The following is a 144,179-nucleotide window of genomic DNA, read 5'->3' as shown; positions in this document are numbered from 1 at the left end:
CAGTCCTTGGAAATACACCCATGAGAGTCAATGTAAGTTAAGAGCAAGGCCAAGACTGGAGCCTACCACTCTCTCTCTTTTTTTTTAATAAACTCCGGAAGGATTAGGTCTTCCCTGGGGGCCTTCCCTGCTCTGGTTTGGGAAATGAGGGACTCAATCTCAAACAGAGAGACTGGTAGCTATCTGCGCAAATCCTCTATATCTGGGGGGGGGGGATCTTCCTCAGTGGGATCTTTATACAGCTTCTGGAGGGCATTTCCCAGATCTCTGATGGTATATATGTGTCTGAGTCAAGCCATTGCTGGTGGAGTTGGTCATGATGCACCAGAACATAGTTGAATCCTTTGCTTTGACCACCTGGATAAGATGTGACCAAGTAGCCTTCATTACCTCTCTTTTCTTATGTGCCAATAGGTGTTTGTACTGCCTCTTAAGGTTGAGAAGGTTAGGGAGGACCATTGCGGCAGTGGTACCTGAACTGGATTTGTGGATCTGGTAGACGGAAACAAGAGCTTTCCTGGCATCAACACAGTCCTTGTCAAACCACTGTTTGGATGGATGCACAGGCAGCTTGGGGGTCCGACGGGTTCACTTTCAGTAGGCATTTGGGGGGAGAGGTTACCTCCATCAGGTTGGACTGGCTGTACATGGCTGAAGCATGGCCTGGTTTTGAAACTGAGGGGCTGGAGAGTCTTGAGATTATGTGTGGTAGCTGAATTTCCATATCCTGTTCCATATCCAGGTCACTTTGGGAGTCTGAGGCTAAGCACAAGTCCCCTTTTACTCTTGGCTGTGGTCTTATGTTTTGCATAATTGCAGTGAGTTTATTTTTTAGGTGAAGCAGTCCATCTTGTATGGAATTGTGAGGCTACAAATTAGCCATCTCTGTGGAGGAAGATGTGTTAGATGTGGCTTGTCTTGACTGGATAATTTATTGTGATTGGGGTTAAATACTTTGGCAGCTGGGCTGTGAATTTCTTTGCCAGAGATGAGACTTCTTAAAGGTCTTTGAAAAAAGACTCTTTTTGACACAGTGTCGTAAATTTGCAGGTGATGTGACAAGCTCATTAGTTTTGAGACCATTGCTGCATTTTTAAAGGTTAGAAAGAGTCTTTTCACATTTAATCTGGAGGGAAGATAGTAAAATGAAACTAATCCAATAGCTTCTGGCTGTGAGTTTGATAGACAAGACAATGAGTTAATAATTGTCTGACAGTTGCGATAATCATATCTGGGGAATTCAAGAACAATTTGAGCTGTTTGTAGCACTCTCTGATAACTTGGGTAACTGTTGATTCCTGTAAGTCCTGGAGACGCCTTACGTGTGGGGAATGAGTCAGATGCTAAGGGAGAGACTGGTCCAGGGTTGATGACATCAGCTACATTTTTAACCTCCTGCTAGTTCTTTGTGATGAAATGCTCAAAAACCTGCCTTAAACTGTCCATTTCTTCCTACCACCTTTTCTTTTTAATCTGCCAAGGATAATGATTAATGATTCTGTTGAAATTAAACAGGCATCTTTAAGTTGCTGAGAGATGGTGTCAGTCAAAGGGGGAGGTATGTGACTGGGAGCTATGGGCCCCCTGCCTTCCATCCTGACCTGAGGAGCTTCCCAACCCGGCGGTCAGATGAGCCTGTATCGGAGGTGTTTGATTTATAGCTGCCTTCCAAGGTGCTGGCTTGCATGATGAGGCCTCTTCAACTGAAGGGGAGGGAGATTCCATGCCCAGAGCCGTAAGTCTATTCTTGGTACTCACCATATTCTCCTTTCCTGCTGCTGCCTCTGGGGAAAATAAGAAAAACGTCGATTTTCATTTGCTTCTTCTTTTCAGTGCGTTCTCTACTGTCATTGGCAGGAGCCTTGCTGTCAGGGCTCTTGCAAGATATTTTCTTCCCCCTGAGGGGAAGCAAGCCACTGCAAGGCATGCCCCGGGGTGGGGGGAGGAGCCCGGGCTGGGGCAGGAGCTCAAGAGTTGAGTTGTTAACCAGTTGCCATCTTGGCTCTGCTCACACATCCATGATCTGCAACTGGCTCCTCATCCCTGCTGGGATGATTACAAGGTCAGTCTGGTTTTCTGAGAGGATTGCAGGCGCAGAGCCAGCCGAGCGGCAACCTGCGTCCAGCCCCACTCAGCGGCCCCCACCAATATGCCCGTGCGCGTGATGTCACGTACATGGGGGCATTGCTTGGGATCCATAGGAGCCCAGAGCAAACTCACCCCTCCAATGCCTGGGCCACCGAGAGCCTGGGTGAACTCTTTGCCAATTATTTCAAGTAGCTCCGACTACCCCATAGAATGTTTTCCCCTTCCTCTCTCTCTCTGGAGGGAGAGAAAGGGGAAAACGTCCTAGCAGGCAGCCCGACACTGCCTGAAATGACGAGCTGAGAGGGTCACCCTTGGGGGGCATGGCCTGGGCTGCCGAGAGCCTGAACGAGCTCTCAGTTCATCATTTCAGGCAGTGTCAGGCTGCCTGATAGGACGTTTCCCCGCTTTCTCTCCCTCCAGAGAGGGAGAGGAAGGGAAAAACGTTCTATGGGGCAGTCGGAGCTGCCTGAAATAATTGGCAAAGAGTTCACCCTGGCTCTCGGCGGCCCGGGCGTCGGAGGGGGAAGTTCTCTCTGGGCTCTTATGAAGCCCGAGCCACGTGGTGGGGCTCTCTTAGTGGCCTTTCCTCATTGGCAGCCTGGATTCTTTGAACCCTTTTGCCCAATGGTGGCTCCACCCCTGGAGGATTGATTTTGCAGATGGCGTTCTCTGGCACCTGACCGTGTCCAGAACCAGCAATCAGTGTCTCCTGGGGTGGAGGGTTTCCAACCAGACAAATCTAAGCTAGTCCTTGGTCAAACACTGATCCATCCACCTCACATTTATGTGCACCCTACAGGGCCACGTCACGTTCTTAAAGCCTCTTCCTTTTTAAACACAATGTATGGAAGCAACTTCTGTTGCCAAGCACCCCCAGCATCACCGTGAACCAGTTCTTGTTACCAGTCATTCTCAGCGTGACAGTTTTCTCCCCTTTCCTCAAAACCACTTGCCTGTGAGGAAGACCAAAGCTCAGTGGTGTCTGGTCAGCATTTGCAGTTTGTCTCGTAGTTTACTCATGTCGCTTATAGATCTCCAATACAAACTGTTGATACTGGCACATCTCCTGCAGTAGACTTTGAGCAACTGATGTGCGCCTCCAGATGGACAGCTTATGATGCTGCATAAAGAGGTGGCACCATTTCACAGTGGCCTTAAGGTGATGAGGGGATCCATCTTTCGAGAAAGCTGAATTGCTTTCAAGCTTATTTCCCCAGTGCTGACAGCATATCCTTGGGATCACCTATCCAGAACGTACTGGAACAGTTGTCTTTCCAGTTCTGGGTGCTGAGCCCCGCGTCCATGCCTTTCACATGCCTGTGAAAGTGGACATTGAGACTGAAGGTGGGCCTTCTATTTTCTCCAGTGGCACACATTTGCCTCATTCACCCCAGATTCTCAGCCTGCTTCACGTTTGCTGTTGTATTCCGCTATATCCACAACTTTAAGTTTGTAGGTGGTAGTGTAGCAGTTTCTCAACCACCGGTCCCTGGACCTCTGCTGGTCCCCGAAGGGTTGAGTGCCGGTCCCTGACTGGGAGTCAAACCCCCCCCCCCAAACAACTGCAATCAAGGCACTCACTTCCTCAATTTTGCACATGGCACGGAAGAGGGAAAGGAGGAGTATCATGGAGGCACGGGACCCTGCTTTTGCCTTGCCTCCACGTGATACTGAGATCTTCCTACAGCTATCTTTATCTTTACAATTTCAAACTGTATGTGGTGTGGAGGCATCAAGGAAAAGGTATGGCAGTGGGCGCCACTTGAAGGGCTGCTGGTTCTTGCATGCTCTTTATTTGCAGCCAAAGGTTGATTGATTGAAACCCAGCTGCCTGTTGCGGCCGAGGTGCCTTGAGCGGAAACCCTGTTTCCCTCTTGCATCGGTGGGGTGTTGTGGTCCCTCGGCCCCCTGTAACCACCTGGTCTGCGGTCCCCTTTATGACCTCGCCAGGTGGTGGAACTTCTGGCTGGGATCATGCCGTGGTGAGGGCTAAGTGGTGGAGGGAGAGAGGAGTGCCGCCTTGGCTCGGGCTTTACAGAAAGGGAGTGCAAGTGGACCTTCCTCGGGGAGGGGGAGCAAGCACACGTACCAAGGAGGGCTAAGTGGTGGAGGGAGGTGGCGTGGTGCGGGGGAGAGGCAAAAGACCATTTTGTGCATTCATGCAAAAGGGTCATTGGATGAATGGCACTGGAATGAAGTGATCCTGGGGATTTGATGCCCAGCGCGGTTCGTGTCCGATCCCAACCAATTTAAAACCAGCTGCCTGTTGCGGCCAAGGCACCTTGAGAGGGAACGCCATTTCCCTCTTGCATTGGTGGGGCGTTGTGGTGCCTCGGCCCCCTATAACCTCCTGGTCTGCACCGCCGGTGGAAGATGGCAGTCCCCTTTATGACCTCGCCGGACGGCGGGGGGGACAACCTCTGGCCAGGATCAAGCCACAGTGAAGGCTAAGCAGTGGAGGGAGGGAGGAGGGCTGCCTTGGCTTGCCTTGGCTTGCCTCGCAGCAATGTACGGGCAGCATATGGGACCATGTGAGCTGTGTGGCCCCCAAGGCAGGCTGGTGTGATTGGTGCATGCAGGGGAGTTGGGAGGGGGCACAGAAGCATGCACTGCGAGAGAAAATGGGGGAACACCTGCTACACTCTGGTGCGCAAGCACAGCGGCAGCAGCTCTTGGACCCAGGTGACCTTCTGAGCGCAGTCTGATGCACCATTGCCTCGCCCACCCTGAACAGTGCCTCGTCTCCCCAGCGAGGAATACGAGCCATCCACCACTACAACGCCCCGCACCCCCCGCCATCTCAGAATTGCCCCCTTCCCTTTAACACCAGGTCCCCACCGCTCTTCTTTACGTTTTCTTTCACCATTTTAAAAAAAAACCATTCCCAGAGCCTGCCACGTAACTGTTTTTAAGGAGTTTTGGAGGAGCTGCGCGGGTTTCATTAGGTCCACCTCACAAAGTGCACAATTAAGAGCAGGATCCAGATCAAGCCAGGTGATCATGACCAAGCAGCATTGACACAAATGAGAGATGACTAAATTAATTTCAGTGGGTGGTCCTGACTAACGTGGTCTGGATCTGGCCCTGCAACTACACAACTCTGGCTAAAACTCCACCTCCATCAAGAGAGGGTTAAACTGTAGACTTCAGGCTCTACTGACAACTTGCCCAGCTCTCCTGTCCTCACCTCCTTTTTGCTTTGCTTGACATCCAGCCTGATCAAGAGTTTTGGGGAATTCAAAAGCTTGCTTGCATGTTGGTTTCGTAGTTTTTGAATTTTTCTGATGGCCCAACATCCCCTCTCCACTGAGTAATCACAAGCACCCCCACCCCGCACATACTGGAGACATATTTGTTCACACAGGCTTTTAGATTCAGGGGTTCTCAACCTTGGGTCCCCAGATGTTGATGGACTTCAACTCCTATAATCCCCAGCCATAATGGCCAAATGCCATTGTGGTTGGGGGTTATGGGAGTTTAAGTCCACCCACATCTGGGGACCCAAGGTTGAGAACCCCTAATATTCCATGTTTGCAAAAGATTCCAAATTTAATTATTTCAATGCTTATATTATTTTAATTGTAAACTGCCCAGAGATACAAGATTTGGGCAGTATAGAAGTCTGATAGATAGATAGACAGACTTAAACTTGAAACCCCTTTACTAACTGCTAGTCTGGGAAACTTTGCATGAAGAATGTAGCGGTCCTTGAAACGCTGCACGGGGAATTTAGCGGTCCTTGACTCCAAAAAGGTTGAGAAACACTTGTAGCTGATTCTTCTTGCTACCATGGAGCTCCCTGTGGGGTGTGGAGAAGAGAGAGAGAGGTGGAACCAGACTCTTGACTCAATCCGTGGGGCACCTCCACGGATTGAGGAATGGGGCAATGGAATGGAACCACCTGAGGAATGGGGCAAACACACCAAGTTGAAGCGGTAGCATGGTCTACAATGGATAGACCAGGCCTCTGCAGCTGGATCCTGGAGCTCCTGGTGAGTATGGATTTGACAGGCTTGCTTACCCAGGTGAGAGTTCCAGAGTTCCGGCTAGAGTTCCAGATCTGCCCCGGTCTATGATGGAGCCTGGAGATGGCCATACACTGCTCAGAGAGGCAGGCGGAGATATCTAGTGACAGGGTTTTCTGGTCCCTCCAAGACTTCTGGGCACCCTCCATGTGGTGGGGGCAGCAAGGGCAGATAGAACAGGCCCCCAGAAGGGAGCTCTCTGAAGACTTCTGTTCCCAGTTAGGAAGAGAGGCACATGGCTTGGCTCGCTACCTCCTCTTTGCCTTCATATGACAAGCAGGAAGGTTGCCTGTGCAAAATGGAATCTTGGGAGTCGGGGAACAAAAAACTGACCATTAAGGGGACCTGGAAAGTTATGGATAACAAACCTGATGCTGCTAGCCATGGAAAGGTGGTTATTTGGGGTGTGGCAGAGACCAAAGTCCTGGTCTACCAGCCCCTGGTCTGCCAGTGTGGCTGCCTGAAATCTGGGATTCTCCCCCCCCCCGCCCCTTGGGCCATTGGGAGCAGTGTGGATCACCTAGCTGTGAAAAGGTGGTTGTCTGGGGAGGGTCAGAGTCCATAGGCCTGGTCTACCAGGCCCCGGTCCGCCAGCATGGCTGCCTGAAATCTGAGGTGCCACCCCCCCTTGGGCCACAACAAGTAGTGTGCAGTTGCTAGCCATGTAAAGGTGGTTGTCTGGGTTGGAGCAGAGTCCATAGGCCTGGTTTACTAGCCCCCACCCTCCTCCCCTAGCGCAGCTGCCTGAAAGCTAGAGTACAGCCTGTCTTGTTGTCTTCCTATTGACACCAATGGGTAGACCTGCCCTCCAGTAGTGGCAGATGTGACAAAGTCTAGAGCAGCAATCAACCACAATAGATTGATCAGGCCCCCAGTCCTGGCAGAACTGGCAAAAGTCCAGAGCAGACAACTGGTCAACCCATTGACCACAATGGGTTGAACAGACTTCAGTGATTGGATCCTGGAGCTCCCAATGAGGATGAATTGGATAGGCATATGCAGGTGTGAGTTCCAGAGCCCTGCCTGCTGTTTTGGATTTGCCCTGGTTCCAAATGGATACCTGGGATTGCTGTATCCAACTCAGGGCTCCTTGTGGAGATGTATGGTGACAGGGTTTTCAGGATCTTCAGAGAACCATCAGAGCACTCCCAACCCTCCCAGTGTTCTGTGCCAAGCCAGGAGAGCTGGGTCTGGAGAGTGTTTTTGTACTTGGTCTCTCTGTGCAGCGGTGATCAACCCCCTGATTCCCCCAGTGGCTAAGGGAAGAAGGGATGGGGCAGGCCTGGTATTGGGTGGCCCCATGCTCCAGGTCCTGGGAACTTGGAGTGGCCCCCTGAGCCTTGTGCTACTACACCTTCATGGCTGGGAGAGGGGTGGGGACAGACCTGGCCTTCGCTTTGGGAACTGGAATGATCTGGTGCTTGGTGTTGGTGGTGTCTGCCCTACTGTGTCGACCATCAGGTAGAGACCTCTGCTGACATGGCTCCTGGGATCTTCAAAGAGCTCTCTTCTCTGAGCAGTGGTTAGCAGCCCCCTGTCTCCACTGGTGGATGGGGGAAGAAGGGGTGAGGTGGGCATGGTGTTTCGTGGTCCCATGCTCTGGGTCCTGGTAACATTGAGAGGCACCCTTTGCTCAGTGCTATGCCATCATGACCAGAAGAGTGATAGGGACAGACTGGTCTTCCCTTTGGGAACTGAAATGACCCCATGTTCTGTGGATCACGCTCTGATGGATGTGCTCTGCCATATCCACCTGATTGAGAACAGGCCTCCACAGGATGGCGAAAGCCCTCCACGCACAGGCTGGCCTCTGTGCCAGTGCTTCAGGTGGAGCAGGACCCTTTCCTTCCTCAAACAGAAACTTGATATTATATCTTGTCTACACAGACAGGTGTTATTGACTGGTTTGTTTTATCCAAACATCAAGTCCTTCCCAAGGACCTGGGATGGATGAATTTTATTATCAATATTGTTGTTGTTATACATATTGTTACAAAATATAGGCCGTTCCTGGGTGCCCCTTCTGTGAGTCCCTGCCATACACGCTCAGCAGTGTGGCTACCTGGTTGATCCTGCCAGTAGAATATGTTTGTCTCAAAGATTAAGCCATGCATGTCTAAGTGCATATGGGTGTTACAGTGAAACTGTGAATGACTCATTAAATCAGTTATGGTTCCTTTGGTCACTACAGCTGTTACTTTGGTAACTGTGGTAATTCTAGAGTTAATACATGCCCAGAAACATCTGGGGATGTGTGCATTTATCAGACCAAAACCAATCTGAGCTCACCCAGTTGCTTTGGTGACTCTAGATAACCTCAGGCTGATTGCACACCCCATGATGGCAGTGATGCATTTGAATGTCTACCCTATCAACATTTGATGGCACTTTCTGTGCTTACCATGTTGACCATGGGTAACAGGGAATCAAGGTTCAATTTTGGAGAGGGAACCTGAGAAATGGCTACCACATCCAAGAAAGGCAATAGGTGTGCAAATTACCCACTCCCCACCCAGGGAAGTAGTGATGAAAAATAACAATACAGGACTCTTTTGAGGCCTGGTAATTGGAATGAGTACATTTTACATCCTTTAATTAGGATCCATTGGAGGGCAAGTCAGGTGCCAGCAGCTATGGAAATTCCAGCTCCAGTCATGTATATTAAAGTTGCTGCAGTTAAAAAGCTTGTAGTTGGGTCTTGGAATCAAGTGGGTGGTCTGCCTTGAGGCAAGCTACTGCCTCTTCCAGCCCCTGCCTCTTGGCACTCCCTTGATGCTCTTAACCGAGTGCCTTTGGAGTCCGAATTGTTTACTTTGAAACAAATAATGCATTCAAAGCAGGCTGGTTGCTGGAATACTCCAGCTAGGATTAATGGAATTAGGACTCCGGTTCTATTTTGTTGGTTTCTGGAACTGAGGCCATGATTAAGAGGGATGGTCAGGGGCATTCGTATTGTGCCGCTAGAGGTGAAATTATTGGATTGGTGCAAGATGAACCAGAGCGAAAGCATGCATGCATGCATTCATTCATTCATTCAATTTCTATTCTGCCCTTCCAAAAATGGCTCATGGCACTTTACATTAAAACAAAACCATTAAAATAAATTAACAGTTAAAAACAGAGACTATAAAACCCTCCCCTGCCCCTCATGGGTAAGGGGTTCTGGGAGGGGACCGCTCCCCAGATGGCCCTGATCACTGGTGCAGTTCCATTGTGGTGGTGCGTCACAACTCAATCCTGGTCGGCTGGGCAGGTCTTGGCTGGGCAGGTGGCTCACCTGCCTTTGCAGGTGTGGTGGGTATTACAGCGCCTGGCAGCAGCCCTTGCTGCATCCTCATGTGAGGAGGTGGTTGTGTGGACCCCCGCAGGAGGTCAGGCCCGCCACTCCTGGCTTTCAACTGAGGCAGACTGTTCTCAGTGTGCCCTGACTAGTAGCTGATTCCCTCTGAAGTTTTCCTCAGGATATCTGGCACTCATGATGTCTACTCACCACACAGATTTATCTGGTAAAGTGAATGATTGGAGGTCTTGGGGCCAAAATGATCTCAACCTATTCTCAAACTTTAAATGGGTAAGAAGCTTGGCTAACTGGCATGGAATGTGAGCTGCCTAGTGGGCCACTTTTGTCAAGCAGAACTGGTGCTTCATGATCAACTGAACGCGGGATTAAGGCACCCGATGCTGACGCTCATCAGACCCCAGTAAAGGTTTTGGTTGATATAGACAGCATGACAGTGGCCATGGAAATTGGAATCCATTGAGGAGTGTGTCCTCATCTGCCGAATCAACTAGCCCTGAAAATGAATGGTGCTGGAGTGTTGGGCCCTTACCTGAACATCGCTGGCAGTGTGTGCTATGGGGGCTATGCTGTGACATGTAGGAGGAGGGCCACTGTTATGGGCCTTGAAGCCTAGGATGTGGGCCCAGGGAGAGCCGCCGCAGGTGCAGATCTTGGTGGTAATAGCAAATATTCAAAGGAGAACTTTGAAGGTCAAAAGTAGAGAAGGGTTTCATGTGAACAGCAGTTGAACATGAGTCAGTTGGTACTAAGAGATAGGCAAGTGCTGTTCCGAAGGGGCGGGTGATGGCCTTGGCTGATTGAAAAGGAGTTTGGTTCAGATCCCTGAATCCGGAGTGGCAGAGAAGGGTGCCGTGAGGTGCCCAGTGCATCAATGCAACTAAAGCCAGTGGGAGCCCCAGGGAGAGTTCTCTTTTCTTTGTGAAGGGCAGGGTGCCCTGGAATGGGTTTGCCCTGAGAGAGGGCCCAAGCCTTCCGGCAGCATCCAGTGAGCTCTTGCTGGCCCTTGAAAATAAGGGGTGAGGGTATAAATCTTGCGCCGGGTCATACCCATATCTGCAGCAGGTCTCCAAGGTGAACAGTCTCTGGCATGTTAGAACAATGTAGGTAAGGGAAGTCAGCAAGCTGGATCCATAACATTGGAATAAGGATTGGTGTCAGGGACCTGACAGTTGGCCTCACCTGTCGGCAGGATCCGGAGGTGAAGGGAAGGAAGCCCTTTCATCCTTGATCAGGGACTGCCAGCATGCCCCCAATCGAAAGCAGCAACCCTGCCAGCACCCCCTGGGGGCAGGTGCAGCGGCGACTCTGGATGTGAGCCAGATCCTTTCGTGGATCACCCCAGCGGTGGGCATCACACTGCCTTTCCCCCTGTGGGAATGGGGTGGTCCTGCATTCTGCCTTAGCCGGTGCCTAACCGCTGACTTAAAACTGGTGCCACCCAGTGGAATCCAACTGTTTAACTGAAACAAAGAATCTTGAAGGCCTGCATAGAGTGTTAATGTGGTGTGGTTTCTGCCCAGTGCTCTGAATGTCAAAGTGAAGAGATTCAATGAAGCATGGGTAAGCCTCATCATCTAATTAGTGATGTGCATGAATGGATGAATGAGATTCATACTGTGCCTACCTACTATCTAGTGAAACCACAGCCAAGGGAACGGGCTTGGCAGAATCAGCAGGGAAAGAAGACCCTGTTGAGCTTGACTCTAGACTGGCACTGTGAAGAGATATGAGAAGTGTGGAATAAGTGAAATACCGGTGCAATACCACTACTCTTATCATTTTTTCACTTACTCAGTGAGGTCGGAGAGTGGGGGAGTACCAAGAGGCTCTCACTTCTGGCTCAAGTGCCCAGCACTGGCCGGGTGTGGCCTGCTCCGGGGACAGTGTCAGGTGGGCAGTTTGTCAAACTGTAATGCAGGTGTCCTAAGATGAGCTCAGGGAGGACAGAACCTCCCATGAAACCTCCCAAACAAGGGCAAAAGCTCGCTTGATCTTGATTTTCAGTATGAATTCAGACTGTTAAAGCGGGACCTCATGCTCCTCCTAGATTTGGGGGTTTTAAGCAGGAGGTGTCAGAAAAGTTACCACAGGGATAACTGGCTTGTGGCAGCAAAGCATTCATAGTGATATTGCTTTTTGGTGCTTCGATGTCGGCTCTTCCTATCATTGTGAAGCAGAATTAATCAAGCACTGGATTGTATACACACTAATAGGGAACGTGAGCTGGGTTTAGACCGTCATGAGACAGGTTAGTTTTACCTTACTGATGATATATTGTCACAATAGTAATCCTGCTCAGTATGAGAGGAACTGCAAGTTAACTGTATGTGCAGGAGCCAATGGGACAAAGCTACCATGGGATTATGACTGAACACCTAAGTCAGAATCTCCCCTAAACGTAATGATACCACAGTGCTGGGGAGCCTCAAATAGCTGTGCTGCTCGGCCTGTGTGGAGAGCTGTCCGCCTTCAGAGTGGAGTGTGGCCAGAAGGGGGACGCCTCTTACCTGTAGCGCAATGCATGTTCATTGGAAGTTTGGTGCTAAATCATCCATAGGCGACCTGATTCTGGGTTAGGATTTTGTATGTAGCAGAGCAACACTCTTGTTGTGATCTATTGACAGTCACCCCTTGACACAAACTTTTGTCTCTCTACAGGGAGGCACTGAAGTGTGGCGCCACGCCATGCCGCCTCGGGCAGGCCTGGATGCATTCCTTGCATGGGCGGGACACCTGGCCCATCGCGGCTCATAGTTGGTGTGGGTAGACCTGGCCTCCAGCTTGGACTTGGCAGGGCAGAAAAGAGATCAGAGAGGCCAGGTCTACTACCCAGCTGTCCATGGGTAGACCTGGTCTCCAGTGCTGAGTTGAGCAGGGAGTTCATGTGGTCTAGCTGGGTGGAGGCCAGGTCCATAGAATTTTTATTTATTTATTTATTTATTTATTTATTTATTTATTTATTTATTTATCTATCTATCTATCTATCTATCTATCTATCTATCTATCTATCTATTTATTTGAAATATTTCTATACTGCCCAAAACTTGTGTCTCTGGGTGATATAGAGAATAAATAGACTTACAATAGTTCTGTTCTGTTCTGTTTTTGTTTTGTGGTTTAAACTATATTTTTATTGGACTTTATGACAATTATATTATTATTATTTCTTGTTTACACAGTCAGACAGGTTTTATTGACTAATTTGTTTTATCCAAACATCGAATCCTTCCCAAGGACCTGGGATGGCTGAATTTTATCATCAATACTGTTGGTTATTATAGATATCGTTGCAAAATATAGGCTGTTCCCAGTAAAGTTGCTTTTTGTAATTGGCTGATAGTGATTTCTGTGGCCCCTATGGTGTTGAGGTGCTCTTCAAGTTGTTTTGGAATTGCACCTAGGGTGCCAATTACCACTGGGATTATTTTGGTCTTTTTCTGCCACAGCCTTTCAATTTCAATTGGTAGATCTTTGTGTATTGTTGTTTTTTCTATTTCTTTTTCTTCTACTCTGCTATCCTCTGGTATTGCTATGTCGATTATTTTAACTTGTTTTTGTTTCTTCTTGACTACAGTTATATCTAGTGCATTGTGTGGCAGATGTTTGTCTGTTTGTAGTCGGAAGTCCCATAATATTTTTGCATCTTCATTTTCTACAACTTTTTCAATTTTATGGTCCCACCAATTTTGCCATTCTTAAGCCATTGCCAGATCTTGGTGATGTTTGATTTTCCGCTTATATTGTGCAAATATTGACCATGCAGTGGCTTATTTTTCCATTTTTCTGCTCGGTTCTTGACTTGTTCTTTCTTGTAGGCCTGCTTTGTTTCATTGGTGTCTAATAGTTTCTCATTATTGACGATTTTAAGTGCATCTTTTTCACTGTCCTTGATATAGTCTTCAAGTCCTCTTTTCTCCTCCTCTACTGTTTGATGGACTTGCAGCATTCCTCTTCCACCTGAGCTGCGAGGGAGGTAGAGCCTATCTACATCACTGTGGCGGTGCTGAGCATGATTGATGGTCATTATTTTCCTGGTCTTACGATCTTCTAGCATCTCTAGCTCTGCCTGGGTCCAGTCTATTATTCCTGCACTGTATCTGATAACAGGTATAGCCCAAGTGTTTATGGCTTGTATGGTGTTCTCACCATTGAGTTTGGACTTGAGGATTTTTCTAACTCTCCTGATGTATTCACTTCCCATTTTTCTTTTAACTTCAGTGTGTGCGATGTTATCAGCCTGGAGAATGCCCAAGTATTTTCTCTTCTTTTCTTTCTCTTCCAGGTTCTTGATGTTGCTTCCATTGGGCAGTTCTATTCCTTCTGTTTTTGTTATTTTCCCTCTGTTCATTATTAATACAGCACACTTGTCTAATCCAAACTCCATTGCTATATCGCTACTGAATATACGGACAGTGTTTAGCAGTGATTCGATTTCTGACTGGGACTTTCCATACAACTTCAAATTGTCCATGTACAGCAGATGGTTTATTTTACTTGGTGTTTTAGATGTTTGGTATCTGAGGCCTGTTTTGTGTAGTATTTGTGAAAGTGGAGTCATGGCGATTACAAACAACAGAGGGGATAGTGAGTCCCCTTGGAAAATACCGCTTCTAATGCTAACCTGTCCGTGTCTCACCATCGATTGTTAACTGTGTACTCCACATGCTCATTGCTTTTAAAAGAAATATCTGAATGTTTTTGCTGACACCAGTTGTTTCTAAACATTTTAGTATCCATGTGTGAGGCAATGAGTCGAAGGGCTTTCTTCTAGTCAATCCATGCAACACTTAGATTTGTTTTTCTTCTCTTGCAATTTTCTAAAATCATTTTGTCAATCAGCAAAATTTTGTGCCTCTGGTGTTCGGACAATTTCCTTTCTGTTCAACTGGAGGCTGTTTGTTAGTCAATAAGTGTTGCATCACTTCATCTGCTATTATTCCAGTTAATAATTTGAACATGGTTGGCAGGCAGGTTATCGGTCTATAATTACTTGGAACTGCACCTTTTGCTGGGTCTTTGATTGTGAGATGAGTTTTCCCAGTTGTTAGCCATTGTTCAATATCACCTCCTTGCAAAATGTGATTGAACTGTTTTGATAGTTGTTTATGAAGGCTTGTTAGGTGTTTAAGCCAAAAGCCATGCAGTTCATCGTCGCCTGGTGCAGTACAATTTTTAATTTTCTTTGCTCTTTCACTTATTAATTCTGGTGTTATTATTAGATCTTGCATTTGTTGGTTACATTTTTCGACCTCTTTCACCCAGCCTGCTTTTTTATTATAATCTATTGGATTGTCCCATAATTTCCTCCAGAATTGCACTGTTTCTTCTTTATTTGGTGTTTCTGTTTCTTGCAGTTTCTCCTTCTATGCTTTGGTAGAAACGTCTCTGATTCAACTGGAATTGGAGATTCTGCCTGTGTTCTGTAATTCTGGCTTTGTATCTGCTAATCTTCTTTGACACTGCTGTTATTTGCTGCTTCATTATTTCCAGGACTTCTCTAATTTTCCTTGAATCTAGGTTTTATTTTTGGATCAGATACTATTTGGTGTTTTCGTTCTTCAGCTTCTTGTCTTTCATATCTTTCAATTTACTAGCATCCGATCTAAGCCTGGCGATTGTATTTTCTAATCTAATCTTCCATTTAGGTGATGTACTACTTTCTTTTTTTACAGGTACACTGATCTTATATCCGAGCTCTAGTGTTATTGTTGCTGCACTGTACATTAGTTGGTTTGTTTCTTGCAAATTATTGGTTGTTATTTCTGCAAGTGCAGCATTGACATCTTTTCATGCCTGAGCAAGTTGTTTTTTGGCAACTGTTTTTAGCGCTGGAAGTCAAACCCTGGTGGTTGTTTGGTTCATATGCTCAGTTATTTTTTGCTTTAGTTCTTGTTGCTTTTCTGTTAAGCGGCATTCGGGTTTTTGAGGTGAAGGCAAAAGGGAGGTTGCCTGGTTTTGATTTTGGAACAGTTCAGCAACAGTGGCATCCTCTATTTCCAACACCTCCTCCACCTGCGCCTGAGCCACTTCTTCAGTTGGTGGTAATTCTTCTTCCATATCTTGAGCCTGTGATGCTCTTTGCAGTTCTTCCAGCTCAACGTCTGTGAATACTTTATTTCTTATTATGAATCTTCTCTGGTCTGCTAGCCTTTGTTCTGTTATTTCTGTATCTGGATGCTTCTCTTTCCAAATTTGGTACATTCTTTTTAAATAACCTCTTCTAGTTGGACTAGACTTGTAATAGCAGATCATTATTTCCTTGTTGGCATTTTTCGTATATTTTTTTCCGGTTAAGCGACATTTCTTCCAGTAACCTTGCAGTCTCCAGCCCTGGTTGCTCAACTGAAGATCCTGAGTCCTGTTGCCCACTTGCCACCAGATGTCCAGGGACTCCAGCACATGGCATGGTTCTTGTTGACCCGGGTGATGAGCGGTCCAGTAATGATTTATTAAAGTTACGTCTCACCATATTGTTGATGGGAGAGGCACTCTTCGTCTGGCTGCTCTGGTGAGACCTGTCCAGTACGGTTGGACCTCTGGCATAGCTCTCACCTTCCTCAGAGCATGCAAGCCCCACAACCATGCCAAGGTAGTGCCTCACTGGGGGTTATTACTATTACTACTACCACTAATAATAATAATAATAATAATAATTCGATTTCTATACCACCCTTCCAAAAGTGGCTCAAGGCAGTATACACAGAGAAATAACAAACAAATAAGATGGAATCCTGTCCCCAAAGGGCTCACATTCTAAAAAGAAACATAAGATAGACACCAGCAACAGTCACTGGAAGTACTGTGCTGGGGATGGATAGGGCCAGTTACTCTCCCCCTGCTAAGTAAAGAGAATCACCATGTTAAAAGGTGCCTCTTTGCCCAGTTAGCCGGGGACTGCCCAGTTATATTCAGTAAAGGCTGCACTATATGTAAACAGACTATTGGTATACTCCAGGTTCCAATACTTTATAAAAAACTTTTGCTTTTGTTTGAAATATGAATAGAACTTCCTGTGGAGGGAAAGCTGGGTGTTCATTTCTCACCCCCTTAAATTCGAGATTAGCAATTTAAAAATATAAGTTAATTTCTGGGGTGATTGTAATACTTCCTACATTTTGTTCTGCTTCTACTTCTAATACATTTTTCGAAATTCAACGTCTAGTATAAAAGTATCATACGTGTGTGTGTGTGGTTGATTCCCCCCCCCCCCCCCCGGGCTCCTGGCAGTTGATGGTACAAGTTCAGATACTGTACCAGTCTCTCCATTCCAGAGCTGCAGGTAAACTCTGAGGCTGGCAGATTGTAAAGATGCTAACTCACTAAGGCAACCTTTCTGTTTATCTGCAGACTGCTCTGGCACCTGGTAGTATATGTCATAGACTAGGATCCAGTCTCTTCCCTCCTGAATATATTTACATATATATGGCTCTGGTTTAGCCATAGATTTTGATTTATGCCTACATATACTTGAAATGGGGCTCACATATCCAGCAAGTTATTTTTCTTCTTTAGGCCTTTTGCCATTCAGGCTTGCTTTGTTCATTTTTGTATGCCTACCATTGGCTTGTAGATCATGCTGGAGTATTTATTTTTATTTTTGTGAATAAAATAATGTTGGTCATCATGATCAGAGAGAAAATTATAGATAGCTGTGTTTGTGAATGAGTATTTTGTTGCATTGATGTATTGCTTAGAAATAATTTTCTGCTTCCTTCACTCCTGGTGAAAGCTGCTGTCCTAATCCACTTACTGTGAAGTAAATTCACTGTATTCAAAGTGATTTAAATTCTATTAGGATTGGAGTGTAAAGGTATTTTATTGGCTTTAACAATGAGCCCATATTATATGACACTTTTCTGTACTTAAGAGATAATAGGTTATCTGGTGCTTAACTTACAGATGTGCAAGCTGAATGGTGGCCTCTGAATAGATTAACCCTTGGGTCTTGCTTTCCATATTTCTTCTCATCTTTAGAATGCTCTTTCAGAGCAATAGGCCCGGTTCATATGTAACCGTGAACCCACGGTTTCAATTTGGTGCTTGGCTACCAAGGCTGATCCCAACAAGCTCCACGGCTAAACAGTGAGCAAAGCATTAGCACAGCAGCTGCAATTGGCCGTGATCTTGAATGGGGCATTCTGAGAGCGGTCATGCATTTTTGGCCTCCCACCCTCGACAGGGAAATGGTATTTAAATGTCTTGCCCTCCCATGCCATGGCAGCGCTTCTTCTGGTAGTGATAGCACTGTCAGCCCCCAAAGAGCCCTGCATCCTGATAGTCCTGCACAAGCATTAATTTGGGGGGAGGGAGTCCAGGGGGGATATTTCCCTGTTACTTTGGGAGGGGAACATTGAGACTTCCTAGAAGGGAATATGTAGATGAGGGAGCAGGGAGGGGTTGCTCAAAGAAGGGATAGGTCTTCTCATGAGTTCTAAGGGGTGTTCCCATGGCCTTTCACTCTCATGATTGAGCAGTGTGCACTGGGTTGGGTGACTCTATTTTTGCAGCAGTACTACCCACCCTGGCAACTGGCCTTGCTCATGAGTAAGCCTATGGAGTGCAAACCCCCCAAGGTGAAGGGGCTGAGGCCCCCTTCCCCAACCTTTCAATGAGAAAATTAGAACTGGGCTGCTCCTGAATCCCTTTTTGGGGCTGCCCTCTACATCTGGCCAAGACCACTCCCCCCCGCAAAGCATTTGTGCTGATGGAGGAGACTCCACGTTCTAGGAGAGACCTTTAAACCCATTCAAAAGTCCCTGGTCTGGCCCAGCATTGCGCCATATGCAGATCTTCTGGTGCGGGGCTTAATGGGAGAGGGGAGCCCAGTTTTCCACTGCCCCAGGACTTCAGGGTCGCCCTTGAGAGGCACAGGCAATGGTGCACATATCCACATGTGTGGGTGGGCTTACAGGGCACATGGTTTAACAGCTATTGTGGTGGCTATTGACAAGACCCGGACAGTACCCTAATCCCTTCCCCAACCTTTCTTTGTGAAAAATAGAACTTGGCCGCTCCAGAATTCCTGCTTGGGGATTCAGTGCAAATTCTTTGGGTAGAGGTACTCTTGGCTGGGTGTTAAAGGCACCCCTTAATACCCAGCCAAGAGCAAACCCCTCTAAGTATTTGCATTGACAGGCGAGACACCAGGTTCTGGGATGGATTTTTAAACCCATTCAAAATTCCTGGGACCAGCCCTGTTTTGCACCGTATGCAGATCTTCTGGTGCAAAGCTTTACGGAAAAGGGGAGCCCTGGTTTCCCGCTGCCCCAGGACAGTGGGGTTGCCCTTCAGGGGCACAGGCAAGGGTGCACATGTTCACTTGGGAGGGTAGGCTGGCAGGTCACATGGTTTAACAGGTACTTTGTGGCAGTCGCCAAGATGAGGACAGCACTCCCCAAAGAACCATCCCTGCATTTTTCCTCCATAAAGCATCCTTGCTCAGTTACTGAGCCCTGGTGGTTGGCACTCTCATGAGAGAACAGTCCATGGGATAATGCTTAAAAATGGGAAGGGTTGCAGAATGCACCTCCAAGCGCCTCCCCAACTCCTCACAGATGGCTCTTCTCATGAGTAATCCTAAGGACCAATAACCCCCCAAAGGGAAGGGGTTGCCTGCTTGGAGGCTCCCTTCTTGGATCCCTGCTTGGGACTGCCTTTTAAACCCAACTTTGGGAACCCCCACCCCCACATGCCAAATGTTCCCCTCACTGCTCTGTGATGGGGTGCCCTGCTTTTGTTGCCACCTGGAGTGTTTGTGCTTGTGAACATACAGCGCTGTCACTTACTTTTCGGGGAGCAAAGCAGTTGGTGCCCTTTCCCTCCTGCTTGCCAGGTGGGGGGAGCAAGGGACAGAGTTGGAATAAGGAATGCCCACTGAGAGGATGACAAGGCTGCAATGGGGTCGTGGCATCCCTGTTTCCGGGCAACTCCATAGCTGCATAGGTAACAGGAGGGGCGGGGCGGGGCTGGTTCTTAGAGAGGTGGCCAGCGAGAAGCACTGCTGTCATAGAGCAGCCAAGTTGCTGTGCGGGTCTGTGCTACTGCCTCTATGATTCCAGTTTGAAAATTGGCACGAAACCATGGTTATGGCGGTGTTCAGAGTCAGAAGTAATGCTTTGGCACCAAACTGGAGGTCTTGGCAGTGAACCTTTGTGCAAACTGAAGGTTCAAATTGGAGTTTTCCAAGACAAAAGCAGAGGTCGCTTTTGCTGCAAAACTGTGGTTTCACATGTTTGGGCATACTGGAGTTCCAACCTCTGCCATATTTAACTCCATTTTGGCATTACGTATGAACCATAGCATCTTCTTGATAACAATGCTTCTCCCTGGTGTTTTCTTTTGTTGTTGAATAGCTGAGCGCACGATACTCGGCATCCTTACAAAAGCAATTTTTATGTGTTATCCTCCACTGTTAGGTATTAAAAACTATTTTATTCTTTTAAATACCAGAGTAGGCATGTCATTCTGTTCTTTAATTGCGTAAATTTGGGCTCTGCATAGAAACATCACAGACTTATTGCTGTTGCTTGCATTTCATGGCTCTTGGGCTGTACTGCCTACATTCCCCCCCCCCCGCTGTACCCATGTGTATGTGTATTCATCTGTATACCTATCTTTCTGCATACACACAACCAACTGAGGATAACAGTCAATGGGCCTGATGAAATGGGCTCTAGTCCACAAAAGCTTATGCTGCAATAAATCTGTTGCTGTTACTGTATTTGAAGGCCTTGCATTTTCTCCTGGGCAGTGGCATCTTTCATTCTTGATTGTGTGGTTTAATACGCCAGTCTGTTCTTTCTTGATATAGTTAATCCTGCATGTATTTGTATCTGATAGACACTTTCTAACGTGAGTAATTCCATTAAGTCAAGTCCTATTATAGTGAGTCATCCTAATGTAGTAAATGAGACAATTTGCAACAGAGACTATCGTATTTCAGCTGTAAATATTTACATAAGTCAGTGGATTGAATCTCTGAGACCACAATGTTCCTCCCAATTTAAGTTCAAAAATAGTGGCTGACATTACGTAGGCACAATAGGCCTTACTCTGACCTCATTTCTATTTTAAATTTCTGCTAACCCAGTTTACTTCAGTAGAGTTCTGACTAAATCATGCTAGGTTCTTAATCTCAAAGCACTGGTGCTGATGTCACAGTGAAACTCATTCATCACTACAGGATTCTGGTTGATGATTTTAATAGGTCAGAGTGTTCAAATACAGTCGGATCACAAATCTTAGATTCATTCAAACATTGATTCTATGCAAATTTACTTTAAAATAAGATCCACTGAAATTAGTGGGATTTACTTCCAAGGAAGTGTGTTTAGGATTGAAATGTTAATCTTTAATATGAGGTTGATTAGGAAAGCCTTCATAAAGCTTTTGTTAGGTTCTCAGCTGTAATCCAAGAACAATTTTGAACTTGAAAGCAATAAATGTAAGCTGTTGTCCCATGTGGAGTTGTGTGTGCTTAGCACAAATGATGCTGATGATTTTAAACATGCATAATATAGCAGGATTTCGACCATTCTCTTTCATGATTATTGTTGTAACTTTTAAATCATGAGTTTTATCATGAATTATATATTTTTTAACCAAATCAGGATGAGTTGAGTTAATCTTTAAATAGGTTAATGCAAAACGTAAATGTAGTTTTTATGCACTATAGATCCACCTGAGGGTAGGGACCTGAACTAGATTGTATTTATATAAATGTCACCTTGTAGTTCTATAAAGGTAACGTTGTGCCGTCAGGTCATTGTCGACTCCTGGCAACCACAGACCCCTGTGGTTGGTAGAATACAGGAGGGGTTTACCATTGCCATCTCGTGCGCAGTATGAGATGATGCCTTTCAGCACCTTCTTATATCACTGCTGCCCAAAATAGGTGTTTCCCATAGTCTGGGAAACTTACCAGTGGGGATTCAAACCATCAACCTCTTGCTCCCTAGGCAAGTTACTTCCCCGCTGCACCATTAGGTGGCTTTTGTACTATACTGACTCTTAATAAATATTTCTTTATTTAATCCATTTTTATCATGAATACATGACATTAAAGGTTGTGCACAAATGCAGGGCACAGCAATTTAGAACATGCAGTGTGCTAAGATGCTGATGTTCAGTTAAATGCTTTTATAAACAAGGATGGATTTAAGAAAAAGCTTCAATCCACAATCCAAAGAGTTACTTTCAGGTACTCACAATGGTATCCCAATTTTCATCCCTCCTCCCACCAACAACAGTTCCTAACACTGTGCCAGAAGCTACTTAGAAGTTGTGTGCTGCTGGTCTGCTTTTGAAAGGAAGAGACCCAGACGCCCCATGGAATGCATGGAATTCACAGCAGACCCCTCTGGTTGGGGCCTAAGAGCTGATTTACATATTCACTGAACTATTACATCTAGGACCTCTACATAATCTTTAAAAATTAATGAAAAAATATTCATTTGTTGGATATTTCAGAGTAATCTAGTATTGTTTTAAGTAATCCTGTTAAGATCAGTGACTGACATCTAGACTAAATTGCTCCTGAGTAGTTCTACTGAAATTCAGTGGTCCTTGAGTAGTACTATTGAGTAATTTAGCCTGGATGTCAGCCAGAAGTTAAATCCTATCCTCTCTGTGTGAAGGGCAAGGCACATAGCTGTCAAATGGGCCTCAGCAGAAAGCCCATTGGCAGATGTGGAAAATGAGAGGAGACAGTGGATGAGCGTATCACTCTGTTGTCATGTCTCTGGCACCATTCCAAAAGAAGTACCTGCTGCTGCTGCCCACCACCACCACCAGGTAAGTCTTTCCCCTACCGCCACAACTGGGCCCTGGAGGGCTTACTTGGTAACCATGAACAGTAGTAGCAGCAGTGACATTTTAGATTTGCCATGCTCTGGACCCTTAATGCAGCATAAGGGGGCCAATCATCTGGATATCTGAAATGGTGCTGGCACTGAAGAAGGAGCATTTACTCTCCACAGGTGCCCTATAAAGCTGCCAGGGTCTAATGGGAGAGGCTTACCATGCGGCAGTAGACAGAAGCCAATTCTCCTCCTTCCTTGCCACCACCTGCAGCAAGAACAGTGGCACCATTTTAGATTTCCCAAATGCTCCACTGCCATATGTACATTGGGGCCCAGGGCATCTGGGAAATCTAAAATGGCACCACCACTGGTCTAGCTACAGATGGTGGCACTGAAGGAAGAATGTTTGCTGTCTGGCAAGCTTCCTCAAGTATTATCAGGGAGCCAGCACAGTGCTAAGGGAGAGCCCAGTGCACCACCGTGCAGGTGGAGAGAGTCTACTGTACTGTTGGGGATTGGTGGGGGTCCAGCATATCTTCAGAGACCCAGCACAGAACTTTGCCCCAGGTCACACCACAATCTGGCTTCAGTCCTGTTCTTGCCTCATTATGCCAGATGGAAGTGCCTGGCATGGCCATGGCACAGAATGGCGGGGCTTTGTGTGTGCAGTGCTTCTGTGGGCTGGATACTGACCAACACATACACCTCTGCCCACCTGACCCCTGGTAAGTTTTCTTTATTCACATATCACTGTCACAGAATTTTTTCAAAAAAAATCTCTAGTTACAAAACTAAACAAAAACAACATTAGTTTGTTCCTTTGCCAAACTAGAGGTGATGCAGTAGACCCATAATTAAGATTTTTGTTATCAGCCCTACTGGGGAGCAGTGTTTTCTCTAATTTTTTTCATCTGTGTGCGGAATGAGTTTTGTTCTGGGTGGCAGTATCAAAGCAGTTTGTGTGCACGTGCATTCAGAATGTGGCATTCCTGATTCAACCTGAGTGGTATCTAAAATTAACTGAGCAGACATTTTAAAAAATGTGAGTGCATGCACACATGCACGCCTTAGAGGGAACATTGCTGGGGAGTATGTTCCAGATGTTTTGCTCTTATCTCTCTTGCCCTTTCCCCGATCTAAATCATCCTATTCTGAGATGGAGGCAGGAGGGAGATAGTTCTGTCTCCTACATCTTCACCTGTCTCTTTTCCAGAGCTAATATGGTTATCAAAACAAGGAAAACTTCTGTTTGTATTGTGAGTGGAAAGGTAGGACAGCATTCTATCATGTTATTTCACCTGCCTAACCCAACTTTCTTTGGCTTCTCAAAACTTCCTGTTTACCCTATTCATGCTAGAAGGGGCACTTTTACACTCAGAATTGCCTGCTCAAGAAGAATGTCAGTTTTTTAAATTGTATGCGTGAAAAAATGGCTAAGTTATGAGGAGTAAAAGTTGAAAAGCAGAGAAAACCTCAAGACCACAGATGGGTCTCCTCCCATCACATTTATAATGGGATTTTCTGTATCTATATAGGGAAGCACAGACTGACTCAATTTCTTCAGCAAAGATATCTTCAGATGGTCTGTCTTCCATACAATCCCTCTTTGATGAGATTGTCAAAGAAAAAATATATTTAAATTCCTACGCATTAAGGAAAAAAAACATGGTATTGTAACATCAATATTATTTATTATTTCTCTGTGTAAACCGCCCTGAGCCATTTTTGGAAGGGCGGGGGGAAATTTGAATGAATGAATGATCAAGTTGGCAAGTGTTACTGCAGTTGGCATGTTGTGAGGAGAAAAGTGCGGGTGGGGGGAGTGAGTGGGCAGAGAAGAGGGGGAGTAAACAGCCTCTGCACTTGTCTTTAGCCCTGGAAACAGCTGTGAAGGGCTTCTAACAGGGCTGGCTGGTTAAACCTTTTGCTTCTCCCAGAGAAAGGGAAATGTACTCTTGAAAGGGAAACCATTACAGTTGAAGGGTTTAACTCATGTTTCTGAGGTAAATAGGAGAAAAGGCCTTGCTTCTTAGCTCTGGCTGCTTCTCTTTTGCTTCATTTTACCTCAGAACTGGTAGACCTCAGTGGTACACTATTTTGCTGATAACACCACCCTGGAGGAAATTAAATCAAGCAGGAGAACTGTGAGGTTTATGGGGAATTTCTGGGGAGATAATCTGTAGTTTGGGACACTGTTGTTAAAGCAATTGTTATTTTTAAGTGTTGTGTGTGTGTTTTAAGAAAAAGGGGGGAAATAAGTAAAGATTTAAAGTGAACAAAAATTACTTGCTCGTTGTGTCCTTATTCACTGCTGAATAATCATGAGGTGGGATCATATTGTCACTAATACTGAATCCACTAATTTCTTTTACTTGTGTTTTTTCAGGCGGGGGGGGAAGGGTGACTTTATTTTAGGTGAAGGTTTTACAATATTTTTGGTGTTCAAAATCAGGAAGTTTTACCTTGTGGTTTGGCTAAGCTCTTCCCCATTGTGTCTAATCATGTTTTTCTTTTTTAAAATGCCTCGAAATTCAGTAATACAAAAACCTCTGGTTTAAAATGAGTTAAGCTGCTTTACATTTTCACTTGTGCTCTAAAAATAATGTTAAGGTGCCCATCTTAATTTCTGCACCATATAAGCAGTAAAAACTTTGTACAGTCTGGTATATGATGATGGCTTTAGAAGTGAGGATCCATGCATCCACACTTTGCCATGATCAGGGATGCATCAGGCAGAAATTCATCAGGTGCATCTCTAGGAAGTGATTGGGGAAACTGCACCTGTTAAATGTCTGCCTGGATGCATCCTTCCCCGGCCCAATGTCCAGCTGAAAGTCCAAGGCAAAGTGTGGGTGCATGGAGCCTCATTTCTAAAGTCATCATCATATACCAAACTGTACAAAGTCTTTACGGCTTTTATGGTTAAGATGGGCACCTTAAATTGCAGCTTCCATTCTTTTTAGAGCACAAGTGAAAATGTAAAGCGGTTTAACTCTCATTTTAAACTGAAGGGTTTTGGATTACTGAATAAAGCAGAGTATGAGTCACTATATATGGTAAAAAGGCACAATCCAGAGAGTTAAGGCCTACTATTTCCATCACATTGTCTTAAGACCTATTACTGTTTCAGGAGACAGCATTGTTGATAACACTATCCTGAATGGAATTAAATCAAGCAGGAGAACTGAGGTTTGTGGGAAATTTCTGGAAAGAGAATCTTTAGTTTTGGACATAGAAACTAAAGCATTTTTATTTGTAATGATCAGTGTGTGTGCTTATGTATGTATTTATGCTTTTTTAAGAAAAGAAAAAAACATGAAGTACAGATTTAAAGTGAACATAAATTACCTGCTTCTTGTTGTATCCTTATTCATTGCTGAATAATCATGAGGAGGGATCACACTACCACCATTACTGAATCCACTAATTTAATTTAATAATGTTTTGTTCTGGTAGTGGGGGGGGAGGAGTGTGACTTTATCTTAGTTGAAGGTGTTACAAAATTTTTGGTGTTCAACATCAGGAAGTTCTGCCTTGTAGAGATGTGCCCAAACCAGTTCGGAGCCTCAGGATGAAAGTGCCGAACAGATTGGGGTAGGTGCACCTGAGCTGGTCCAGTGGAGTGTGCCACACATGCTGCTGTGAGTCCTGATGCTGTGCACAGGCTGCTGGGAACAAGAAAGCAGCCGCACATGGTCTTTTGCAGCACCAGTGCCAGTCCTGGATGAGCGGTGGGGCAGTGGAGGAGCAGTGCAGTCCACTGGAGGAGCAGTGGAGGACCAGGGCACTGCCCCACTACCTTGTGGTTTGAGCTCACATAATTATATTATTTGGTAGGTAATTTATAGAACTTCAGTCAAAACAGAACTCTTTACAGCTTTACAGTTTGGATCCTGATCATTCTGTTGGTCTGAGTGGAGTGTTGCCAAGTGTGCAAACTTAAAACATCCTTTAACTACGTGTTGTCAAAAAAAGAAAGAGATCTATGTTACTAAAGTGGGGGTGGTATACTCTGAGTCTGAAGATCAATTATGGGCCCAGAGCAGTTACTGAGGCCTGTAATGCTAGTAGTCTGGAGAAGCAGGGCTAGTAACTTCTGTCAAACAAGGCTTAAAATACTACAAGACCCTCCAAAGAATGCTGTTCAAAATCAGCAGTTTTTCAATAGAAAGGAAATTCTATCCTCCAAATGTAGAGGGAGCTTCTGTGATGAAAAAAATGCCTACCAAAGAATCTTATGTCACAGTTCTGTTGATATAATTAAGATGGGGGAGTTATTTCAGCATTCTGACATTATCAGCTCTGAATATTCTCTTGGTGATAAAATCTAAATTGTCTGCCCAATCTGCCTGAAAGTTTGCAGGCAAGTCTGGGGACACCACCCCTTCAGATCTGGTGCCATACGTGGCTAAGATGCAGCACATGGGACAAGGGGAAGCAAATGTACCTGGGCCTGGAAGGTCAAGGGGCCCACCCCTCAACTCCGTGCAACCCTGTGCTGCCCTCCACCATTTCCTGTTTACCCTTGTTGGTGGTGATGGCGGCAGTGGACTGGTATTTCCCCCCTCCCCAGCCTGCGTGTGGGCCTCCCCATTCCCTGGCTGGTGCACTGGCTTCTCTCGCACCTGCACATTGATATCTGCAGCTTCTCTCGCGCCTCCATGACATCACAGCATGCAACACTCTCCCTACTCAATGGAGAGGCCTGTGCACAGGCGCGAGAGAAGCTGGCACGCCATCCAGGGAATGGGGAGGCCCGCGTACTGGCCAGAGAGAAGTTGGCGCACTGAGTAACCTGCCCATCACCATCACAGGTAAATAGAGGGGGGAGGGAGGTGGTGGGGCTGGAAAGTAGGGGGCATGGCTTTGGCACTGGGGTACATGGGGAGCCCCCAAACCACTTTGTCCTCGGGCCATTGGGTATCTCCCTACATCCCTGATGCAGCAGTTTAAGAACTGACCCTTAAACGCAAGAAAACGAGTTTGCTACTAGGGCTGTTCATTGAGCGCTGCAATCGCAATGAATCTGTAGCATCCCCCTGGTGGAGCTGCTTCCACCATGACCATCTCTGGTGCAGTTCATTATATTCCCAGTACTGGGAGGGCCTCTTCTGTAGGAAGCAGAGCCCATGGGACTGGCTCAAATTTCACACAGGGAACACAGGTGACATCTGGGAAATGTACTTTCTCCCAGCACTATTTCCATGGCTGCAGTGGAGTGGTATAAGAACTTGTGAGGAAATGCAAGGAGGTGGCAAAAGGTTGGGAAGAGAACTCAAGACAGGGTGAATGCTTATGAGGAAGAACAAGCTGGTGGCAAGGTAACAGGGGTCCTTACAAGCTATTTGAGACAGTGGGGGGCAGGGTGGTGAATGGACTTCTGAAGGCACATATGGCAGCAGTGAGGTGGCAATTGTACTTACCAGGGAATGCAAGGCAGAGGCAAGATGACTGGGCCCTTGTGGTGGCATATAAGGTGGTGGTAGACTGCTTTGAACACAGAGATTTTACATCGGAGGTAGATTATGTAAGAATGGGAAGACTCCACTTAACCAGCATGGGTAAATTCTTCCCCATAGTCTCTAATCAGATCTCCCTTTTTAAAATGCCTGGAAATTCAGTAATCCAAAAACCTTTGGTTTAAACCTTTTGGTTTAAGATGAGAGTTACTATGCTTTACATTTTCACTTGTGATTTAAAAAGAATGGAAATTGCAAGTTAAGGTGCCCATGAACTTCTACACCCCTGCTAACTAGGCAAAGAGGCACCTTTTACCGTGGTGATTCTCTTTATTTAGCAGGGGGAGAGTAACTAGCCCTACCCACCCCCAGCAGAGTACCTCCAGTGACTATTGCTGGTGCCTATCTTGTGTTTCTTTAGATTGTGAGCCCTTTGGGGACAGGGATTCATCTTATTTGTTTATTATTTCTCTGTGTAAACCATCCTGAGCCATTCTTGGAAGGGCGGTATAAAAATCAAATCAATCAATAAATAAAATAAAACCTGTAATGAGTTTGTACAGTCTAATAATGGCAAAGTGTGGGTGCATGCATGCAGCCTCATTTCTAAATCCATCATCATATACCGAACTGTACAAAGTCTTTACAGCTTATATGGTGTGCAAGTTAAGATGGGCACCTTAACTTGCAATTTCCATTCTTTTTAGAGCATGAGTGGAAAATGTGAAGCAAAAACTGAAGGTTTTTGGATTACTGAATACAGAGTATAGTGGAATGGCATACTGAAGAAGGCAGAGATCCAAGTCTAGACATAAAGCTGATGAAGTTGTAAGTAACCAGATATAGGGCTGTGCGAACTGGTCTGGGGGTTTGATGGTTTGGGGGTTTGGTTCGGAGGTTCAGGGTCAAACCAACCCCACCCGGTTCCGTCTGGACTGGAACCAATCCCCCCCGCTGACCAGTTTGTGAATTTTTTTTAATTTATCTTCTCTTCTCTCCAGGGGAGTTCTTTGGGGCAGCAGGGGTGTGTGTGTCTGCGGAGGTCCCCCCTGCCCCCACTGGCCTTCGAAATGCCCCACTCGGGCCCTCCTTAAGTGGTGCAGCAACCAAAATGGCAGCCGCCGCGCATACACAAATGGCCTCTGCGAGGCTTGGCATGGCCCAGGACCTCGCAGAGATCATTTGCGCATGCACAGCGGCCTTTTAAAAATGGCCACCAAAAAATGGCCACCGCGTGTGCACAAATGGTCTCTGCGAGGTCCTGGGCCATGTCAGGCCTTGCAGAGGCCATTTGTGCATGAGTGGTGGCCGCCATTTTGGCCGCCGCCACTTTAGGAAGGCCCGAATGGGCAAAAAAAGCTCGAAGGGGACATTTCAAAGGCTGGCGGGGGAGGGGAGACTCCGTGGACTCCCCACCCGTGCCGGAGAGAAGGTAAACTTAGAAAAAAATTCACAACCCCCCCCCCCAGACCAAATGGGGGGGGAATTTGAGGGGTGCCAGAGGTCAGGTTCAAGTCCAGAACCAGGCCAGCCGGTTCCATGCACACCCCTAACCAGATAATCCAATGTGACAGCAGAGGAGTAGGTGACTTTTCAGCTTCTCCCCTTCAAGAACTCTGTGCAACCAATGGAGAGCTGGTCTTGTGGTAGCAAGCATGACTTGTCCCCTTAGCTAAACAGAGTCCACTTTGGTTGCATTTGAATGGGAGACTAAAAGTGTTAGCACTGAGGGGAATATTCCCCTCAGGAGATGGAGCCACTCTGGGAAGAGCAGAAGGTTCCAAGTTCCCTCCCTCGCTTCTCCAAGATAAGGCTGAGAGAGACTCCTGCTTGCAAACTTGGAGAAGCTGCTTCCAGTCTGTGAAGACAATACTGAGCTAGACAGACCAATAGTCTGACTCAGTATATGGCAGCATCCTATGTTTTTATGTTCCATTTTCACCTAAATGCTGCAGAGTGAGAGATGAAATGCTAAGTGCCTCTTCATTGGCCTGGTAAGAATGATATTGTAAGCCTATGTATGTGTGCACCAAATAATCTCATAGTCTTCTCCTGTTTCCCTCTGCTTCCACTTCCTTCCCCTTTCTCTGTTGTCTCCCTTGTGTTCCTTTTTAGATTGTGAGCTTCTTTAAGATAGGGAGCTGTCTTCTCATTCTCTGTAAAGTGCCATGCAGATAGATGGCAATATATAAATAAATAATAATGAGCTGATACAAACGATATAAGGAAAGGGATGTGCTGAGAGAGTGCCCATCGGGACATCTATGGAGGAGGTCATGTCACCCTCCTTGCACATCTCTTTATCACATGGGGTGGCTATTCATCCAAATACTTATACAACCTTTGCGGGGGGGCACAGGTCATTCAAAACTCTGGACAAATCCCTCCCTCCCTCCCTGGGTAAAAGGTAAAGGATTTGTTAAGAGGAACTCTCCCCTCCTAACCCCCACCCCCAGCTACTGCTGCCACCATGCAGTGGTGGAGTTTTAAAAAAACACCATGGGAGGGACTTTCTCCTCACCCCCACCCCCACCCCCACCCTCACTGCAGCCGCTTCCGTCATACCCAGAGAGGGGCGGAAAAATTTGAGGAGCAGCAAAGTTTGCTGCTCCTCAAAGTTTGCCACCGTAGGCAGATGCCTCCTCTGCTTCTCCAGTAATCTGCCACTGGACAAATCCATAGGTGCCTCATGCTGACAATGGGTGAAAGTTGAAAGCTATTCCTTGCTGAGTAGTGACTGGGGAAGAGGGACCCCACACACCCTTACTGATCAGTGTTACTATACACAGATTGTATGTTCACTGAACATGTGAATAGGGCTCTGGACATGTGTAGTCTTACATTTCCTTTCCCACTGAATAATCACAATCTGACTTTACACATTCAGGATAAGGAGCTAATCTTCCCCATCGACTGTTATGTTTTCCAGGAAGGGCTGAATTTTGGCACCTTTGAAAACATAACACAAAGAACTAGCCACTGCCTCTCTTCCTCCAGCCATTACATCTCTGGCTGGCATTCCACATTACTGAATTCCCTTCTTTCCACTGTTCCATCCCAGCCTTTCCTTCTCCCACACATATTGACTTTGTTATAGTTCGCCCTTTAATATTTTTTTAAGCAAGCAGCCTAATACAGGCTCAGTGCCAGACTGTACTTTTTGGAGCCAGCCATGCTGTCATGGCTATCTGTGTGTTTGCTTTTGCACATGATATGGACATTCATTTTTGGACTTCCTGGACACTCCCTGGCACTCCTACAGGAAGTGCCTAGCTTGGTTTGACCTTTGTTTAGGAAATCCAGGAAGAAAGAGTGCTTGACATGTAAACTGAGAATAGCCTAGGGAATTAAGTAGGGAAGAAGCCTGGCTATTGCATCCTACCCTTGTTGGAGTCTGTAAAAGACAACTCAGACTAAGCCATCCTGCATGGCCATTCCAGAGTTCTCTTGAGAATTTCCAAACCAGGTTTCCAAGGCATGTTTACATTTCACAGCACATTAATTAATTAATTAATTTAACATATTTTTATACTGCCCAAAACTTCTGTCTCTGAGCAGTTTACAACAAGATAAAAACAAAAATAAAATATTAAAAACAACAAGAAATTTAAAAAGAAATTTAAAACACAATTTAAAAATTTAAAACAATATGCTAAAAACAACATTAAAACAATCAAAACAATATCAGTTAAAAGCCTGGATGAACTGATGCGTCTTTAAAGACTTTTAAAAAGTTGTCAGATATGGGGAGGCTCTTATTTCACTAGGGAGCACATTCCAAAGCCTCGGGGCAGCAACAGAGAAGGCCCGTCCCTGAGTAGCCACCAGATGAGCCGGTGGCAAATGCAGACGGACCTCTCCTGATAATCTCAGTGGGCTGTGGGGTTCATGACGAAGAAGACGTTCTCTTAAATACCCAGGGCCCAAGCTATTAGGGTTTTATAGGTTATGACCAACACCTTGTATTTTGCCCAGAAACATGTCAGCAGCCAGTGTAACTCCTTCAATACGGGAGTAATATGGTCTCTCCTAGATGGCCCAGAGACCAGCCTGGCTGCCGCATTCTGGACCAACTGTAGTTTCTGGACTATGTACAAGGGCAGCCCCACATAGAGCACATTGCAGTAATCCTGTCTGGAGGTTACCAGCAGATGTATCACTGTTTTGAAGTCGTTCATCTCAAGAAATGGACGTAGTTGGTGTATCAGCTGAAGCTGATAGAAGGCACTTCTGGTCACTGCCTCAACCTGGGACACCAAGGAGAGGCTTGGATCCAGAAGCACCCCTAAACTGCGTACCTGTTCCTTCTGGGGAAGTGTGACCCCATCCAGAACAGGCAGATCAAAATCGTCTCCTGAGTTTCAACCCTGCACAATGAGTAGCTCCGTCTTATCTGGATTCAGTCTCAGTTTGTTATCCCTCATCCAGCCCATTACTGCCTCCAGGCAGGCATTTAGGGAGGTTATGCCCCCTCTTGATGATGCTGACATGGAGAAATAGATTTGGGTGTCATCAGCATACTGATAACACCCTGCACCAAATCTCTTGATGATCTCTCCCAGCGGTTTCATGTAGATGTTAAACAACATCAGAGACAATACGGAGCCCTGAGGGATACAAAAGTTCAGATTTTGAAGAACAACAGTCTCCAAGGGACACCATCTGGAATATGCCCAAGAGGTGGAAGCAGAACCACTGCAGAGCAGTGCCTCCCACCCCCAACCCCCTGAGACGCTCCAGAAGGATACTATGGTCGATAGTATCGAACGCCGCCAAGAGGTCCAAAAGGACCAACAGAGTCACACTTCCTCTGTCAATTCCCAGTTGGAGTTCATCCATCCGACCAACCAAGGCAGTCTCCACCCCATAGCCAGCCCGGAAGCCAGTTTGAAATGGGTCTAGATAATCAGTTTCCTCCAAGACTGTCTGGAGTTGGGAGGCCACCACCCTCTCAATTACCTTGCCCAGCCATGGAAGGTTGGAGACAGGCCCATAGTTACTCAGCTCTGAGGGATCCAAGATAGGCTTCTTTAGAAGCGGTCTAATAATTGCCTCCTTAAGACTAGGAGGCATCCTACCTTACCTCAGAGACGCATTTATAAGCTTTACCAGGCCTTCCACAACAACCCCCCTGCCAGATAGTATAAGCCATGTTGGGCAAGGGTCAAGAGGACAGGTGGTGGGCCACACATTCCAATCAGCTTGTCCACATTCTCAGGAGTCAAAAACTGGAACTGATCCAGCCTAACCACGTACGAGGAGTCACTGGATACCTCCACAGATACTGAAGTAATTGTGGAGATGGAATCTAGGTCAGCCCGAATACGAGAGTTTCCTCCCACAAAGAATTCATTAAACACATCACAGCAGGTAATCAGTGGTTCCAAATTCTGATTCAATCACTTCTTTGCCGCACGTATTGCCTGAGCGATACGTGCATTTCTCAGCACTCTTCATGTAGTTGTTAAAACCTGTTGTCTATTGTCTTATAGGGGTGTGCACAAAAGAACTGAACTCGAACCACACTGAACCAGTTTGGTTTGGGCTCCCTTCAAACCCCCTCCCCCCATTTTGTTTGGTTCCTGGGGGGGGGGGGTTCAATGAATATTTTTTGGAATTTTTCTTTTCTTTTTTAGCCTCCTTTCCAGTAGACTTATGAAATCACCTGGCATTCTGTGTGTGTGTCTGTCCATGTATGTGTCCATCCATGTGTCCCCCCGCCCCCACGATCAACTTCACAACGCCTGGACCAATATGAACCAAATTGGGTACAATTATAGGGACACATAGTGACACCTCAACAGCATAGTTTGTGATGGTGTCATCCACCTCAAACTAAGATGGTGGACACGTAAACTTTTGAGATACAAGTGGGCTAACTTGTGAACCACCTAACTGATTTGACACATACAGTAGGAATGCCCAAATGGCATTATGTGTGATGATGTCATCCACTCCAGTTCAAGATGGCGGCTACATGAGCTTCTGAGCCACAAGCAGACTAATTTGTGGACTGCCTAACCTATTTGAACCAAATTGGGTATAGCTGCAGTGAATGACACACAGGGACACCTCAATTGCATAGTTTGTGATGATGTCATCCACACCAATTCAAGATGACAGACTAAGTAAACTTTTGAGGCACAAGTGGGCTAACTTGTGAACCGCTTAACTGATCTGAACCAAATTTGCTGCAGCTGTAGGGATACATAGGGACACCTCAATGGGATATTTTGTGATGATGTAATCTACCCTAATCCAAGATGGTGGTCACGTGAACGTTTGAGGCACAAGTGGGCTAACTTGTAGACTGTCTGATTTGAACCAAATTATGTGCAGTTGGAGTGAGTGACACACAGGGACACCTCAGTGGTGTAGTTTGTAATGATGTAATCCACCTTGATTCAAGATGGCGGAAGCATAAACCTCTGAGGCACAAGTGAGCTAACTTGTGAACCGCTTAACTGATTTGAACCAAATATTCTACAGCTCTAGGGACCAGGGGCGTAACTACCATTAGGCAAGGGGAGGTGGCTGCCTGGGGGCCCCCACGCCTCGAGGGGCCCCCCAGAGGCAAGTCACATGAGGCAAGTCACATGACTATATATTGTGAAGTGTGTGTGTGCATCTGTGAGGGGCCCATTTTAAAATTTTGTCTCTGGGCCCACTCCAGCCTTGTTACGCCCCTGCTAGGGACACATACGGACATCTCAGTGGTGAAGATTATGACAATGTCATCCACCCCAATTCAAGATGATGGACATGTAAACCTTGAGGCGCAAGTGCACTAACTTGTGGATTGTCTAACTGATTTGAACCAAATTTGCTACAGCTGAATGGGCACATAGGGATTCTCCAATGTTGTAGTTTGTGATGATGTCACCCATTCCGATCCAAGATGGCAGATACATATACTTTTTAGGCGCAAGTGCACTGACTTGAGGACTGTCTAAACAATTTGAACCAAATTTGGAACAACTGTAGTGTGTGACACACAGAGACACCTCAATGGTGTAGCTTGTAATAATGACACCCACCCTGATCCAAGATGGTGGATACATGAACATTTGAGGTGCAAGAGATCTAACTTGTGGACCTCGATTTGCACCATATTTCATCCAGATGTAGAGACAATGAAAGGAAAGTAGGCTGATTAGTTCTTACTTGATCTTGATCTTTTTAGCTTACTCCCTCTGGGGGGCTTCTCCAAGGTGGTGGTGGGGGTCTATGGAGCTCTCCCCTCTCCCTGCTGGCCTTCCTTTTCCTAAAAATTGGCTGGTTCAGGTGTCTTCAGCCTTTTCCAGGCCTATTCCCTGGTGCGGTGGCCATTTTGGAGGCCACTGCGCCTGCACAGTAGGATCCTGTGTGGCATGAGTCATGACCTTTTCTGGAAGGTCCCTGCTCTTTCTGGAAGTCCAGCAGGGCCAATCTAAACCTTATACCCGGATCTCTTCGGGCTTTGTCTGACTACCCGCTTCCTTCCCCAACCCACCAAAGGGGTTGGGCTGCCTCATCTCCGAGATGTTGGTTGGTCTTCTCTTCCTCTGTCTCCCACTGTTCTTCCCCAGACCCTTTGTTGTTAACCTGGATTCATTAGGGCTTGTCTTTGCCAGTCCCTAGCTCATCCTCACTGACCTTTCCTAGAATGTTTATCCAAAGCCTTTTGGGTTCCCTCTTTGACTTTGCTCCACTTAACCCCTGGAAGTCCAGAAAGGCTCAGTTTGGCTTTGCTCCCTGAACCCATATGGGATAGTTCTGCCTACTGGTCTGCTTCTTCCTGTGGATCTCTAGTCTGACCCAAACAGCTTCCTTTCCCCAATGGTGCCTCCATGTTTGTCTTTTTCTTTCCTCCGGTCCCTTGACCAATCCCAATTCACTCTGGTTACCAGAACCTATTTGGCTCCAAAGTCTTTCAACTCCCCACCCCCTCCCCCTGGATCTTTGTACCAACTCTACTCTCTCTTAACCCAATTCAGTTCTGATATTGTCTGTTCTGTATCCCCCTGCCATCTTTCCTCGCTTCCCTTCTCCCACTCCATATAGTAGTGCAGCATAGTTATAGTCAAGCATGTCCCTTTACATGCTTGACTATATAAAGGGACATGCTTTATATGACAATTATAATTGTCATTTAAATAGTCAGGTAACTAATAGTGCCTGAACACATGTTTCATCTTGCATATTTTGTGCCATGTGGGAACGCCCTGCATGTTCATATAATTAAAGGCCTCACTCTGTATTCAGTAAAATATTAGTTTAATTCTGATTTAATCCTGTGGTTGTCAGTTCTTTGTGGGAAGACTGCCATAGATCGCAAGAGGGGTACAACAGCACCCCCTTGTCACACACAAAAACTCTTCTGCATTAGCATATTTCTTGGTTATATATTACTACTATTTTGCAATTGTGAACCAAGGTATAGTTCAATAATTTATTATTTATTTATTTATTCAATTTCTATACTGCCCTTCCAAAAATGGCTCAGGGCGGTTTACACAGAGAAATAACAAATAAATAAGATGGATCCCTGTCCCCAGAGGGCTCACAATCTAAAAAGAAACATAAGCCCCTGGTGGCGCAGTGGTAAAACTGCTGCCCTGTAACCAGAAGGTTACAAGTTCGATTCTGACCAGGGGCTCAAGGTTGACTCAGCCTTCCATCCTTCCGAGGTCGGTAAAATGAGTACCCAGAATGTTGGGGGCAATATGCTAAAAAATCATTGTAAACCACTTAGAGAGCTCCGGCTATAGAGCGGTATATAAATGTAAGTGCTATTGCTATTGCTATAGCTATAAGATAGACACCAGCAACAGTCACTGGAGGTACTGTGCTGGGGTTGGATAGGGCCAATTACTCTCCCCCTGCTAAATAAAGAGAATCACCACGTTAAAAGGTGCCTCTTTGCCAAGCTAGCAGGGGTTGATAATATAATGCCTCTGTTGTTTATCTGGCTGGATGGGACTTTTAACATATGTTAGGAACCTGATATTCAGAGCTAAAGGGGCAACATGGATGCAGGCAATGGTCAAGTTGGATCAGCCGCTGGATATGTTGATTTACCAAGGTTGCATTGATGGTTCAGGCCTTTCATCCTATAAGGTTAGACTGAAGAATCATGTGCCATCTGAGGAAAGATGACTGCATCCTGCACAATTCTTAGGTAACAATGGTGGAAAGATAATGTTGGAAAGGCCCTCAGAAGCCTTCTGCAGGTCTGAACAGGCTCTGTATCTCCTAGTACTACAACAAACTGAGTTGATCTAACTTCTTAAATTCTCCTGCCCTTTTCCTGCTCCTGTTCAACTAACAAACATCAACAGTTCAGCACCGACCTAACAATATAGCCCCATCTACTGGTGGAGGAGCTGCTTTTGTTTTTCTCCCTCCTCCTGCCCTTCCCTTCTGGATAAAATTAAATTAACAGTAGCTTTTTTCCGCAATGAATTTGTTTTTCCAACACATGTTCTTAATATAAATACAAGGAAGTATATGAAAAATGGTACACACTAAATGTCTTTACCAAGTGCAAACAGTGAGAGCTAAGTCTGAGAAGCTCTCCAACACATTGCACAGAATGAGGTTGATGGAACTCTGGATCATATCACTTTGGAATATAGGAGGAGATAGCCACCTGATGGTGCAGCAGGGAAGCAACCTGCCTAGAGAGCAGGAGGCTGTTGGTTTGAATTCCCACTGGTGTGTTTCCCAGAATATGGGAAACTCCTACACTATATTGGGCAGCAGCGATATAGGAAGATGCTGAAAGTCATCATCTCATACTGTGCTGGAGAAGGCAATGGTAAACCATTCTTATATTTTTCCAAGAAAACCACATGGCTCTGTGGTTGCCAGGAGTCAACACCAACTCAGCAGCACAACCTTTCCTTTTTTATGTGGCAGATGGTCCCTTTTATCTAACAAAGAGCCCACCACAATATAATTATCCAATAAAAAACTATAATCTAGAAGTATGCATGAGCCTCCAAAGAACTATATTACCTGTAGATAATTTAAAAATGCGAGTATTTAAACTCTTACCTACTAGGTCGTGACTTCTACTGAGATCAGACGATATGAACTTATAGCCATTTGAGTAAGATATCAGAAACAATTGTAAGTATATGTAATTTCTATTTTGAGAGACTTGTTATGGAATGAGTGCTATACTTATATAAATACAGAATAGCTAGTACTTTGGTATATTTTGCTTTTTATGGATTTAACTATGCATAAATAGACGTTTGGATATGTTTCCTATAGTACCATCTATATATTAGAACGCTAAGGTGGTCCGTGGCTAATCTTGGGTGGCCCGTAGCACATCTCGCAAGAGTTCCTGCTGAGGAGGCAGGGAGGTCAAGGAGGAGGCAAAGAAAGAAGAGCAATGGCCAAAGTGAGAAGAGGCTGAACGAGCAAGCGAGCAGGGCCTTCCGCCAAGTCTCCGGGAAGGCTGAACAGGGATGGAAAAGCTAAGTGGGGGGAGGGGCTGAGAGAGAAGGCACAGAGGAGGGCTCAATGGTGGATGGACGGCCAAAGAAAGAGTAGGAATCGTGGTGGCAGCGGCCCAGGTTGGCTCCAACCACTGGCCTCCATCATCCTGCTGAGTCGCCTCACAAGGAGGAAGGCCGGGGCAGAAGAGCGCACCGAAGGCCATCCATGTAGGTCAAACAGGAAGCCCCAGCTCGGCCGTTCTCCTCACGAGGAGACTCAGTGGGGCGTCGGGGGCTGGCAATGGGCACATTTCTGAGGTGAGGGGCTGTGGGGGGCAAGGGGGAAGAGAGAGAGAGAGAGGGTGGGGAGGTCTCTGGGGTGACGGGGCTGTGGTGGGGGTTGAGAAGAGCAACTAGAGTTCGGCAAAGGGTGGGCTGGGACCTGGACAGGAAAGCAAAGGCAGCCCCTTTGCATGTGGGGCTGCTGGCAATGGAGCACAACAGACCAGTGTGGGGGGAAGGGGGGGAGAGAAAGAAGGGAGAGGAAGAGAGAGAGAGAAAGAAGGAGGATGGGGAAGAGGTCTCTCAGGTGAGGGGGCTGTGGCAGAGAGCGAGGGGAGCAAACAAGTACTAGTGCACAGATGCTCTGCGGGTTCAGCTAGTATACATTATACTGTGTGAGCCTGAAGAGAAAGATTTTGTGGGTACATTTGAATGACCCAATTTTTGAACCTGCTAACACCTATGTTTTATATATATCTGAGCTAAGGGGTTATATTGGTGTTATATGTATATTATTAGGGATATTTCTGTATCTATTAATTGAATACCATACATACTTGTTTGTATGGACTATTTATCATTATATTTCCTATACAGACACCTCAGAAACTATATAAACCAGGAATAAACACCTGGTTTAATATGATTGTACAGCTACTATTTTGAGAATAACAAGGTTCTATTTAAGTAATGCCACTGAAGAAGGGCTTGCTAAGGCCAAAACACTTTTGGCAACATTAGAAAAGTACTGGAAGAAGTTTTTCCTTGTATGTTCTGTCTCTGATTTCAGCTCTTTACAAGACACTGAGCTTGCATTTCCACTTCATTTATAATTGATTGGACTTTTCATCTATTAAATCGGGCATCTAGAAACTTAAAAGGAAACCTCAAGCATGACTGAATTCTAAGTTGTGACAATTTTTGAATGTATACTATATAGGAATTGTTTGGACTCATGCTTTAGACTGGTTTTTGAATTCATTAAGAGCATCTATGGTTTTCTATATATACTGTTTATATTGATGTTTTTGCTAAGACTTTTAATTAAATTTATTTATTTATTTATTTGATTTCTATACCACTCTTCCAAAAATGGCTCAGGGCAGTTCACACAGAAATTTATTCTATATTATTTTCTGATCTCATAGTGTCTAGACATTTAATTTTTTTAAAATTATCTACAGGTTATATAGTTCTTTGGAGGCCCATACATATGTCTAGATTATAGTTTTCTATTAGATGATTATATTGTGGTGTGTTCTTTTTTTTGGTATACATGTGAATTTGGTGGAACTCATTTTGGTCCTTGTTAGTTTCACACCCTTTTCTCCAAAAGGCAGATACTTGTCCCACTGCCACCATCTTTCACCTTAGGATAGAAAGCAATATTATTCCTTTTCAAAACCCTGGTAACGGGGTGTGTGTGTGTGAAGGGGGAGGTAGAACTAGACAAGCAGAGACGGACATAAAAGAACCAAAACAAACTTTATTGTAGGGAAAAGAATAAGATGCGGTTTTGTGTTAAATGCAGAATATGTGTGTGTTGCTTGCTTGTTAATTACTGGTGAAGGAATGAAGTAACAGTGGGCTAGATTAACACTTTTCTCCTACATAAATTCCAAAGCCAGATTACCTTCCCTAACACACTCCACAGTTTTACTTAAAAAGATTCTCCTTCCTGTACCAATCCCCCTGAACTGATTTCACCACAATTCAACTCACAAAATCTGTAGGTTTCTTCTACAGCCTTCTTGAGCTCACACCTTCGCAGGACACAGCTAAAGGGTTGTTTTTCCTGAGAGACTCCCTTCCTCCACATCCTCCCTCTTGTTGCTCCTTCTGCATCTTGGTCAGGAATAATATGGCCTTACCTGGCCAATGGCCTGTGACCTACTTCTCCCAGCCATCCTCTGTTTCTCCTGGCCAACTGCCACATTGTTGCTTCCCACTCTCTTCATCTTCTCTCTTCTAGGCTTCTTCTTTTCTCTTTCTGTGAGGAAGCTCCAAAAATGTCTTCTTTTCATCTGAAGCAGACCCGATCTTTCCGTAGGGCGAATTTGGGCACTTGCCCTGAGCCCCACGGCTTAGTCTAGATAGACAGCAGGGTCCTAGCATGATTTTCTCAGTGCCACCTACTGCCAAGCTGTTGCATTCCATTCACCATTCACCCGATCTTTCCGTAGGGCGAATTTGGGCACTTGCCCTGAGTCCCACGGCTTAGTCTAGATAGACAGCAGGGTCCTAGCATGATTTTCTCAGTGCCACCTACCGCCAAGCTGTTGCATTCCATTCACCATAAAAGTTGTAATAAGTTCTTTATGGAATGCAAGAGATGGCCAGCAGGTGGTGCTGAGAAAATCATGCTAGAACGCTGCTGTGCATCTGGACAAAGATTCATTTTGTGGAGACTTAGGCAATGAACACCTGTTGATGTGTGTGGAAAGTGAGTAAAATCACGCTTGCAAAAGCATTTCCCCAGTACTCTTTGCTGCTGTCTGGAAATATCCCATGTGGGTGAATATGCAAAACTGCAGTCTCACACCTATAGTTTGAAGTAGTAAGGTCGAAAATGTGCCTCCTTGTTCTGCATAATATTTATTTGTAGATGTCTATTCTGTTTTCTGACCTTGGTCCCAAATCAGCTTGCAATGTAGGAAAAAATGGCAATGATACATTAACCTTTGACTATCTAGTAAAAGTAACATGTACCGTCAAGTCTATTTCGACTCCTGGCACCCACAGAGTCCTGTGGTTTTATTTTGGTAGAATGCAGGAGTACTCTTATCTAAATTAAGAATACACAAAATTAGATTAGCTGTTTCACAAGACAGCTGGTATTCAATGGCCCTGTTGGTGGAGGGAAACTAAGAGCCCCTGGTGGCGCAGTGGTAAAACTGCCGCCCTGTAACCAGAAGGTTACAAGTTCGATCCTGACCAGGGGCTCAAGGTTGACTCAGCCTTCCATCCTTCCGAGGTCGGTAAAATGAGTACCCAGAATGTTGGGGGCAATATGCTAAATCATTGTAAACCGCTTAGAGAGCTCCGGCTATAAAGCGGTATATAAATGTAAGTGCTATTGCTACTGCTAAAGTCCAACTGGAGTAGAATAGGCATCTGTCACTTTTGCCTGCCTCCCTCTCTTCCCTCCTCCTCACTCACAGTATAGTTGGTGTTACATGCTATGTAAGAGGGCTCTGAGAGTGGGTTCTCATGTGACTCTCCTGGTGTGTGATCCCCTGTTGCACTCCTTCCTGTGTACCAGGAAAATGCAAGACGTTCCAGACTACATGTGAAGAGCACATGCTAAACCTCCTCCTGACACCAACTTCTGAAAATTGGGGTAATTGGGGTAAACCCAAGCAAAGCATGGGTTTTTCCCATGTGGTCTTGCCAGAACATCTTATTTGGGAGCAGCAGTCAGTATCTCTCTATGTGATCTGGAGTTGTGGGTGCACAACCTCCATCTTGGATACCTGAGCTCATGGGATCGTGAACTCTGCACATGCCCATATTTGGCAAACAATTCAATTTGGTTGCTTAGCACAAGCAAACATAGGGTGATGCTACCCAAGGCCATAATAACACGCAACTGTAGGGAATTATCCCCATAACCTCTCTTTCAAAAGAGAAGGAAAGCTAGCAAAGTATACCCCAGGTCAAAGAGACCTTCACAAAGGAAATAGTTAACTCTCTTCTTGCAAAAAAGAAGTAACTTCACTAATCTTCTCCTCAGGAATTCAGATAAACATGGAACATCCCCACCCCACCATCAACATGTTAATGATTTGGCAAGGACTAGGAGACGTTAAAATTCACAAGACCCATATCTCTTTCCACCTGGAGACATCCCAGTTGGCAGATAAGCTTTAAGTTCGCCCATTCAAACCCGTCGTGTACACTTGCTTCCAAACCACTCCACCTTTTGTTTCCAAGGATTACACCCAAGTAGATGAATTCATGCAAACATGAATTTCTTTGTTCCATACGAATTTCAGCCTCTCCAGCCAGGACACTTGGCTTGTGCATGGCCCCAGGGCATGAATTTGCCTATTTGTATCCCAGATCCAAACGTATGTTTAGCACTCAAGACACCCAGAGAACTCTCAGAACCTACCCCAGACCCAAGGAAAAAGAATCCTGCTTCCCCACTTAGATGGACTTATACCATGCTGGTTCTTCAGCTGACAAGTGGTCATGCTGTGCCACTTGCTTCTTTGATTTCCTGTCTTTCTGCTCTACCCCGCGAGGAGGTCTCCCTGGGTATTCCCCTTCAAGTGCAGTGAACACACCAACATATTGGGATTAGTAACACTAACTTTCTATCCCTTTAAAATTCCTTGGCCCCTTCTCTTTCCTCCTTTAAGCCTGCATTCTAGTTCTCTCTCCAGTAAGCCGTAAGCTGATCAATTTGACAATTTGAACCTTAAGCTAAAATGCCTCTATGACATGAGATTCTTATTATTGCTAGTTAGAATTTTTTTTTACCTAATTCCCTTTTTATCTTCCTGTAGCGCTTTTATTCTTAAATAAATCTGACTGTATTGCAGTTCCACATCATTTTCCAGACCAAAACTTGGCTTAAATTCATACTGTGGTGGACTGCTCCATATAGTCACTCTGATTCCCCACATTAGCCCAAAAGCCCAACTGGAGTGTTCAGCCAGTTGGGCTCTCTCCAGAGCAGTTCCATTAACAGTGGTCCAAGACCCCTCAGATTACCCTGATGGCACAGGGAGAGCCAGGGGCGCATATAAGTAATTTTGGCGCCTAGACCACCCCCGCCATGAGGCCCTCCCAGCACAAGGGCCCCTACTTTGGGGGGCCTCCTGCTGCGCCAAGTCTCTATTTTTTAAATTTCAGCCACCACACAGTCAAGGGGTGGCTGCTGGCGGGGTGAGCCGAGCAATACTTCTCCCACCACCACCACCCGGCAGCAGCGGCCAGAGCGATGCTGGGCCTGTCCATTCAGCCCAGCATCTCTTGCTAACTGCGAGGCATGCCTGTACAGTGGAGAGAGATCATCACAAGCCAATTATGTCATGGGCTTGCAACGATCTCTCTCATCTGCGCAGGAGCGCCAGAGATGCTGGGCTGAACAGACAGGCCCAGCATCACTCCAGCCACTGCCTCCGGGTGCGGGGGGAGGACTGCTTGGCTTACCCCCCAGCACCCGCCCCTCGGCCATGTGGTGGCTAAAATTTAATTAAAAAACCAGAGGTTCAGCATGGTGTGGCTGCAGTAGCCCCCCCCCACCATCTGGAGGCCCCCTGGACCTTGGAGGCCATGGATAGGGGCCCCAAGGTCCAGGGGTCAGAGTGCCCCCGGGGAGAGCAGCACTGCAGAGGCTCCTTTACTACATGAGGAATGTAAGAATTCACTCCATTATACATAAAGATCTGGTCCTTTCATAAGGTAAAGTGAGGTGGTTGGCTCAAAGTGCAAATAACTGGATTGCCAGCAGGATGGCAAGACACTCTGCCTCCTCACCTGCCCTCTTTCTGTGACCCTGTTATCCAAGTAGCTCTTTGCCAACTAAGCTAGCACTTTCCACGGCAAGCCTTAAGCTGCGCTCTGGTCTAACCGCCTTAGCCAAGTCAATTTACCTGCAATTTGGACTTTAAGCTAAATCATGTTCAGCAAGATTCTCGCTTCGAACATTAGCTAAGATTTTATTGCCTTACCTAAATAAACATTTGCCTTCCTGTACCCCATTTTACCTTTAATAAAAAGTTTGAACTGCATTTCTGCCTCCTCGTCCTTTTCCAAAATGTAAGATTTGCTCAAATTGATACTGAAAGCAAACTGCTCCCTCTAGCCAAGCTAATTCCCCAAGTTATGCCAAAAGTAAAATTGGAGTGTCCAGCCAGCACTCCTGGACAGTTCTGGTAAAATGTGGGGACTCAATGGCTCATGCCTAGTCCAACCAACCATGGTCTGTTGGATTGTCTGAATGGGACAATGTCACCCCTGGACCTTATTCTTACTGTAGCATTGTGAAATCTCTCTAGTAGTTTATAACTGGGAGAACAGCTATTTCTACTATTTGTAGTTCCATATTAGGCTAATATGTATTCTTTGTAGAAAGCATGTAGAAGAAGACAGAGGTAGGCATTGTAATAGGAGAAACTAAGGGCCACTGTCTAATCTATATATTTGGAAAGTGCTCACTTATTTTCCTACTTACAATATCCTGATGCATGCCAGCATGTAAATAGGCAAAAGAGTTTGGGGACATCTGTTTTAAAAGAGCAATGTGCGTGTATTTAAATTTCTGTTTACAATGATGTTTGAGTTTTGTTTATCTTTTAGATGCATTTCCCTTGCCATATCCCCATTATGATGCTATATAAACTGATACAGAGTATCATAGAATTGTAATTATAGTATTGGTCAATAGTAGGTTAAGCCAAATGAGGATGCTAAAATAATCAAATAATAATCCTGGCAGGCATTAAAAATAAAGATTTGCAAGCACTGTGCGGATGTCTTAACACAGGAACTATTACCATCTTGCAATAGCCTGATGTACTCTTCCAGGCCTCTGGGCAACAACTACAAAGAACAGTTTCAGCAACTCCTAGAACATTTCCAAATACTTTTGGAAGTTGTGCCTTTGTTCCTTTGCCACTTAGCATTCAGAGCCAGCTGGCTTTTGGAAGAACGCTGGGGAGAAATAGCAAACAAATTTCTTTTTAGAAGCAGACTTTAAAAGGAAAGGTGCTGCAAAAGAGCCTAAGGAAAACTAAACTATAAGTTGTGCCTTTAAGGAATAATGCAGAAGAAAGGACCTGCACAGAAGACCCTCAGGGCATCAAGCCTTGTGTAGTGGTAGAGGAATTGTTTGTTACTGTCACTGGATGTTTTTGTAAGATACTGAACTCTCCCTCACCTGTGGGTCTTACTCATACAAAATGGTTAGTGCAAACAATAGCCTCTGCCACTCAACAGGAGCCTGAGTACTTCTTGGCAAAAAACACCACACACACACACACACACACACACACCAACAATGCTTTATTGGAACTGATCCATTAAAGAGACTAGCTAATAGCCTTTCCAGATCCAGCACTGTCACACTTTGGGTAAAGCCAGTGTGCCTGAAGAATGAGAAAATCCCTGCTTATACCAGGGCAAACTAATTGGAAACTATTGGGTGTTTCTAATCCATATATAGCTATATGAGCTACCACCTTAAGTGGCGCAGTGGGGAAATACTTGACTAACAAGCAGAAGGTTGCCTGTTCGAATCCCCTAAGTTTCCCAGACCGTGGGAAACATCTATATTGGGCAGCAGAGATATAGGAGGATGCTGAAAGGCATCATCTCATACTGCATGGAAGGAGGCAATGGTAAACCCTTCCTGTATTCTACCAAAGACAACCACAGGGCTGTGTGTGTGCCAGGAGTCTAAATTGACTTGACAGCACACTTTACCTTTAATCCATATGAATCTCTGCTTACATTGGGGCAAACAGAAAGTGTGGTTTGGCAACACACTTCCTAGAGGGGGCTAATTCCCCTGAGTTCATCATAGGCCCATAAGGATAGCAAAAGACCAGAGACCTGGAGAGAAGCTTAAACATTTCTTCTTCCCAGCATCTCTTGGCTGCCCCATTGCCAAAGAGGAGTAAGAGCCCTACCCCTCAGCTGCTGCCTGGCAGCACATATCCTGGAGGCAGTTAGTTTCCCCTGGGCTCACCACAGACCCCTAAGAACAATAGCAATGACAGGAGGAAAACCAGGGTGCAAGGGAGAAGCATTGCATTCCCTCAGGGCCTATCTTAGTTGTTCTACCACTGTTAAGTTTGTACTGAATTGCATCATCTACTATAAGCCATCTTGAGGATCTCTGCTTAGAGCAAAGTGGGGTATACATCTTTAAAGTCAAACTACTTTACAACATTCTATGGCAATGAAACAGTCTGAAAATTAGGAGCACCATTTTGGAAAAACAGAGGAGCAGACCCTCCTTTTCCATCTCAGTCCTTATATTATTATTTCTCAGGAGTATTTCTGTCTCTGGCCAAATCACCACTTCCAGATAGTGATATTGCTAGTGATATTACTACAATTAAATAGTCCTATGTACTAGAAATGTATGCAAAAGATAGAAATCCTTTTTAAAAAAGTGCTTGTGACACAATTTGTCCTGTGTTAACACAATTAGAGTTAATATTATTCATGAAAAACAAACAAACTAGTATTCCTAAAATACACTGGGTTTTTTGCCACTGAATTTTGAATGCACCCAATAATAAGACGTTGGATATTGCTAAATTCATTCATTCATTCATTCAGTTTCTATACCGCCCTTCCAAAAATGGCTCAGGGCGGTTTACACAAAGAAATAACAAACAAATAAGATGGAACCCTGTCCCCGAAGGGCTCACAATCTAAAAAGAAACATAAGATTGACACCAGCAACAATCACTGGAGGTACTGTGCTGGGGGTGGACAGGGCCAGTTATTCTCCCCCTGCTAAATAAAGAGAATCATCACATTAAAAGGTGCCTCTTTGCCAAGTTAGCATACTAAAATATCTTCGCTATCCTGAGATGACGTCCATGTTAAAATATATTTATATGGTTTATAACTTTCCCCAGAATTGTTGTTAAAGCATGTCGGGTTATGCCCTCTTTTGTACTGATGATGCTGAATCTATTGCTTTATGTTCCACTGATAACAGTTTGAAATTGTTATTAGGGATGTGCGAACCAGTTCGGATCCGAACCGGTTCCAGTTCAGAGGTTCGGATCCGAACCGAACCACCCCCGATTCGGTTCGAATCCGAACCGAAGGTGGTTCGGTTCGGACCGGTTCGGAGATGTGAAAATTGGTAGGATGGTAGCTGGCACCCAGGGGTACCTGTCACCCAAATCCCAAAGCAATCGGACACTTGTACGATTTTTAAATGAATTTTTGAAAATTATTTTTATTTTTTTCTCATAGGATATAATGGGACTCGAACCAGGCCATTATTCCTTATTGTGCAGCACCCATGGGTGCCAACAACCATGCAAACCCTGAATCAATCAGACACCCCATGATTTTTTATGAATATTTGAAATATTTTTAATTATTTTTCTCATTGAGTATAATGGGACCCGAACCAGTCCATATCCCCTATTGTGGAGGACCTAGGGGCACAAAGGCGGGGTGGTTGGTAGACAGACAGGGGTGCCTACCACCCAAAAAATCCCAAAGTAATTGGACACTCCTTTGATTATTGGTGAATTGTTAAAATATTTTTGAATTCCTCATAGAGAATAATTAGGATTGCAGCAAATGTATAGCTTCACGTCGGGGGGAAAGGGGTGTTGTAGAGTGCAGTGTGGTGGGTGGTAGTTCCTAGGGTGGGCAAGGAAGCTATCAGAATTATTTGAAAGGAATTGGGCAAAGGGGTGATTTTTAAGTGATTTTTGAAGTTTACGCGTCTTTGAGGTTTTCCCCCATTAGGTATAATGAAGGGTGTATCGCTTCACGTCCGGGGGAAAGGGGTGGCTTAGAGCGGTGTGGGGTTGGTGGTAGTGCCGGGTAGGGGCAGGGAAGCTACCTGAATATTTTCAAAGGATTTGGGCAGAGGGCTGATTTTTGGTGAATTGTTGAATTTACGTGTCTTTAAGGTTTTTCCTCATAATAAGTTATAATGGAGCTTTCAGCAGCCCCATAAGTGCACATGGGGGGGGGGGTGCTGGGGTGGCCGAGAGTGAGTGGTGGTGTAGTGAACATAGGGTGCCAACCACCCCCATGGGTTTCTAACCCATGGGGTACAGGGATCTCTTGTTTCCAAGGTATTGAATGTGGATTCTATGATAGCATATTAGAGTGGATTCATGGTGTCTCATTGAAAATCTCATTTGCTATCATAGAATCCACACTCAATACCTCAGAAACAAGAGAACCCTGTACCCCATGGGTTAGAAACCCTTGGCACCCTATGTGCACTACACCACCACTCGCTCTGGGCCACCCCAGCACCCCCCATGTGCACTTATGGGGCTGCTGAAAGCTCCACTATGAGGAAAAACCTTAAAGTAAACTTCAACAATTAACCAAAAATCAGCCCTCTGCCCAAATCCTTTCAAATAATTCTGATAGCTTCCTTGCCCCTACCTGGCACTACCACCAACCCCACACTGCTCTAGGCCACCCGACGTGAAGCTATACATTCCCCCCGACGTGAAGCTATACATTTGCTGACACCTCCATGCTTCTTTATGGAGAAAAACCTGAAAGATGCGTAAACTTCAAAAATCACTTAAAAATCACCCCTTTGCCCAATTCCTTTCAAATAATTCTGATAGCTTCCTTGCCCACCCTAGGAACTACCACCCACCACACTGCACTCTACGACACCCCTTTCCCCCCGATGTGAAGCTATACATTTGCTGCAATCCTAATTATTCTCTATGAGGAATTCAAAAATAATTTAACAATTCACCAATAATCAGAGGAGTGTCCAATTGCCTTGGGATTTTTTGGGTGGTAGGCACCCCTGTCTGTCTACCAACCACCCTGCTTTTGTGCCCCTAGGTCCTCCACAATAGGGGATATGGACTGGTTTGGGTCCCATTATACACAATGAGAAAAATAATTAAAAATATTTCAAATATTCATAAAAAATCATAGGGGTGTCTGATTGCTTCAGGGTTTGCATGGTTGTTGGCACCCATGGGTGCTGCACAATAAGGAATAATGGCCTGGTTCGAGTCCCATTATATCCTATGAGAAAAATAATAATTTTCAAAAATTCATAAAAAATCATACGAGTGTCTGATTGCTTTGGGGTTTGGGTGACAAGTACCCCTGGGTGCCAGCTACCATCCTACAAATTTTCAGTCTCTGAACTGATCCAAACTGGTCCGAACCGGTTCGGATCCAAACCGAACCAGGGGGTGGTTCGGACAAAACCAAAACCGAACCACCCCTTCCTGGTTCGGACCCGAACCGGGCGAACCAGTTTTGTGCACATCCCTAATTGTTATAAATGGTTTTTATAACCAGGGTGTGTGTGTGTGTGAATTTATGGTTACTACCATGGTTAATACTATGCCTTTAAGTCAGCGGAGATCTTATATATATATATATATATATATATATATATATATATATATATGCCACAATTCAAATCCAAGAGAAAAGCTAGTGCTTACTCTAAGCATATGGTATAGCACATATAGGCTCCTCATATTTTGGTGTAGGAGAGGAGGTAGCAGTGCATTGGAAAGGCAAGCGTGACTGCAATCTGATTCTGTGCTTAGCCTGTGGGCCTGCTGCTCATTCCAGATCTGTACAAGCCTCTACCCTCTATGCTAGTTGTGACAGATATGGTGCATATTGGTCCCCTATGCCCTAGATGTTTCCTGTTTATTATACAGGGGGCATATATGTACATTGTTATTGAAATCTCAGAATTTATTTATTTATTTATTTGCTATTTAGGAACATAGGAACCTGCCATATACTGAGTCAGACCATTGGTCTATCTAGCTGAGTATTGTCTTCACAGACTGGCAGCAGCTTCTCCAAGGTTGCAGGCAGGAATCTCTCTCAGCCCTATCTTGGAGAAGCCAGGGAGGGAACTTGAAACTTTCTGCTCTTCCCAGAGCGGCTTCATCCCCTAACGGGAATATCTTGCAGTGCTCACACATCAAGTCTCCCATTCAGATGCAACCAGGGCAGACCCTGCTTAGCTATGGGGACAAGTCATGCTTGCTACCACAAGACGAGCTCTCCTCTCCTCTTTGTGTGTTGCAGTGGGGTGGGGAAAGAGAGAAAATGGATAGATAACAAAAGGGTAGGGACTAGATAACAAAAGGGTAGGGACTGCATGTGTTGTAAAATAGTAAATTCTAACTTTTTCTTTTTACTTCCCCACTATGGTTACAAAAGTGTAATGGTCCAGGTTGATCAGGATGTGGACCTAACAATGACAAATGAAGGTAGTTACATATACTGTGTGAATTGCTATAGTTACTGACTTCTATGGGGTTTTCCCCTGCCCCATTTCCTACATCAGTATAAATCTTATTTTGGTCTAGAAAGAAACTGTTCTTTCTGACCAGATATGTAAGTACTAAAAATGTTATTAATTTATTTTGGCTCTGGGAAAAGAGCTGAAAGTATGCACAAAAGGACTTGTGGCAATAGCTTAGGTAGCCATGAGGTCACTTGTCAGCATACTTGTATTACCCATGAGGCCATTCTGTTTCCCCAAACAACTATGAATACACCTTGGGTTTCAAGATACACGTGGGTAATGTTGACCACAGTGGCATTTTCCAAGTATCTCCTAACTAGAGATGTACAATTTCTGGAACGTTTTGAAATCATGAAAAACTTTTTTTCTGGTTTGTTAGCAGAGCTGCACAGAAGCAATTGGCTAGGTGCTCTAGCTATGTTTTTGAGTTAAATTATGAGAAAATCCGAAAAAATTAGCTCGGATTGGGGGTGCAGTTCTGGCATATTGGAAAGAATGAAGAAACATCGGTAGAGTTTCAAGTCTTTATTAAGGGTAAAAATGGGGAGTTACAGAAGGCAAAAAAAAAAGTTTGGCTAGCATTCTGAATGAGATTCTTAGTTAGAGGCTTACAATAATTTGGCTAAAGTCCTATATAAGAGCCTACTTAGAGGATTGCAATAAAAAGAGTGCCTGGAGAGCTGGGGGGTGGGGGGAGCAGGGAGGAGTAGCAAGAGAGCTTAGGGAGAGGTGAGATGCTAGTATTACCTATCCTTCCTAGGTGCGTTGGTTGCACGACAGCTGTACAAGTGTGCCTCATCTGGGGTAAAGTGTGGCATGAAGAGCGAGGGGCAGCAGCCACAGCTCGCATGTGAGATTCCATAGGATTGCAGGATCTAAACAGAGTCTGAGGCCATGTGGCTGGCTAAGAGTAATTATAGCTGCAAACATGGCCTAGGGCAACTATTGACTCAATCAGGTGGCTATCGCACCCCAGAGGGTATGGAGTTTCTGTGTAAAACAATAGAGTCCACAGAGCATCTGTGCGCTTGCACAGAGCATCTGTGCGCTCTTTGGGGCCGGCGGTTACCTCTCCCCCCCACTTCTGCCCCAGTTTCTGCTTCCAGGCCCAGCCACCTCTCCTCCCCACTGTCACTTCTGCCCCCCTGCCACTTTCTTTCTACCCTCCTGGGCCTTGCCTCCGCGGCCAGGCCAGGCCCGCCACCTCTGGCCTCCACAGCTGGGCTGCCAACACGACAACCCATCCTCCTGGGTGCGCCTCAGCCAATCAGGTGCGTCCGCCGCCCAGCCAATCAGCTGGGCTCTGGGACACACATTCCAAGGCACACCCAGGAGAATTAATATAATAGATTGCTAGATGGTCACTTTAGGTGGGCCCCTCTGGACAAAGGTAGAAGCCAGATATGCAAATGTGGTTGTGTGAGGATAATGAGGTGATGTTTGCTTACAATCTCAGGACTGTAGTGTCCCCAGGTGAGAAGATAAATGCTTTTTGTTTGTAAGCGTCCTTCCTTATTTTCACTAGCCAATCCATCAATTTTAATGCTGTGAGAAATGGTTGTTTCTACACTCCTTCTGAAGAGCTTTCCAATGGTTATCTCTGAGCAGGAGTGTCTTCCCCCTTAGCAATTGGCTTTTGGTGTGGGTCTATTCAGCTAACTTTCCTTTTTAGGGAGGGGTGGCTGCATTCTGACTCTTTAACCTGAAGGCATGTTGCAACCCTCAGCTTGTGCTTAATGACCAGCTCATGCCAACCCACGAGATGAAAAGTTCAAGGGCACTATGATCCCATAGCCCCATGCCGATAGTACATCTAAGGGGGTGCTCCTTGCATTACCCCAAAACGTGGCTTTCTGGCAACAGGGTTGTTTTTGTGGAAAAACAACCCCAAATTGGGGGGAAATATATGCAATACTTTTTTTTTTAGCATCCTTTACAGGCCTAGTCACATTGTTTCTTTAGGAACTTTATTATAACCTGCTTTGCTCACAACTTTGATCATGTTTGCTATATTGCATTTAGAAGTATAGTTTATTCAGACATTTAGTCCAAATGTAGTAATTTACTTTTAAATATTATTTGTTACAAATGGCCTGCAATCTACTGAATTCCAAAGAACCCAGCATCTCCTTAAGTCAGAATCTTCTATTTTCAGCATTACCTTTTTGCCTCCTCCTCAAACTGTTTAAGCAGGCAAAAAGTTAAGGTTGAAAACAGAAAAAACTGGCTTGCATACAGTGCAGTGCCCCACCAGCTGAAGAGTGGGACAAGCATGTTCATTCCGTGCATCCCCAAATCACGCTTTCACGTCTACCAACCTCTCAGAAGCTCTGTCACTAACTATTGTGTCATCTCCACAGTGTAATAACCTATATTTCTAGTTTATAATAGCTTTAATAATGTGGGCTGAAACTTACCTATGACAACCACCAAGATTCTTTACAATCTGTAGGATCAATCACTAACATCACTTCATATTTATGTCTTCTCTGTAGTTGCCCCAGGACTGTGGAATACACTTCCTTAGAGCTACTCCTTTTCCTGTTGGCTTTTAAGAAACAACTAAAGACACATCCCTTCAGCCAAGATTTTTAGTCGGTGTTTTTATGGATATTTTAAACCAGATGTTATATGTTTTAACTGTTAAACTATTAGGTTGTTTTATGCTGTACGCCACCTAGAGACTTTGGTAGTGGGTGGTATACAAATTTATTAAATGAATGAATAAATACATACATATAATAAGGAGGCATTACAAAGAAAAGTTGTTAATGATGCCTATCAACTTTTCAGAGACTCGCTAAAGCCCAAGAATCTCTTGGAAGTAGTCCAGATACTTTAACCTGAACTGGCACCTGGTGGACAGGGCTAGGTTGGTGGTGGCTGATAGGATTACAGCCAGCAGATTTTGCAAGTAGCCTCTCCAGGCCAAGCTCTAGGCTTCAGAGGACTCTCTGCAAACTGGATTCCATGACTCCCTCCAACCTTGCTCTATATTGCTCTGCATACAAAGGCTATGAGCACAGGGGACGTCTCAGGGTTGCCATATTCTGGCTCTCCAAATCCAGGCACCCTAATTTGCATTATATAAAATGACTTGCGGATAATTTGCATGTTATGCAAATTAGCAGGCACACTTTCCAGTTGACTTGTATTTGATCTGAATATCTACCAGCAATATTTGGGGAAGATATCTTTGCCTGACCATTTTCCTTGACATATTAACAGCAGCACTAGAACCAAAAAAAAGGGGTGGGTGGGAATGCACAGCTTTCTCATTAAGGTTGCAATTCTGTACACACTTACTTGAGAGATCTGATTGAAACCAACCTGCTTACTTCTAAGTAGGCATGCACAGAATGTAAAGCCAAAGTCCTTAAACATTACAATACACAGCCTGGCAGGCAAGCAGTGGTATACAAAAAAAGCAAGCATCCTCACAACAGCCAGATAAGAGATTCCCTGCTGATAAAAAACAAAGGCAACATTTCTTGTGGGGTTACTGTACTTGTGAACCTCCCAGCTAGCCTCCTGTGCTTTACCTGCCTTAATCCAAGTCCAGTGGTTGAGCAGAATAGTGACTGCACATTTTGCTCCATAACTCCACTTCTACAAGGGCTAGGGCTTAGCTTTAAAAAGAAAAGAAATTTGAACTCTGGGCGGGCTAAGCAATCCATGTGGCATGCTAAAATATGAGTACTACCCAGAAAATCAGGGGAGATGGCATTGCTACTTGAAGATCAGCAGTGGGCCTTTTTGAGAGCCCTAGCAGCTGTCCAACAATACTGACTTTGATCCTTTCTGACCCCGTCTCTTGAACATGCAAATTATACATGGTAATTGCTCACTCACTTTTAAAAACATGTATCTGCTTCATTCATATAAAGTATTGTGTGTAATTTAAAGAGTCAAATATCCTGGGTTGGAGGTGCTAAGTCTTTTTCAGTCTATTGTCTGTCTTCTTTGCAGCCAGCCCCCATCCCACCCCCCCTTCACTTAACTGGGCTCACTTCTGCTGTGAGATCCTGGCTGAGAGAAAACAAAACAAAACATAAGAGTTCAAATAGAGATTCATATAGGTCAGAGACTTCAGTCTTGATGTCATCTGGAGGCTCCTCTCAGCCTGAAGCATTGATAGTCCTCTAAGAGGGTTTCAGTACCTCCTCATCCCTGTCTGAGGAAATCGGAGTCCTGAGATTGGGGTGTGTGTGTGTCACTTTTAGTGTTGCAGCACACTTGATTTTGCTTCTGCCTGTTTAAGCTTATGTTACAAATGTTAACCTGGCCCCACTTCTTTGCACTGGGATAGGGCTAGACATGTGCATATACTGTATAATCAACTGAAAATGTAATTCTAAACAAAAATCCTGTCTGAAAAAAGTTGCCTTTTTGAAAAGTAAAAATCAAGAAATAGGGTTGGGCAGATTAAGATGTGTGTATTGTCAGAGGAGTTAGTTCGTGAATAATTTGGTAAACTGTTTTGCTCTCAACTGGATTCTTAAAGCATTGTGCTCATTCACGCTTTCTGGAAATTAATGGAAATTGCATTAAATATAAATGTTGGAGAAGTGCCTCTCACATTTTCATTCTGACCATTCTTTATTTTTAGTCACCAACTGTGTTCAGCCTGACCTTTCAAATTGTTTTTCAAAATATGACAGGACTCATACAAAAAGCAGTAAATATAAAAGCAAATAAAGAGCTCTCCTCTTCATCTGCATGTCAACAGCTATGCTGCGGAGCATCATAATTCTTCACTAAACACGGTGTTCACTTCAGCTGACAGGAAATTGACAGCAGAATACCTGCTGTTAGAATAACCAAGTTCTAATGTCTGTCAACATTCAGAATCTATCTTCTATGTAAGATGCTTTCATATTTCTGAATTTCCATAAAGAAAATATGGAAGTAGTGGTGCTTCTACTCTGCTTTTGGTCCAAATGATATGTAATTGCTTACATAGAAGTGATAAAACAAGAATTTTTTCTTAAAACAAGTAGGAGTCCCTCAAGAAAGAAAACAGGATGGATGGATGTGCCCCTTTTATTGATAAATGTAACTATGTATCCAGGGACAATTTCTGACATACAGCAATACAAGTAGTTTATATCAGCTGCTTATCTCCTGCAGATAAAGTAATATTACAATCTGTATTGTTTACAAGCAGGGCTGGACTGGGGGCACTGAGAGGGTGGTGGAATGTATGTGGGGCTTTGAGCAGAATTGGTACTTAAGGGTGGGAGTATTCACTGCTGTCGAGTGTGGCAGGGCACAGGGGCGCCCTGCGGGTGGGGCGCACTGGGAATCTGCCCTGTTGCCCTGTGGGCCAGTCCGAGCCTGTTTACAAGAACACATTTAAGCCTCTCCCTACCCCACTCTTGTAACTGCATCAAGAATGTTTTTTACCGCCCAGAGATAAAAGTTTGAGGCAGTGTACAAATGGGGGGGGGAGGGAAGAGTTCAACTAAAATCTTTTTTTACAAATTGTGAACCACTCAGGGACTTGCATATGGCATAGTATAAATTTGTGCTAAATGAAATTTTTAAAAATAATCATACCCAGTTTTCTCTTCGAGTCTTTCTCTTAGCCATCTAATGTAACAAGCATATTCAAGATCTTGTAGTATGAGGTACTCCTTTTAAGTACCCTTGTGAGTACCTTTTGTACTTAGAATCAGGTTGATGAAAGAGTAAGAGCACACAGTTTTCACCGTAAGAACCCTGTGGAAGCCAACCAAAGGTTAATTTAGTCCACCATCTCATTTCTCACAGTGGAAACCCTGTCTGCAGTACTGCCAAGTCTCCAGCTTCCTAGCACAATGGGTGGCTTCACATGATTGCCACCAAATCAATAAGCCAAAAACCAGAGGTGCACTCCCAGCAGGCATGTCATGTGAAGCTGCCAACAACCAGTTCCTACACTGAGTTACTGAGATTCTCCCAAATTTTGTCTGCCCAACTTCAAAGCTTAGTTACAGAAGTCAGAAGAATCTCAGTAACGTGACATGGGAACTGGAGGTTTGTAGCTTCACATGACACACCTGCTTGGAACACGTGCTTGGCTTTGCTGCAATTGTGTGAAACCACTCAATGTTACTAACAATTAAAGCTGTCCAAGACCTGAGCGTATCAGCTCAAAGCAAAACACTTTGAATCACAGTTGGGTTGTTTGCAAGCTAGTTGCAAACAACTACAGCATATGCTTTAGAGCATAGTGCTATTTGCAGACCTGTGTTGAACTTTGCTTTAGTCAAGTTCAGTGTTCTCTCTAACAGGGATTCCCAGATGTTGTTCACTACAAGTCCCAGCATCTCCAGCTGCAATGACCTTTGGCTGGGGATTCTGGGAGCTGTAGTCAACAACATCTGGGAATCTCTGTTAGAGGTAATATTGGTCAAGTTCAGTTCTGTGACCTTAATAAGAATTACACAACCTGAACTGCTTGATCAAAACAGAACACTTGGTCTTTGCTTTCTTTGTAGATCTGTTAAATAGCTCAGGTCTAAGGTTGTACAGGCAGAAGTTGCGGATGTAAAGTTTAGAATTTATAAAGTAAGTAGGAACAAATCTACCATCAATCTCAAAACATTATAAAAGAAGCACTAATATATACCAATTGCATCCCTTTCTCAAGGAGGCAGATCTGGCCACAGCTAACCACGCCTTAGTCATATTACAGCTGGATTATTGTAATGTGCTCTATGTGGGGCTACCCTTAAAGAATATTCAGAAACTGCAGCTAGTTTCCTAGCTAATGCAGTAGCTAGAATTTTATCTGGAACTGCCTGCTGGAATCATATTACACCCATTCTGAAAGAACTACAATGGCTACCAATCCCACCCCACCCACCCCCGGGTCCAATTCAAGGTGCTAGTTTTGAACTTGAAAATGGTTTGGGCCCTAGATATCTGAAAGACTACCTGCTCCCAAGGGTTTCTGCCCACTTGACAAGATCATTTGGTGTGGGGGAGTTCTGCTCCACATGCTGATGGTGAGAGAGGCTCAGCTGTAGAGCACATTTATGGGACAGGGCCTTCTCAGTCATTGCCCCCAGACTTTGGAATGCTCTCCTGGCTGGCATCTGCTTTTCAGCCTCCATCACAGTTTTTAGAAAACATGTAAATGTGGCGCTTCACCCAGGCTTTTTATATGAGAGTACAGTTTTTGCTGCTGCTGCTGCTTTGTGTTTTGTGTGTTACTGTTTATAGTGATCAGCCAGTCCCCTAAAGAGTGACTGGAAGTGAACCCTGTCCTTATGAACTCCAGTAATCAGCCAATCAGCACACCAGGTGGGTAGAACCTAGAGAGCCATTGGGAGGAAGGAGAGTTTCTTTGTTAGAAGAAGCTGTGTGGAGCTGCAGGAGAGCAACTCATGCAGCCATGGAGGATGGTTGCAGGAAGATGACTGAGCAACTCATGCAGCCATGGAGGATGGTTGCAGGAAGATGACTGCAGCACTTGGAAGATAGAATTGAAGGGCTTGAATTCTCAGCCAGGGTTTGGGTGAGCTGAAGAAAAAGGAAGCTGGGCATTGGCTCTGGGAAGTTTAGTCTAGGGAAAGGGTGTTGCAAAAGACTCTGTAAGCTTTTAAATGTGCTTTTTTATTTTCCAACATACCTCATATCCTTGCAACTGGGTAACCACAATTTTTTAAAGTGTGCATCCCCAATATCATCTGGGTGCTTTTTGAAGTATTATTGTAACCTACTGAGTATTTTTACCTGCAACTAAAAGCTGAGAAAGCCTCAGATGGAAGCAGTCTGTAGCATTTGAATGAAACTGTTTTTCTTTTTGTTCTTTTCTTTTACATGTCTCTCTGAGTGGGTTTTTAACTCGGTGTGTGTGGGGGGGGGGCTGAAAGGGGCTTTTGCTCTGGTGCAGACATGTCCTCAGACATTCAGCAATTATCAGTTTTCTCACGTTGAAGGCTTTTGTAATTTTCCAATAGCAAAATAGTTTCCCCTGGGAATTACATACCAAGCCCAGGGAAGTTCAAGATCTGTAATAGAGAGGGGTGGTGGTGGCAGCCGTTTTTGAACCTACCAAAAATACAGGAAAGTTTTAGGAGTAGCCTCTGCCAGAAAGTTCAGCAGGGGTGATTCAGCATTTTCTCTTCCTCTCTCATGAGCTTGCTCTGAGACAAAGGCTATAATCCACTACACTGTTTTACATAGATTTTTAAACTTTTAAATCAATCAATCTTTATTACGGTCCTAGACCAGCACAGGTAAACTTTTAAATAAGAGATATTTTTATATTTAACATTTGTATTTTAATTGTGCATTGCTTTAATTATACTGTTAATGGCTTTGGAATTATTTTAATGAAAAGCAGTATAGAGATGGAACAATATATAAAGAATTAGTTTTAGTACATTTACTTGAAACAGAAGCATTTTATCCCACAATCCCAGCACTATTGCGCCCTGTCCTAAGCATCCCCGTTTGCTAACAATGCATGTGCTCATATCAAGTTGTGAAGGAATTAAAATAGAACAATTTCATAATGTAAAGGAACACTTGAATAGGGAGGAAGATAGAAATTAACTTATTCAAAACCTCCAGCAGCCCAGTCCTAGGTAAAGGTAAAGTGTGCCGTTGAGTTGGTGTCAGCTCCTGGCAACCACAGAGCCCTTTGGTTGCCTTTGGTATAATACAGGAGGGGTTTACCATTGCCATCTCCCGCACAGTATGAGATGATGCCTTTCAGCATCTTCCTATATCGCTGCTGCCCGATATAGGTTTTTCCCATAGTCTGGGAAACATACCAGCGGGGATTCGAACCGGCAACCTCTGGCTTGATAAAGTATGTCTAAGTTTGCATAGGATCATGCTATAATTCTTCAATTTGTGGATTTACTTGCAATTAAGTCTCATTGAAATTGGTATGATTTTCTTTAAGCTGTATTTTCCCCCAGCTGAAACATGTAATGTGTTATGGGAATACAGAATCCTTTTTGCCTGCACAGAATACCACCAGTTGTTCAGTGGAAGATGTCTGATGTATTTTGAAAGTCAAACACATTAGCAAAACAAATATTAACAATGTCTGAGGAAAATGTATAGAAATAACTTTAGATAATGCAAAGATTGTATACAAATGTTGTTTGAACATTGACTCCTGACATTTCAGGCTGCTAATGTTTTCATGCACTTAAGAACAGCCCTGCTGGATCAGGCCCAAGGCATATTTTGTCCAGCATCTTGTTTCACACAGTCGCCTGCCAGATGCCTTTAGGAAACCCACAGACAAGGGTTGATGGCATGCCCTCTCTCCTACTGTTACTTCCCTGCAACTGGTATTTAGGTCCAGGTTAAATTAGAGAGCGCCTTCTTCGGTTTGATCCCCACTGCACGTTAAGATCATCTGAGGAGGTCCGGCTCCAGTTGCCCCCGGCTCATCTGGTGGCAACCCAGAGGCGGGCCTTCTCTGTAGAGAAGGAATGCGCTGTGGAATGCGCTCCCTGCAGACATCCGTAATTTGAATTCTTTATTGGAATTTAGAAGAGCCCCAAAGACATACCTGTTCGGCCTGGCCTTCCAGTGCTCTTAAATTGTTTTAAAGGGTCTTTGATGTTTGTGAACCGCCCTGAGCTATTTTGTAAGGGCGGTCTAAAAATCGAGCAAATAAGTAAATAAATAAATGTGAAGTTGGGTCCCACCCCCAATATGCATCACTTTACACTTGCTAGCATTGAACTGTATTTGCCATTTTGTTGCCCACTCCCCTAGATTAGAGAGATATTTCTGGAGCTTCTCACAATCTCTTTTGAATTGTACTACCCTAAATAGTTTGTAAAGTGTGCCGTCCAGTTGATTTTGGTCATCTGCAAATTTGGTCACCTTGCTGGTCAATCCAACATCTAAATCATTTATGAACAAGTTAAAGAACCCTGGTTGCAGTATAGATCCCTGGGGGATCCCACTTCTTACTTTCCTCCATTTAGAGAACCAGCAAGGCTTCTGCAAAGGTAAATCTTGCCTCACTAACCTTTTGGAGTTCTTTGGGAATGTCAGCAGGTGTGTGTGTGTGGATAAAGGTGATCCAGTTGACAAAGTATACCTGGACTTTCAAAAAGCTTTCAACAAAATTCCTCATCAAAGGCTCTTAAATAAATGTATCAGTCATGGGATATGGAGACAGGTTTATGTGTGGATTGGAAACTGATTGAAGGACAGAAAACAGAGGGTAGGAATAAATGAACCGTTCTCCCCCAGCAAGGTCTGTTCTTCTATGTGCTTAACACTTTTATTCTTGAGAATGCTTTCCATCAATTTGCTTGCAACAGATGTTAAGCTAACTAGCCTGTAATTTCCCAGATCCTCCCTTGATCCCTTTTTGAAAATCAGTGTTACATTGGCTACTTTCCAGTCCTCTGGTACAGAGTCTGATTGTAGGGATAAGTTATATATATTTGCAAGGAGGTTGGCAATTTCACATTTAAGTTCTTTAAGGATTCTTGGGTGGGCGCCTTCTGGCCCTGGCAATTTGTTAATTTTTAATTGTTCCAGAAAGTTTAGAACATCGTCTCTCTTCATCTCTGTGCAACTCAGTTCTTCAGCCTTTGTCCCTCAGTTCAGGGACAGGGATATGCTCAGAATCCTCTGCCGTGAAAACAGATGCAAAGAACTTGTTTAGCTTCTCTGCAATCTCCATATCTTTCTTAATAATCCCTTTCACTCTCTTATCCTCTAAGGGTCCAACTGCCTCCCTGGCAGGTTTCCTGCTTCTGATGTATTTGAAGAAGTTTTTGTTATCCCCCTTGAAGCTTTTAGCTAATGTTCCTCAAACACTTTTTTTGCCTCTCTTATTGTCACCTTGCATTTCTTTAGCCAGTGTTTGTGTTCCTTTCCGTTTTCTTCATTTGCGTTTGGGCAGTATACAAATATGGGGGGGGGTGCACTTTATTTTTATTAGTTTTCTACATCTCAATGTGACTTCCCGTTCATCTTTACATTTATATTGCAACATCCATATTTGCTCTCATGTAAATATTTTCTTCATATTTATATATCTGGTTATTATGTCCTAATCCTTGTTTTCATCACCATAGTAATCTATTAGTTTCATTACTATAACAAATTCCCCAACTGTTGTTTTTACATTTCAACCTCCGTTAATAAATCCAAATTCACACTGTTTTTCATATACTGCAAAAAGGGTTTCTAATCTTGGGCAGTATACAAATATGTTAAATAAATTTTGACCTGCCTTCCAATTTCTGAAGGAAGACTTCTTCCTCTTTATAAGTTTCTTGATTTTGTTAGCCATGCTGACATCCTCCCAGTCTTGGTGGTACCTTTCCTCCTTTTTGGTATACATTCTAACTGAGCTTCTATTATTGTGGTTTTACATAAGCTCCATGCATTCTGGAGTGAAAATCTCCTGATTTTCCCTTTCAGTTTTCTTTTCACCAAACTCCTCATTTTATAAAAGTTTCCTCTTCTGAAACTCAAAATGTCTGTTAGACTTCCTTGGCAATTATCTCCTTGCATGTATGCTGAATTTGATCACTTTCATCACTGTTCCCTAAAGGTTCCATGACACTGACATCTCACACCAGGTCCTGGGCAGGACTGGTGTAGACTGAGGATTAAATCCAAGGTCGCCTTTTCTGTTTGGTTTCATGACCAGCTGTTCTACGGCACGGTCATTCAGTATGTCTAGAAATTTTACCTGACTATGAATTTACCCAGTCTACTTTTGGGTAATTGAAGTCAGCCATTATTACAGCTCTGTCTCTCTTTGATGCCTCCCTGATTTCCTTCTGCAACTCCCAGTCACTGTCAGCATTTTGATCACAAGGGTGATAGCACGTTCCCAGTAGCACATTTCCTTTCAGGCCTTGTATTGCCAGCCACAGACTTTCTCAACTTGTATTGTATTGTCACACATATTTCCTCACCCACATGGTTTAAACCAGGGATTCTCAACATTGGGTCCCCAGATGTTATTGGACTTCAACTCCCATAATGCCCAACCCCAGTGGCCTTTGGTTGGGGATTACGGGAGTTGAAGTCCAATAATATCTGGGGACCCCGCTGGTCTAAACCGTGTAGTCAACCTTGTATTGTCACCCACTTTTTCTTAACCAAAAGGTCTAAAACATACTCTGCAATAAGTGAGCCAGTGTCCATTTTAGAATCACATTTCATATAGCACTTACTCTTTAAAAAAAAATCTTTTTTGAAATCAGAATTAAAAGCTTTTTTAAAAGTAGCACTTTTGGGTTCAAAGAATCGTGCAATGGGGCAGCGCAACTGTGCAAGGGATCCGAGACCTATGAAAAACCACTCCTAAGAGTCGGGCCAGGTTGTGGCACAGGGGCTGCAAGAGAAGGGAAGACCACCTCCTCTGCTACATCTTGCATTGTTTCTAAGGGCCCCCAGAGCAGACCCTCAGAAGTAGCTTTTTTTGGGGGGGGGCTGCAGGTTCTTTGGGCTGGCGCTCTTATGCAAGTATAAGTCTGGAACATGGATTCAATTCACTATGTTCTACTCAGGGGTGTAGCTATAATTGAGCGAAAGGGTTCAAAGAACTCGGGCCCCAGCTCCTGAGGGCCCTCCAGCTCCACCCCTCCCTATTTTCTTTATTATCTCCCTCACTCTGGGCTGGGGGGCTGCCAGAGAGAGGGATGAACACGGCCCCCTCTCCCCTAACTATGCCCCTGGTTCTACTCCTTACAACATCCCTGTAAGGTGGTTTGGGCATGTCTACCTTTTCATAGGATTGGACTGCAGCCTTGGGAACACCTACCTGGAAATGTCGAATTGACCTCAACGGAGGAAACACGAATGGGATAGCCGTGGTGTGGTGTGCTCCACGAACCGTGAGGAGTGGGAAGGAAGCAACACCGGGAGGAAATTCGTGCGCTGTGCGCTTACGCGCGGCCGAGTAAACAAAGGTAAAGAGAGATAGGCCGGGTCTGCAATGGGAAGAGAAATATTAGGGAGGGCGAGAACAGTCGTAGAGCTCGACGAGAGCTTTTCGATGGGGATGCTACTACCCACTCCTGCTTCTGTAAAAACCCCAAATGTTGCTCCCTTTTGGCTTGGGCAGGCAAGGGTTAAGAAGAGAGACTCACAATTCCTAGAGATACATTTTGCAAGGGCGGGGAGGTGGGCGGGTGGATCTGAATTCTAAGGCCACTGGCCGACCCGCCCCCTCCCCTTTTCTCTCTAGCGAGACTGGGGGTGCCGCGGCGGAGAGCGAGTAATACAGAGGCTTGTCCCGTTGTCTCTCTCAAGCGCCAGCGGGGTTGGAAGGGAGCTGGGAAGTATTTCCAAGCTGGTCTGGAGAAGCGCGTACGAATAAGGCTCCAGCTTCGAAGGAGGATCTGTGCAGCTGCTGCTTCGGACTGTAGCAGCCACTTCGTGTATACACGAGGGCCAGTTTTTGCCGTTGCTCTCCCCAGACAGGTAGCGAGCGAGGGGCGGGGAGGAGGATCAAAGGAGAGTAAGTGGAGTAGATCGACTTTCCACCACCCCTGCCTTTTTGGCGCGCTGCTTTTAGAGCAGTGCTCTGAGCTGACTGTCCAAGTGGGAATTAAATGGTGGTTAAAAACCCCAGCGCGGGGACGGGAGGGATTGGAAGCGATGGAAGAGGGGCGTGTCGTTGTTAGCAACCGCCGCTTGAGGGGCAGCCAATGAAGAAGCCGGTTTGCTGGGTCACGTGGGGGAAGTGGTTCTTGTGTGCGAGAGGAGGCGGTTGGGAAACCAAGGGAACGGCTGCGAACGCGCGAGGGAGGCTGAGAGAGCCCGCAGGTGAGGCGGAGGTGGCGGGGCCGAGATGGGAAGAAGGGATGTTGGCAGCAGAGGGTGGTCTCTTCTTCGCCAAGTTTCTTCCTTCTTGGGTTGCGACTGATTTTCCTGGCAGGGTTTCTGTTGGTCGAATGTCAGGCTCCTGCCGACCAACCTGTGCTGCTCGCGCCCGGTCTGCGGGGTGGGTAAGGTTGGCAGTGCTCTTCCCGCTATTGAGACCTGTGCAGAACATTTCCCGCTCCTTGGCATCGGAAAACAGGCGGCAATAAAAACAATCTTAGTAGCTGGTTAGCCTCTGGGGAAGTGGATTGTCTCCCCTGAATGCTTATGCTTTATTAAACCATCCTAGGATCCTTTCAGTTAGTCTCTGTCAAGTACTTCATAACCTTAGAAGCTGAAACAGAGCCATTTTTTGCTTGTTTGTTAGGTTTCTTCACATACTCAAACGTTAATTTGGCCAGATAATTATTCTTGGTGTACTTTCACTTTGTCAGTGAAAAGTGGTATCTTGACTCTGTGATCCCTCTTAGTCCAGTATGTAATGATATTTTGAGACCTCATTAAGTCCCACTTGTCTGGATTGTTGGAGAAGTCTCTTTACTAGCATGACTGTCATTGGGAAAGTCTTCAACCAGTGGGATGAGACTGCAGCTAGAGAAGATGTAGGAGGCCTCTTTTTCATCAGTCCCAGGAGGTTCACTTGGACTGTTACTTGTTTGGGCTTCCTCAACACCAAATACAGTAGGAAGCAAAATGTTAGGAGGAAGGAGTATCCTTAAACAGCAGTATCTCTCTCTTTTTGCAATTTTGCTTTACCCCCTTCAGTTTTTGCATTCTCCTTCCTTCAACATGGCTTCTGTTGTCCAGGACAGGCCAACTGTGTATACATTCTGAAAGAAATAATTGTGGATCTCTGCCTCAGGTTGGGCATATGATGAAACTATCTCTGTGGGCCTGGAAGGAAGAAAATGAAGTAATGCAATTTGTAGCTCCTCATGACACCTGTGCATTTTAGGGTTGGCAAGGCATTGACCTTAAGATGGATTATTTCTCCAGGTGCTTCATATTCTACTTTAAAATGTCAGTAATGTCAGTCTCAGTAAAACACACTTTAAACAGTAATGTTGTGTTTGAAGTATTTCTTTAATCATATATAGGTAAAACATATACATTTCTCTCTAATACCTAAAAACATTTCCATCAGTTTTGCATCAATGTGTACAAAGCAATGTCTAATGACACAAAACATCTAATGGCTTGACTACTGCTGCTCAGTTGTTACTTCAGTATGGAATGGAGGACTAAAGTAGGCCCAGGGTTACAGCCTTATTAGCCTATGGCAGTGATCTTCACTACTTTTCAAGCGGGGGCCTATTCAGCACAAAATATTGAATGTGAGAGTCATTTCCCACTATGCTGACCTTTGCAGAGTATTGCACTTTTCTTAGTATTGGGAGGGCCTTTTAAGAAAGATGGAGCACTCTCTTAAGAGCTCTAGGCAGGAAAAGGAGGGAGAAAAGGGTCCAGACTCCAGAGTAAGTCTGGATAAGTGTTAGGGTCCCAGCCAGTGTTCTCTCTAAGGCGTGCACATGTGCCTGTGCTCACATGTTTTTTGATGTCTGCTCAGTCAATTTTAGATCCTGCTCAGGTTGAATCAGGAATGCCCCACTCTGAATATATATGTGCACACATTGCCTTGACACTTCTGCCCAGAACAAAACTCATTCCACACACAGGTGAAAAAAAATTAGAGAGAACACTGGTCCCAACATACATATACAGAAATTTAGGGATAGCAGGGTTCACCTAGATATTGCCCCCCACCCCCATGTTTGTATCGCCGGAAAGAGTGGGAGCTGACCTCAGGCTTGAATGTTCTCTCATTCACTTCAGGAAGAAGTGAATCGAGACATGCTGCGTTTATTTGAACATGGGATCCTCCCTAACTCTTTGAGATTAATCACAGCTTAATTTCACAATGTCAGGAAAACTGTCATATTCAAATAGGACTTATTTTCAGCATATAAATATGGGTTTTCTGGCCTGGTTTTTCATTTCTTGTGCAAGAGAGGGGTGAACAAGCACAAAGTCTGTATCCTATCTCTCCTGAGGGGCATTGTCTGAGTAGAGCCACAGTTCCAGGAAATCCAGCTTTGCATCTTTGGGTATTGTATGTAGCTATTAATGTAACATGGTGGTCATTGTTTTCTGCTTTTTAGTTTGCATCCCAACTTGGCACATGACTAGAAATGATTGACTCTGTCAAAATAAGGAGACAGTGCAGCTTGGATTTTTACTCTCATTATGAGCACCTGTGTGCAGTTCAAGGCTGTATACCTATAGCATCTATGAAAACTGGGATACGTCGTGGTGTTCTTGATATAAATGCAGATCGTGTCAAAGGTGCTGACTGGATACCCCTTCTGAATGCTATCAGGCACAACAAGACTTTGACTTCTATTGCCATAAGGAGCTTCCACCATCAAGGACCTGGAGACTCAGGTAGTAACTAGTTAAGCTGTTAGTCATGCTGGGTTACCACTTCTAAAGTCGTTTACATTTGTGGTCATTTTTTACAAGGATTTATTGCTATTCTGTAGAACTATTGCAGTAGTGTTCCAGCTTGGTCACTGAGTGCTTTCATAGATGGAACATGAATTTTTAAAAAAACATCCTCATGTATGACTAAATCAAATTAAGGTTATTTTGCTGACTGGATACCCAGTCAGCAATGTTTAAGAAATAAATTAAAAGGTGGACTTAAGCAAACCTTAATTTTTCCTATTTTTCATTTTCTGTTTGATTTTTCTCCTGTTTTCTCTCTTAATGGTACTGCTTCCTTTTTGCTTCAGCTTTTCAGCTGGAGTCTCTCTTCTTAGAACTTTCCTAACTACTAGTAGAAAAGAGAACTGCATGCAGCTTGCATCCTGCACATGAATGTTTGGAATGTCTTTGGATACAATGAAATTGGTATAATGGAAATCTTATCTGATTGCAAAGATTTAAGTGGTGTGCTAGGAAGTATGCTGTGTGAACAGTCGGTGAGAAATGATTGCTGTGCAGTCATTCACTCACTATCTTATACAGTTCATCATATACAGGTGAAACTCGGAAAATTAGAATATCGTGAAAAAGTCCATTAATTTCAGTAATGCAAATTAAAAGGTGAAACTGATATATGAGACAGACGCATTACATGCAAAGCAAGATAAGTCAAGCCTTAATTTCTTATAATTGTGATGATCATGGCGTACAGCTCATGAAAACCCCAAATCCACAATTTCAGAAAATTAGAATATTACATGGAACCAAGAAGACAAGGATTGAAGAATAGAACAATATCGGACCTCTGAAAAGTATACAGTATACTGTGCTTGATTGGCCAGCAAACTCACCTGACCTGAGCCCATAGAGAATCTATGGGGCATTGCCAAGAGAAGGATGAGAGACATGAGACCAGACAATGCAGAATTGCTGAAGGCCGCTCATGAAGCATCCTGGTCTTCCATAATACCTCATCAGTGCCACAGGCTGATAGCATCCATGCCACGCCGCATTGAGGCAGTAATTGTTGCAAAAGGGGCCCAAACCAAGTACTGAATACATATGCATGCTTATACTTTTCAGAGGTCAGATATTGTTCTATTCTTCAATCCTTGTCTTCTTGGTTCCATGTAATATTCTAATTTTCTGAGATTGTGGATTTGGGGTTTTCATGAGCTGTACGCCATGATCATCACAATTATAACAAATTAAGGCTTGACTTATCTCGCTTTGCATGTAATGCGTCTGTCTCATATATCAGTTTCACCTTTTAATTTGCATTACTGAAATTAATGGACTTTTGCACGATATTCTAATTTTCTGAGTTTCACCTGTATTGACACTGAAATCATATATCTGGCAACCCTTATTTGTTAGGGTTATACTCTTTTCCTCTTCTCAGATTCTAACAATACCACTTCTAAGGTAGCAAAGTTCTGTAATGTAAATTGTGTTAGCAAGCAGTTGATAAAAGCTTAACTGTGCTGTAGATTTTTGGGTTGTTGGATTTTGGTGGTGGTGTATAGTGGGCTGGTTTTATTGTATAAGATAATATATTTTATGGTTGTCATAAGATTTTTGTCTGATCGTTGACTGTAATAAACTCTGATCCTGTTAGGTGTTGAACGACTGGGAACCCACATAAGAAGACGAATTCCAGCAATACGATCCAAAGATCTGACTGGCCAACTATGTAAAGCTATTAAAAGTTGTCTGACCATCTCCAGTACCTTAACAACTCTGGAACTACAAGGGTTGCTTTTGAGGGAAAGAGACTTAATATTACTGACAAAAGTAAGACTACCTAATTGTAGCAAATGTATGTTTTCAGGAAAATATTATTCTGTATTCACTTTAAAATTTTCTTTGTTTTTGAAGGGGTTGGCTAGCACATCATCTTTAGAGAGCCTGTCTTTAGCACACTCACCAGTTGGTGATGGAGGTTTGGAAAGTAAGTTCTGAATTTTCTAAAGAAAAACTGACTAACGTGAAGCAATGGAATCAGTATTATGTTCTGTTTCTGTTCGTAAAGTGTTCTGAGTATCTGTAAGTTCTGCGAGTTTTAACATACTAATTTAACCCTTTAAAAACACCTTGATCTGCTTCCTTTGGTATGTTAAAGCATTTTCCATATTTGAAATGAAGTTACAGTATTCTGTTAAGGTCTTACATCTTGACTTTTTCTGATGGAGACTCTTAGAATATGTTAATTATTAACAAATAAACCCTGATCACTCTTATAATGTCAATTAGTCCTCAGAGATAGGTTTAAACATTGATTGAAAGCCTGGCTAATAAGTGACAAATGACATTTTTTTGGACAATATACTAAAAGTTGTAGGTTGCATGTGCCGTAGAGTCAGTGTTGACTCCTGGCGACCACAGAGCCATGTGGTTCTCTTTGGTAGAAACAGGAGGGGTTTACCATTGCTTTCCTCCCATGCAGTAAGAGATGATGCCTTTCAGCATCTCCCTATATCGCTGCTGCCTGATATAGGTGTTTCCAATAGTCTGGGAAACATACCAGTGGAGATTTTAACCAGCATCTTGCTCCCTTGGCAAGTTACTTCCCCGCTGCACCATTAGTACTTATGTTCAATGTTGATATCCAAATGATAGTTTAGGTTGCTGCTTCAGGTGCATTGGATTGTAAAGAGTAGATGTATCTGAAACTTACAGAGGAATACACCTGATTATATACAGAGGTATATCTCAGGATGACTTTGAACCTGCTTTTCTGTGTAAATGGTCAGTCTTCTGGAATGCATGTGTCCAGCATTATGGTCCCCAGTCTTTTTGCCTGACTGAGTAAAACTTCATAGCTGGTCATCAGGCAGTGGTTTCAAACCAAAAAGACACATTCTGCTAATTTTCTGGAGATGGAGCTAGAGTGCAAAGAAAAATTCATCAAAGCATCTCTATCTCTATATATGTTTCTCTTAGGCGTACCCGCCACTAATCCCATGTGTGGCAGCTCTCATGAGAGTTCACGAGCAAGCTGCCAGCAGGGGAAGAAGAAAGTGGTGCCGCTGGAGGCGAGGCGGGAAACAAAGCGGCGGGGGTGTGTGTGGACAAACAGGCAGGGGTGGATTGGCGGGAGAAGGAAGTGGCTGCAGTGGGCAGGGGGAGAAGATGGTGGCAGGCCCAGCAAGTGTTTGACTATTTGACCACCAGGTGGCAGTCCTAATTCTGTCTGATAAGATGATAGTGGATAGTTTGAATTTTTTTCATATATGTGAGGAATGAGTTTTGTTCTGGGTGGCAGTATCAAGGCAGTGTGTGCACATGCATTCAGAATGGAGCCTTCCTGATTCAACCTGAGTGGGATCTAAAATTAACTGAGTGGACATCAAAAAATGTGTGCACGCACACACACATGCCTTAAAGGGAACACTGGCTGTGCTTACTAGAGAACTGTGTTGCTAATGGTGCACATATTGCATGTTGTCCTTCTCAGAGTAACCCTGTTTAGGCAAATCCTTAAGTAGTTTGGGCACCATCCAGAATTGGTGGGTGTTCTACTTAGGGGCAGTACTCTGACATTAGAGCCTTGACCTGAGACTTAATGGTTTAAAGGTTTTCTTATTTCCAGTATCCTTAGGTGAATTTTTATTACCAGCTAGAACAGAGAGGTTCACAAAGTGTGGGTCAGCTAGTTATGCCTTGGAGACAGCACTCTCTGCTCCTTATGTTGTTTGAAAGCTGTATTCTAGTTGCTGTTCTAAAACCATCATTATGGCATGTACCATTAGATGGGAAAGCCATTCTAGTGTACTGGATTTGGGGGGGAACTCCAGACCATGCCACTGATACTGGATGCTATTGTAGACCAGCATTGTCAAGCCTCTTAAGAACATAAGAACAGCCCTGCTAGATCAGGCCCACGCCCTATCTAGTCCAGCATTCTGTTTCACACAGTGGACCACCAGATACCTCTGAGAAGCCCATAGGAAAGAAGTGAGGGCATGCCCTCTCTTCTGCTGTTTCTCCCCTGCAGCGGGTATTTAGAGGTATCTTGCCTCTGAGACTGAGGATGGCCCACAGCCACCAGACCAGTGTTCCCTTAACAGGGATTCCCAGATGTTGTGGGCTACAACTTCCATAATCCCCAGCCAAAGACCACTGCAGCTGAAGATGCTGGGAGTTGTAGTCAACATCATCTGGGAATCCCTATTACAGGGAACACTGGACCAGACTAGTAGCCATTGATAGACCTGCTCTCTGTAAATTTGTCCAAGCCCCTTTTAAAGCCACCCAAGCTAGTGCCCATCACCACATCCCGTGGCAGAGAATTCCATAGATTAATTATGTAATGTGTGAAAAAGTACTTTTTGTTGGTCCTAAAATTCCCAGCCTTCAGTTTCATGAGATGACCCCTGGTTCTAGTGTTGTGAGAGAGGGAGAAAAATCTCTCTGTTCACTCTCTCTGCTCCATGCATAATTTTATACACTTCTATCATGTTCCCTTTCTCCCTTTCCCCCTCTTTCCTTTCCCCTCTCCTCTTCTCTTTGTCTCTTTGCTCAGTCAAATGAGTGAAAATGGCATGCTGTTAAAAGGACTGGTGACTTGTTCTCCCATATTGCATGACGTGGATTGCTGGCTTAGATCTTAATCCTACACAATAATGTGTGTGTTTTCAATTTATTGTGTGAGGGAGGAAGTGAATAAGTATAAAGACTGCTTTAATTTTATAATGTATTTAAAATTAAACTACAAAATAGCAAGCTTAGACAGATACTGAATTTAGAGGTGTTTTTGTTTTGTTTTTAAATTACAGTAATCTGTCAAAGTGTGAAGAATTCAGCTTGTATCAAATCTATAGACTTTACAGGGTGCAGTTTGACCTGGCGGGGTGCAGAACATATGGCCAACATTTTAAAGGTAAAACCTGTTTTGGCTGGACTTCTGAAGTTTGATTTCTAATTTGAGTTCTACCACTCCTGATTGCCAGATCTGTGAAGAGATGTAGCTGGCAATACTGGATATTACATGAAGATGTTTTAATGCAGTATGCTGCCTTCTCGGTTGAGCAATATAAAGTAGTTATATTAAAGTTGAGCAATATAAAGTAGTTATATCAAAGTTGGAAGGAATGTCGGAAGAGGCCACTGTCATAGCTAGGGAGCCAAGGCCTATGTGACTGAGCTTGTTTCCCTGTTTTCCTCAGAGAGACGAGTTGAATCAAGTATAATAATGGTTGCCATTTATTTTAAAGAGATTTCTCATTCCCAGGGGGAAGATCTCACCAGCCCTGACAGAAACAGAAGACCTTGTGGTCTTCACTCCCCTCATCTCGACTCTAGCGTAATCTTCGCTGCCAGTGAATAAATTTGCAATCATGCAGGAATCTACAAATGGCAGATTTCCAGAGTTTCCTTGTGCAAATCCCCTTTCAGTCATCAGCACAAAACATATCCACACAGCTCAGTCTTCCCACACTTCTCAGAAGGCTGCAAGGAGGTTGAGCAGTGTTGATGTTAGAATCACCTCAGCCAGTGGGAGAGCATTTTTGCTCAAGCAGGGAAATGTGAATCTTTAAACAGGGTTTTCAAACAAACTGTTTCACGTAGGATGAAGAACAGCAGTACTACCTAATGGTTAGCTGCTTACTGGCTTAATACTACTAAAAATGCTATATGAGATTTAAAAGATATCCTCATTTAGGGCATTCAGAATTGTAGCCTTAGTTTTCGGTCATACAAATCTATTCTATTTTTTATTTCTCTACTGCCTTTTGCTAATATAGCCTCAAGTTGGTTTGCAGCATATTTAAAACAATATAAAACAAAGTATAAAATTGAATAACAGAGGCAAATTTAAGCTACCATTAAAATTCCATAAACAACCACAGAAAGCCATAAAAAGTCATGTAGAGATTTTCCTCATTCCCCAAATGCATCTGAACAAAATAGTCTTCAGTTGCCTACCGAAGGACAAGAGGGAGGGGAAGGAAAGGGAATGAATTGTATGGTCTGGAAGGGAACTGTACTTTCTGGAGGCAACCAACTTTCTGGAGGCAACGCCTTCTCCCACGAGCTGTATCTAGGATAGGCTGAACCCTTTCCCAGTTGGATCTCCTCCTGACTGCTAATGCTGTCTTGTCTGGATTAAGTCTCATCTTGTTTACTCGCAACCAGCCCATCATCTACTCTAACCACCCAGTCTGATTCCCACTGAGTCTCTGGGATCGGATGACATAATGAGTTAGAGCTGAAGGCCCTCTTTCCAAATCTCTGGATCTCTTGGAGAGGTTTCACATATATGTTAAATGATATAGGGGACAGAACTGAACCCTGCAGGACCGCAAAGATCAAAGGGCTGAGAAAAAGTCCCTCAGTAATGCCTTCTGGACCCTCTTCTCAAGGTAGGACTGAACTGCCCAGTTCCAGTGTAAAATTAAATTGTTCAGTCCCAGTCCTGCAAGGATTTCATAGCCAATGGTATTGAAAGCGGCTGAGAGATTCAGCAGAACCAATATGGACATGCATCCCCTATCAAATTCCTGGAATTGTTTGTTCACCAAGGTGCATATATCTGAACTGTGTAATATTTTTGGTGATGAATAAATAGCAGTGTTACTAAGCACTGGTATCTTAATGTACTAACTTGAAAGGCATTGCATAATGCATGGTTTGTCTATGTTCCACACAACTAGGAAAGCCATTCAGAATCCTTCAGTGCAGCTGCTAAGGAGTATGGTCAAACTACTGCTCTTCACACACTAAAGAGTAAATTTGAAATGTAATTCACCCCCTTGAATTATAAATATTACTTAAAATACCATTATAATCTCAAGCAATAGTCATTCACTGTTTATTTCTGCTTTTCAGCAGCTGTTCTTGTTTGTGTTCATGGTGGTTCTGTCTTTCAAAGCACCAGGCAATGAAAAGACATGGTGAAGCTTGGGCCGAAAGCTTGCGCTACAGGAGACCTGACTTAGATTGCATGGCTGGTTTGAGGCGCATCACACTCAACTGCAACTCGCTTGTTGGTGACCAAGGTGCTGCTGTCTTAGCAGAATGCCTTGGAGAAGACCTGTGGCTAAAAGGTGTGTGCTAGACATAATAGCTATAAGTAGGGCTCTTACTCTAGGATATAGCACGTTTACTCCTGTTACTCGGAGTAAACTTCTGCATATTTCAAAAGATTCATGCCTTAGTATCAGGGTGGATTTGATTTAAATCAAATCTATATAAATCATGATTTAAATCACTAGTCGGTAAGACTAGCTTTAAATCATGTTTTTTATATAAAGACTCATTCCTGCTGATATAATCTTAATATTTACAACTAGATGAAGGTTTCATTTTTGGCCCTCTTCTAGATAGAAAAATAATCTTACAGAAACCTCTAGAAGAGCATGACATTGTGAATGGATTAATGGAGTTCATCTACCAAAAAATTTAAACATTGCATATATACAGTCTCATGCTACATAATTAAAAACTAATCCTTATTTCATGATGAATAACCTTTGGACTATAATGTATCTTAAATAGAAAACTACCTTTAAATAGATGTTTTTCTCAAAAAGCATTTTATTTTAAAAATCCAGTTTAAATAAAAAAAATCTGATTTAAATTTTAAAAATCTGATTTTAAAAAAATCATTGATTTTTATCCACCCTGCTTAGTGTAGAGGTGAGGAATATCATTCTTTCTCCTTTTCCGTGAGGCCTCTTGTAGTACTAACAAAGTCTTATAAATAAGGATCATTCTGTTCTTAACTTTAAAAAAATAATAATTTCTGTTCTCCCTCTTGCCCTGCCCCAGTGGCTCACAAGATTGGTTATAGCAGCATTTACTCTATAAAATGTGATGATAAAAATAAGACCACAGCAGTTGCTAGGGTATGGCATCCAAAGCCATAAAATCATATGAGAAGGATCAAACTAATTCAAATGCATGGCAAATCAAAAGTCTGAATCATGTGCTGAAAACCCATCAGAGTGAGCTAAATGAGTCTCTTGCGGAAGAGAATTTCATAACCTGAATCTTGCCACCTAAAAAAGCACTGTCCCAGGCCCTCTCATGACTATGGAACACAGAGCAGAGCCTCTATGGATGGCTGAAGTAGATGGGCAGATATGGGGGAAAGGAGTCCTTCAAATTTCTTGCTCCCAAACTATTTTAAGGTGATACCTAGAACTCTTGAATTATGCTCAAATTCAGTGAAGATGAAATCATTCAACAAAATCTACTGAAGTCTAAATAATAGAGTTACATGCTCTGAAAGGCAAGCATAAGCAGAATGACTGCCCCATTTTGCATCAGCTAGAGCTTCTGAACACTCTTCAGCGTTGGCACCACATGGTGTGTTACATTAATCCTACCTGGATAAGATCAACATGTGACTATCTATGATAGTGGACAGATTGCCTAACCAGGAAAGAGCACAGTTGGTGCACCAGGAGAAGCTGTGCAAAAGGGCTGCTGCCACAGCTGCTGCTACTAATTTTGATAATCTCCTTTAAGTCTTCAGCTTTGACAAGGCTTTGCACTCTGTGTGTGTATGTATATATTCCTATTTTGATACCTATATTTATTAGGTACAGAATACAACTCTGAGTGGGTTACATAAAACATACCATTTAAACAACAACAACCAAACAATTAAACTCTTAAAATAATGTAAACAGTGTGAAAGATTAACAATATTTTTAAAAAATATATATTTAAAGGCCTGTTTAGACAGCTACTTTTTCAACTGTTATTTAAAAGCAACCAGAGAATGGGAGGCTCTAATTATATTAGGGAGCATATTCCAATGACCTGTGGCAGCCCTAGAGAAGGCCCAGTTCTGTGTCCTTGCCAAATGAGCTAGTGGCAACCGCAACCAGATCTCTCCCAATCTCAAATAGGTGGCAAGGTTCATGAGGAAGAAGGTACTCTCTTAGCCTGGACCCAAGCTGTTCAGGGCTTTATAGGTAATAACTAACATTTTGTATATGGTCAGAAACTTATTGGCAGCCAGTGTAGTTAGTTTAGAATGGGAGTAATGTGGTCTCTTTGTGTAGTCCCAGAGACCATCCTGATTTTGCATCAATTGTAGTTTCTGGGCTAAGTACAAAGGCAGCCCAATGGACAGTGCATTGCAGCAGTCAAGCCTGGATGTTACCAGCATGTGCACCACTTTTTTAAGGTGGTTTGCACACCCAGGCCCAATAATGACAAGACACGTGTGACTGAATGAACTAGGGCCACTTCTATTAATTAAATTATAACAACCTGCAATGAGGAATTACAATTAGAGTGTGGGTGCCCCCTCTGTGGGTCAGCCTCATGAGGAGGACTGCCCACCACAGGGTGAAGGACTGGGTTCTCAGTGGACTCCCACTGAGGGTAGGCTAGCCAGCCCCCACCCCACCCAGTCTGCAAAACTCTTGAGTGGTGGGTGCCATCCGGCCTCTGAGTAGGGGCAGATCCCAGCCTAAGGGCCGCAAAACCTGCAAGGGCTGTTCCTCAGCTTGCCTACTCACCTTAAATGGTCCTCCAGTCAGACACCAAACAAGACAACCTACTCCAGTGCATTCACCTGCAAAGTGACCAAATATTCATCAATGAAAACCCTACAAATAGAGTCAGTGAGAAGTAGGTGGGGATGTGCATGAACCGGTTCGGAGGCCATGTTGGAGGCCTCCGAACCGGTTCGGAGCTGGACCGGTCCGGTACCGAGGGGGGTCTACCTTTAAGGGCGGGGGGGTAGAACTTACCCCTCCCGCCGCTCTTCCCCCTCCGGCGCTGCAGTTTAAAGCGAAGTTTTTGGAGTGGCAGCGTTCCTCACGCATGCGTGCTGCTCTTACGGAGACTTCTGGGTAACGACGGGGGCAGGGGCGGCAGTGAGGAACGCTGCCGCCCCAAAAACTTCGTTTTAAACTGCAGTGCTGGAGGGGGAAGAGCGGTGGGAGGGGTAAGTTCTACCCCCCGCCCTTAAAGGTACACCCCCCCTCGGTGCTGGTCCGGACTGATGCACATCCCTAGAAGTAGGTGAAAAAAGGCCTCACCAAAGTCAATCAGGTGTGACTAAAAAATTTCCTACTAGGCCCAAAAGGTGACCAGATAACCCTAACTGAAATGGGATGCTGCAGGATGGGTACTTTGCCCCCAGAGTGACTAAGGGAGATGCAAAGGGAGTTGGCCACTTAAGCAGCTGCTCCCCCACTCCCATTGGCTGGCCCAAGACACATGCTGAGGGAGCCAAAATGGCGGCCCCCGTTCCTGTCTCAAGGGTTGGGAGCACAACTCCACCCTGCCCAACCCAAATACTACTTGGATGTGGCTAGAGCTGAGGTGAGGTGGCAGCAGACAGGGGAATCTGAACAGCTGGCAGAGATGAGGGCTGAGAAGACTGATCAGGAGGAAGCTGGAATTTCATCTGTGTTAAGAAGACATCTCAAGAGAGAGGCTCAGTGGGAGACACGCAGGCGCAAGATCTCACAGGAGAGGAAATAGAAATACTGAGTCAGGAAAGCCTGATTGGCTGCCGGTTATCTCGAGCCCTATATCAAGCGGACGCTGTTCCTGAGACGGTACTGTCAGCAACGTTGCCTTCCGCAGACAGTGTTCCTCGTACTTAGAATTGTTCACCCTTTATTGTTTCAGCCTGTCCTTGTTCTGTTCCTTCCTTGCTCCTTTGGTTTCAGTTATTGCTGAGATATCATAGAGGGGGGTACCTAGTTTAGTTTCAAGGAACTCTTTATTTTGTTTATACTACTTTATCTCTGACAGTCATTCTTCGCTTTCATCTGTGCAGCTAAGCTGCTATTCTTATCTACAGAATTTCGATCTTGACTCACAGAAGTGGAGCTGGAGGGATTGTAAATCCTGTCAGGTCAGCAGTGCCAACAGATTTACGACAGGGTCCAGAAGTACTCCAGACTCTGTACCTGTTCTTGGGGGAGTATAACCCTATCCAGAACATGAAGATCTAAACCAATCTGAATGACTAGCCCAACATTGCTCCTCATCCCCCACCCTCTGCTTTTGCCTCATCACCTCTGGTTTTAAGATAGTCAAGGACCATTTTATAAGAAATGTAGAGAAGGCCTGAATAAAGAGGGTCTTGGCAGAATGATGGACTGTTCATCTTCTCCCACTATGACAATAGTAGCTTGCTCCTTGGAGTAGCACTGAATAGTTGTGATAAAGCAGCTGCTTGTGGGTCGGTGGTATGTGAGTCTGCACACACGTGCAAAACAATGCATGAGCTTGGTAAGTGCAGTGAGTGTGAAACTGACCAGTAATTGACAGTTTTAATGGTAAAATGTGTAAAATTGGTGCTGAAAACTTAATAATCTGGATCGTGATCCGTTGAGCCCATAAGTGAATGGGTTCTGCGCCTGCGCAGGCACCTCTCGGGCCGACTAGGTAGCTCCTCGCGACGCCCAACCGCCTTTCTGCACGTGCTCCTGCATTCCATCTATATAGTGCGGTTGGGCGTCTTCCGTTAGTTTCTGTTTGACCGCCACAGCGTTCAGACCTCGTGTGGGCTTCTCGGTAGACAGAAATAACAAACTTTACTTATACGGCTTGAAAATTGGTTTTGAATATTGGACAGGATAAACGGAATTGGATATTTGGCTTGTCGGACTAAGTTAGAAGACAGATTGGACTGATTTATCTGGCTTTACCTGGACTGCTAAACGGAATTGGAAACTTGTTTAACGGACTAATTTAGACGACAGATCGGACTGATTCTTTGGCTTTACTTGGATTGTTGTTGAATTTTGCAAATTGCTTCACGGACGGTGTTGACGAACTACAGTTCGGATTGCTTACAGACGAACTGCTTACGAAAAATGGAGAATAAAACAACGTTTAAGCGTTGTGGGAGGTGTCGGGCAAAGTTGCCATCCACCGACCATCATGATGCCTGCTTGTTGTGTCTCGGTGAGGAGCACAACACGGCAGCTTGTAAAATTTGCTGTGCATTCTCGAAACAAACGAGAACAAATCGGGCGTTGCGCCTTAGAGCCGCGCTTTATGAAGACGCACTCCGCCCGCCGACCCCGCGCCCTGTGGATCCGTCGACATCGACTATGGCATCGACATCGGCTGCGGTATCGGGTGCGGGGAGTCACGGAGCTGTCGCAGTACAGTCTAAAACCGTGTCTGATAAAGCTTTCAAGAGACCTTTGGAAGTCTCCTCGAAGGAGCACAAGCGGAAGGAAAAAAGGCATCGACGAGAGGAAAGCGTCGGGCATGAAGGTGAGAAGACTGGACGTAGGCTGAAAACCCCATCACCTTCCTCGGTGCAGGGATCGGAGGGCGAGTGGAATACAGAGCATCGAACTTCAAGCCCGGTCTCGACACCGAGAGCCTCGACGTCGACCTCGACATCGAGAAAGGAACGAAAAGACAAATCATCGGTACCATCACCCTCGGCGCCGAAGCCCTCGACATCGAGGAGTGAGCACACCGGGGTCATTTCGACATCGAGCTCGACATCGACATCGAAGGCGAAGAGCAACCGTGACTCTTCGGTGCCGAGAGAGACTGTACACCGCGTCTCCCTCTCCCCTGCACACACTCCTCAACAGTCTCCCTCGACTCCACGGAACCAGGGAAGCCACCGCTCTGATAGAAGTGCGACTTCGGCACTCAGGAGCCTGATGGCATCGGATCCAAACACCCCTGCAGAATCCACATTCCAAGGGTTTGTGAGTGCAGGGTTGGATGAGGAGGAGGAGGAAGGGGAAGAGGAAGTGGAGTTGGAGCCGGCGCTCCCCCATCCAAGGACTCCATCGCTTTCCCCAAGAGTGGCAGCAGAACCTTTGATCCAGTCACCCTTGGCTGTGGTACCACCGTTGCCTGGGTATTTGGATGACAGCATACGCCATCGAACAACTCAACCCTCGCATACGTGTGGGTTCAGACACACACTCCCGCATGATTACGCGGAATATTTAAGGTGGAAGGCGCAACAACCCGACCCACAACCTCGGGTAGAGAGTCATCCACCTGCAGCCACTGCCCACAGGGAGAAACCAAGTGGGAAGCGGAAGAGAAAGAGCACTCCGCCACCACAGAGCCCATCGTCCAGAGAATCTTCTCCTGGGTCAGTGCATCAGGACTATGGTACTGAGGATACGGATTCTGATCGAGGCAGTGGACAGACAGAGCTTCCACCTGAAGTGCCACCTCGCCTTTCGAAATCCCCAACTGAAGAACTCAAAGCGTACCATGTAATGATTAGAGAGATGGCAGAGGCTTTGGGGTTAAATCTGCAGCTGCCAGATACTGAGTCTACCGACCCTGTTTACAACATGATTTTCCAGTCAAAGGCTTCGCATCCAGTATCTTTACCTATGATACCGACTATATCAAAGGCAGCAAAATCAGCGTGGGAGACAGTGCATTCAGTGAATCCAACTTCGAAGCGCATTGAAAATTTGTATCGGATATGTGATGGAGAGGACACTTACCTGCTGGAACACCCGGATCCTAACTCCATTGTGGTGGATTGTGCATCTTCATCCAAGGGCGGCCGTCGACACACGACTCCTGGGGATAAAGAGGGCAGGAAAATTGATGTGTTAGGCCGCAGGCTGTATGCTACTTCAAGTCTAGCTATCAGAATTGCAAATTACGCAGCGTGTATGGCGAGGTACACTCACCTCCTATGGGACAATTTACTCCATGATTCGACCTCCATGTCCGCGGAGGAGCTGCAAACTAGACTCCATGAGGTATACGAAAGGACGACCGCAGTAACAAAACAGCAGCTTAGTACTTTCAAACACTTAGCTGAAACTGAATCCAGAGCCATGGTGACAGCAGTCACCATGCGTCGCTATGCCTGGCTACGGGCAACATCTCTCCAGCCAGACATGAAAGACAGGGTTGAGAATCTGGCTTTTGATGGAAAGGGTCTTTTCCATGAGAGTACAGACGCTACCATGGAAACACTAAAAAAATCTAAATTTACAGCAAAAACTTTCATGGTATCCACTTCAACAACTGGCTCCAGAGCATACAATCCCAATAGACAAAGGCCATATCGTTACCCAGATAGGGGAGGCTTCAGGAGACAGAACAAGCCCTACCAGAGATCTAGAGGCTTCCGGAACAACAACAACAACGGCAGCAATAGAAACAAAAGCCAAAATAATCGTCATAACAACAAGGAGGCTGCAAAGCAGTCGTTTTGATTGCAATGTCAGCCCACTACACTTAGACACAATTGCCAGGACCACTACCATCGGCCCTGTAGTTGTCAGCTCAGACATCAGACTGGCAAGCCATGCTATGGCATGGCACAACATAACATCAGATCAGTGGGTTCTGAGGATTGTGGAGACGGGTTATGCAATAGAGTTCACAGCTCTACCCCCGTTCTCAGGGCTCCGTTTCACGAGATCAACACCAGTGTTGGAAGAAGAGATAAAGGTGTTATTGGAAAAGAGGGCAATTGTGACAGTGCAGTGGGCGAAGAGGTTGTCCGGATTCTACTCCCGCTATTTTCAGATACCCAAGCGGGATGGGGGGATACGGGCAATCATGGATTTGAGAGACCTCAACGATTTTGTCTGGGCCCGGAAGTTCAGAATGACGACGTTGCAGGAGATTCTACCCTTTCTGGAGCAGGAAGAGTGGGCGGCAACGTTAGACCTGAAAGACGCTTACTTCCATGTGGGCATCCAGGAAAATCACCGAAAGTATCTACGCTTTACGGTGGGGACTACGATTTACCAATATACTGTCCTCCCTTTCGGACTATCAACAGCTCCAAGAGTCTTTACCAAGGTGGTGGCAGTGATAGTTGCATTCCTTCGCACTCAGGGCCTAGTGGTCTACCCGTATTTGGACGACTGGCTCCTGGTGAGCAAGGACAGAAAACTGTTGGAGACTCAAATTCAAACGATGCTACATCTTCTCCAGGAATTGGGGGTAAATGTGAACTGGAAAAAGTCCAACTTGACCCCAAGAAAGAAACTCAGTTTCATAGGTGCCATCCTCGATTTAGAGCAACGAAGGGCATTCTTGCCGATGGAGAGATGCATTCAGATCATCGCGTTGGCAACTCGATTCCACAACCAACCGGACCAGAGAGCAAGGGTGATCCAGAGGCTTTTAGGCATGATGGCTTCGTGCAACACAACGGTTCGTTACACGAGACTACGGATGAGACCCCTTCAACGGTGGTTCTTGAACCACTTCCGTCTCAATGTGGACAGCCAGAACATGCTGTTGCACCTTCCCAGGGGTGTACAAGCTTCCTTGCAGTGGTGGATGAAGGGAGTAAATCTCTTACAAGGAGTACCGTTCAGACCTCTGCTTCCGAAAGTGTGGATCACAACGGACGCATCCCTACAAGGGTGGGGTGCGCATTGCGCCCGAGATTGCATTCAGGGTCAATGGACGCCTCATCAGGCAGAATACCATATCAATTATCTGGAGCTAATGGCTGCATTTTTGGCGTTAAGAGCTTTCGAACCACAACTAAGGGGATCTGTGGTACAGATCCAGATGGACAATACTACAGCTATAGCTTATCTAAACAGACAGGGAGGGACAGTTTCTCCAAGACTCTGCACCTTGTCGATGAAGTTGTGGGACTGGTGCATCGCCCATGCCATATATCCAGTGGCGATTCACATCAGAGGGGTGGACAACCACCTGGCGGATGCTCTCAGTCGGAGCACTCTGAACAACCAGAGACACGAGTGGGAGGTCAAGGGAGATTGTATCAGACAGATTTTCGATCGTTGGGGCACCCCTGCGGTGGATGTATTTGCCACGGAGGGGAACAAAAAGTGCAAGAGATACTGTTCTCGTGCGGGAATAGGTGTGGGGTCTCTGGGAGATGCATTTCAGTACGAGTGGAGCAAAGGGCTCCTTTACCTGTTCCCGCCGTTGCCTCTCCTAAATCGGGTGTTGGCACAGATCCTAAGGGACAAGGCAGACTGCATACTGGTGGCCCCGTGGTGGCCACGTCAGCCGTGGTTTGCCCTGCTGCTTCGCCTGTGCAGAGGGCAGCATTACCGTCTACCACCAATGTCAGATCTCCTGCAGATGGCAGGGGGCAGGGTACTGCACCCAGAGATAGAGACCCTAAAACTAACAGTGTGGAGAATAAACTTTTAAACAAAATTCTGTTAAATAGCAGACGCAGGTCTACTAGGCGTAGCTACTTCTGTAAGTGGAAACGATTTAAAGCATATGCTAAGGCGAGTGGATTCAAAGCACGGACGGCGTCTGTGCGCCAGGTGCTGCTTTATTTAACTAGCCTGAAAGTGAAGGGCCTAGCAAATGTATCATTGAAACTGCATCTGGCTGCTCTATCCTCGAGACTTCCGGGGTGGGATGGAAAGACAGTATTTACTCACCCCGAGTGTAAAAGGTTCATGAAAGGGCTGAATAATCTCTATCCTCCACTTAAGAGACCTTTGGAGCAATGGAGTCTGTCTTTGGTGCTTTCTGCATTAACGGAGAAACCCTTTGAACCATTACATGAGGCTAGTTTGCGGTTATTAACGCTAAAAACTGCATTTTTGATCGCAATAACTACAGCGAAAAGAGTGGGGGAATTGTCAGCGCTAAGGGCGGACAAACCTTACACACAATTCTACCCACATAAGGTGGTGATGAGGCTGGACCCTAACTTTCGTCCAAAGGTGATAACAGGGTTCCATCTGAATCAAGAAATAGTCTTGCCAACCTTTTTTAAAGATCCTCAGTCTCCTTTGGAGAAGGCACTGCATGCTCTGGACGTGCGTCGTACACTGCTATATTATTTGAAGGGGACTAAGGAGCACAGAAAGTCAAATAAACTGTTTGTGGCCTATAAAGGCAGGAACAAGGGGAGGCCGGTGTCTCGGCAACGTATTGCCCATTGGCTAGTGGAGCTAATCTTGTTGGCTTATAGACTGCAGAATGTAACGCCGCCAAAAACTATAAGGGCTCATTCTACTAGAGCCTACTCAACCTCGGCAGCTCATCTGTCAGGGATTAAGATGGATGACATCTGTATTGCTGCAACATGGTCATCGCAACAGCCGTTTATAAAACATTATGCAGTGGACCTGCGCATGGCGCGACAGGCGGAATATGGGCGAAGTGTGTTAAAAAGGGTGTTGCCTTAGAGGGCATTCTTCTGCACCCACCACCACGGAGGGTCAGCTAACTAATCACCCATTCACTTATGGGCTCAACGGATCACGATCCAGATAAACAGGTTGCTTACCTGTAACAGGTGATCTGGTAGTGATCCGTTGAGTCCATAAGACCCGCCCAGAAGCCATCCCCACTGCAGAAGTAGATTCATCAATTGGCAGATTGCGCATACAAGGCGGTCTGCACAGAAAACTAACGGAAGACGCCCAACCGCACTATATAGATGGAATGCAGGAGCACGTGCAGAAAGGCGGTTGGGCGTCGCGAGGAGCTACCTAGTCGGCCCGAGAGGTGCCTGCGCAGGCGCAGAACCCATTCACTTATGGACTCAACGGATCACTACCAGATCACCTGTTACAGGTAAGCAACCTGTTTTTTCTTTCTAGGGTTTTAATGATTACAGGTGCAGACAGCAGAGTACATTCTCTGTAGTTCAGGCAGACAATTACATTATGGCTGTGTTTAAATACTTATAGATCATGCCGTTTATTAATGTTAATGCTGTTTAATATTTTAGCACTTGATATGCAGCAATGTGGAATTACCAATGAGGGAGCAAAATCATTCTTGGATGCTTTTAAGACTAATACAACGCTAGTGGTGCTGGACATCAGAAAAAATCCATTAGTAGGTATGTGTATGTTCTTCAGGATGGTGAAGGGTGGGGGGGCTGAGAGAGAGAGAGAGAGAGAGAGACTGATGTAGTATTTTGAGTGTCAGACAAGGACTTAAGAGACCCAGCTTCAAATCCCCACTCAGTCATGAAACTCTTTGTGTGACCTTGAGCCTGTTGTGAAGACAAAATCAGGGAAGGCAAGGGAAACCATGTACACTGCCTTGAATTCCTTGGAAGAAGGGTGAGATAATGTAATATGTTACGCTGGTGCTCCCTTACTAAGTTAGATTTCCACCTGGGTTTCTAACATTTAATAGGGCCATATTCTGAACTGAGCAAGGGCTGAAGAGTCTGCTGCACTGGGTCCACTCACTGATTTATTTCCACAAATGTTCTATATAAAGTGCTCTTTAATCTTCTCTCCTCAACAATAGCAGCAACTGTTCTGCTACTTTCCTTTGCTGGTCAATGGACCGAATAAAGATTGATTGACTGATACTTTCCTTAACCATATCTGCTTCTGACTCCAATGCACTAGCCAAGAAGCAGGCAGAAGAGAGTGAATAGCAGATATACATAAGGGGAAACATGGAAACCTTTTGTTTGTTTAGAAGAAAGTAGTTTAGTTGAAGGGATTTATAAGAGAGGTCCTTGAAGTAGATGGCTATTCTGGAGACCCGATGCTAAGCCTGTGAGGACTGCATTCAGCCCTTGGTCACTAGTTGCCTGTCACTAGCCTAGGCAGTACTGGCTTCAAAACCCACCTCGTCAGCACAATGAGCTCAGACTGCTCCAGGGCCTGCCTTTAGGTACTAAGGGCCAGCTCTCATTGCTGGGCTTGTAGGAGCTAATTGAAACTGCAGCATGGGTTGGGTCCTTGTCTCTGATGGCATTCGTTTAGCACAGGTTCATGCTACAGGCAGTAATACCCATGTGTATCCCTAACATAAGCTGAAGCAGTCATTAACAGTGTGAAGAGGGGAAACAAGCAGTGTCTGCTTTTTCCATGTTGTGATTCTGGCACAAGGTCAACGAATGGCTGGCTCTGGTTCTTTCTTCGCTACCAGAATGAGTCAGTAGTTCTCTAATTCTAGGGGGAAAGAAACTTTAAATTTAGACCCTGTGGCCTGGCTCTGTGCTAGATACTGGGCTGAGCCATGGTGGCTGCATGCGTGAGCGATGGTTGTAGTGTTAAGCAGCTTCTTTAATGGTAGATATGAGGGAAGGAGCAGTTGGGTGAGTAGCATGGGTTGGATTCTTTTAAATACATCATACAAATATCAACCTCTTAATTTTTTTTGTAGATCATGCTTTAATGAAGAAAATAATTGAAAAGGTTCTCATGAATGCAGATGGAGCTAAACTGGAGGTATATTCTAGACATAGTTTTTTAGTGGTTAATGTGAGATAATCCATAAATAGTAAATAACTAAAAGTAATGCCTCAGTCTTTTCTCACTACTTGAGTCACATAAAGTTCTGATAATATTTTGGTCAATGGAACTCGTGTAAGAAGACACTTCAGTAAAAACAAAAAAGAATGAGAATTTTAAAATAAGTAGCATCCACAGTTGTCCTGTATGGAACAGAACTGCTTGCTGTGGGTGCTACCTAAAACTTCTAGTAGGGATCAGTGTTCCCTCTAACAGGGATTCCCAGATGTTGACTACAACTCTCATAGTCCCAAAGCAAAAGCCATTGCAGCTGGGGATTCTGGCAGTTGTAGTCAACAACATCTGGGAATCCCCATTAAACAGAACACTGATCACTAGGGATGTGCACAGGACTGGTTCAGAGGCCCTTTATGGGCCTCCGAAACAGTTTGAATGGCGGCCAGTTTGAAGGCGGCGGGTGGTGGTGGTGGTGCTGCTGCTTTAAGGGTGGGGGAGGGTGCACTTACTCTTCCTGCCGCTCTTCCCCTGCTGGCGCTCTGGTTTTCTAAAGTTCCTCGGGGCCGCAGCATACCTCCCTGCCACCCCATTGCCCCTGTTTACTGGAACTATCCGGAAGTAGCTGCACCTGCACAGTATGAGATGATGCCTTTCAGCATCTTCCTATATCACTGCTGCCCAGTATAGGTGTTTCCCATAGTCTGGGAAACATACTATTGGGGATTCAAACCAGCAACCTCTTGCTCCCTAGGCAAGTTACTTCCCTGCTGCACCATTAGGTGTGACATAGGGACATAGGAAGCTGCCTTATACTGAATCAGATCATTGGTCTATCTAGCTCAGTATTGTCTTCACAGACTGGCAGCGGCTTCTCCAAGGTTGCAGACAGGAATCTCTCTCAGCCCTATCTTGGAGAAGCCAGGGAGGAACTTGGAACCTTCTGCTCTTCCCAGAGCGGCTCCATCCCCTGAGGGGAATATCTTACAGTGCTCACATTTCTAGTCTCCCATTCATATGCAACCAGGGCAGACCCTGCTTAGCTAAGGGGACAAGTCATGTTTGCTACCACAAGACCAGCTCTCCTCTCCAGGTGACATCTAGTAGCCTGGTTGAAAACTAGACGGAGGAATTATGTATCATCCAAGAATGCCTGGAGGAATTCTGCCATCACACACAGTTTTCTTGTTGCTTTCCGATCCTGGTTTTATTGCATTGTGCTTTTATCGATTATTATACCACTTTGAGGCTTAACCTCAAAAATATTCTGAAAGTAAAATAAATATTTATTGTTGGATTTGTATACTGCTTTTCATTAAAAACAATCCCAAGCTGGCTTACACTATTAAAAAAATACAAATATTGAATTCAAATATTAAATACAAATCTATTTTAAAAGTTTTTTAAAATACACAGTAAAACAGAACACCTATAGAGCCACAGCAACTAAAAATAGCATTCTTATATAAAAGTCTGGGTAAAAAGTCATGTTTTCACTGGCCTTCTAAAAGCTGTAATGGAGACTGAGGAGCGGATACTTACTGGGAGAGCATTCCAAAGCCTGGGGGCAATGACTGAGGAGGCTCTATCCCATGTGCACAACAACTGAGTCTTCCTCATCGGAGCAAAGCTGCCTCCAATGATTTGTCAGGCAGGCAAGAACCTTTGGAAGCAGGCAGTCCTTCGGATTTCTAGGGCCCAAACAGTTAAGGGCTTTAAAGGTCAAAACCAGGACGCTGAATTGGACCCGGAAACAAATTGGCAGCCAGTGTGGCTCTTTCAGAATGGGAGTGATATGGTCCCTGCCGGCAACTCTGGACATGACCCTAGCTGCCACATTTTGCACTAGCTGCAGTTTCAAAATATTTTTCAAGGACAACCCCATGTAAAGCACATTACAGTAATCCAGCCATGATGTGACTAAGATGGGTAACCATAGCAAGATGTCCCTTCTCAAGAAATGGACACAGCTGACACACTAGCCGAAGTCACCACCTCCACCTGAGCATCCAAAAGCTGAGCCAGATCCAACAATACCCCCAAGATGTGCACTTGCTCTTTTAAGGGGACCATCCAGGACCTGTTGAATCTCCTCATCCCAATTGGCTCTCATATTGACCAACAGTAGCTCCATCTTCTCTGGATTCTATCTCAGTTTACTAGATTACTGAATATACCTTAACATTTTAACATGGAACAAACTCAAAGGGGCAATTGACTACTTTTTTTGTTAGCAGTGATAGAAATGAGTGGCTGAGGAGCTGAAACAATTTGCATAGCATAGGTCAGAGAGGAATTTGCTCCTCAAACAAATGTGTATGCTGTTGTGTATATGCACAGTTCATACTCTGAAAACATTACTGTTCCTTTTCTTGCATAATGATATTCTTCAGGACTTTTGTTAATATATTACAATAAATAGGAAGGTGTGCTTTGACTTGTGTCCTGGGGGACTCAAAAGCATTGCACTTTACACTTAAACCTAAAAAAATGATAACTTAAAGCTAAGAAGTTCCCTATAATACCATACAATCTGTTAGGTTAATCACTTGAATGGTTCATTACTGGCTCTGCCCGTTCCCAGCAAGGAGGCATTTGATAGTTGGGATGGATGCATCTCTCATATCTGACACATTTCTGTGAAATCCTATCAGTTTAGATCCCCCATTTCCCAAAGAATGTATAGAACATTGTTGCATTAATTCTTCCAAATATTTGAGTTTGGCAGTAATTGGCCATAGATGAATAGTGGATATTGTAAATAACAAACCTGTTTTTAATGAACTTAAATGTCCATTAAGTTTTTAGCACACTTCTTATTGTTTAAATGTTAGCAATGTTAATACCACAAATTTTGGAATTACTTTGAATAAACACATCGTATCTTAAATGTACATAATGAATAGCTTATTGCTAAATCAAAATATCTATACTCTGTTTTGTGTTTAATTCCATTCCAGTACAAGTGGCTTCCATCTCCATCTTCAAAGGACTTTAAAAATAAACCCAAAAAAAGAACAGTTGTCTTAGGAAATGGCCGGAAAGGAAAAGCTACAATTCGTATTGGTAACTATTTCCTTTTGTATGAGTTGATAGCTTGTAGGTGCTCATATTTATTTAGAGATGAGACTGTAAACACAGTGAGATAGTAAAACAAAGTGCTGCTTAAACTGAAGAAGGGTTTCTAGTATGTCTTCCCTTTCTAGTTTAAGAACTTTGCAGGATAACACAACTTTGAAATGAATTTGGAAATAGAGGGTGGCACTAAGAGTTGTACTAGCATAAGGGAGGTAGTGCTAGCAATCTTCTCAGTCACTTTGTAGATGGGTGCAATGCTGTTTGAGGGTCAAGGAAACCTCTGCAATGACATGGGGATGTGGCGGGGAGGGTCTGCAGGGGAGGGGAATACAACCACAGAGTCCCTGAGAACTGGACAGAGATGCCACCTGGTTTCCTAGGACTCTTTCCTCCCCTGAAGCCATCCACATTACATCCTGTGCCATTAGCGAGAGTCCTTGATCCTCAAATGGCTTTTCGATGGGCTCAGGACTTTCGTGGAGGAGGAAGAGGAGGCAGAAGATGGCTAGCACTAGTGCTGCTCAGGATGGCACTGATTGGGATATGTGGAGGCTTAGTAAATAACTCTCAAAGAATAGTTACCTTCTGACTGGGCTGTTCTTAAGCTTTCATGCTGAAGGTACTGTTTGCATATAAATCTATCGGTTTAACTCAACCAGTTGAGAGATTCAGTACCACTCTTCAACTCCCTCAACTCCTGCCTGTGGTTTCAAGCGGCATCTGGTGAGCCACTGTGCAAAACAGGATGCTGGACTAGATGGGCCCTGGGCCTGATCCAGCAGGGCTGTTCTAATGTTCTCTTGGCTTGCATTCGAAGAACCTGACTGTCCAAAAAAGAGAACCAAAATATCTGTCAAAGTTCTAATATACTTTTCAGTCCTATTTTCAAAGTGTTTTTTAAAAAAACCAATACCTTAACTAGTTTGTCCTGATCTGAGGGTTTGTCTTGATCTGAGGGTTTAAATAAGTCAGAAAAGAAACTAAATACTTAAAATATTTGTTGCCCACTCACCCAGTTTGCAGAGATCCTTTTGGAGCTCCTCACAATGAGTTTTGGATTTCACTACCCTAAATAATTAGTGTCATCTGCACACTTGTCCACTTGGCTGCTGACTCAAATTTTTAGATCATTCTCAAATAAATTAAAAAACACTTTTCCCAGTACAGATCCCACACTTCTTACTTCCCTCCATTTATTTGTACCCTCTGTTGCTTGTCCTTCAACCAGTTACCAATCCATAAATGAACCTGTCCCCTTACCCCAAGACTCTTAGGTTGACTCAAAAGCCTTTGATGAAGAACTTTGTCAGAAGCTTTTTGGAAGTCCGGGTTTACTATCTCCTCACTCACAATCCAAACGCAATTTAAACATTTGATGGGGAAATGCTACTGAAGTCCAGCATTCCATTTATGGGTGGTTTCGCTTGACCTGTACTGGAGTACTGGCCTCATGCAGTAGACTTAATGTCCTGAGTTATGCCCCACTAGACAAAGTCCTATTTTCATGCTTTTCTAGCAACTGGGTTGTTCTTTCAACTAGTATGTTTTAAATGTGAGCTTTCTAGTTGATACGGAAGCAGCTTAACAATTTTGTTAACTCATGGGTGAGTGAGTCAGTCTAATGCCAAAGATGTTTATATAAGTTTAAGTATCTGAAATGCCTAGCCTTGCTTTTTTCATGCATTTGGCAATTTTTCCTACTTCTGCTTCAGTAATTTGGAGACACAGAGGTAAGTATATACAGTAGTACTATCTGAGATGTTTAGACTAAGGCTTCAGTATATGTATACCTTGGGAGTATGCCTGCCAAATTCAGTGAAATTACTTTCCAAAAAACATGAACAGAATTGAGCTGCACAATCTCAACCTTGAGCACACTTATTAGGAAATAAGTCCTATTCAACTTGGTGGGACTTTGAGTTAAACATGTTGAATCCCGCTGGAAAACTAAACTTCTTTTAAGGCTAATATATCTATATCTACACACACACATATTCTCTAAGGCATACCCATGGCTAATCCCGTGTGTGGCAGCTCTTGGGAGGGTTCGCGAGCAGAAGCACCATGGTGATTGGGCAATGGGGATTCCATATGCAGATAGGGAGGAGGAGCCTGTGATGGTTAAGGTCAGTTGGAATGCAACTGTTACTGGTTGGAAGCTATTCTTGATTGTAGTGGAGAGGAATCTGTCAATCTGTCTATAAAGGATAGGGGGCAGGGGTATGTGAAGAGATGGGCCATGAGGGAGGAAAGAGCCCCTTCAGGAGGAGGCTGCTGTTGTGTGAATTAAATGAAGAAACAAGATGAACAAGATCTGTTAGGAAGGAAGGAAGAAAAGGGAGGGGAAGAAAGAAAGGGGAAGAGTGAGTGGAGGAGAGAGGGAGAAAAGGAAGGGAGGGGGAAAGAGAAAGAAGGAAGGGCGAGGGACGGGCCCGAGCCTGTCAGCAGACTGAGGGGAATGAGTGGCCATGGCAGCAGCAGCAAGGAAGGGCCCTGTCAACCACTGCTACTGCTCAGGGCTACCGAGGCCATTGGCAGAGGCAGGCAGGCAAGGGACAGACCTGGGCCTGCTGATGGCCTGAGGGGAATGAGCAGCCATGGCGGTGGTGGCAGCGAGGAAGGGCCCGGTCAACCGCTGCTGCTCCTGTGGGGAGGAGCAGGAGTGGGGCTCGGGTGAGGGTGGCGAGGTCTCTGGGGATAGGGGGATGTAGCTTGGCCAGAAGGTGCCACAACGCTGCAGCCGCGACCAAGCGTGGTGAGGGGAATGGAGTAACGGGACGGAGGAGCAGCAGGAGTACAGCTCAGGTGAGGGTGGAGAGATCTCTGAGGTGAGGGTGGCTGTGGCAGGAGGTGAGGAGAGCAATTAAGTACTAGCTTAACTCTGCAAAGGTTAAGCTAGTAAATATTTCTCTTAAATTCAGTACTAATATGCTCTAGTAGCTAGCATGTGAATTGCAGCAGTGTATCTCTCATTGATGCATTTCTGTTTGTCTTCATGTGTCTTGATATTCATTGCTCCTCTGTAATATAATAATTAACAATCATGCACTTTCACATGGCAATTGAAGGTTGATGAGAATGAAAAGATTTCCATGAAGGCAATTAACTAATAAGTTATATAAATATTGATGAATCTGTGATAGGAAGGAAGATAACTTATTCCTTGCCCTTGTCATCAATGTGTTTGTGACTTTTCAGCTTGGTGACACCTCCAAAAAAATTTTTTTAATTGTTTTTAATGTTGTTTTAGAGCATTGTTTTTAAAAAATTTTAAATTGTGTTTTCAATTTCTTCTTTTTGTTTTTAACTAATGTTTTAATGCTGTTTTTATCTGTTGTGAACCGCCCAGAGACATAAGTTTTGGGCGGTATAGAAATGTGTAAAATAAATAAAAAATGAAATAATAAATAAATAAATGTGAGGTAACTACTCAGAATGCATCTGCTCAAAATGTTTGCATCATCTTTAAGGACTGTCTGGAATACATCAGTTGTAAAACATACCTTACTGTTTGTGTAATGAAAATTATTTCTGAGTACATTCAACTGCACTTCTTTCCTAGAATCAGTGGTTCCCAAATTGTGGTTTGTGTACTTGGAGGGCTTTCTTGCAAGTACCTTGTAGTTCTCATTGGCCAGGCCCCACCCCTCCACTCATGCACTCTTTGGTTAAACAAACTTGTTGCAGGAAGAGTGGTGGTTTGTTTATTTTATTGGGATACTTAATTGTCTGAGAGATGCTACCCATTAAAGTTTGGGGACCACTATTTTAGATTGGCATGTTACATCTTGCTTTCAGTTCAGAGCAGAATCTCAATTCCATCCACTTCTAAGACTTGGAAATTCTAAAACGTTTTTTTCCTGTGTTTGTATTGGCCTTTCTTGATACAGGACTTGCATCAAAAAAGTCCATAAGTCCTGGTAAGTCTTCATGTGATCAAGATGGTTATGCTCCAAAGCCATTGCCCCCAGGGGCACGTGGCTTCCTGCCTTGGCGTACTGCAGAGCGTGCTAAACAGCACAGGTAATGTATATTTAAGACAGTGAGAAAATAATCATGTAGGAGTGTCAAATACGTTTTTGGTAACACTAGTGTAGGTTTTCTCTGAAGTCATACTTTAAACTACATTTCAGAAATGAACACTTACAAACTCATCCTGAAGGTGAGTTGCTAAGAAATAAAATGAAATAAATAAAACTGAATGGCTTCCACATCTGAGTTCTTTTCAATAGCTTGTTTGTTTTTAAGCTACTGAATGACCTGCATTTCTATAGTTTCTGTAGATGCCAAAATTAATGTATCTTTATTTTTTAAAGTTTGACTCATATCTGGGATAGAAAGAACTCTTGATACTGAATCACTAGGGTGCTAGTATGGATGTTCTTGATCACTCATGAGTGTAACAGGGTTCTTGTTTTCGGTCCTAGAGTCTGTCCTTGTAATGAAATGTAGATGATAAGGAAAGTAATATTCTACTTATCATAGGAACACCGCTAGTACATTTTGTATCGCTTTACGTGGGATTGGGGAAAGCAGCATATACTTCTTGTTGTGTCATTTGAACTCTTATCTCTGACTAGGAGTATTCAGTTCTATAGATAGATAGATGTGGGAGGAAAGTACAGCACAGGTAGCGAATAAAATGAGTTTAATATCTACCCACTATTGGTAATTCCCCATGGAGGGGGAATTAGGAAACATGGGGGGAGGGGGCTTGGATATAGTTTTTGGGCTATTGAACTATTCACAGAGTTATACCTGAGGCTTGACCCTGGAAGTGCTTGTTACTAAAAAGCATATATTTAACCTTTTTCTTCTTCTTCTTTTTTTAAAGGGCTTCATCTGCAAACAGAATCCATGAGTTGCCACTGCAAATTCAGGTACTATTATTAGGTCTACCTGGTTCTTGAAAACAAATGGAAAGCTTATCATTGGTTTTGTGAGAGACAGTGTATGATTGTAAATATTTTTCCTTAATCTAGCTAAGGGGGATTATTATTTAAATAAGTCATTCAGTAACAAGCACAGTCTGATCTTGACTTTTGTGGAAGAATGCTAACTTTAGAGGAAAATATCTAATTGAAACATTCATCAACATTATAGAATTAATTTGTAAAATGAGATGTTTAGTACTATATAATTAGATGTAACTGTATAATCCTCCTGTGTTTATTTCCTGTATACAGGCTGGTATTCCTGTAAAAGTTACTGTAGAAAGTGCTTCTACATCTGAAAATGAAACAGACGGTGTCATAGATGATATTTGTGAATCTGATGTTGCAAAGTCTTCAGAAATAATTGAATTAAAACAATGCCATCACTTACAGGTATGAATGCTGTAATCTTATTTTTTAAAAACAAAACATATATAATACAAGTATCCCATTTTAGTACATGGTACTAAGCTATTTAGTCTATAAATCACTCCAATACCATGTAACTTTTGATACATTCTTTTTTTAAAAGACCAACACTTCTCTAATACATGTCTTTTAAAAGTATAGAAATTAACTGCAGAGATAGGCTGTAGTCCAAATCAGTACAGACAAGTAAACATCTTGGATTCTACTTAGTTTTTGTTGCTCCAGTGAAGTAAGCAGCTTTTAAAAGAAGGGCAGCTTGATTCATTGACCTGGAGCTGCAGTGGTAAAAACTAAAGTGTGCCCTGGCTGCACATGCAGTTACCTTGGTCACTCATAATTTGGGTACTTTTAAGGTTGCGAGAATTATTCAGTTTGAGCATGTTATGTATCTTGAAGTCATCATGGCTGACCAGGTGATGTGAGAGATGCTGTAGTTTGGGACATATTTCCATGAGATCAGAGCCCCAGCTGTTATATTTGCAGGAACTAGATTTGAAAAAAACCTAATTACATTCAATCTGAGCAGTTGTGAACATATGCAGTTGTTTTATGTGAAGTTGGACCATTGGTCCATTTAGCCATGCACTGTCTTTTCTGATAAGAGCTTTGCATGGTCCCTGGCAGAGAGCTTTCCCAGCCCTGATTCCTGAGATTTTTTTTAAAAACTGAACACCGGGGGTTAATCTGGGACTTTGTGCAAAACATATGCTCTTAAACGGCTGTGTTCCTTTTGAAGCTATTCTCTATACTTTCTTTCCAGAGTGCTGTACTTTGGATGATAGCCTCTTCTCTTACAATTTGAATGCTTTTTTCAATCATGGTCTACTAGGGGGAATTGAAATTGCTTGAAAGACTTAAAACTATAGAGAAGTTCTATAAAAAGAAATCAAGATTATAACATAATAGTACTTAGAATATTGATCCTGAAAGTAATTGGAATGCATTGGAGAATTTACGTAAGATTGGTAAGAGATTACTATTTTACAAATGTATAAGGGACTGCTCTTTATAACATCATGGCAATAATGTTTAGTGGGACTCTGTGCTTTGGTAAAGTTGGATTTCCAACATTGGAAATCCCTGCCTGCACCACCAGGAGGCAGCAGAATGCAGGGCAAGTGCCCTTGGTAGTGTGGGGGTGGTGGGGCCCCTATAACTGTCCACCCAGCAGTGGCATGGGGGTATCTGGGTGGCACAGTGATTCTTGGGATATGCAGGGAGTGATGCAGGGAAACTTGTGTGGTGTGCAGACATCTAGGGATGGTAGTTCTGCTCAGAGCTTCTCCCACTCACTGCCACACTACCCAGGGCACTGCTGTATCCTGGAGGTGTGGGCTGGGATTTCCAAAGTTGGAAATCCAACTTTACCAAAGTGCACAGTGCTAGTGTTTAATTGGTATGACTTAATATTTGATGTTAACTCTTATGGCAACATACTTTCTGTACCACATCTTCAAAACTCAGTTTCTAATCCAGCCCCCCAAATAATATTATGTGAGTATGGTGCCCATAGAATATTTGCAAGTAACTCAAGGTAATGTTTCTTTGACAGATGGATTATGAAGAATGTCAGTTAAGATTAAAAGAAGAGCAAAAAGCAAGGGTTAATGCTGAAGAACGAATAATGGAGGTAGCATTAATTTGCTTTCCTAGCATGTTTTAAGATCAGCTAACCTGTCCCATATTAAATATTTCCACCTTTTCCTCTCATAAGCATTACTTCGAATTAACTAGGTCTGAAGGGTGTTTCGATTGAGTTCAACAAAGCATACACAATTTGTTAGTGTTAAAGCCATAAGGGCACTATGAAGCCATATAGATAGTGTGGTACTCCAGATCTCAGTTCAAGAGCACCACCCAGAGCACTCTTAATGGATTAAGATGGCTGAATGGATTCAGCAATTCAGGTCTATCCTTAATCTTTTTCACAAAATGCAAACCAATCCAGTCAAGACCCACCTTTAGTCACGTAAATCAAGACCAATTTAGGAGGATCCTTACATTTGGAAGGGAAATCCTAAATTTGAATTGCTCAGAGGTGCATCAGAGATGTGCCAGGCTTTCACAGTGGACTGAATAGCTGTCCAGCTTTGGAAAAGGGGAGAGTTTTCCCTGTATTTAGTTCATATAAATACCTGAGCCTAGCCTCAAAAAATTGTCACTACTTTCCAACTCTAATCTGATGTCCAATGGAGATGCTACAATGATTAATATTCCCTTAGCTAAGGACCTGCCTAACAGCTGAACTAAGGTAAAATTCAATATTGGTTAGTTAGCTACTTTTTTCTTCTTGAGTGTATTCCTTTGCTTCCCTTTCCCCAGCTCCCAAATTCCTATTTCTCTTTCTTAAATGCTTAAAAATACTTAGAAGTCTAGAGAGGTACCTGCAAACTCTTCTCCATGTGCCAATGTACAGTAATTCTGATACTGTATGCCATGGTCTTCATTAACATTTGCCATATACTGTTTTGTCTAGAGCTGGGTGCTGTAGACTCTGACTGTGCTGTGTCAGGAATTCTAAACACAAACAGTTCTAGGGTTTATTCAGGTAGTTTCTGCGACCGGCTACTAACTCTAGCTCAGTCTTCAACTGCTGGCAGACTATTATGAAGGAGTGGGGTGTCCTAAGGCAATCGGAGAGAGAGAGAGAGAGATCTCAGAATATCTTTACACTGAGGGTGGAATGCAGAGAAATGTGATAGCCCTCCCCCGCCTCCAGTCAGTCACATAGAGTGTAAGTCATTTTCAGTTCCAAGCCTTTGATCTTCATCTTTGTAATATAGCCTCTGTTTAAATGGATGCATAATATTTGGGAGTGGCAGCAGCTGCACAGAGGGCCATATTTGAAACCTGCAACTGGCAAGTTGATGGCTTATGTGGCCTCCCAAGTTGCCTAGTAATTCTTCAGGCTCTTGCTCTAGATATACAATCAAGATAACTAGCTAGCTAAAGAGGCTGCACAGAAAAGCCAAAGGAGTCTGAACTAGTTTAAGTCCCATTCTTTAGCCTCTCACACCATGACTTTCAGCCTTATGCGCTGGAGCCTGTGGTTAAATGCCTCTTCTCTCAGTGATGTTTCCAATCCTGAATCATTTAGACTTGTGTAACTACAAAATACAAGTGGTGAATACTAAAATAACTGCTTCTCCTTTTATTCCCCCCCACAAATGAGCCACCTAATGGTGCAGCAGGGAAGCAACTTGCCTAGGGAGGGAGCAAGAGGTTGCTGGTTTGAATCCCCACTCGTATGTTTCCCAGACGATGGGAAACACCTATATCGGGCAACAGCAATATAGGAAGATGCTGAAAGGCATCATCTCATACTGTGTGGGAGATGGCAATGGTAAACACCACCTGTATTTTACCAAAGAAAACCACATGGCTCTGTGGTCGCCTGGAGTCAACACAACTTTACTTTAGGGTAGCATTTAAAGAACTCGAAATTCGCACAGGCATACAAACCTCCTAGAAAAGGCTTTGTAAACACATAGAATACTACTTTTATTCTGTTTGATCTGGGTACCACAATGTTGAGAGAGAACGTATGTGCTTAGACAGCTCTTTTTCTCAGTCTAGTGATAAGCAGTGTAAACTAGCCATTTAGCCATTTTTGACCATTCAAGGCTTTTTTCCAGAACTGCAGATCTGCAAATGAGTCCCTCAGCAGGTGGATTGGCTTATGGACTTTATCTTACCAACAGGACTTCACTCCCTTTCCCTGCCCGCAAGTGTTAGAGCTGTCCAGTTTATAATTATTCCTAGTATTTAAGGCACAATATGCTACTGGGGGGATGATGGAACATTGTAACAGTCTTGTGAAACTATAGTATTGGAGATATTTATATATTAAAGTGATTACATTTTATTGCTAATAGTATTTACAAAGACATATTTTCAGTATTAAAGCAAGTTTTCTTTATGGTCTCTTGTAGCTGGAAGCAGAAAACACTCGATTACGGAATCTAAACTATTCACTATCAGAGATTCTTCAAGCACAGTCAGTAGCCAGCACAATTCTGGAAGATGAAGGAGTTTTGGGTAGTATTGAGAGCTCTTTCCAAAAGTTTCATGCTTTTTTAGATCTTCTTAAAGATGCTGGGTAAGAGATACACTATATTTTTCACTGTTCTAAACCACTGAATCTGGTCCAGAGTTGAGAGATTCTATTTATAAATAAATTGTGTGTGTATGTATATGGTTGGATCCCAGTGTTCTGCATATGATATACCTTGCACTAGATCATTGCACAAGAACATTGAAATTAAATCCAAATAAGATGTATAACAATATGTAAAACATTTTGTGGAAGCATGAGAACAATGAAAGAAGCTCCCTATTATTGCACTGAATATACATCTGCACAAACGTCTGAGCAAGCATTTGTAGAAAAATGCTAGTGACTCAGCTCATGGTTCTTGGGATCCAGGCTATCATGTTTAAAAGATAAAATTGCTCTTGATGCAGTCAGTGCATTAGAGAGCCCGGGGATTATTTTACGCTCCCAAAAGGCAGTGGGCTGGGGGAAATATTTTGTAGCACAAGATGGTCACACTGACAGAAGTGGACTGCCACAAGGGGCTACAGATACCACTGCTCCACTGGCAGAGTCATGAAAGCCTTAGAGCGTTGCCCTAGAGTTGAGATTAAGATGAATTGGAAGATATCGATCACACATTTGAACCTCTTCCTAAATCCTCTAAAGAAGTATTTACTGTAGGAAATAAACTGACATCCCACTTTTAACTTTGCCCTGTGATTCTGCAGTTCTGTCAGGATACAGGAAGCAAAGTTAACTTAGTAACTGTAATTGTAGCCACGTGTAAGCTGGGAAGATCACCTGTTCATTTTTCTAGTCTGATTTTGACTTGTATAGATCCTCCTTGCATTGACTTACAGTATGCTAAATGCAGCACATTGTGTCTCCTATCTTGCAGACTTGGACAGCTTGCACAAATGGCTGGTATAGACCAATCAGATTTTGGCTTGTTGCGCCATCCCCAAATGACTTCTACTCTAAGTAAACCTGCTATAACACAAAGGGAGAAATCATTTGAGGAAGAAAGACAAGAACACATGCAGAATCATAAAGTAAGTGTGGTGAGGTGTGGAATAATGCATCATGAATTTTTAACAGGCAGCAAGGTGTGTTCCTTCTAATCACTTCCTTTCTGCTTTACCTACAAGATCCTTTTTCATGGCCCCCCTTGCCCCCATGTTATGTTCTTCTTTGCCATCACTACTAGGGAAATTGGCAATTGAGATTAATCTAGGGAGTGACCTAAGTCAGTGTTCTAGCCACTGCTCCTTTGAAACAGGCATCTAAATATTTTTCTCATAATCTTTAGTTTTCCTTTTATTATAAATGGTATATTTACAAATTAAAACTTACTATCTTTCAGTTTAAAATATGAATCAAAGCCTTCTGTCTTTGATTCCTTTCTATGCCTGAGGCCTATCTCATTCTATCATGGGGAGTTTAAAAGGGTTACTGTTTCTAAATGTTAGGAGCTGGTGGCAGCAGAATCATAAGGACAAAGGATTTATTTTATGAACTCCACAAATAGTTGAATGACTAAATAAGCCACCAAAAGAAGAAAATATCAGAAGGAATTACTAGTTGCCTATGTGTGTTCTGAAAGACTTTGCTCATCCATTCAAGCTTCCAAGCTATCTCTCTCTCTTTTTTAAAAATGACGTGGAGAAGCAACAAGGATGTCGTAGCTAGGGATTTGCACGAACCTGTTTGGCATTCTATTTATAGAACGCTGAACAGGTTCGGAACCCCACGTTCAAATATGAGGGCAGGGACACCTTTTACGGATAGGGGAGGGTGTACTCCCCACCCCGGGCCACCCCCCGCTGGTGCTCCATTGAAAACTTGACCAGCAGGGCAGCAGAGTACCTCCCTGCTGCCCCATCCCCTCTTTGGTCCGGAAGTGAGTAGCAGCATGTTGGTGGGAGAAACGTGGGGCAGGGTGGGGGGGGTTAACTGCATCCTCCCCAATCCTCAAAGGTGTTACCCCGCCAGTTCCGTGAACATCCCTAGTCATGACCATCTCTGAGCATATATGGGATGCCGTATACTGTGGAGAGCAATTATTTTCAAAATCTTGGTTGGATCTATAAATCTAGTGCAACTGTATATTCAATATTGTTAAGATTCAGCTACTTTGACTTTTCTCTTTTCTTCCTAGATTGCTGGATCAGTTTCTCTTCCCAATTTTGTCAGTTTCCAGTCTAACTTGACTCCATTTCAAGTCTTGCCTGCTCATAATGCACTGTCTGCTGCAGGAGAAGTACAAGAACTTCAGGTCACTGTTCCATTCCAGCAAAGTTTATGGCAAGACATTGAAAGTAAAATTGAAAACTGGAGAATGGAAGAAAATGCATCCAAAAACAGCCAGGCTGCATCTTCTGAGAAGAGCAGCCAACCTGTGGATTTGGAAGCAAAGGAGTTTTCTATTAGAGAGCCAGCTAATAGTCACCATTCACATTCTGATCCCAGTGTAAATCTGTATAGTGGGAATAGTAGCAAATTCAGTGCCCGTGGTAGTGAAAATAGTAAACTTTCTTCAAAAAGACTTCCCCATTCTACAAGCTTTGCTGCTAGAGGAGATACTGACCCTTCTAGAAATGACACAATGGGGTCAGATTCTGAAATACAAGAAAGCATCCATTCTAAGTCAACCCTGTGAGAACTTCTGTTTCTGGTGGTTAAAGAATAGGTTTGCTGAGAATCCATTCAGTGCACGGATCTCTGAGAGGAAAATGTGATTATGCAACAACCTGCGTTCTTGGGATCTCTGTGTCTGTGCACTTGCTAGGTAAAACTTAGCAAGAATTTGCTGGCAGTAAGAATTTGCTGGCAGTATCCAAAACAGCTGATTGTGCTTTGTATGTTTTATATGGCTTTTATAAAGGATCTAATCCAAATTATCCTCGTGCAATTCTAATGCAAGTAAAGGTTTTTTAATAAATCAGCTCTGAGTGAATAAAATAGACTGTGGGTGGCTTTTTATTCAGTTTTATCATGTTTGTAATTTATTTTAGTTACAAGTCTAGTACTTAATGTTGTATAGCATATTAATTTACAGGCTGAATCCCATTATCATTGGGAATCAAACACAAAGAGGTTTCACCTTCCTTTTTAGAATTGCATCTTTTCCTGATGGAAACAAGTCTTCTAAGAGGAGGCAATATTGGTTAAACTGAGTATTGCAAGGATTTCTATTTCAATTTATCCAGTTGTGGAGACTGACAATTACTGATTAATGCTCAGGGTGGATGCTTCATGTGGAAAAACCGGACAGGTGCTTAGGGTTAAAATGGTACAAAAATCACCATGCCCTGTCTGCTTATTTCATCTTGCAATCAAGTCTTCATTTGGGATAACTTCATGTTGGTGAAGGTATTGGAAATACTTCTAAATCAAGGCTGGGGCAAAGCCTGCCATGGGCATCCCTTGTGGTAACTTCTCAAAGGTTCCTGGCTCAGCAGGCATACCAAGCTACAACAGTGGAGACAGCTATTTCCTCGGCACTGCTGTGAGAGGAAGGATTGAAGAATGAGCTGCTCAGTGAGTGCTCCCCACTGGGCTACATTTAGCAGTCAAGGAACTGCTAAATGTAAATAAACAGCAGCTAGTTAAGTTATGCGATGTGCAGTGGTGCCATTTTAAAACTCTGCCCTACGCTACTGACATGTGGTGCCATTGCTGAAGAAACATCTAGTGCCTACTGTTGCCCAGTAGGCACTACTGCCTACTAGTGCCTACTGTTGCCCAGGAAACTTTCCATGTCTCAGTGAGGTGGCTCACTGGATGGTGGTAGTGGGCAGCAGACATTCCTGCAGTGCCAGGGACATTATGATGGAGCAGCTCTCTTGAACAAGTGAGTCTGTCATCTGCTGCCTTCCATATCTATGAATGGGCTTTATCTAGAGGCTTCTTGTACTTTGACAGGAGTCTCCAGAGGAAGGTTAGTGACAGATGAGGAGGCGGCAACACTGAGAAAATATAGCTACTTAGGTGAGCGACTTGCATCGAAGGATTGAAGGAACTGGGCAGGCAAGCTTAAGGAGGGTACGTTGGCTGTGGGCCACCTGATAGGCCTGAGTCCTAACTTGGCTGACCCTTGATGCTGGCCCTACTTAATTTTTATTTTTAATTTTTACATTTATATCCCACACATCCTCCAAGGAGCCCAGAGTGGTGTACTTGGGAATATTTATCCTCACAACAACTTTGTGAGGTAGGTTAGGCTGAGAGAGATATGACTGGCCCAGAGTCACCCAGTGAGTTTCATGGCTGAATGGGGATTTGAACTTGGGTCTCCCCATTCCTAGTCCAACACTCTAACCACTCCACCACACTGGCTTTAAACACAATTACCATCATGTATATGTTTCCCCAAAGATTGTTATGTTTTGAGTGGATCTGAGAGCTTTCAAAACTTGTACCCTTTTGATATACATGGGGGAATTTGGTACTTGTCAGTTCCAAGGCTGTCAGGTTTTTATGTTTTGTAAGCCTAAAAGGATGACAAAGTACTGAGTTAGGGAAGTTTTCTAATCAGAACAGTAATTGGAGAAGAGAGGGCATACACACTCAGGTTAACTTCCACAGAGACCTTTCAAGCTACACAGCTATAAAACATACCTGCAGGATGTCTTTATTTTAGAACATAGGGCTAACAGTTACAAAAATTAAGCTCTCACACTCATCATAGTCTGGCTCTTGAGTCAACATAAGGAAATGTACCAATTACTGGAGTTAAGAACAGTCACGGAAGTCTTGATGCTTAGTCCCATAAGAAACTGTATACTAACTTAGTTAGAAATTGGCCACTCTGGGAAGAGTGTATGCATGCATGAGGTTCAAAGTTCCCTCTGGTGGCATTTCTAAGAAGGCTGAAAGTGACTCCTGCCTGCAAACTTGGAGAAGCTGCTGCCAGTCTGTGTAAACAATACTGAACTAGATGGACCTATGGTTTGACTCTGTATAAGGCAGCTTCCTGCATTCCCAAGTGTGGAATGCATACATTAGCCAAATTATTTTGGCACTGACAAAAACATCAATTTTTTTAGTGTCCCATGTTGGGAGAATTTATTTGGTACTTTCCCTTATGTTGACTCAATATCCAGGCTATGACGAGTGTGTGAGAGAGAGCTTAGCTTTTGAAACAATTATCCTATGTTGTAAAAAACATTCTGCAGTAATTTCTGCAGGTATATGTAATAGCTGTGTGCCTTGAAAGGAGGTATCTGTTGAAGTTAACCTGAGTGTACAGGCATCCCTTGCTAACTGCTAGGATTCCATTCTGGCAAAACCGCTGTTGGCAAGGCATTAAAGTCTATGGGAAATTGGGTTGGGGGAACCATGATTGCAAAAAGACCTAAAAATAAAGGGGGAAATTGCTTCAAAAATCACAAAGAATCCTGTAATATCGCCAAGAGTCACCAAGAAGAATTAACAGATCAAACTAGGGGCGTGCACAGAGCCGGCAGGTCTGGTTTGGTTAGAGTCTGAACCACACCCCGACTGGCCCAGTTGGGTCTGACACCGCCTCGCCCCCCCCCCCGGTTTTTTTTTGGGGGGGGCGGTCCTGCAAGTGTGTGTGTGTTTGTTTGTTTGTTTAACTTCAGGGTGTGTGTGTTTCTCCAAGTTGGGGGGTGTCCGTGGAGGTTCTCCCTCCACCTGCCAGCCTCCCATCTCTCCCAGACTGGCCCATTGCCTTCCCACCCCAGCGTAGTGGCCATTTTGGAGGCTGCCACACTTGTGCAATGGGCCTCTGCATGGCTATTCATCCATGATGACTGGCATAGGCCTCTGCATGGCCTGAAGAATGGCTGAACAAGTCAATTTTAGATGGATGGGAGGCTGATGGTGGGAGGGGGAACCTCTGTGGACCCCCCCCCCCCACCTTGGAGAACCCACCCGGAGGAAGTAAATTTTAATTTTTTAAGAAAAAAACTTTTAAAAACCCCAAACGGGCTGGGGAGGGGGGTGTTCTGTCCAGGGTCAGACTGACAGGTGTGCACATCCCTAGATCGAACGTCTGGAAAATTTTTGAACTCCGCAAAATCACTCAAAGGCATCTTAAATTGGCAAGTTCAGCAAAGGTCACCAAGAGGAATGAGCAGACTGAACATCCCAAAATCACTGAAACCACTTCAAAACTATTTTTAAAAACAAAAACAAAAAAACCTTGCCAAATGCAGATACACAGGTCTCAGTTGGCAAGACCTGTCACAATTTCCCACTCACATATACTAAAAACTGTGGTTGGCAAGGGATGACTGTATATGCCCTTTCTTGTCCCAACTACTGTTCTGAATCACCCAAAGGATTGTAAATTAAGGTTAGTTTGGTATTATGCAATCCAGGCTTTTTCCACTGCATGACAAGTTATCAAAAGTAAGTATGTTAGATAATTTATCCATATGGAATGATATGGACATCACCTTATATCTCTGAGTAGAAAATTGATTCTTCTACCCACATACATTTCTAAGGAAATGTAACACAGTTAACACTGGCCATATGTAATCAGACCACACTGATAGGTCAGTGCCTCAGAGGAGCAGGAACATGACTAATGCAGACTCTTTGACTTCATAGGTGCTGTTTTAATGTAAGGTACAGTGAGGTATATGAAAGTCTTCTATACAAGGTTTCAGTGGAGCAGTACAGGTGAAACTCAAAAAATTAGAATATCGTGCAAAAGTTCATTAATTTCAGTAATGCAAATTAAAAGGTGAAACTGATATATGAGATAGACGTATTACATGCAAAGCTAGATAAGTCAAGCCTTAATTTGTTATAATTGTGATGATCATGGCGTACAGCTCATGAGAACCCCAAATCCACAATCCCAGAAAATTAGAATATTACATGAAACCAATAAAACAAGGATTGTAAATAGAACAATATCGGACCTCTGAAAAGTATAAGCATGCATATGTATTCAGTACTTGGTTTGGGTCCCTTTTGCAGCAATTACTGCCTCAATGCGGCGTGGCATGGATGCTATCAGCCTGTGGCACTGCTGAGGTGTTATGGAAGACCAGGATGCTTCAATAGCGGCCTTCAGCTCTTCTGCATTGTTTGGAATGTCTCTCATGTCTCTCATCCTTCTCTTGGCAATGCCCCATAGATTCTCTATGGGGTTCAGGTCAGGCGAGTTTGCTGGCCAATCAAGCACAGTAATCCCATGGTCATTGAACGAGGTTTTGGTACTTTTGGCAGTGTGGGCAGGTGCCAAGTCCTGCTGGAAAATGAAGTCAGCATCCCCATATAGCTCGTCTGCTGAAGGAAGCATGAAGTGCTCCACAATCTCCTGATAGACGGCTGCGTTGACCCTGGACTTAATGAAGCACAGTGGACCAACACCAGCAGATGACATGGCTTCCCAAATCAACACAGACTGTGGAAACTTCACACTGGACTTCAAGCATCTTGCATTGTGTGCCTCTCCATTCTTCCTCCAGACTCTGGGTCCTTGGTTTCCAAATGAGATGCAAAAGTTGCTCTCATCAGAAAAGACGACTTTGGACCACTGAGCAACAGACCAGTTCTTTTTTTCTTGAGCCCAGGTAAGACGCTTCTGATGTTGTTTGTTGTTCAGGAGCGGCTTGACAAGAGGAATACGACATTTGAAGCCCATGTCCAGGATCCGTCTGTGTGTGGTGGCTCTTGATGCACTAACTCCAGCCTCAGTCCACTCCTTGTGAAAGTCCCCAACACTTTTGAATGGCCTTTTCCTGACAATCCTCTCCAGGCTGCGGTCATCCCTGCTGCTTGTGCACCTTTTTCTTCCACACTTTTCCCTTCCACATAACTTTCTATTGATGTGCTTTGATACAGCACTTTGGGAACATCCAACTTCTTTTGCAATTACCTTTTGAGGCTTTTCCTCCTTATGGAGGGTATCAATGATGGTTTTCTGCACAACTGTCAAGTCAGCAGTCTTTCCCATGATTGTGATTCCTAATGAACTAGACTGAGAGACCATTTAAAGGCTCAGGAACCCTTTGCAGGTGTTATGGATTGATTAGCTGATTGGAGTGGGACACCTGGAGCCTAGACTGTTGAAACTTTTCACAATATTCTAATTTTCTGGGATTGTGGATTTGGGGTTTTCATGAGCTGTACGCCATGATCATCACAATTATAACAAATTAAGGCTTGACTTATCTCGCTTTGCATGTAATGCGTCTATCTCATATATCAGTTTCACCTTTTAATTTGCATTACTGAAATTAATGAACTTTTGCACGATATTCTAATTTTTCGAGTTTCACCTGTATGTGCCTGGTGGTATAAGAACATAGATTCCAGGAGAAGGTGGTATTTTGCCTTTGGTTGGGTGGCTGGCAATCTGCATATGGATTTGCCTTCCCATAAAGAGTAACTACTTGCTGTAATCCAGGTACTTTACAACATGCTCTGTGAAATCAGTGCTATAGTTACTTGAGAAGCTGAGAGTGTGAGCATTTTGTCCCTTAAATTGTGGGGGAATAGAGAGATGCATTGGTTAGGGAGGCCATGGTGTTGCCATAATTATTATAGACTAAGGACTGGCAGATCAGAATGATTCTAGGTCCTATAATGTGGCTACGTTCTGCCTTATAGCTAGCAAAATTTGTTTAGAGCTCATTAAGAACTAAATATTCTAAAGCCTAGATGTATGTTGTCTCCACTTGCAGGATATGTTGCTGCCATACATAGTATAGAATACATTATGGTATGAGATTTAACACCGCTCTGTATTACATAAATTGTAATACATAAATTGTAATTACATAAATTGTAATACCGCTCTGTGTTACATAAATTTTGCTGTCTTGCTACCTTTATATTCAGCATCATTCTCTTATTAGTGTTGACTAACTTATATATAGCTTTATGTTCATAGTTTTAACTTCTAGCTTCTTCTACTTATTATACAGCAATTTTATAGAGACTTTTTATTATTTTGTAGGAGTAGACTGTTTGAACCGTTTTTGTCTATTTTGCTGTTATGCTGGTCAAAGGCCGAAATAAAGACTATGCCTATGACTACAAAGGAAGAGTCAAATGCTGTATAGGCAGTCTACAGAAGCACTTGAGATGTTATGCATTCCTATCAGGAACAGCTTTCATCTCAAAAGTTGCATAATGAGTCATGGTGTGCACCCATACCTACTCTATACAGTGTGTGTGTGTATAGAGATGCTAGAATGGAATACCACCAAGATGCTAGAATGGAATACACTGTGGTTTCCTATGAATGCTGATGGTGCCACTGATAGTCTACCATCTAGTGGGCACAGGTGCATATTTCACCCACACTCTGCTATTCTACAAGCCAAATGTATAATATTTGCAGAGAAGAGGCCAAGTGCTATGACCTCATTATGTTAGATCTCCTCTGGCCTATTTTGTCACTACTTACGAACAAAATGTGAAGCAGTTTACTTGCCACCAGGAAAGAAAGGTTTCTGAACTAGATGGAATGGATCTAAGTGATATCACAGTCTAATCCTGACTTTCCCCCAAAAGTAGGATCATTGAGGCCATGTGAGAGCCCTTTATCCTTCAGAGAAAATATAATGGGCCCGTCCTCTTCTCTTGTTGAAAATAAGCACACCATTTTGTTGTAACTATAATGCAAACACAGACACATGGGCCTTTAGACAAGCTTCTGGTTGTCTTCTGACAGGAGGAAAGTGCAGGTTCCAGATGCTTAAACTTCTTAAGATGTCACATCACTACTTATCCTGCTATTAAAACCCAAAACTAGCTGCTTCCTGTGCCATTTGGCAAATGGCAACCACACCAATGCAACGCCTCATTTTCAAGTGTCCACCTTGTCTGGACCTTCCTAAGTCACATGAGAAGCTGTTTCTCACAATTTCCTGTATGGAGTTCGACTTGTGTAGGTCTGAGCCATTTGTTGCAAACTGAATATACAGAGCTATCTGGTATACTGTGGTACAGCCTTCATACATAGTACCTAATAAGAGTTGTCTGAATACTGTCATCTTAGGAAATAACATTTAAAAAATAAAAATACATTCTACATTCAACAAATGTTTTAAGGTATGGAAGAAAGCATTCTCCATTTCCAAAAAATAGCCCCGCCCCCTTTTAAATCTCTTTAATTAACATCACAGAGACTCAAGGGGCTTCCTCTAGGTTTCTTGTTTTAAAAATATTTGCATTCAGATGTGCATTGATAGCATTCTATTTTTGAGATATTGTTTTTTAATGAGTTGCATACGAAGTAAATGCTGCTTTGGTACCTCAGGCTCTTACTGCCACTTTGAGTCAACTAATTGCATATTTTTCCTTATGTACGTGTGTGTGTGTGTGTGTGTGTGCGTGCGCGCGCGCGCGCTATAGCACAATTTGGTGCATTCATAGCAAATTATATACATATTTATCAACAATTCTACAATGTATTTGAACCATGAGAAGGAAAACTTTTTAAAAATCGATGAGTGCTGTTGGCTTTTTTTTTTTTTTTGTTCAGTGTGTTTCTGGAGATGGCAGCTCAGAGCTGGTTAACAAATTCTTGCTATTAAGTGACCAACATGCATATGTAAATGGTAGGGCTGTGCATGGCCAGGATTACTGGGCTGATCCCAACCATTTTCACATTGTGCTAATGATGCAGGGAGTAGCATCAACCTGATAAATCAGCAACGGCTCAAAGCATCAAAATCGGAGATTAAGAGGATTATCTTTAGTCAAGATCAGAGGCCCTCTTACCCCTGGACTTCGGGGGCCAAAGTCCAGGGCCTCCACATTCCCTGGGGGCCTCCAAATCTTCTTTAGTCTGTCCTGGGTGGCTTTTTTTAACCTACACGTTAAAAAAAGATGCTTAAATTGCTGTGTGTGGGGGGGGGCACCAAAGGGCTTTAGGTCCAGGCTCCAAAATTAGGTCCAGGCTCCAGAGGCGCACCTCTGGTCAAGATCCAGCTTCTGTGAAGACACTGGCCATCAGCTGTTGTGGTGTTTATAATCCCTGCCTCTCCTTGCTCCATAATGCAGCAGAAAGCAAGCTTCACCGCCCCCCCCCGCCAAGTAATGCCTGGGGGGGCGGAATGCAATGTCATGATGTTGCTTCCTTTCCTGGTGCATTATAGGACAAGACCAGTGTCTTTAGCCTAACTTCTTAAAGTTCAATTTTTTTTTGTATAGAGAGCAAAGGAATAACTACTTTAAGACTTTTTCCAAAAATGTCAAAGTGCTGCAGGACTTAATGGAATCTATTACAGTGACTTACTTCTTTGCATGTTAAGCATAAATGTGCAGCCTTGAGTTAAGACTTCTTTACCAACAAATCTTTTAAAGATACTAACAGTATATGAGTAGTCAATGCAATATGTAAAACACAAAAGTCTTCATCACAGTTCCACAGTTACATACAAAACTATGCATGGTGGTTAATGTTTTACTTTTTGGTACTTCATGTTTGAGATGGCAAGAGCTTTAAACCAATAAACTGAACATGTTTGTTGTGCAACTTATCAGAATGTCTTGCTGTGTCCTTCACTAGGATTCGCATGATACAAGTTCACCTCACTTGTAGTGATAACATTTTAAAAATTCCCCTAGGATCTCGGCATGAACAACTTTTCAGCTGTTTGCTCCATCAGAACTGATCTAAGGCATAGGTTTCTTTTTCTGCATATGGTCTGCCTTTTTGCAGTAATTTCATTATTGCCAGGTTGCTGCATAGCCGACTATTTAACCTTTAATACATGACGTCAGTTTGTCCATTGCATAATCTATGAAATGGATCCCGCTCCAACCCACTTTGCTCAGCGGATTGAGGGTTGCACTATCTGTCCATTTTGAGTTGGTTGAATCTTATCCTAAAGTAATAAAGGAACTTCTTTTCAATTTCCCCATATTGTGCTGAAACAGTATTGTTTAACAGTATTGTGCTGAAACATGTCACTGATTCTCAACCTTTTTCCAGTCCGTGAAGTGCTGAAGGAATTGTCATGGAAGAGCTGAAAGTTATTCCCAATGTATTAATCAGTTAAGTCAACCCAACTTCTTCTGCATAGCTACTGTGAGGTTGTCAACTTACTAGGGGGGATGTCAGGTATGTGGAGGGAGGGAATGACTGGCACATTGGCGTATGAAAAGAGAGAGTCTGAACAGCAGCGAGTGAGGGGATATGGATAGAAGAGCTTTCTACCATACTCTCCTAGACTCTCATGCTGATTCCAAAATTGGTCTACTAGGTTAACTTGATTCTCTAAACTTTCAGTATACTATATGATGTTTCAGGAGAACTTCTGATGGTCAGATTAGATTGTACATGAAGATGTAGGCCAGCTTTCTACAGTGCTATCTCAATTTGTAAAAGCATAGTATGACAGAATGTCAGGCAACGTATTTAAGAATATAACTAGTTTTGGGATCATCAACTGAAAGCCTTTAGCCAGCAGGAGCAAAGATCCTGTTGTAGTCCCATGTTTGTGAGGTGCTGCAACAAAGAATTTTTTAAACCCCTAATCGGAATTCAGGAGGCTTAGCTGTTCCTTGTCCCTCATTCTGTGTTGTTTCAGGAAGACAAACTACTGAGACAGATTCCTGGGTTCAATGATGCAATTTGATTAAGGAAATATACCACGTAACTGCTATAGTACTGATTAAATCTGAGCTATATATCTCATAAAATTAAACAATGCTACAACCACAGAAAAGGCTAATCCTAAAATTATAATTTTGTTCTCTACTACAAAGGTGTCCTAACAACCATTTACTAATCTAAGGTAAGATTAGTAAGGTTTGAGGTAAGATGCTCTTTTTTACCCGACTCTTCTCCTTTTCCTTATACCTGATTTGTTTATCCCAAAATTTAAAATGTTACCCACTGAATGAATAAGGTATGTGATCCTTAGACCCTCTGTTTTCTTCAAAAAAATTAGCAGTTCCTATCTGTTGAATTAATCACTCTTTTTCTCTCTAACTCCATCATACTCATTCTTGCAGATATCTAATCACTTGACCAATTTCTAGTCTTGGTCAGATGGACCTATTGTAATTTCCTCTTTTCCCTCTCTTCCAAACATATCTGGATGTGCAATCTCTTTTTGCTGATTCTTGGTGGTGTTTAAACTACCCCTATCTACTTGGCACCACTCCCAAGCCTGTGATTGTCCTGTCCTTTCTAGATGATTGCAAATGAGTGGAGAAACTTTATTAACCTTTGTCCTGTTGGTTCAGAATTCCTGCTTCTCTGAGTATCAGTTTGTCTTTTTGTTAATGCACATCTTACTAAAACCTAAATTTTACCAGTGATACACCAAAATACTACCTGCAACACAATCCCACTGCAAAACTATAGCATACATATAGCCCTCCCAAAAGTCATTGGTCTAATAAGTCACAGCCATGCAACAAATAGAATGCCAGCATGAGTTTATAGCCTGTACTAGAACAAGCCTCTTGAACCAGCAGTGTAACACTACTTCTAGGAGGGAACAGTTGCCTTGGTGCATCCTGCAAAGCAGTTACGGGAAGAGAGCTCCACTGAAGCTGGCGGTGGTCTTGGGTCATTAGTCAAGCCCAATAGTCAAGTTAGCAGTCACAGCTGCATGGCTATGACTGCTAACTGGGCAAAGAAGCACATTTTCAAGTTGTGGCTCTCACATTTAGCAAAGGGAGATCAACTGTCCCTATTGTCCTTGAAAGGCAGATCAACTGTCTCTACTGTCACATTACTTCCGATGACTGTTGCTGGTGATTTCCTTGTGTTTCTTTAGAGATCCTTGGCATCTCTAGCTAGGCCTGAGAGAAGACTCCTGCCTAAAATCTTGGAGAGCCACTGCCAGTCCGTGAGGACAATACTGAGCTAGATGCACCAATGGTCTGACTTTGTATAAGGCAGCTTCCTATAATATTCTAAACTTTTTATCGAAAAGCTGTATATAAATATTCCTAATAATAACTGATGACCAATCCACATTTTTATTGAAAAGTAGTATATAAATATTCCTAATAATAATCGATGACCAATCCACATCCAAAACCTATTTTGATGTGTGTTCTACTGCATCTTTCAGCACCTGTAGCTGGTCTAGGGGGAAAGAGCTGGTCTTGTGGTAGCAAACATGAATTGGCCCCTTTGCTAAGCTGGGTTTACCTTGGTTTGCATTTGGATTGGAAACTACATGTGAACACTGTAAGGTTTTCCTTAGGGTACGAGGCCAAAGTACTGCCGGGGCCTGCAGCTTTTCACAATACCATCTTCTTCCCACCCCCATTTTCTGCCTGTCTTTTAGCAAAATATTTTGAGAGCTGCATTACATGCATGCATTTATTCTTAAACTTTGGTTTTTAGTCCTTTTTTTAGCTACCTTTTAAAATATGGTTTATTGGTTTAACATTCTTGTAAGCAGTATTGGAGGGATGGGATATAAATATTTTAAATATACATATTTTCTTTTATTGTAAAAACAGTTAAAACAAAACAAAACTAAGCACAGGGCCTCACTGTTAAGCTGTTACAACCAGCTCTGGGCCTTCCCTAGCAGCAAAATTCCCAGTTGCAGCTCTTAAAGTAGCATTACTTCTGTCTCCTTTTTCCTTTATTTTAAATGCTTTATGGATACCTTAGTCTTTATGTATGCAAGGTAGTGTTAATGCTTTGCATATAATAACATTGGATACACTCCATAACTCTCATTTGCATAATATCACTTGGCTTAAATACCCATTACATTACCTTTGGGTGGGTTAGGCTCTTTCACATGAATAAGCCCTTATGGATACATGAGCAACTTCACTCCTCCATCATGGCTCCATGCTAACAGCATCCGCCCCTTTCTGAATAGCACCACGTACATCTATTGTAATAAATTTAGAATGCTGAACCATTCTCATATTGGAGATGGTCTTGAAAGGCCACCATATAAGCAATTGGTTACCTGGCCTAAAGGTAAAGTGTGCCGTTAAGTCGGTGTCAACTTCTGGCAACTACAGAGCCCTGTGGTGTTCTTTGGTATAATACAGAAGGGGTTTACCATTGCCATCTCCTGCATAGTATGAGATGATGCCTTTCAGCATCTTCCTATATTGCTGCTGGCTGATACAGGTGTTTCCCATAGTCTGAGAAACATACCAGTGGGGATCAGTGTTCCCTCTAACAGGGATCCCCAAATGTTGCTCACTACAACTCTCAGCATCCCCAGCTGCAATAGCCTTTGGCTGGGGATTCTGGGATTTGTAGTCAGCAACATCTGGGAATACATAGGAACATAAGAAGCTGCCATAGACCTGTTAGAGGGAACACTGGTTGCAGGGGCGTAACTACCATTAGGCAAGGTGAGGTGGCTGCCTGGGGGCCCCCACGCCTCGTGGGGCCCCCCAGAGGCAAGTCACATGTGAAGTGAATGTGTGTGTATCAGCAGGGGCCCATTTTAAAATTTTGTCTCTGGGCCCACTCCAGCCTCGTTACGCCCCTGACTGGTTGGGATTTGAACTGGCAACCTTTGGCTTGCTAGTCAAATCATTTCTTGCTGCACCATTAGGCTTAATGTGTTCTAAAAGCTGTTTGGAAGTTCTAGATATTCTAATTTTTGTGGCCTTTAGGAAGAAGCCAATGCATGCATGTGCATGTTGTTCTTTTTAATATAGTCTAACTGTCTTTGCCTAATTCTAGACCTTAGATGCTATAAGTTGGCTATATCAGCAGCACAATCACAAACACCTAATTTAGCTGCTGGAATGGAACTGGCACGGAGTAGCCTGTAGTGTATCTATTTATTCTTTCTCTCGTTTCTGAGTGTCTACCCATTCTATAGCCAGAGGGCATCCCACATGGTGTATTTTTATAAGTATCACCTTGCCCCCACACTGCTACCTTATTGCAGCCAGTTCTGCTGTGATATTGCCAGCGCGAGAAAAACTCCTCCGAGCCCCGAATGAGGTTCAGTGACCTCCAGAGGAGAACAAGAACCGACAACTCTTACAGCCTTTGCTGCTGCCAAAGGGGAGTGGCGGAGGTGTGTGCCCAAGACTGGCACTGACTCGCCGAGCTTCACCCCCTGCTGCCCATCGAATGGTGCAATCTCCTTTCTGCCTTGCGCTAAGGATGGGACGATCACACCGCCTACTCGCGGCCATCGGCCCAATGACTAGGCGAGCTGCAAGCCACAGCCCAATGGGAGTGTGGTAATTACCATACCCATGAGCAAAGAGCCAATAGGGAAGCAGGGTCACTGAACGTTGCTATGAGTGCTCTGCTGAGTTCAGGATATCTGAACAGACAGCGCTGCGCGAAAAGCCAGAAAGTAGGTTAGCAAGAGAGAGCGCGGGAGACCGAGACTGAGCAGGCATCCTTCCGAACCATGGACGCAAAGAAGCACGTGGCAAACTTTGGCGCAGGGCCCGCTAAGCTACCCCAATCGGTAAGCGATATGTGAGAAAGGGGACGGTCGCATGGCCAGAACCCAAGGGGTATACTCGTTAGTCAAATGGGCCATAACCCAAAATTTGGCTTTAAAAAAGCCAATCTGGCAATTATCATGTCCGAAAATGCGGTGGGAAGGGTTTGCAACGTGCAGCTGGGTTTTATGCATGCTTACTTGGAAGTAAGTTCTGTCAAGTTTAATAGGGCTTACTCTCAAGTAAGCGTGCATAAGACTGTAGCCTTCTGTTGGTCAGAGAACAGCCATCAGGTATGACTGCATCTTGCTGAGTGTGCTTTTTGATGTCCTCTGCACGAGGGTTGTTGCTTAGTTGTCGATCGTTCAGGGAAGGCTTCTTCATTCCGAACAAAAGGGATCTCGAAGGGGGTGCCTGTTCCTCGAGGATAGTGCGGAGGAAAGACAGCAGTCGCGTGGCTCGCGTGGGGTGGGGGGCAGTTTGTAAGCGCAGAAGGGGAGCTGCCGGCTCCATTGTGTCGCCTGTCGAGGATTATGTTAGGAAGTGAGGGCAGAGTTGTGACAAAGGAGGGATGTAGTCGTATGGTTTAAATTGGAGGAAAGAGTGGTAAGGATGAGGAGTCCTAAAAAGCCTTAAATATGAGATATAGTACTTTTCATACCTGTCACTCAGCTGCCTGGTGGTGGGATTTGGTTGAGCAAACAAAATTTGTTGGCGTGTTGAGACTAGCTTGCCTCCCGCCCCTGTGCCTCCCTCTGCCTTCAATATATATATCCCAAGTTTTTGAGATTGCAGCCACGTTAGGATCCTTAAAAGAGGTCCTTAAATTCTCCCCATTCCCTGTGGGAGAAGGCCTCTCTTAAGGAGCTAACATCCCTGCAACCCCCAAAGTTCAAGCTCTATATACCAATGAGCTTCAGAGGGGCTTACAGCACATTTTTGCTTATCTTTTGTTGCTACTAATGGTCACAACTCGCTTCTATTTAAAATGTTGCCAGACCTGTTCATTGGGGTTGCTAAAACTGCAACTGGTTCTGCATTTTAATTTCATACTACTCTGGAGACCAATTTTTTTTAAAATTAATTTTACTGTAGGAAAAAGTTCTCTGAGCATTTAACACAAGGTTCACTGTTGGATGTGGTTACTATATGGCTTTAAGGAAACTTTACATTATTTTACTTGTCACAGCCGCTCTGAAAAAACTAGTAGTATTAACATTGAAATAACTGCAATATGCCCCACCCCATCCCCCCTCTCCCACAGCTGTTAAAAGGCATTGGTCATCTTTTTTTTTCCAGTTGAGAAAGCTAGAGCAACTGAATGCTTATCCATTTTGCTTGTGCATTCATCTGGCTAGGATTTAAATCATCCATTGTCTCCCAAAAGTGAATAGAATCCTTTGAACATGTAGTGCTGAGGGACAGAAGACAAAGTCTTTGTAGATATGCCTGTTTAAGCTGAAGCAGCTTCATGCTAACTGAAGGAATAGATTTTCACTAACATATGATGGTGATGATATCCAAGCAATAGACTCATCTGTTCAGAAAGTTGCATCAGCAGCTGTCTTTATCCAATCACATCTGCAGAGAGGTTTAGTTCGTGCTGGATAAAGTTTTTCAGCTTTCCACCAGGATTATATGCCTAAGCACTTCTTAGCTTTAAGCATTGCTGTGCCATTGATCTTGTTTAGTCTCGGGGAAACTGTGAAGTTTCTGCTAATTTCTAAAGTCTATGCGTAACTAGTATGTCACATCTAAAATTTTCGTGAAAATGACCATCCTACCTGTTGCAAAGGTTTCCATGCTTTCAAACTGGTGTCTTTCCCAGTCCTATTTCAAAGTAAAACTGCCCCTGCAGATAGATACCGAATGACATGGAACCTAATCAATTTATAATTGATTGGAGTATTAATAACAACAACTTCATTTCTTGTCAAACAAGGAAGCATGGGCATTTTTTGCACATAGATAAATGCATAAGTGGCTTTTTAAAAATGTTGCTATGTTTCAGAAGTTTACTTTAAAATGGTGAGGGAGGAAAGATGCCTGTTGTTGAAAAGTGCTAAATCAGGTATCTGAAAACTTGATTTTAAATATCTCCTGCTATCTGAAAACAAAATAACCCTCAAAAATACTGGCCAAAGCTTTTTGCCTGGTTATGCAAAACCTGTTGATTGTTTCAGAGTCCTTGCACATCAGCACAGAGAAAATACTCATTTGGATACAATATGCCATTTTATTAACTCATTCTAGGAGTGAAATGATGTAATAAAACAAAGGACACTTTGTGATTGTTGGGTGGCTGAAGTCTAGAACTAGGACTTCATGAATAACCATGGACAACTCATGATTTGGCAACATTTTGTTATGTTACCCAAATGCTTCTCCACAATGCTTTATGGGTGGAGCTGAGCTGCTGCTCATGCCAGGGGCACCTCTATGAAGTTTCAAACCTCCGTACTAAGTCAAGTGGAGGAGTCTTTGTGTACAGCTTGGCCTCTTTTCAGTCAAATGCTGAACGTGTGGCTGCCCACAGGTGTAGCCAGTGCGGGGACTTGGTAGTGGCCACAACTGCACTAACTCCTCACACATTCACTGAACGTGTGGGTATGTATGTGAAAAGTGTGTGTGTGTATGTTTAATGCATATAGCATCTAGAATGTGTCTTTGTCACTGACCAAATCTGCAATTTTGTTGAATTATTTTCCTTTGTAGGTCTTGTTAGAAGCCCAGAAAGAACTGGTAGATTATAAAGGCCTTGGAATTAGTGTTCTTGGTAAGGTACTCTTTATTTATTCTGTATTTTTAAAAAGCATTTTGAGCTTTAATTGTATTTTTTTAATGAATGCAACATGGAAAACCAAATGTCTCAGCCAAGACATTCCAAATTTCAGTATCTCCCTTTCTGAAATAGTCTAATCTATTTCTAATCTAATCATTTTATTTATTTATATTTATTTATTTGATTTATATACTGTCCTTCCCAAAATGGCTCAGGGCAGTTTACATGCTTTTAATCATGTTTTAAAGCTTCCTCCAAGAAACTCTGTATAGCATGTAGACGGATGGGGCTGAGAGGTCACCCAGTGAACTTTTAGTTCAGGCAGCAGATCCATACCCATAGTTTGATGCCCACAGGTCTGTTGCCTCCTTGTGAAAGGTATGGAATGGCATATGTAAGAATGCCGTGTTCTCAGTGGTAAATATATTGAGATGTGGAGCAGTGCAGAATTCTGTTGAGCTGCATAATAACAAGCCTTGGGCTTTCTCCTTGAAAAACGAGAAAAAAGAACTCCATGTTGCCCATGACAACCCCTTTTTTTGGCTCCCTACAGACTTCTTTCAGCAAGTTAATTCATGTTTAAAGCATGTGATGTATCTGTTCTTCTAAAAAGCAGTTTTGTAATACTGAAGTTTTAAGGCTGTCTGAAGAAAGCAGAGTAAAAGTTGGCGATTTTATAAAGCTAAAAGTATTTCAGTGATATGGTTTGTGTTATATGATCTCTAATTTATTTCTTCTTTGTAGAAATGAGCCACAGAACATCTGATTTTTCAAAAATAATCAGAACAGCTGAAAATTGCTTGCGTGAACTCCTGTGAGTTTATAATTTGTAACTGCACCATTATAATCCTTTCCTTTAAAGAAATTATAGCTGTAGTACAACCCACCCCCCACCCACCCCCATTTGGGAACAGTCTGAAAGGAATCTACTTTATAGATATGAAAGTAATACTGAACACTTTTAAAGACAAATTCCTTCTGTTTTCAGCATGGTTTGTTTAATGGAGTCGGTTCTCTTTTCTGCTAGTATAGTCTTAACTACACACTCTCTGCAAATGTGCAACAGTGCTCAGCATTGAATTTTTAATGAGCAAAGCAGTTGTGAGGGAATAATTTAGCCTGGAAAAATGGTCGAAAAGAGAAGTTGTTTAATTTTCTCTGCTGACTGTTTTAGAAATTTCAAACACTATAAGGTGCTTATAAAGATAAGCCAACTGTGTTCCTAGTTAGGTGCTCTAGTCACAAATGGAGACCACAGGAAGTGTCCTGGGAAATACAGCATTCTTTCCCCATCCCTCTACTTACACTCAACATGCTAGACTCTAGGTCAGTTTCTGTCAATCAGAGATGTGGGTTTTCTGGAGAACATTGCATTGGCATGCATTCATTGTTACTGTTGTGTTTTGTGAAACAATGTATGTTTAGAAATGGAAAACTTTCCACAGAAAAATAAAGTATGGGGAATTTTTCAGTTTTGGAAAATGTTCCATGGAAAATTTTAAATTCTACATCTCTGCTGTCAGTGGTGTAGGATCACAAGAGCCTAGATGGGCTGAAGTAGCAGCAGGGGTGTATCTAGGGAAAATAGCGCCTAGGGCAAGCACTGAAATGCCCCCCCCCCGTCCAAACATCTGACATCCATCTTTCAATGGAAGGTGAAATGCTTGTATTGTGTTAAAGATTTATCAGGCATGAGTACAGAGTAAATATTTACCAGGCATGAGTACATCCATTCCAAAAGAAATATTGATTTCTGTTCACGATTATATGGCTTCTCTTTCACTGAAGGTGAAACTGAATATTTCTTTTGCAGATGAATGGTCAATATCCCCATCCATGTTGTAGCAGATCAGCTGATACAGTTGAAATTTTTTTCCTTTTAATTTACCCAGGAACGGGGGGTGGGGGTCGGAGGGTGGTTGAGGAAAACAGTTGCATGTAGTGGTTAGAAGGTTGGACTGGGGCTGGGGAGACCCAAGTTCAGATCCCCACTCAAGCCATGAAACTTACAGGTGACTGAGTGTAAGCCTAACCTCTCTCACAGGGTTGTTGCAAGGATAAACATAACCATGCAGTCCTCTGAGCTTCTTGGAGTAAAAACAGGTTATAAATGGGAAAAACCAACACATTAGGTGCTTGCACAAGCACCTGATTGCCTAATCCACACCTGATTGCCCAATCCACATCCGCCCCGCCCCTGCCTCAGCGAGCATTTGCCATTTATCTCAGGCAGCAAGCGCTGCCTGAAATGTTGCCAAAGAGCTTGCTCAGGCTCTTTAGAGCTTGAGGCCACGTCCCCTTTGACATCACATGCAAAGGGGGCGTGGCCTTGAGCTCCGAAGAGCCTGAGCAAGCTCTTTGGCATCATTGGGATGGATGAGGGATTACAAACTGAGATTGAATCCAGACAAGACGGAGGTACTTATTGTGCACGGTCGTCACTCGGGAAGCGATATTGATCTACCTGTTCTAGATGGGGTCACACTTCCTCAGAAGGAACAGGTACACAGTCTGGGAGTGCTTCTGGATCCACACCTCTCCCTGGTTTCCCAGGTTGAGGCAGTGGCCAGAAGTGCTTTCTGTCAGCTTCGGTTGATACGCCAGCTGCGTCCATTTCTTGAAGTTCATGATCTCAAAACAGTAGTACATTTGCTGGTAACCTCCAGACTTGATTATTGCAATGCGCTCTATGTGGGGCTGCCTTTGTACATAGTTCGGAAACTACAATTAGTACAAAATGCGGCAGCCAGGTTGGTCTCCGGGTCATCTTGAAGAGACCATGTTACTCCTATATTACAGGAGTTGCACTGGCTGCCGATAGGTTTCCGGGCAAAATACAAAGTGCTGGTTATAACCTATAAAGCCCTAAACAGCTTAGGCCCACGGTACTTAAGAGAACGTCTTCTTCTGCATGATCCCCATCGTCCACTACGTTCATCAGGGGAGGCTCGTCTGTGGTTACCTTCATGTCGTTTGGTGGCCACCCAGGGACAGGCCTTCTCTGTTGTCGCCCCGAGACTTTGGAACGCACTTCCCGTGGGAATAAGAGTCTCCCCATCTCTAGTGGCTTTTTAAAGAGGTCTAAAGACTTATCTTTTTACCCAAGCTTTTTAGCTTTTTAATTTTTAACTTTTTAATTTTTTTAAACTTTTGATTGTTTATTATTTGTTTTAAAGTGTATTTAGTATTTGTTTGTTGTGAACCGCCCTGAGATCTTGGGTTAGGGCGGTATAAAAATGTGCTAAATAAATAAATTTCAGGCAGTGCTTGCTGCCTGAAAGCATCTATTCTTCCTTTCTCTCCCTCTCTGGAGTGAGAGAAAGGGGAATAGACGCTTTCAGGCGGCAAACGCTGCCTGGAATAAATTGCAAGTGCTGGGGGGGGTGCCTCTCCGGACCGCAATTGTGGGGGGAGTGGGGCATGGCAGGCACTTTGTGCCCCCATGCAATGGTGCCCAGGGCACATGCCCTGCCTGCCCCACCTTGTTACGCCCCTGAGTAGCAGACTTACTTGCAGCTTAGGATTGCCTACTTGGAAATAGTGCTTCCAATTAGGTTTGCTACTCTTTTTGTAGACAAGACTCCTTAGGGCAGGACACTGAAAATCAAAGCTCACAGCATATAGTTGCAATAATGGGGAAAGTGGCATCTGCTGTTCTTTTGCCTTCCATGCATTTGTTAGAGGCACAGGGCCATTACAAATCTGGCAGTACTACTTCCAGTCCACAGAGTAGCACTTGGCGGGGGGAGTTTCTGGCCTAATTTATATATTATGTTTCTGGCTTGGTTACCATGCTAAACTGCTCCTCATTCCTTTTGCTATGTAGACTACTTTGTGCACTCCACAGGGCCAGATCATGTTAAGCAGCCTTCTAGAATGGTCAGGGATATCTCCAGAATACTCTTGGATGCTACCTTGCATATCCCAGTCATATCCAGTGTGGCCACTGGAGGCTCACAGCGTACAAGAGAAACCCCAACTCACACATTCCAAACTGAGCATGTGCCAAAAGGCCAGCAAGGCCTCTTGGCACATACATGTACTGGAGTGTATTGCACAATCCATTCTGACTTCTGCAATTCTCTTTTGGAGTTTTGGCACAGTGAAATGCTGATATTTTGTAATCTGCCAAAACCTTATGGAGCATCACTAATTTATTCCCTGCTTGGTGCAATTGATAGCAGTTCTCAAACCACAGGATGGAGAGCAGGACTTTCCTCTTCCTGCTACATTAATGTGATTTGTCCAAATACCATCATTGTGTGTCCTTCTGGAATAAATAATGTTAAGAGTTTTTCATAAACTCATGCTGTTACAGAGATGGGCACCTAGAGCACCAATCCCTTGGGGGAATCCCCCAGTGCACTGTGCTTGTTGCATGGTGAGATGTGGGATACCTGTTAGCTGGGACAAGTCCCGGCCTCAGAGCAATCCACCATGCTCCATGCTGCATGGAGCACTGGGGATCATATGAGAGCGCAGAGCACACTCCCACCAAGCAAACAATGATCATCTGTGGGGGAAGCCAAGGTTTGCAAAGCCTTCTTCCTTCTCACCTGGTAGGTTGTATGAATAGCTCATGATCCTGGGAGCTTGGTTAAGGGTGCATTTGCACCCTTAACCTCGGCAAAGAGCAACACTTTGGCGCAGAGTTTGGTACTGAAGCACTGCCAGGATCCACATGGATCCCAACAGTTCTCATGAGAAGCCAAGCCCAGGCTTGGCTTCCTAAACATGGGTTTGGCTGCTCGTGAGAACAGCCTCCTGATGTCAGCCATTTTCTTAATGATAAGCTAATGGCTTTCTGTGGCTGCTTTGCCTCATCCACATTAAAAACAAAAAATCCTTTACACTAGCATGGAGAGTTTCATCTGCCTGTTTTCTGTCTTTTAAAGTTTGTATTAGTATTTTCTCTGGACATTTTAGTTGGGGGAAAATCCCCCAAACATGTTGCCAATAGAATGTTTATACATCTGGAATTGATTGCATACAACCAAAGGATATGTTTTTCCTTTTGCACAGACATATACCAGACAATTACAAAGTGCTCTTTCTCCAAGGCGGCGGATCTGGACAATTTAGTGGTGTCCCACTTAACCTTATTGGGTTAAAAGAAGCAAGGTGTGCTGATTATGTCGTTACTGGAGCTTGGTCAGCTAAGGCAGCCAAGGAAGCAGAGAAATATGCCAAAGTGAACCTTGTTCATCCTAAACTCTCTAGTTACACCAGTAAGTTAACTTAGAATTGGTATATTTGCCAGCCAGCCTTTTTCTTCTTTGTATGGGTCATGTGAAAAAAGTAGCTAACACAACAATGACGATTATAAACAAGCAGTGCTAGCTCAAATGCTGATGCTGCAAGGGAGGTGATCTGTCCCCTCCCCCTGACGACAGTGTGTCCCTCAAATGCAGCACCCTTCCTTATTTCTTGACTGTAGAACAGTTGTCACCACTCTACTAGCCACCTGAACCGGCTTTCTCTCTCTTGCTCCTCACACAAGGAAAGCCCTATTCCCAATAATGCTGACATTACATTAAAAAAACCCTAAATGAGTTTGTGCCTTTGAAATGGGATATACAATGGGGTTTTGGCTCAAGGACTTTTGTTTAAGTTGTCAGGTTCTCTTCTGGGACTGACAAAGATAGCATGAGCCCACATTCACATGGTGGCAGAAAGTAGGGATGTGCACAAATTGGTTATTTAAATTTGATTTCTGTTTGAATCAAATCACCCTGCCACCCTTTAAAAAAAAAATCTGAATCTGTCTCCTTTACCCCAGATTTGATTTGGATTCAGATCAATTTGGACCACTTATAAAAGTCCTAGGGGCACAAAATTTGGATGGTGGGTAGGTCCCATGGGCGCCACCTACCACCCAGATTTCAAGGCAGTGGGGCACTTGATTGATTTTTAATGATTTTATTTAGTTTTTACTGATTTTGTATATTTCTGCCATAGGAAATAATGGGGATTTGAAGTCACCCTATCTTTACCCTAACACGGATCCCCAGCTTTCATTAAAAAAAGAAAAAGCAGAAAGAAAAAAAAAAAGCTGAGCTCTAGACCTTGTAGAAGTGGAGTTATGTAGTAAAATGTGTGGTCACTATTTTTCAAGTGTTTGGATTCTTTTGTGTATAATAACCTTTCCTCATAATGAATCCCTATGATGATTCATTGCACACCTTCATTTCTTTTCATTTTGATTGTCATTGGACAGCGCCAGTTGTCAACCCCACACACTGGGGTACTCAGTTTACTTTTAAAGGAATTTTTGAAGTGTTTAGATTCTTTGGTGTCTTCATCACACACCTTCATTTCTTCTGTTAATTTTTGACCACACTGCTTTACAGGTAGGGGTGGGGAATTTAGTGGCATCCCATGTGCTAACTGCCTCCCAACCTGCAAGCCACTGGGTACTCAGTTTATATTTTAGGAATTTTTGAGGTGTTTAGACTCTTTGGTGTGTAATGAATCCTCATAGGGATTCATTATGAGGAAAGCTTATTAGACACCAAAGAATCTAAGCACTTGAAAACATTCCTAGAACATAAACTGAGTAGTACCCCACTGCCTTGCGGGTGGGAGGGGGGGTGTAGTTTTATTTATTTATTTATTATTTATTTGATTTCTATACCACCCTTCCAAAAATGGCTCAGGGTAGTTTACACAGAGAAATAATAAATAAATAAGATGGATCCGTGTCCCCAAAGGGCTCACAATCTAAAAAGAAACACAAGATAGACACCAGCAACAGTCACTGGAGGTACTGTGCTGGGGGTGGATAAGGCCAGTTACTCTCCCCCTGCTAAATAATAAGAGAATCACCACGTTAAAAGGTGCCTCTTTGCCAAGTTAGCAGGGGTCAACAGTTGGCACTGTCGAAAGATAGGCAAAATGAATAGAAGAAATGAAAGTGTGTAATGACTCCTCATAGGGATTCATTGAGGAAAAGTTATTATACACCAAAGAATCCAAACACTTGAATAATAGTGACCACACATTTTGCTCCATAACTCCACTTCTGCAAGGGCTGGAGCTTAGCTTTTTCTTTTAAAAAAATGAAAGCTGGGAATCTGGGGGAATTAATAGGAGGAATACTAATCTCAAATTGATTTGAATCAAATCTGGTGAGATTAGATTTGGACCCGAATCTAGCCAATGGACCACAGGGGTGATTTGTTCTGTCTCCAAATTACCTGAATCAGCTAGATTCGGGTATAAATTGACTTGTACCTGAATCGATTCACACATCTCTATCAGAAAGAGGCTCTCTTTCAGATGTTGTAACTGTTATTTAACTACTTGAAAGCGATTTTTTTAAGTGGATTTTTTTTAACCGTTCTCCCCTTCGGGGTAGTTCCTTGGGGTGGCAGGGGTCCATGGAGGTACCCCCTCACCCCCGCCAGCCTCTGTAATCACCCCCTCCGGCCCATTTGGCTGGTTCTCCGGCCTGTTCAGGCCTCTGTAGTTTTGCTGCGTTGCCCAAAATGCCAGCCGGCACGCATGCTCAAATGGTCTCTGCGAGGCCCAGAGCCATGCCAGGCCCCGCAGAGGCCATTTGTGCATATGCAGCAGCTGCCATTTTTGCCGCTGTGCCGAACTATGAAGGCCCGAACGGGCTGGAGGGGGTGATTACGGAGGGCGGGAGGAGGGGGAACCTCTGCAGACCCTCCCACGGCCCCAAGGAACTCTCCCAAAGGGGAGAAAGGTTGAAAAAATGTAACTTAGAAAAAATTGTGAACCCCCCCCGGAACAAACCAGGGTGTGTGTGTACGTTTGAGGGGATGCCATGCTGAGCTGGTCCGGACGCGAACCCAACTGGGCCAGCCGGTTCTGTGCACATCCCTATCCAAGAGTGCTAAAGCATTAATACTTAAATGTGCATAGTGAGGGTTAGTGTGATATTGGGTAGTAATGAACATTTACTAAAAAGAGAAGCAAGCATGCATTTGAAGTTAGCTTAAACTGCAGAATGTTAATTTCTTGCTTTAATATTTCGAGGGCTTTTTTAAAAAAATGACTTAATGGCTTGCTTCAGTATAAAAGTAAGATTTTTGTCTGATTGTTGACCGTAATAAACCGTGATTCTGATTCAGATCAGTATGCCAAAATGGATATTTGTTTCTCACAGGTATCATCCCACTGATTTTAACAGATTCTGCCACTTCCAGGAGAAATCTTGGTAGTTTCTTAGTTTTTTAAAACAAGTTTTTCTTCTGTCACTAGTCAAGAACTAACCAACTTTGCTGGCAAAGCAGTAGAACAGAGTCTCTGTCAAAGTTCAGCGTTTAAAGGAATGTTGCATATCATTATAATCAGACTGCTGAGTTTAGTGGTTGGGAGATAACCATTGTTTCTCTGTCTTATCTGCCTTAGAAATCCCCGACCCAAGCACTTGGAACCTTAATCCAGATGCCTCTTATGTCTATTATTGTGCTAATGAGACTGTCCATGGGGTGGAATTTGACTCTGTACCTGATGTTGGAAAGACACTTTTAGTTTGTGATATGTCATCAAACTTCCTCTCCAGGCCAGTGGATGTTTCTAAGGTAAAGTTTCAAAAGGACAGATTTTGCAAGACGGAACACTGCATCTCAAGTCCTGAGTCACTAAGGCCAATATCTTAAGTGTTGCTGCTTAGGACACTAAAGCTCTGTTCAGGCATTCAGTAACTTGTGTACGGTGAAAAAGGGGCACCACAACTCCTAATCACAGGGAGGATCCCATCCCCATGTATGGCTCTTGTCTTTTCAGACAAACACTGCAGTCGTGGTCAGCAGAGAACAGTTCTACATAATGTGTTGGCATGAAGCATGTGGGTGGCATTGTAACCATGTACATAGTTACAATAATGCCTAAATAGGTACATTACAAACTATGGAAGTTTTCTATCCATGTAACTGTTCTTATTTGATTCTGTACAATATACAAGTTGTTAGTTCCAAAGGTTTCTAGGGGAGAGGAAATAATTATTCAACCAGTTTGTGACTTGGCTATGCCTGCAAAATTAACTCTTGTTAAAGAGCATACATCCTAACCTTCAAATTGCTTGCTAAATGTGTGAGACTCTCAGTGTATCTGCTAAGAAATTGGTATCTGTACTAACTTCTCAGTCTTTATTGGCAATGAAAAGGTAGCCCTTTCTGATACAAGAGTTACTCTCAGGATCAAGAAAAATCACAATTTATCCTTTAGCTAATTATTAATAGGTGGTGGTTTCCCCCATCCAGAGTTTCTGGTTACCACCCATGCATGCACACCTTGGCAGTTTTTATGACCATTCTCTATGGCCTTTTTAATGTGTTCCTTATCTGGCATTGTTATCTGTTCCAAAGATGTTTGGAAGTTTGAGCTATCGTGAAAAGATGAGTCCATGAACTTAATATCTATTTTATTGCCTTCTCTCTCTTTCTCTATCTCTCCCAATGTTAAGTTTGGTGTAATTTTTGCTGGTGCCCAGAAGAATGCTGGCACTGCTGGTGTCACGGTAGTTATAGTGCGCGAGGACTTAATTGGCTTTGCGCTCAAAGAATGTCCCATAGTGTTGGACTACAAAGTGCAAGCAGAGAATGGCTCATTATACAACACTCCTCCATGCTTCAGGTAATGTTGCCAAAGTACACTGTCCTTCATTCCCCTAATCACTTGCATGTTGTTTACTATGTGTAAAGCTGTCTTAGTCAATCAGCATTTGTTTTCTGATAGGTCAGTGTAAGGAAGGAGAATAAACTCAAGGTTGTATCTATTTTATTGTGAGCTGCCCCGAACAGTAGTGCATTGGAGGGGTGGGATATAAATATTTTAAATAAATAAATTTTAAAAATGGCTTTTTAAAATGGGAAATGTGTTGCCACAGAAATCCTGTAACTTAATAGCTGTGTTAGGATCTCTGAACAGTGTAACACTTGTAGTAACATCATGCTGTCTCAGTTGCAAACCCATTTTTTCCTGAACATAATCTTCCTGTGTCCATGTAGGCCCCATTTAGATGTTCAGCAGAAAGCATGGGTGGGTGGGAACAGAAGTCTGCCTGTTAGCCACGCCCCCTGCCAGCATGCTCTGAGGCTACGCCATCACCACTCCTCCGCCTCAGTGCTTTTCTATTGAGGCAAGTGCTGAACCTGGGAAGAGGCGGGTTCTTCCTGTGAAATCTAACGCTGGCTGGCCAGCATTCAAAATCATAAGGAGCAACTCTCCTTTATTTCAATGTCAGCCTTCGCAGACAAGCTCTGAACCTGAGGAGAGAGCTGAGGGCATGGCAATGGAGTACATTGGTATGAGTGTGTGGTGATTTGGCGTGATTCTGTTCCCCCACTTCATCTGAGAGGCACTTCTGCTTCAAGAGTTGGTAGACCTGCTTGAAACTAAACTAGCAGTTTCCTGAAATGTGTGCCCCTTGCTTATCCACATCTCTTTTGTCTCCTTCTCACATCTGATTAAAGCAGCATATACTTGATACGATATTATGTCCAGAATTTCCCCACATCCTACATCTTCATTAGCTGCCAGTGCTGGGGGTGTGCACAAAACCAGCTGGCCCAGCTTGGTATGAGTCCAAACTGGACCCAGACTGGACCAGGCTGTTTGGTTTGGGGGTGGGTGGGGTGTTTGCGAGTCAATTAAAAAAAACAAAAAAAACCCAACCTTTTTTTAGTACTTACCTCCTCTGGGGGGCCTCTCCAAATCCACAGGGGGGTGGTGTCCATGGAGGTTCCCCCCTCCCCAGCCAGCCTTCCTTGTGGCAAAAATCACCAGGTTCGTACATTTTTCAGCCCTTTCCGGGCCTTCCCCCTTGTGGTGGCCGTTTGCATTCCTCCATGCATTCTCAGTGGTCCTCTGTGTGGCCTGGGTCATGACCCGGCCATTCAGGGGCCCATTGCGCATGTGCAGCGGCCTCTAAAATGGCTACTGCGATGGGGAAAGGGCCAAAGAGTGCCCAAACTGGGCACTTTTTGCCACAAGGAAGGCCAGTGTGGGTGAGGGGTAACCTTTGCTGACCCACCACCTGCAGCCTCAGAGAAGCACCTCAGAGGGGTAAGTACTTAAAAAAAATTGACTTGGGAGCCCCTCAAAGAGCCAGGCAGGTTCAATCTGGGGTCAGACCGAATGGGGTGGTGGTGGTTTGGTTCGACACTGAACTGTCAATCTGAATCAGTTCGATGTTGAACCTGTTTGCACAACCCTAGCTGCCACCTCTGCAGAGGGGCGGGGGTGAGGTGATGTGGAGCGTGAGGGCTTCACATCATGTTGTGCTTCACGCTGACATTGCTGAGAAGACTCAGTGAAGAGATGTGGTTCAACAGCAGTCACAAGTTTTAAGTAACTTCTAGTTTGGCTCTCTTAGTTTTTGACCTGTGATGAGTGTTGTGCTAATGGTCTTTTGTGCCTAGTTTGCATATTTAGTGCATAAAACCTGTTCTGATCACATGGGCTGCAACGTTTATCATTTAATTTGTTAGATTCATCAAATTTATTCTACTAAAAGATGCTCTGATCAATCAGACAGCAGATATTTAGAAAGTCATTATTAATAACAATGTAAATATTGTTATTGCTGTAGGTGGCAAATATTGCTGTAGGTGGCAAATACCATCTTAAAAGAAGCATTCCCTGTTTTCTCTCATGCAGGAGAGAATGTCTCTCCTGAGAGGAGTGTGCATAATTTGAAAACCAATTAAGCCTTCTTGCTTCAGAACTATTATTTTTCAATACATGCAGCTTAATCAATCAAGTAAAACTCATACATTTAATTGAATAAGACTACTTTTAATTGGCTGACAGTCTTACTGATAACCTTAATCTGAAAAAAATTCTTAAGCAGGTGGAGAGGAATTTGATTAAGAATGATTAGCAGTTCTTGGGGCAATAGCTCCAAAACTCAGCAGTATGTATAGCAAGAAAAAAGCTAGCTTGAACAATAGCAACTTTCTCAGCACGTTTGCTAAGACTTTGTGCCCGCAGATGCTAGTGACCCAGGGCGAAAGACATTCCATATTAATGTCTTGTAATATTAACCTGTAAATGGGCAAAATGCATCTGACTGGTTTGCTTTTAAGTTGCCACTTGTATGTTGCCGAAATTGACAAAGCTTCTAATTCTTCAGTTTTCATCTTTACTGCTTCTCTTTCTACTCTGGGGGCATTAGCTGACTGGAAACCTGAACTGAATGTCCATGAGTTGCTGTAGTGAAGCACTGAATTAAATTAGTGTGATTCTGATCATTTTAACCTTTTGGCAAAAAGAGTCCTAGCTTCCTAACATTAATCTCCTGGATGGAGATTAATAGATTTTTTTTCGTCCTGGGAGAAATATCATTTCCTGTCAACAAGGATTCGTCAGATATTTATATCTGTAACTAAACCGGTTTTGGGGGTGTCATAGGAATTCACTACATGATTTTAAAGTGGGTCATTTGGTACCCCCTCGCTCCCCCAAACTACTTAATGAATGTACTTTGGAGGATAGTAGAGACTCTTGGTGAAATACAGTCTAGTGCAGTATGCATAGTGTTCTACATTGATGTTGGGTTAGTCCTTCTATGTAGGAATTCTTCTGGGCTTCCATCTTTTGCAACAGGTTTGCAAATACAGAGGAAGGAAAACATAGCAAAACAAAACAGCTGATGAGTAAAATTACTTGGGGCTACTCAGGCACATGGGTTGTTCCAAGGGCATGCTAAATGCTGCTGCCTGTTGCAGTGCTTGTAGCTTTTGTGTACTATATATCAGAACTGGGAAAATGACTGCATGGTGGTGCAGACTAATAAGGCAGTGCTTGTGTCAGGCCTGGGAGGAAAGTCGAACACTGGTGCAAGATAGATGCACAGGGCATGTCTGATACATATAAAGGAGGCCAATGCAGGCAATGTTTTTGGCAAGCTCCAACTTCTTCTCTGCTGTTCAAGCCAAAAATCTTTCATCCTGCTAGATGATTAAGAGCTTATTGGTTTTAGACCATAATCTCTATAAACAAGGCAGGAATTATAGAGCTGAAGAATTTTTATGGAAATGTAGCCCTAATTGATATCGAGATCATCCATCCTTCTCTGAGGCGTTCTGCTGCCTAAAACCGTGTTTCTGTGGAAGCTAAAAGTTGGGTCCAGAAACCTGTAAAAATCCTATAGGAGGTTATCCTGCTTTGGTTAAGCAGTTTCACTTGTGAAATAAAGAAGTTTTGCTTTCTAGTATAAACTTGGCTTATTTACTTGCGTCATCTAGTGCTCTGCTCTACAGACACCATGGAATGGACACTGTTGTGCTCTCCATGGCAAAGCCTAATCTGTATACAGTAGATTATGTGTGTGCTAGTGTGAGGATTATGCCTTGGAAATGGCTAACTTGATTCTTCAAGCAGTTGTGTGTCAGTTTTTCGGTATAATGTAAGCTAAATTAAGGCTTGCTGTTTTGTTGTTGAGACATGTTCTGAACTGATGTAGTTTATTACAAGTAATTAGTTTATCTCCACTTGGTTCCAGTATATATATCATGGGTTTGGTCCTGGAGTGGATAAAAAACAACGGTGGAACTGCGGCTATGGATAAACTTAGTCAAACGAAATCACAAATGATTTATGACATTATTGACAGATCCAATGGATTTTATGCGTAAGTTGCTCTTAACTTTATAATTTTATGTTACATTTTCATAAGAATAATATAAATGCCTCTTTATAAGAAGATGTGAATGGCCTATACACCTGTATTTTCTAGAAGAGGTGGAATTAAGCCCTTTAAAGTGGCTACTGACATTTCCCCAGATATTAGAGCAATGGGTGGCAGGCAAGCAAGTTAATGATTACAGCTGTGATCTTAGATTGCTGCTTTTTGTAATCATGCAAGGAAATGTGAGCCAGTAGCAACAGGAGGACAGGTTTAGTTGAAACTCTGCCTGTGAATACTTGTAGAAATGCTTTGGAAATCTTATTATACATTTTATCTGCTTAAGTATAGGATAGAATGGGGTAATAAATAGAGTTGCCTATGGCTGTATTTAAAAAAAAATCTGCTTGTTGAATAAATGAAAATGAAATCTTTTAAGAGGTACCAAACTTCTACATATACATGGAAGTGACCTGGATTGACAGTAGAATGGAGTGGGAAAATCAAGGTAAAATGGCAACTAGGCAGCACACAGGGTTGTGGAAATGCAGAGTGGCATTAATAATCTGTCTTGCTACATACAATACAACAAATATGTATATACTGCTTTCCAACAAAGGTTCCCAAAGCGGTTTGCATTGATATAAATAAATAAGTAAAATGGCTCCTTGTCCCCAGAGAGCACACAATCTTAAAAGGAAACAAAAGATAGACACCAGCAACAGCCACTGGAAGGATGCTGTGCTGGGGATGGATAGGGCTAGTTGCTTCCCCCCTGCTAAATAAAGAGAATTGCCACTTTAAAAGGTGCCTCTTGGCTCAGTTTGCAGGGGTTGTACCACAGTACCACTGGGGAAAAGGCAACCCACAGTACAACAGTACTGTGCTATAACATGAATGGTATAACATTCAGATGTTATACCAAATCCACAGTACAGTATATCAGTTAGGGATCGGCCCGGACCGGTCCGGAGGCCATTGTAAAGGTCTCCGGACCAGTCCGGACCTGGGCAGTCCGGTTCGGGTGGGGGCTAGCTTTAAGAGCGGCGGGAGGGTTTACTTACCCCTCCCGCTGCTTTCCCGCTCTGGCTCCATAATTGTAGGAGTAATTGGGGTGGCAGGATACCTCCCTGCAACCCTTTCCCCGCTGTCGCTGTAAAAAACTCCCAGGAGTCCTTTGCACTCGCGCACATCACAGAGACGTGAAGGACTCCTGGGAGTTTTTTACAGCGACAGCGGGGAAGGGGCGGCAGGGAGGTATCCTGCCGCCCCAATTACTCCTACAATTACGGCGCCAGAGTGGGAAAGCGGCGGGAGGGGTAAGTAAACCCTCCCTCTGCTCTTAAAGCTCCCCCCCACCCCAGTGCTGGACCGCAGTTTGGCGGTTCCATGCACACCCCTAATATCAATGTAAACCGCTTTGGGAACCTTTGTTGGAAAGCGGTATATAAATATTTGTTGTACAGTACAGTGGGTACTGTTGTACCACTGGGGGAAAGGCAACATAGTTGCCTTTTCCCCAGTGGTACTGAATATGTGTGTGCCATGAACTTAACCTTTGGAGGTAGCAAACAGCAGTCTGTGGGTAATCTGTCCTGTTAAATCAGTTGCTAGAAACTCCCCAGTGAAGTTGTTGGAAGCAGAAATGGAACTATCCCCAGCTGAAATCATGACCGGCTTTCCTCTAATTTTAAATTGCATTTAGGTAATGTGGATGTTATTTTATTTACTGATTAGCCCTTGACTGATTACATTCACCAATGTGCGAAGAATTTTCCTCTGGAAAAGATCGGCACCCTGCTCTTACTTTATGATGATGGGGTCATTCAGATGTTATGCCAAACGTTGGGTTGGCGTTATGATATTGATCCCTGAGAAACCTGATAGGCTCATGCATTTTCTTCCCTTGCATGCTACAATTAGTAGCTTCCAGACGATAGGTTAACAGTGCATTTGAACTAGTTGAGCTATGTTGCAATCTTGGTTTACACTTTGCAAGCAAGCCCAAACTGTAGCTTTGGCCATTTGGATGAACTGACAAATGATGGTTTGCTGCTTAAACTGGACTGGAATGTACTAATTGCACCATACAAAGGGGTGGGGAGGGAGGAAATGGCCGAGATTAATTCTTATACAACCAACATGTGGTTTTGCATTGTATTTGAACAGATCCTGTAACTCTTGCCTTAGCCCACCTCTGCTCGCTCGCTCTACCTTGCTTCTGTACCACCTTTCATCTAAAGAAATCAGTGTGGTATATAAAACAGAAACATTTAAAAATACAATCATATTTCCATGCTTGCCTTCATCTCTTCTGCTGATCAGCCGATTAGGGGTGGTGACTGACCACAAGCCTTGATGTCAAGTTCATCAAGCTAGGGCCAATTCAGACATGAAGGCACTCCTGTGGTACAGTGTCCTCTCATGGGGCTTTGATTTGTGCTTTTACACAAGCAGTCCCTCGTGTACATTTTGAGGTGGCAAAGTCTTCCTACACGTGGAAAGCTAGAATTTGAGGGGGAGAGCCTCATGGTCAGTTTTCTCCCTGATGATGTAGCTTTTGTTATGGGGGTGCTTTCAAAAAAGCATATGACTCCATATGCATTCCAAGTGATGAGAGGACTATACTAGGGGTGTGCATGAACTGAATTTTGTGGTTCAGTTCAATAAGAACCTTAATCTACTTTTAAAAGTGCCCTCTCAGCCCCCCCATTGTCCTTTAGAAGACCTTTCAAGGACCCCCCCCACCCCTTTGCTCATAAAAGGGAATTCTCCCCGGATTCCCCTTTACAAGCATAGCCCCTCGAATTGCCAAATTGGTCCATCATGGATCAGGCTTGGTTCGATCATGGGCCAGACTGCCTCAGGTCCAGATCACAATTGAACCGGCCTGGTTTGAAGCAAACCAGTTCTGAATCGAGCAGTTTGTGCACACCCCTAGACTGTACTATGTTGAAAATGGCATGGTATATAGTTTGACTATATCTGTATAGTTTGTTTATATAGTTTATTTTGTTTTATGAAACAAAATTTGCAAATGCAATGAGAAAAAACTGTTCATGCACAATACAGGGTTATCATATTTATTTATTTATTAAAAAAATCTTGTATACTGCTCCTCCAAAGACTCTAAGTGGTGAACAATAATTTTTTAAAAAGAAAACATCAACAATTAAAGGGCAAAAGCCTGGCAAAAAAGATAGGTCTTAAGAAGGCCCCTAAAAGCCACTAAGGAGGGGGCTGAACAAATCCAGCGGGGGTGTTCCAAAGAAGAGGGCGGCCACAGAGAAGGCCCTGCTACGAGGCCCAGGCACCACGCTCTACACCAGGACCCGGAACACTAACTTAGAAATGTCTTTAGAAATAGTGCATTTTTGAATAGAACATAACCTGAAATATGTTGTGCCTTCATCTTACTCGTTTCATAACTTCTTGCTGCTGTTTCTGAGGTATGCAGGGATTTAAGACTTAAAAAAAAAAAAAAAAAAGCCTGGAGAAACCTCTTTCCAGAAATCTAATTCAGCTTTTGCCCTGAGCATGGAGACTGCTTAGGAATTCAAAATGGAAGTGGCAGCCATCACTGAGATGAAATTACAGTACTGCTGAGCTGTGTGCATCTTATCAGTGTGTAATGCTGTATTTTGCAGCTTAGGTGGCAATGTCTGTGCCATGCTTTTGACTGAAAGCAAAGTCTTATCTGAAGCAGACCTGTTTACCTGTGAAATGCCACCTAAGCAACAAAATACCTCACTGGACAAACCAAAATGTGACAAGCTTTCCGATGCACTGGAAATCCTGTGCTGTCTCTCGAAATGCTGCCATTTGTCTGCATTTTATCCTCTGCTTGCTTGATATAGCATATGGCATTGTGAAACAATTAAATTGGGACTTCAGAATGACTTGTACATATTCACTGAATTATACTTGTAGTATTTAGTGGGAGCCTGACCCTGCCAAAATGTAGTGGAGGATTTCAAGTGAGTTACTTGAGAAAAAGTGAGCACCGAGTTAGGTCTTATGACTCTTTTTATTTACAATGCAGTTCCATTGACCCATTTTGACTTGGTACCAGAAGTAGGCTCTGCAGCCAATACCCATTTGCACTTCCTAGTGCCATGGATGACAATAGATTGCTATTGCATGTGTTGCCCTCAGGGTCCTTGTGGTGACTAATGGGCTTCATCTGACATGCTATCTGCAGGCTTATATGTGTCCTGTTGCAACTGTAGGTGACAATTTCTGGATTTGATGGCAATTAGGCTGAGGACAGATGTGATATACAAATGGGGTTCATACCACATTCTTCAGCTGTGCTGCAGCTGAAGTCGCATTCATAGCAGAACTGTCAGATGACCATAATAGTCTGTCAGTTTTGCTTCTCCCCACTTGCTCCTTCATTGGATATTGTTGCTTCCTGAGCACTATTGTTATCTCCAATTGGGGAAAGCTCAGCACCTGATTCTAGGTGCTTTGTTAACTTTTCCCAGTGAGAGAGGTAGCAGTGGTCAGGAGGAGAAGCTAGTGGTAGTGAGCAGGGAAGGTCACGACTGACTTTATCTGGTTAGTAAACTAATTGACATCACTTGGTGTTCGCTTTGAAATTAAGGGTCATGCTTTCATTTATAACCCCCTCCACCACCCGGCAAGCCAGTGATCTTTACTGTTTTTCAAGTGGGGGCTATTTGACCAAAAACTAAGACAAAAAACCCTTCAGGGTGAGAGCCATTTCCCAACTTCCCATTGTGTTTGACCTCTCCATTGTGCTGCACTTTCCCCAGTGCCAGATGGAGGCTTTAAGAGAACAGGAGCCCTTTTGAATCCAAGTGATGTCTGGGAAGTGTAGTCCTTTTGTGTTGCTTTCCCCAGGGAGATCTGTGGGATAGCTCTGGGAAGGACTACATTTGCCAGCTTACCTTGCGCACATTCCAAGATGACACTGAGGGTCAAGAGGGCTGTTTCCTTTAAAGAAGCCCCACTGGTTCTGGCCAAAGTGCAGCACTGCACAGTCACCTTCATGCAGTGCTGGGAGGCTGTATGGAATATCCAGCTTCAACTAAAGCTTCACAAGGCCTAAGAAACAATCAGTCAGGGAGCCACACTTAAGGTCATTGGGAGCCACCACTGGCTCCCGGGCTTTGCAACAAAGAACACTGCCATAAGCAGAGTGCTTATTTAAATGGCTCTTTCTTGTAAATGTAGCTATCTTTCAAGTAGCCTTTGTAGATATCGAAGAAAGGGACTCTTATGACTGAAGAAATTTGGTCTCACTTAAAAACCATAATTGGGTTTGTTAATGTGCTGAACTTATAATTACAATAAACAAAATACTTTGCAATAAACTGTACTTCTGTGAAATTTTCAGATGCCCTGTGGAAAAAAAGAGCAGAAGCAGAATGAATGTTCCTTTTAGGATTGGCAGTATTAAGGGTGATGAGGCCCTGGAAAAGCAATTCCTTGATAAAGCTGTAGAATGCAACATGCTATCCCTGAAAGGACATAGGTAAGAGAGAAACCTGAAGCCTTTTTTTTTTTTTTTTGCCCCTAGTCATTAAATCATATGGTAGAAAAGGCAATGCCAATGATACACAACAAAGAGACTGGATTGTTATTCTGTGACTGATGTTTTTCAATATCTGTGAAACTGTTGGGGAGACCACCAGATGATTTGGTGCAGGGTGTTACCAGTAGCAATAGCAATAGCACTTACATTTATATACCGCTCTATAGCCAGAGCTCTCTAAGCGGTTTACAATGATTTAGCATATTGCCCCCAACATTCTGGGTACTCATTTTACCGACCTCGGAAGGATGGAAGGCTGAGTCAACCTTGAGCCCCTGGTCAGGATCAAACTTGTAACCTTCTGGTTACAGGGCGGCAGTTTTACCACTGCGCCACCAGGGTAGGTTGATGACACCCAAATATATTTCTCCATGACAACTTCATCAGGAAATGGCAGAGCCTGCTACAGGCAATAATGGGTTAGATGTGGGATAAAAAATTGAAGCTGAATCTAGAGGTGTTCATTGTAAGGAGTCTTAACTCAGGAAAGACAATAGATCTTCCTGTTCTGAATGGAGTTACACTGCCTCCACAGGAACACATACACAGTCTGAGAGAACTTCTGAATCCTAGCCTCTCTCTGGTACCTCAGACTGAGGCAGTGCCAATCATCAGATTTGGCTGATATGCCAGCTGCATCTGTTCCTAGAAAAGAAAGACCTTAAAATGGTGGTGCAACCTCTAAGCTTGACTATTACTATGTGCTTTATGTAGGGCTGCCTTTTAATGTAGTCAAGAAACTTCAATTAGTTCAAAACCTGGCAGCCAGGTTGGTCTCAGGCCAACTCAGAGGAACCATATTGCTCCTGTTTTTTAAAATCACTATCCTGTCTGCTGCTATGTATTTGGATCAAGTGTAGTGCTGATAAAGGGATAACAAACTGAATCCAAATAAGATGAAGGTACTTATTGTGCAGGATCAGAACTCAGGAGATGGGTTTGATCTGCCTGCTCTGGATGGGGTCACACTTCCCCAGAAGGAACATGTACACAGTCTGGGAGTGCTACTGGATCCAAACCTCTCCCTTGTGTCCCAGGTTGAGGCGCTGGCAAGAGGTGCTTTCTACCAGCTTCAGCTGATACACCAGCTATGTTAGTTTCTTGAGATACAGTAAGTGACCTCGGAACAGTGGTGCATATGCTGGTAACCTCAGACTTGACTACTGCAATGCGCTCTATGTGGGGCTGCCTTTGTACATAGTCCAAGGACTGCAGTTGGTATAGAATGCAGCAGCCAAGTTGGTCTCTGGAGCATCTCGAAGAGACCATATTACTACTAGACTGAAAGAGCTATGCTGGCTACTGATAAATTTCTGGGCAAAATTCAAAAATGCTGGTTATATCCTATAAAGCTCTAAACAGCTTAGGCCCTGGGTATTTAAGAGCACGTCCTCTTCACCATGAGCGCCATCACCTATTGAGATCATTCAGAGAGGTTTGCAGTTGCTACTGGCTTGTCTGTTGGACACACAGGGATGAGCCTTCTCTGTTGTTGCCCCCAAACTCTGGAATGCGCTCCCTACTGAAATAAGAGCCTCCCCATCTCTGACAACTTTTTAAAAGTACCTAAAGCCTTACCTCTTCACCCAAGTTTTTAAGTTTGACTGTGGTTTTAAATTAGGAACATAGGAAGCTGCCATATACTGAGTCAGACCACTGGTTCATCTAGCTATTACTGTCTTCACAGACTGGCAGTGGCTTCTCCAAGGTTGCAGACAGGAATCTCTCTCAGCCCTATCTTGGAGAAGCTAGGGAGGGAACTTGAAACCTTCTGCTCTTCCCAGAGCGGCGGCTCCATCCCCTAAGGGGCATATCTTACAGTGCTCACACTTCTAGCCTCCCATTCATATGCAACCAGGACAGACCCTGCTTAGCTAAGGGGACAGTCATGCTTGCTACCAAAAGACCAACTCTCCTTTATATTGTTTTAAGTGTTTGGGGTGTTGTTTTTGTATTTTAACTTGTTTTATGTTGTAAACTGCTCAGAGATTAAAGTTTGGAATGGTATACAAATTTGATAGATAAAATGGCTTGGGCCTGGGCTATCTAAGAGAACACCTTCTAAGTGATCCCCACCACTTAAGGTCATCTGGGGAGATCGCTGGCTGATCTGGTAGTGACTTGGGATTGGGTTTTTCTGTAGCTGCCCTGAGCTTGGAATGTGCTCCTTGTTGAGATATGGGAGTTAACATCCCTGGTGGCTTTTAAGAAGGCCTTAAAGCTCTCTTCTTCAGCCAGGCTTTTCTTGGATGATCGTAATTGATTTACTTTTTAACTGTTTTTAGTAGTTGGTTGTAAACTGTGCTAAGATTTTATTATTTGGCAGTATATAAATATAATAAAAAATATTAAAGCTGTCCTGAATATTTGCTTGTTTCAGTTTGGGGTGGGGCACACATTTAGTACTTTTGAAGACAGGAATATTTTCTGAACATTTCCTCGAATGTGCATTCCCTTTTTGAAGTTTGCTGCTATTCTTTCTCCTATCTGCTATTGTTTTAGCACCATATTGCCCCCCTAGTTATAGCTTATCTCTTTTTCCTAGTCTGTTACCTATGAGTTGGGGATCATATTGTGATGTCATGGCATTATTAGATATGGCTGCTTGCTGAGATCACTGCGAGCATACAAAGCTAACTTTTTATAATGAGGGCAGTGTTTTTTGGATTGGTCCTATGGGTGACCCTAGCCAGTGGGGAGTTGTAGGCAAGTATTCAGAATGAAGGCAATTTTTCCTGAATGGTCAGACACTTCCTCTTTCATAGCAGTTGCCTAAAAGAAAGTATATTTCAATACTGATGGAAATATTCACAGAATGTTTTCACTTTTTTGGCTACCTAATTGAATTGTATCATTGGAAGCTTTCTTCCAGAGGCCATGTTTCATCTATCTGCTATGCACACATAGAAATCAAAAGCATCGATGTCTTTAGAAATGAAATATTCTCCCACTCAGCATGCCCCCCTATTGGCATAAATGAGAGTTTGGGAAGGCAAAGATGCAGAATGTGCTTGTGAAACTGAGTGACCCTCTGATGAATATAGCTAGTTTTTTCCTCCCCTTAAACAAAAATACTTACCAGTTTCCCTTCACATTTCAGATCTGTGGGAGGAATCCGTGCTTCTTTATATAATGCTGTGACTATTGAAGATGCTCAGAAGTTGGCAGCGTTCATGAAAAGCTTCATGGAGATGCATCGGTCATGAACTCAAGAACCTAGTGTTTGTGTTGCATCTCTTCGAAATAAAGTGTAAAGATTGGAAGATACGAATATTTTCATTAAAAATGCTCGGCATAGCATAGTTTAAACTTCTGAAACAATTTAATAATTCCTGTAGCTCATGTTGAGTAATCCAGTACTCAAAAGCTATCTCGGCTGAAATACGTTGCTCCAGAAGTTCACTTTGGGCATTGGCCCCAGTGCCAAGATTTATTATATATCACAATGGAGTGAGGGAGGAATATTCAATATCCATTAAAGATCTGGTAATATTTGAAATGTTGAAGCAGATACCAGCACTTGTAATATGCAGGGGTGACATCCTGAGCAACGAAGCATGTGTATAAGCAGGCTCTGAGGGGCTGTGCCAGGAGTCTGTGTGCAACTTCCCAGCCCCCCTGTGTGCATATTGTGAAGACTTAAAAGCGCTGCAAGATCAGAAGTGCCCTCAGTGATGTGTTCTGATCTTACAGGGTGCTTGGAAGCCTTAGCCCCCTTGCAGAACATCATTTATACAGGAGGACTGGGGGAGTTGCACGTGGTCTCCCAGCATGCCCCTGCAGAGCTTGCCTGCTTTGTTAGTGTATGTTAACATTTGTTGTTGCATACAAATCATACCAAAGAATTTCAGAGGATTGAATTCTTTTGGTAAATGATTCCTCAGACTTCCCCATTTTGATGTAAAATATACCCAAGTGCCTTTTTGTTGCAGTGTTTCCAGCATTTAGTCTCTCCTTTTTAATTTACTAAATTCTAAAACTTGAATAGTGCCATATGTTTGGTACAGTAAACTGACTTAGATTAATTCCCTTGTTTACATATTGGAGGATAACTTTGGCAATAGCACTTAAGTATGATCATTCCAAGCGCACACCAGTAATGCTCCCTAAGGGAACTACTGCCAATCATCCGTTGCTGACCTCAGGCCTTACTCCTGCACACACTTTGAAAACTGGATCCTTGTCAAACTGTAAATTCTAAAGATTTCTCCGACATTATTTCTTATCTTAATTTCTTAAGCATATGCTTAACTACATCAAGGTGCAATTTTTTCCTCCTTAAAATGCTGAACATCTTCTGACTTGTAGTGTTCCACTTGGCACATTTCCCTTCTACTGCACACAAACATTATTCTTTCTTTCCTGCTTATTGATCTTTTGAAGTCAATATTGCCTTCAAGACTGACAGTACCTCTTTATGAACGGTTTTTGGTCAGGAATATGCCATGGATTTTCTGCCTCCCCAGCAGCTGTGCCTGCAGCAAAACAGAGGCCTTGCATATTTTTCATACACATGTATGAAAAATATGCCATTATGTAAGGCATCCCCCCGCCAGCCCGGCATAGAGACAATTTCCATGAAGAAAAATTGTCCTGAGCAAAATGACTAACATTCCAACACTGAACCTCATGTTATGATCCTTCTATCTCTCTCATTTGCATGCCCCATTTCAGGGATTCACAACCTGTGGTACTCCAGATGCTGCTGAATTCCCATCATCCCCGCTACAATTTATTGTGGCTGGGCCTGATAGAGTTGTAGTTCAGCAACATCTGGGGTACCACAGGGCTGGGAACCCCTGCCCTATTTCATGTTCTCTATCTTTACTCCCCCACTTGTCGCATATGTTCTGTTTTTAAAAATAAAATGTATCCAAAACTATTAGCTTCAGAGTCTGTGCTACAGGATTAAACTACACCAATTAATTTTTTTTAAAGTTGTGGTGCCTTAGCTACTTATCACAACAAATTACTGGTAGAGCCATAATTTGGCTGTCTGATTAGTCCAATTAGAATTTAAGCTCATAGGGTTATGAAGCACAGTATGTATGCTTATATTATGTCAGTAATGCCCCTTTTTATTATTGGTATGAATGCCTGAAGTTGGTGTATATGCACCAATACAGAAGTAGTTTTGTCTGATAAGTTTAAAATAACCATGTTTCACTTTCTGTTACACCATGGGCTGAGGGGAAAACAAAATAAAGTCTCTAATAATAGTATTGATGAATCTGATTTTGTGTTTGAACACTGACCTCTAAAAGTACAAATTATTTCTTGACACTCTTGAAACAATCCTACTTCTTTCTAAGGTTAACCTTTTCAAAAGCGTGTCTTCATCCTGGCCAATTCTACTTGTCTGTTTGTCGGGGGAATGGGATGGGGACTGTGACAATTTTGTTGATTCTATGACTCTAGCTTACACTGTCACATTTATTTCTGCTGCCACCAATTACCCTTTTTGCATAAGGACTGGCCTGTTTCTCTGCCTTATATTTTGGTTCTTCTCTAGGCATAACATAGATATAATTACGATTTATTTAAAAGGATATCAAGCAAATTCTCACTTATTGTTGCAAAAGAAATGAAAATTGGTTTAGCTCAGCTCTAGCTTAGTAAATACAGTAACAAAGGGATGTGGCATTAACTCTGAGTTAGGTCACTTCCCTATGTTCTATAAACAGCCAATTCCCTTACATGAAACTCCGTCTCTAGTTAGCACTTGCAGCAGGTACTCCTGAGTCTTCCTTCTGGTAAGGACCATGTTGCTGAATGTTTGTTCAGGATACAAGGGGCTGCTGAGTTTCTGCTCCTTGAAGACATCACTCCTTGAGTCTGACTGCTCCAAGGCTCCTCCCTTAATGGTAAAAAAGAACTGAAGCTGTCTGTTTGCCAAAGAGTCCCCTTTCCCACAGCTCCTCCTTCAGGACATCCACATTTAAATATTCTTTTCTTCTGGTTTCTCTCAGGTCCTAGAAAAACTGCTATGAAAGGATCTGTTTTGACGTCCTGCCAGTATCTCACTCTTGTTTACTATTTATTTCTTTACTACATTTATATCCCTTTCTTCTTCCAAAGAGCCCAGAGCAGTGTACATGGTTATACTTATCCTCACAAGAACTTTTTGAGGTAGCTTAGGCCCAGAGCTACCCAGTGAGTTTCATGGCTGAACTGAGATTTGGGATTGGGTCTCCCTGGTCCTAGCCCAACTCTATAACCATTATCCAGCCTCTTCAGCCAAACCTTTTCAGGCCTGAGGCTCATTGGCCTATAACTAAGGATCATTTATATGGGATGAAATGTTTAATCCCTGACCACTTGCTGACCTCTTGGGTGCCTCTGCCAAAAATAAAAACATATAACCACTTAAATCTCAAAGGAAAACATATAATCTTTCCAGAACTCCACTCCAGTCACTCTCTTGGTTATAACAACATAGTGTTTGCCCTTGACAGGCTTCCAACAGAGGGCCATGACATTACAATGTAAATTTTGAAACCTCTGAAAGTAAGTAAATACTGAAATGTATACTTCCGGAACTTAATTATGTCTTTCCCTTACAATTCTTCTCCACAGAAAAATCTTTGTTTACATGTTTAATTAAAACCAGTCCTTTCTCTCTGTGACAGTACTGATCATGATTCTGGTGACATGGGTGGCATAGGAGTGCTGTGTGCATGCCAGGTGGTGTAGTGGTTAGAGTGCTGAACTAGGACCGGGGAGACCCGAGTTCAAATCCCCATTCAGCCATGATACTTGCTGGGTGACTCTGGGCCAGTCACTTCTCTCTCTCAGCCTAACCTACTTCACAGGGTTGTTATGAGGAGAAACTTAAGCATGTAGTACACCGCTCTGAGCTTCTTGGAGGATGAGCGGGATATAAATGTTAAATAAGTAAGTAAGTAAGGTGTGAAATGTGTGATTTTCCCCTCTTCAGTACCTTTTTAGCACATCCTGGATCTAGTAGAAAGGCAATTGCCTTAAGATTATCTTTGCAGGATGTGTGGTGCTTAATCTGTGAATCACATTGACAAACAGAGCCAATGTGGTATAGTGGAGAGGGTGTTAGACTGGAACCAAAGAGATCCAGGTTCAACTCTCTGCTCAAACATGGAGTTCACTAGGTGACTTTGGGTAAGGCATGCTCAGTCTAGCCTACTTTATACAGAGTTGGTGTGAGGATAAAATGCAGGTGGTGGTGGGGTGTGTGTGAGGTGTGTGCTGCCCTGAGCACCTTTGAGGAAGATTAAAAAATAAAAAAACTGCTTGAGTTTTCCAGGCAATCTTCAGACTTACAACATAATAGGTTCCTGGAAATTGTCAAAACGTCTTCTCTCTGAATGTGTTTTCCCATAGGAAACAATGTTATAAATAGGGATTTGGTTTCTGAACCAAGGCTAGATAACACCCCTCCCTCCTGCTGTCAAAGCTGGTGTGTTAGTCACAGATGTAGATGTGCAACAGAAAAGTTGATGGCGGAGAATCAGAAATGGCTCAGCCTTGCCACCTACTCCCTCCCTGGCTCTTTCTCACTTTTCTGTGGAAGGAAAAGAGGCAACTGGGTAGCTTGCATCCATCTCCTCCTCCTCCTTTTTGGGCAATGGTTAGGGAAGAAAGGAGAG

At 43.6% G+C, this 144,179-nt stretch overlaps 2 protein-coding genes and 3 long non-coding RNA genes across 12 annotated transcripts in view; 3 read left to right on the top strand and 2 right to left on the bottom strand.

Moving 5' to 3' along the window:
• The window catches only part of LOC128347640 (uncharacterized), an 11,902-nt gene extending 1,065 nt beyond the window's left edge, over positions 1-10,837 (bottom strand). The window contains exon 1 of the long non-coding RNA XR_008317632.1: positions 10,594-10,837. This is a non-coding gene — a long non-coding RNA (uncharacterized LOC128347640). The remainder of the gene's footprint in view (positions 1-10,593) is intronic.
• Positions 10,838-37,720: 26,883 nt separating this feature from the next.
• LOC128347641 (uncharacterized) lies at positions 37,721-54,974 on the top strand. The gene is made up of 3 exons (XR_008317633.1): positions 37,721-37,786; positions 50,278-50,327; positions 52,861-54,974. It is a non-coding gene; the product is annotated as an uncharacterized LOC128347641 (long non-coding RNA).
• LOC128347639 (uncharacterized) lies at positions 43,772-63,587 on the bottom strand. The gene is made up of 3 exons (XR_008317631.1): positions 63,451-63,587; positions 63,123-63,291; positions 43,772-45,048 (listed from the first exon to the last, which is right to left on the bottom strand). It is a non-coding gene; the product is annotated as an uncharacterized LOC128347639 (long non-coding RNA).
• CEP78 (centrosomal protein 78) lies at positions 63,128-101,247 on the top strand. 7 transcript variants are annotated; one of them, XM_053302566.1, is made up of 17 exons: positions 63,128-63,270; positions 66,346-66,628; positions 68,289-68,464; positions 68,549-68,621; positions 71,449-71,552; positions 73,545-73,719; positions 84,303-84,416; positions 85,706-85,770; positions 88,749-88,854; positions 90,579-90,596; positions 92,757-92,889; positions 93,701-93,746; positions 94,053-94,193; positions 95,782-95,859; positions 98,162-98,328; positions 99,164-99,317; positions 100,424-101,247. In XM_053302566.1, the coding sequence occupies exons 2-17, from the start codon at positions 66,376-66,378 to the stop codon at positions 100,922-100,924; spliced, it is 2,304 nt and encodes a 767-aa protein (XP_053158541.1). In that variant the 5' UTR covers positions 63,128-63,270; positions 66,346-66,375; the 3' UTR covers positions 100,925-101,247. The 7 variants fall into 7 exon arrangements, with proteins under 7 accessions (XP_053158541.1, XP_053158543.1, XP_053158544.1 ...); XM_053302568.1 differs by lacking the exon at positions 63,128-63,270 and adding an exon at positions 63,636-63,784; XM_053302569.1 differs by lacking the exon at positions 63,128-63,270 and adding an exon at positions 63,671-63,821.
• Positions 101,248-114,484: 13,237 nt separating this feature from the next.
• PSAT1 (phosphoserine aminotransferase 1) lies at positions 114,485-141,779 on the top strand. Of its 2 annotated transcripts, none has more exons than XM_053299494.1 (9): positions 114,485-114,641; positions 117,334-117,394; positions 118,145-118,214; positions 122,423-122,628; positions 125,777-125,949; positions 126,834-127,003; positions 130,875-131,003; positions 136,360-136,497; positions 139,658-141,779. In XM_053299494.1, the coding sequence occupies exons 1-9, from the start codon at positions 114,582-114,584 to the stop codon at positions 139,761-139,763; spliced, it is 1,113 nt and encodes a 370-aa protein (XP_053155469.1). In that variant the 5' UTR covers positions 114,485-114,581; the 3' UTR covers positions 139,764-141,779. The 2 variants fall into 2 exon arrangements, with proteins under 2 accessions (XP_053155469.1, XP_053155470.1); XM_053299495.1 differs by lacking the exon at positions 114,485-114,641 and adding an exon at positions 117,076-117,225.
• The last annotated feature ends 2,400 nt before the right edge of the window (positions 141,780-144,179 follow it).

This window comes from Hemicordylus capensis, chromosome 2, assembly GCF_027244095.1.
Source record: "Hemicordylus capensis ecotype Gifberg chromosome 2, rHemCap1.1.pri, whole genome shotgun sequence".
Lineage (NCBI taxonomy): Eukaryota > Metazoa > Chordata > Lepidosauria > Squamata > Cordylidae > Hemicordylus > Hemicordylus capensis.
Note: the sequence above shows the minus strand (reverse complement) of the source record. Positions and strands in the feature narration are given on the sequence as shown.

Bases quoted from the DNA above. Each gene is read 5' to 3' on its own strand.
- PSAT1 (XM_053299494.1), top strand. From the start codon at position 114,582: ATGGACGCAAAGAAGCACGTGGCAAACTTTGGCGCAGGGCCCGCTAAG. The intron at 122,629-125,776 runs GTAAGTTAACTT...TATCTGCCTTAG, and splicing joins TAAACTCTCTAGTTACACCA to AAATCCCCGACCCAAGCACT. The intron at 125,950-126,833 runs GTAAAGTTTCAA...CCCAATGTTAAG, and splicing joins GGCCAGTGGATGTTTCTAAG to TTTGGTGTAATTTTTGCTGG.
- CEP78 (XM_053302566.1), top strand. From the start codon at position 66,376: ATGATTGACTCTGTCAAAATAAGGAGACAGTGCAGCTTGGATTTTTAC. The intron at 73,720-84,302 runs GTGTGTGCTAGA...TTAATATTTTAG, and splicing joins AGAAGACCTGTGGCTAAAAG to CACTTGATATGCAGCAATGT. The intron at 92,890-93,700 runs GTAATGTATATT...CTTTTTTTAAAG, and splicing joins GAGCGTGCTAAACAGCACAG to GGCTTCATCTGCAAACAGAA.